Genomic DNA, 144,179 nt, shown 5'->3' with positions numbered 1-144,179 from the left:
TGTGTTTGGAAAGGAATAATTTGTTGTCCCCATTTCTACTTCCTCTGATTGGATTAACTATAATAATTCCCTGTTTTTTTTTCCAGATTTTTAAACTGGGTTTTTTAAGGGGAGATGGGTATTTGAATTCCATGGAATTGGAGTAGAAAATGAGTCAAATTCCTGTTTCTCTTGCTTTGTCACCTCAGCCAAACTTTGACCCTATAGACATGGCTCATGGGGAACAGAAAGCGGAATTTAATTATAGGGCAAGTGATGTTTTAAATAAATGCTTGGAATTCTAACAATGCTAGATTTGTAGGGAAAGAATCCAATCATATGATAAACAGAGCCAATGAGGATTGAGGCACTTGACACAACACCCAAAAGAGTCCTGTATGTGATGAACACTTGAACAGTGCAAATTGGCCAATTTCCATCCCTCCAAGTGGGTGAAAGATATTTGGGAATCCCTCTAATTTTGCATCTCTTCTCGGTATTTGTACTACATGCATGCAATTGAGTGTAAATTTGAGTACTATTCTCCTCTTAATACACAATTTGATAAATAAAATACAAATTGTTTCATTGGAAAAGCAAATTTGTAATAAACATATCGAAATTCTCAGCCAACACATCGATAATGCCTCTGAACTCTTTTTTTTTTTTTTTTAAGTTGCCTCTGCTTGTTAGTAACCCAAAGCATACCGACCCGGCATTTTGACCCAAAACCCGGACCCATTTCCATCCCTCAAGGGTGATTAGTATAGATAACAATGTTTATATGGATAATCCTGCTTTTCATTCATGCACACAAAAATGTACCTGTCATTCAATTATTTTGTCCTCCCATTTGGCTACAGTGACGAATCTGAAACAGGGATGAAGAAACAAATTTGTGCAAATTGAAAAGGAGAAAAGATTGTACGAAGGCAATGTACTGAACCATTTCTGATTCTACAATCACTCGAGCCCTTATACCCTACATGTATTTCTAACTGTTCCTCCGCTGCCTTGCACATTCTGACAATTCCAGGAAATGGGTATGTTTTTTTATTTCCCTATTAGTTCAATTATTCAAAGATCAAACCACCCCTCCTCCATTGCTAATTTGCTATCCCTAGTCTTATATTTGAATTCATAATATTGCTAGCCAGCTTGGATCATGACTCTTCAACCAAATCGAGCCGCTAACACGACCCACCAATTCATCGGAATCCTCTCTCTCTCCCCTCTTTCTCTCTCTAGTTTTTTTCAAGTCTGATGATGCCAACCACACTAGGGATGTTAATGGGTCGGGTTAAGTGATCAATCTGCATTGACTTGATCCCTATTGGGTTAATATTAGGTTAGTAGGGGTGGATATAAGTTCGCTGAATATTAGACTATTTGAGTTTAGGGTAAAAAGAATATAATGCTCGAGTTTAAACTTGGGTTCTATTCGAATTAAAAATAATAGGTTATTAGCTCAAATTTGGCTCAACTCAAAAGTTCATATGTTCTAGTTAGATTCAGTTCAGCTTGAGCTCAATAGTGAGTCAAGCCTACTCAGTTCACATATTTAGAAACTGAGCTTCATGTTATTTGAGCTTAACTGAATTGTTATCCAACTCATATATTGGGCTCAAAGTTTAATTTAGACAAACCAAATCAACCTCTTCACAAACCAAGCTCAAATGGCTCAAAAATAACTTGCTTATGATCCACTCGCAGGTCAGCCTTGAGTGAGCCAAACTGTTGGAATTTGCAGCAAGTATACGTATATGTGCTTGAGTGTACCGAACCTGACCCATTGACATCCCTAACCAAGACAGAATCTAACTGACCCAAATTGAAAATTGAACCAAGTAACCAACTGGTTCTCCCGGGCTTCGTATTCGGGGAATGCTGAACCGGCTAGATTAAGCGCCAGGTTGGGTCAGAATCAGGACATTCCCAATCCGACCAAAGGCCCCATGGGCCAGGGTCACAAGAAAGTCCCAAGTGCCAAACAGTATAATATAATTGGCCTTAACGCAAAAGCAACAAATAGATTCAGTGTTCCCACTTGCTAGCCATAAATGTTGCTTTATCCACTTCATTCATGGTAGATCCAAGAAAGAGAGAGGCTGGAAGTGACTGATTTGAGAGAGCATTATTGGGTCAAACGGGATGTGAGGGAAGCCTGTTAAGTGGGAAGGCTTGAGCATTTGATTGAGGCTGAGGGTGGGGCAATAATATCAGTAGGGCTTGACGGGGTTGAGAGAGTGTACGATTTGAACCTTGAGATTTAATTGGGTCGGTTTAAAAGCCGTTTCTCTTCAATCAAATCTTGACATAGTCACGTGGGCGGAGTGTATTTTCAAAGATAGGCGTGGGCTCCCAACTGTTGCTGTTGGGTGGTGAAAACAAGCCACCTCTCTCTCTCTCTCTGTGGGTGGGGTGGGTTCGGCTGGATTGGCACTTTCTACCCACCATGCGTGCGTGTGCCATGTGATAATGCAAAAGATGATAGAAAAACCTGGGTGGGCTGGAAAATGTTCTATGTGAATGCATGGGGCCATGACCCACGAGTCCATGACCCCCACCGCCCAGCCATCTGAGCTGCGGCGGAACCCCAATATGGTAGGCCCGGCCTTTTTTCTGGCATAGTCTGGTCTGATTTGATGACAAATTGTCTTACTCAAGCTGATATTTGTATGGTTACTATGTTAATTTCAAGCAGACTCACTAATTTTACCTGGCTTGTCTCTCATCTCTGGACCTTTTTTAGAAGCGTTTAGGGCATTATGGCCCGGTTAAAAAAGGTGGCTTCTCTCTGTGATGGCTAAGCCCAGCCCGGATACAAACTGCGGTCGACATCAGCAACCTTAGCCCTGACCGGCCGGTAGTATGCAACTTGATCAATTGCTGTCAAATAAAGATGGGGGAGATGGGTCGAGTTGGAAAGTGCCAACTGAAACCGACAGGAGTTTAACCGGGTTGGGGTGGACCAACCTGACCTGTGAATAGGCACAAGGATATCTATCTAAGGGATAGAGATTTTGGGCAACCCTGCTTTTGATAAATGGAGCAAACCCCTGGTGAAATTACAAAGAACACACCATATTCTTATGATAAAGAGCTAGTTCAAAGGGGTAATTTTGAACTTGTAATACCATGCTTGAAGAGAGGTTTGCCTGCCCAAAACCCAGATGCCCCTTCTCATTTGAGATTGGTTTTACTCTTCTGGGTTGAAGGTCTGTACAAAAACTTGGGCCAGCCTGATCAGGCCAAGCAAGACAAGCCAAGAGGCAAAAGCTGAAAACTTGATGTGTGGGGTACATGGTACAGATTGGACAGACCCCAACCTTGCAAGGAATAGTGAAATTCAAAGAGACATTGGGCGAAAGGCATATTCTGCTGAAGGGTGTGGGGGGCTTGTTTGGGGAAAATTGGGTCCCATGGATGACAAAAGAGGGTACTACTCCCTCGGCTGGAAAGCCATGAATGTTAAGGGCCTTCTCTCTCTTCACCCTTTGCAGCCTTTTGAGTATGACTTAACCTCATAAAATTCCACAATGCGATGGGGACAGCATCCTTTAATGGACCCTAAATGGGTTATGGTCATACCAATTATACACTGCTCCTGTCTTTTTGTTGTATAGGGAAGACTGTGCATGTGGGGAATTTTTTTTTCCCTTTGAAGAAACAGAAACGGAAAGCAATGGGGAAAACCATCACAAGGACAGGCCACTCTCAGTGGCCAAGATAAATTTGTACTGGAATTGCACTGCACTTTGTACCACTGCACCTCCATTGCCATTAATCATGGCTTGGCAAACATGTTTAGAACTGTGTTTTTGGACCAAGAACAGTACCACGACATCACAGTAGTTCAAGAGTCAACAGGATTGAGATTCAAATGGGGAGCATTGAGCCTGGTGACATTAGATTTGGGCTTGCTTGGAAAATGCTGCCAAACCCACGTGACATGATTATTAATTGGTTTGTAAGGTGGACCCGGTTCACAAATGGGGTCATGGGTAGCTGATCTAGCAAGATTAGGAATATATATTAGTTAACTAATAGAACAAATGCCTGTAACATATTTAATTAGAAAAAGACCAGAACAATCATAGATCTGATTAATCAAATCCTTTCATGGCTGCCGTAGAAGAGACCAAAAGGCCTACCAATGTATTTATTATCTAGGAGGAACATGGCATATTCTTATTAAATTAAGAAAAGGAGAAGATGCAGTAGAGAGATTCCAATTTTCTGTTTGAAGGTATTCAAAATCTTGTACAATGGTCATACTTCACAGCTGAGACTGAGATCAGATCCCTGTTTATAAGTTAATGGAATGACCTGCCCAATTAACAAAAGAAAAAAAATGGGAAAAGTGAAAAGCATCCTCTGTCCATGCACATGATGAGGACTAGTTGTTTCCTCCAAGGTGGAAGGCTGGAAGCTGCAAAGGCATCTTCTTTATCCCAGTTTCCTTCGGATCAGTCCTTTGAAGAAGTCAAAGCTGGATTCACATGAAGCCAGTAATGTGAGTGCTGATAGTCCATATCCACAATTTGTGGTGTTGCAGTAAACTGCTAGAATACACATTATGAAAAACCATTGCAATGGAATATTTACTGCACATGAGATGTACTGTGACCAAGTGATAAACGCATTAGTCCATGATGAAGGCCAAAAATAAAAGATAAACAAGTAAATGCATTCCTTTTCATGGTTAATTTTCTGTCATAAACCCGTGGTCTAGTACAAAAATAGAGACATCATTATACCAGGCCAACTGATATCACAGCTGTCAAGTGTTAAAGCAGAAGCACAAAATCAAAGAATGTGAATATTTAATCAATAAAAAAGAAGCAACGAGGTCTATGGAAGGAAGATCAGAGCACTCTGGCACCCAAGTCACATCTTAATGGACAATATAAATAGGAGCTTCAAAGATGCAACTCTAGTTGATATGGTAGTTAACTATACAGCTGCACATAGGTATAACGAGGTAAGACATACACATAACATGGAAAAGAAGAGCATCTTTTCCATCCCTATGGTTCTGGAAAGTCAGAACATTGTCTATAACCTTCCTGTCATTTCCACAAGGTGAAATTTCTTCATATGACTAACCAAGGTATCTGCTGCCTGCACTAACAAAGACATGTACTGTATCATTTCTACGAGGTAAAATGTATAGACTGGCAAAGAATTGCCAAGGTGTCTGCACTGGTACGTTCAAATGCACAAATTTTGGTAGTACATGCAATTTGAAGGAGTCAGTCTCAGGAATACCACTCACAGGACAGATGTTTGGAAGAGATGCCCAGTAAGCACACTAGACACCTTGATAAGCCTCAGATTTTCACTATATTTTCTTGGATACCCATAGGAATATTGAGACAATATGGCTATTGAGTCAACAAAAGGCCAACAGCTGAAAGAACTCTCAAGGTGAATAGGTTGCTCCAAAGAGAATATGATACCGTTGATCTCCAAATCATGTAGTAGCACAACACAAACTGCTAACCTCTGTAATTCCTTCAAATATGACAAGTAGCTACCATGAAGTGAAAACTATTTCTCCCAATAGACTGCCCAACTAGAGACTAAATATTGATTCTTCCAATATGAGTAGAGTTGACTGCTCATACTTAAGAATCATGTTTTCAATGCATCACTTTGATCATAGATTAGGGAAAATATAAGCTCATCTTTTCCATTTCCATGGTCACAGAATAATATTTATCAAGTCAGTAGAAAAAGTCAATATTAAGTGAGGATCTTGAAAATACAGATATACTCCAACATTTACACCATGTTGTTCATGAAGGTTGAAATCTAAATTCATGTAAACAACATCAACATCATTTGCATGAGCAACAACTAAACATTATGCATATTTGGTATCATATTAATATATTGGCAGTTCATCTTCCTATGATTAGTTATCTGAACATTTCACATCTAATGTCAGAGTATTCTCAACTCTCGATTTCATTTAGCAAAGACACAAGACCTCCAAGGAACGATCATTTATTTGACACAATTGCTTTTATTTTCTACTGTCAATTACATACTGAGGAGATTATTACTACAGGTAAAGGCAATACCTGTCCTCTGATAAGTGTAAAGACAATACATGTTACCATCAGGATGAAGCTCATACATTTGATTGCCCTCATCAGAAGCTAATAAATATCCCAAGGAAGTTAAACCCTGCAGTTAGAAAAGCAAATAATCGAAATCCAACATCTTTAATTTCTTAAAAATCATCTTACCTACTTCACCTGAATTTTAACCACTACATCTTCTACCCATTGATCTTCTTTTCTTTCCTGTATAACTGTCTGTCCACTGCATGCATAGAGCTGTACAGAATCAATAAACTGTAAATATAGCATTATACATTAGGTCAAGCATCATTTCATGATGTACAAAAGGTTTCATTCACGTATCACATGACCAAGGCTTGTGAATAATATCAACACAGAAAGACATGTAAATTAACAGCAACACCAGTACAAGGGATTTATTCTTTTACTATAACAGTTTCACAGGTATAATGCCATGTAATTTTTCTTTTACTTTTTTTTAATTTTTACTTTATAATGCATGATAAGAAGGCACATATTCAGATGGGTTTCCTATAATTATTTGATAAAGCATAAAGGAAATATTTTCCCTGTTGATCTACAGGAAAGATAATTATTCCATGCCATATCAACATCCTTCTACAAGTCATGGCTTATGACCACGAAATCTATGTATTAAATATCCAAAGAAAAAAAAAGTAAAAGCAAGCAGTAGCAGTAGTAATTTTGTTGGATTCTGAAACATTCCAACCTAAATTGGCCATGGTTGGTTAAAAGGCAAACACATATAGGGGCAGAAATACATAGGGGTATTTCACATGCTAAAAGGGGTTCCCATCATGTCATGATGTTTATGGAGGTTAAATCGCCATTTCATAATTAACTAAGGAATTTGGCAATCTCTCTCTTCAGGGTTTTATTCCAGTACATAAGGTAAAAGTACAGCTAGCTAAGCTACCTCAGTAAATAGGTGTTGATTGTTGCTTCAAAGTTTAGAAATGATTTGCAATGGCCTTAATTAAGGTGCTCTCACATCCCAACTCAATCTTCGGGACACATTTTTCATGAGAAACACTTAAAATGAGGCATTTGTGAATCTTCTTCAGTGGAGTTAACACCTCAGAACAAGACAGCAAGCAATAATTTCTCATGTCTATTTAACTGCACATCATGATTCTAACTTTTAAGTTTTGGTCAAAAAATGTTTATATGTCAAGAATCGTTTCCATAGAGAACATTGGAATAATACACCTCAATATTGCAGTAGACAATTTTTCCAGCATATTAAACTGCAATATTACACTATTAAATGATATGTCACAATTACAACCAATTGATACAAATCATGGCATTCCTTCATAGCTTCCTCCTGATCCTTATGTTCTTTAACACTTAATCTCCCTTTTTATAGAAAATCATTAGCTCTTTTCCTATCAATAAAAGCGTTGGCTCTTTTTTAATTGTTGATACATTACTCATGTGTTAATATTGAACTTGGACACTAAATTAAAGGGCATTCATCTAGCTTTTAATAGATAGTTTTAAATTCCTATGAACCTTACATTTCCATGTATTTAAGTTCCAAAAGGATACAATATTTTCTTTTATACTTATTTAGTTGAAAAAGATAGTGCAGATGAGTTGAAGTTTTAACTCAACTACAATCATAATACTTCTATTGATATTATTGTCATACTCAAGTAATAAACCAGGTATACCATTCTAAAAGAAACAACAATCTAATCTTTTCAAAGAAAAAAAACATTATTATCTATATACATGCCTCTTATTCCAATACTAAACTTTATCCCAAGTCATCCTTATGCATTTAACAGTTGCAAACACCTTAAAAGCACGAACAAAAACATCTAACAAATCCTTGAACCTGGTTTCCCAACAAAAACACTTTTTTATATATTTTGCCATTATGTATTCTAAGCAGTTCTTGATCTTATGTATCTATTACTAGAATTCCTCTATATTATATGCATTACGCAAACAGAGTATGTGGCATCACTAGGCTGATAGGGAAGATGATACAAGGGGTTGGAGAATAGGTAGAAGCCGAATCCCAATTACTCATCTTTAGTTTGCAAATGACTTGATGATCTTTTGTGACAGGGGCATTAGCGAGAAGGTAAGAAATCTAAAAGAGTTTATTAGAGGCTTTGAAAGAATTCCAACTTGACTCAATCTAGAAAAGAGCTGCATAGTGGGTATCAATTTGGATGTTAGGGAGGTTGAGGCTATTGCAGAGTGTCTTGAGTGTTCCATCTCTTCTTGGGTTATGTCCTATTTAAGGCATCCGTTAGGAGTGGTTTTTGGATTCTAGTGCTAGAAAAGTTTGAGAAAGATTAGCCTTGTGGAAGAAGAATCATATTTCCTTGGATGGTAGCACCTTGATAAGAGCTACATGGGCGAATCTACCTAGGGATATAAGCGAGCCAAGCCAACTCATGAGCTACTTGGGCTCAGCTCACTAAATATTCAAACTCGACTCGAAGATTATTGAGTCAAGTTGAGCCAAGTTCAAGCTTCGTAATACCCAGATCAAGTAACTCACGAGCCTATTCAAGCTTCTAATAAAATATTATTTTTCAATATATTTTTATTTATAATATAAATAAATAAATTTATAATCAAGTTTCATAATATATTTTTATTTATAATATTTCATAATATTGATTTTTTTTATAATTTTTAATATATAATCAAGTTTTCTAATATATTTTTTCTATAACATTTTAAATATTAATTTATTTATAATTTTTAATAGCAACTTGTTTATAATTAGCTCGAGCCAAGTTGAGTTTGAGTAGCTAGCCAGTATCAACTCAAGTCAAGTTCAAGTATGAAACAACTTTTTTTTTATCAATAACAATCTTTTATTAAACTTTCAAAATAGAAATAAGTACAAAGGGAGGGGTAAACTCTCTTAGCCCTCCCTAAAGAAAAAACTTGATCGAGCTCGAGTCAAGTTTCGACGCAACTCGGTTACACCCCTAAATCTGCCTACCTATTTTCTATTTGTCTTTAGGATACTGCCTAGGGAAGCAAATAAGTTGGAGAAATTTTCTTTGGGAACCGAGGGAAGGTAAAAAGAATCACCTTATTATGTGGGAGATTGTATGTAGAAGTAAAGAGGAGGGGGTTTGGGGTTAGGAAATGTGGTTCAAAAGAACCTAGCTTTGTTGGAAAAGTATCGTGGTGTTGGCCCCTAGAGTGAGAGAGGTTATAGCATGAAGTGGTGGAAAGTATTCACGACTGTTCAGAGAATGGGTGGGATGTCGGTGTATCACGGTGGGCTATCTTGGCAACACCTTGGAAGGTAATTCACAACATTCTTCCTTAGTTTCTCAGGTGTGTCACATATGATGTTTGTTTTCGTTTCTAGGAGGATATTTGGGTTGGAGATACCCCTTTAAAGGACCTCTACCCTTCCTTATTCTCTACCTTTTTATATAAAAAGAGGTTGTTTCAATATCTCTCTCCCCTTCGATAATTCCTTTGGCTCCAAACTGGGACTTTAGTTTCCATAGAGGGTTAAGGGATGAGGAAATCAATTGACTATCTAATTTTCTTTGTCTCCTCAATAAGGCTTGTTTGGATCCTTCTAAACCAAACAAAAGGGTGTGGGTTCCTAGGTCCAAAGGGACCTTCTCTTGTGCTTCTTTTTTTAAGTCCCTTTTCCAATCTCCCTCTCAATAGGTTATCCCTTTTAAGGAAGTTCGGTTTAGGTCAGTTCCCCCTAAGATTATGGCTTTTTGTCGAGAAGAGTTCCATGGGAAAGTCAATACTTCAAATAACCTACATAAGAGAGTTTCCTTTGTATTTCACCTAATTGGTGTATTCTTTGCAAATCTCACAGTGAAGATTGCTACCACTTTCTAATCTCTTGTTCTTTTACTGTAGAGTTATGGGATTGGCCTTTCTCAGTGCTTGGGTGCAAGTGGAATATGCCAATAGAAGTAAGCATGATCTTAAACCCTTCTACCTTCACTTGTCCTAAAACGAAAAAAAAAAAAAAAAGGAATGGCTAGAATTTTCGAAGAGGAGCAGCCGAGATTTGAAGGAATGTGTGTTGAATAGGCAATACACTACTTATAGACTTTGGAACTCTTCCACCAATTCTCCTTTAATGATTTATGGAGGAATTGGTTAGTAGTGACAGGGTGTTCCTCCATTAAGAATAGGGTAGTTATGAGTTGGGCTCTCCCTTCTGAATTTTCACTAAAGCTGAATTTTGATGAGAATAGTTAGGGCAACCCAGGGCTCTCTGGAATGGGAGGGGCTTTGAGAAATGAGTTTGGAGAGGTTGTAATTCTTTACTCGAGTCCTTTGGGATTTGAGGATTTTGTTAGGAATTACTAGCTGCTTTACAAGGAGTGCAATTCACAAATCAATTGAGTGTGGAGCAACTGTTAATTGAAAAGGATTCCAAGGTGGTGGTGGGGTGGTTAAAGAATTTTGAGGATGTTGTGTGGTGCTACAAAAATGAAAACAAAAAATTGAAGTGGCTGACAAGGAATATGTCTGTAACAATACAGTGGTGGGAAGATCAGCAAATGCTCTGGCTGATTGCTTAGCCAAACAAGGGGCAGCAAATAGGGAACTTATGTTTTGGGATCAGCTTTAATTTATTTTTTAGTCTCTATGTGGCCCGCTTTTAGTCTCTTTGTAATCTGTTGGGAGAGGCTGCAGCTTGCATCAGTTTCAAGTTCTGAATTAATAAAATTTTTCACTGATCAAAAAAAGGGGGTATGTGGCATTTAAGCATTACAAATTTCTATTCTATAAATTCTTTCAAAAAGATGTACTTTATATCCCTAATTAAAATTTTAAAAATAATTTCTTACTAGAACATAAAAGCTTTATAGATAATCCATAGGTTGACACCTTGTGTCTCCACATATATTTGACTAAATCCAGTCAAATAAGTTTTGCTATGCTAAATGTAAAAGTCCCCCCACCCAAAAAAATTATCTTTTTATGTTTGTTCACTTTATAAATCTCAAATTTTTACTACTTGAATTATATATGTCAAATCTCTGCATGGGCATGCATATGAGATTGAACACCATGGATCTACAAAGAACAACAACAATATAAAAATATGCAAAAGTTAAATGGACCTAGATGCTTAGGAATAGCCTATGAGGATTAATTAGTGAAACTATTCTTGCTTTTGTTGTTTATGTTCAATAACTGAATGATGAAATGATGTTAGAATTTGCTTTTGGGAAATGATGTTTGACGGCTTAGGGCTTTACAATTGGTTTCCTCACTCACTTGATTGTGATAATTAAAAACCTGACATATGGCCACTTCCTCTAATCCCGCCCATGGCTCTGTTTGCAAAACTTAAATTTGGTAAACTTGTACAGATGTTAGACTAGTGGTTTCTTAAGAGATTAGATTTTGGTAACTTGCAAATCTTTTGATGCTTCTCTATAGTGGAATAAAGATTGCTAACCTTGATTTTCAAAAATGGAACATGGAAAAGAATGTATTGGAACATGATTATTATGTTCTAAACTTAATTGATTGTAATGGAACATGGAAAAGAATGTGTTTACTTGTGTCCTGATTTTACAACATGAGAGTGAACAACCATGTACTGCAAAAATCTTTATCAGAATTTTGCATAAGAATACATTTTTTCATGTGCATATATGAATACGATATTACTTAAGTAGAGAACAACCATGAAAATCCTGCATGGTCAAAGAAGAAATGCTTGACATTCAACTAGAGAAGGTGAGAAAATAAAAAGTTTCCTCTAGAGAATAAATCATCTTTTCCAAGAGATCAATGTCCATGTTGAAATTACCATCAGTTATAGTCAGCCAAGTATGTGAATGTATCTATGTGTATGTCTGATGTGTGTGACTGTAAATGTGTGTCAAGATGGGAAACAATGATAGAAAGTGTAGCATAGATAAAACACAAAATTAGGACATGCAAGAACCAAAAAAACAAGATACATAGGAAGAGTTGACCTGTAAATGCATGCGAAAATGAGATATCCCACTCTTGGCCAACTCATCAACAGTGAGATTAAAAGTCCTGCCTTCATAGGAACAGCATGTTCATCCAGGAAGTGGGGACTCTGGCCACTTTGATGTAATGGGACAAATTCCAATGCCCACTGGTTGACCTTATGAGACACCCAAGCACTCAATATCATAGGATTCACCTTCACCAAAAAGCAGTGCAGAACATTAGGACTTCAAAGAAGGGAAAGTGGTGAGACATGAATACATTCTTTTGTGCATGTTGCATAACAGAGAACAATTGCATGGATATGGACTGCCCTTGTTCTTTTTCATGTTCATAGGGGCTTGCACTAATAGCCGGCCCCATATAGTTGGGATAAGGCATGGATGATGATGATGATGACACTAACCAGCATCACTTCATTAATACCAATACTTAAATACTGCTACTCAAAAGAAAAAAGGAAAGAATCTATGGATGTCTCTGAATAACTCAACCATGAAGCCCAATGAACTAATACTATGACATTGTAATAAAATTCTAAACCTGAGGAATAAACCTCACAAGCAGACCTTTTCTGAAAAATAAACCCAAACTCAAGTTAACAAGGCCTTGTCTCAACCATCTGAGACCAATACCTGAATTCTTTTTCACCAGTCCAATTTATCAAGGGTCAATTCTCAGTTAAATTGTGAGTCCTCAGATCTAATCACAACCAATTTCTCTTTTCAGCCTTTTGTCAGCTTCTCTAGAGCTCTCAATAACCATATAAAAATGGTAATTATTTTCTTTTGTATTTTAATAGATGCTTTTGCTAACTAGGGTTAACTTATGTTACTACTGACGAGAATTAGGTAAACTTGGCATAATTTCAACATTTTTTAATTTCCATATCTTTTAAAGCCATTTATATATGTTCATGCATAAGATGAGCTTTAAACCTCAGTCACACCCTATGACTGGGCCATGTAATATACCCCCATGGTACACCTTGCCTTGAGGCTTACACATAAAATGCCTTTGCGAAAACTGCATCATAGTAATCAACTTCAAAATATTCAGAATGAGGTGAAAAATGTCCTCAAAAAATGCAACATTCTATTCTTTCAAAAGAGAAAAAATGTACCTAGCAGAACATATTGAAAATAAAAATTTTCTTGGTCCTGTTCCTGAATAGGGCTTTCAAACAAGTCCACTTTTTTTCTTGGTAGAAGAAACAAGTCCACTTGAAGTGAAGGATGAAAGACCTACCATACAACAAATACTTCCCAGCCAATTGCAACAAATCTCATAAGCAAGTGAGCAAATGGATGTAGAGGAGATTTCTAGAGTCCCTGCTTGTCTTGCAAATCAGGCACAAGTTAGGAGAAAAAACCTAGTTTTTGCATCTCCTCCCATTCATATTCTCAACGCTTAAGGCATTAAGTGTTTACTTATTCTATTTGACCTCCCACTAAAACACCTTCAATTTTAGATTAGTCTCATACAAGATTTGAAGGGGGTAATCAGAATTACTACAAGATTCATAACACAATGTCAATTAAATCAATTTGAAATAGAAAATGCTAAAAGATTCTAAGGAAACTATATTCTATGGTTCTGTTATTGTTATCAAAACCTATAATACCTCTTTAGGCGAGCTAAAAAGGAAGACAATTCTTAAGTCCGTAAGACTACGCAAAAGAAAACCCCAACAAAGACTTGCATTATAGTAGGAAAACATTTAGGTGAGTTTATTTTTATTGAGTGAAAGGAATAAAAAAGGAGGTTCTAACCGAGTAAACTGTCTCTGAACCAGAAATTGATATCAAACCCTAAAATAATAACAAATAATGGTGGCTGGAATGGTTTACATCAAACTGGAAAGAAAGCCAAAGCCCTCAGCCTTCTTGTTTGACATTTAACTTAAGTGTTTGAATGTAAGAGTGCTCAAATATTAAAAAGAAGAAGAAACAAAGGGAAACAGGTGTAACCTATGCCATTTAGGTAGTGTAGAAACCTGAAAGACAGAAATAACACAGATGAAGGAATATGGTGAAAGAATAAAGAGAAAAAATACAGGTAGGTAGGAATAATTCAGCAATGAAGGGAAAAAAAGCAATAAAAATAGGAAATCTGAAATTAATAAATAGAGATCCAGCAAACTAACTTCCAACCAATAAATAAAATACCTGATATATCCTAATGAAGTCAAGTCCACTAGGTGTCTCTAGGAGTCAGCACCTAGAAATGGAGTCAACACCTTCATTAAGTATGGAGTCAGCACCAAACAAATCAGTAGATAAAATTCTTCATTCATTCATTCACTGAATGCCACAAAAGCTAATACATAGAATATTTATAGAGAAACACTATGGTATTTCAACATTTGAATCAGCTCTACAATGTTATTTCAATTTTCCTTCCATGGTGATATAATTTGAGGTTCAAAATTTCAAGAGAGTTAATTTCTTCCAAAGAATAGGTAAGGAATGACAAATATGAAAATAAGGACTTCTGTTTATAAAATCTGTGAAAAATGTCAAACTGATTCAAAGGCAGGGATGAATTATAGCAATTTGATCCAACCCAAGTCCCAAGGTATAAACAAAGACAAGGATAGAACTCCCTAAAGAACCTAATGAAAAAATTAAAAAAAAAAAAAAAAATCGGTTTTGACATGAATTTTGGATATATCCATATATCTCTAATTCATATATTTGAGATGATAAAATATGGAAAAACCTAATACAAGAATTGGTTCACATAGGAACAGACATTGCACGGGGTCCATTGTTGGAGAGGATAGAGAAGAGGCTGGCTTGTGAAAACAAAGGTTTCTTCTTTCAGAGGGAGGATTACTTTGATTGAAAGCATATTGCTTAGTATTTTAATTTATTATATATTATTGATGATGGTTCCTGATAGTCAAAAAAATAAATGAAAAAATGTAAAGCAATTCTCTATCGCAAGCTATAGAAAAGAATAAATTTCATCTAGTAAACTGGTAATGTGATACAGACCAAAAGGTATGGGTGAACTGGCTTTTGCAATGTTCCTTTTTGTGAACAAAGCACTTTCAGTTCCAGGTAAGTGGCTGTAGAAACATAGGAAAAGAAAATCAAGCATTATAGTGAAGAGTAAGAGTAGAAAAGTATGGAGCATGCAATTTTGATGGACATACATTCTACAAACAAAATTTTCCATATTCGCGTACTCTATGGAGAAATTTTGTGGTCTAGAAATGGTAAGACAAAATTAGTTCTAGCCAAATTTGTAGCAATGCATAACATCTTGGATTGTGTATAGTTTCTGTAGGTATGTGTGGTTCAAGATATAGAATGTGGTACAAGAATTATAGAACTCATTTATAATAACCAGATGAGTTCATGCTCCAAGAAACTATAATCCAAAATATAGAATGAGGTTACAAGGTGTCTGCCTATGGAGTTCACTTATGATGACCAGGTGGATCTCTAGATTCTGTAAGTCCAAATCTCTCATCCATCTTCCAAGAAACTACTAACTACAGGCTGAACGTCACTTGATTAGAGAGAAATTGGAAGCTAGGACAACTAGATTTTGTGAGATCTCCAAATTAGATTTCGAAGGTCTGTTCAGAAGTTATTGACTGATGAAAAATATAGAATATAAATTTCCTATCTGAATATAGCTCATTAACAATATTATCATATCTTCCTTTGAGAACCCCAAGAGAGGCCCTCCAACCTTCTTTTTCTTTTTTCTTCCTCAAAATCTGTTATTACTTTTGGTCAACCCTTTCTCTCCCAGAATTATTTCAATTAGCTTCTATAAGTTTATTGCACAAATTCAAAGATCAGATTGGTGGAATCCATTAAAAAAAAGACCCAGTTGATGTGACATATAAATAAAAAAAAATGTAGACAATACATCACAAATTCACAATTGAGACTTTATTCACCCTTATTTAAGAAAATATCAAAAAGATACTCAAATCTCTGAAAAAATGCCACAAGCATGTCCTCTCTCCTTATCTGGTAAGTAGCAGAATTCATTTCTTGATTCACTGCATTCAAGCATGTAGTTGGTTTGTTGCTGTCCACATTCAAACCTATTCCTGTAATAGCAAAACATGCTTCAATAATTCAACCATTTAACCAAATATTATCCATCCCTCTCCAAAATGCCTTGCAGACAAGACTAATGGATCAACTAACATGTTCAGATATATTAGAGTATATGAGATTAAAAGACTGTGATAATGAAAAAGGAAACAGTACAGCCATGTTATCAACATAGATATGAGAATGCATGGTCTCATTGCAAAAGAAGAATTGAATGTGATCTCAGAAGGTTAAGTCCCCTTTACCAGCACTGACATTGAACTTCTTTGATTTATATGTTGAGGTGAATAGGACACCTCCAACTTTCAAGCCATTTAAATACAAATCATTTGGCCACTTTATTTTAACACCAAGATGTGGCATGCCCTGAAATTACATTACATTTCCAGATCAAATATATCGAATATCAAAAGTTTCAAAATACTGAAAATTAATTACAAAGGCTAAATATGAGATTCAAGTACAAGTTCCAAATAGCCAAAGAAGATGTCAAATAAAAAACCTAATCCTTTCCAAACTGGACAGAGCTCTCTCCTTTTCTTTTTTGTTTTTTTTGTGGAGGGATACAAGTAAATTGTGTGTGTATTGACAAAAGAATCAATAATGTATACCTTTAGGGAACCCCAATCCATATCACAGACCATGTTCAGGAAAAAAGACTAAGTAGCCACTTGTTGGTAGCCTAGGTAAGAATGTATACCTTTAGGATGGTCAATGATATCCTAGGTAAGAATCAATAATGCCCTGAGTAGTGCAAGAATACATAAAGAGCTATTGACCAACTAGCTATTTCTGGCCCATCTTCTTGTCCTGTTTTTATTCACCTAAATTCATTCATTATTTCACAGAAGAATTTCTGTGGATACTTCCAATACGAAAATACCACAGTTGTCAAGGTGCGTAGGTGATCCTAGGAGATAAGTTAGTGTTAAGTTACCTAGAGAAAGGAATTTGACAAAGAAAAACCTAAATTCTAGGTTAATTTCCTGGTTTTAAATATCAATAGCAAGCATATATATTTTGAAAAATAGTGAAGTTCTTTAGTAAAAAACAATGAAATTTATATCAAAACTTGGTATATCATCATATCCAAAAGACAGTAGCACTTTCAAATCTATTTATTTCAATATTACGAACACAGCTTTGCAATAAATAAGTATTTTTATTTAATATAAGAATTGAATAATAAAGCAATGGCAATTAAGAACGATATAGTATTTTTACAAATTAAAAATTAAGAGAGAGAGAGAGAGAGAGTAACGAAAGAATAAAAGAAAGAGGCAAATTTTAGGGAAAAAACCTGTTCTGTTTAATGCTTGAGAGAGAGAGAGAAGGAACTACCCTTTTGTCCTCTTCTTATTTCTCTCTCCTCAAGACCTTTATACTTCAAAAATAACCCTAAAATAAAGCCAAGTACTATTTGGAGCTGGTTCTTCAGAATTTTCGTAAGTCAGTCAAAGCAGACTAATAACTCAGACAAAAAACCAAAAGGAACAATCTGGCTGCATTTACTTCCTCGCTCACTAAAACAAAAAAAAAATCCAATATAAGCACTTACTTTTGCATCACAAACATCATTTATCGCCTCCGTTATCGCCAGAGACACCACATACTGTACAAGAGGCACAACACGCGCATCTTCCATCTGTAAAGTAAACGAAAACATAAGGCAACCCTTTGGAGATTCCCACACATTCTTCGAGCGACCTGAAAAAATCCATCACATTGAATATGAAATCGCTTAAGTTTAGATCTCTTAGAGTAAAAAAAAAAAACCAAGAAAATGCGCTTATTGAAGTTTAAAATTCAAACATCTCCCTTTGAATTGAACATCAGCAACACAAACAGTGCCAATAGGAAGCTCGCAAAAATTTTTGTTCACGACTGAAAGACATTAAAAGATTCATCCCCCTAAAAAACCAACATTTTTGGAAAGATTCCCCAAAAATAGGAACTTTTTAAAACTGAGAGATACATACTGAGAAACGACATCGTGGGTCGAACCCAATCGAGGAGACCAAATGAGAAATCTGCCAAACCGATTGGCTGAAAGTGAATTCATGTATAATTCTGCTTTAAAAGCTTCTTCGTCACAGGGCTTCTCCATCTCTGAACTCAGAAGAAGCGAAACTTTGCTAACGTCAGGAAGCTTCAAACTGTTATTGTTCTTCAAGAAAGAGCTAGTTCGTTCCCTAGAGATGATTTTCCGAGCAAAACCAACACAGACGATGACGGGTTCTCCATAGCTGAAAAGCAAAACATATTACAAGAAGAAAAAGTGAAATAATTGGGGGAAAACATGGTAGTATGAGTTCACCTGATCTGAGAGTGACAGAGAGCGTTTAGTTTTCTGGGTAGTAAAAAAGGTTTTTGTGGGCACGACTGCAACAAGAGAACGCAGAACAGTCGTCAAGGGCATTTCTTCTTATTACGCCACAGAGGTAGGTGATCATTTTCTCACTGCGCGCCTTTCTCGGTTGGAACGAAGACTTCCGGTTCGAATCGTTGACTCCCGAGGAACCGCGAATCCATAGAATGAATTGGCTAGAGACGAAGACGATTCCCAACACTCCGGACCTAGTTACGCATAATGTGTAATCTCTACTTAGATTACTAATAAAATTGAGACACTTGTCCCTATAAAATAGGCATAGGGTCTCAGAACTGAGATACGATTCGCTAAACGCTTTAGCTGTTCAGTATTTCACGGTGTTCAGAAGGGTGGACGCTTTTTGGGACCGATTTTTAAGAAAAAACGTCCATGATTTCAAGACTCCTTAAAAAAACGTTTTTGTCAAGTAGGCAATGACCAATACTATATTGTTTGGTAAGGTGATTTTCATCACCGTTTTCATGTATGTGCTGGCAGGTAAGTACCACATAGAATATACATCAGTTCACCTATGTTTCATGCATCTGTGAGGTCTCGAGGCATGCCCGATTTTTTTAAAATGGCTGAACCAAACAATGAGATACATGGGCATTTGTTGAAATGCCTATGTGGATCCGACATGGCACGTTGTCTTGAAAAATGGCCATGGTTTCAAACATCTCCTTTATCATTGGTTTAACAGCCTACTCGACTCTGGATCACTTGCCCACATCTACTACAACACACTAGCAACATCTCCCCGTGCATAATACCATGTTGGAGAATGAGATGTTGTCCATGTGTGGCTGTGATGTTATGTGGGTAGACCGGCGTAGAGTTTGTGTGGGTGGGAGATTTGGGCTCAATAATTAAAAGCATTCAACTAATCCAAATTCCTCATAACTAATGATTGGTGAAATCAGCTTTTGTGTTCTGTTCACACTGTTCATACATAAGCCTTTCATTGAGAATATCTCCCCATGAAAAATAACGTATAAGTAGGGAGATATTCCCAATACACGGTATAAAACAACTGTGCATGGTGTGAACACAGTCTCATGAGCACTCAAGCCGATCTCGGATAAGTGTGTTGATGCCCACTAACCTTGTTAAGAGTTAAGACCTCGGTCCTTTTTTACTTAGCTGAGTAAGTGTATTTAGCCGAACAAGTAAGGCCATGTTGGGTTCAATTCTCATTCTTACCCAAGATGAAATTCTAAAATGGACAAGAATAGGTAAAAATAGGCATAATGAGAAAGTATTGCTATGAACCAAACACTTTTTTTCCTAAAAATGAATTATTTTCAAATTGACAAGTGTCCTATGTTGCTCAATTTCATTCCTCAAAAAAATTTTGTGCCAGTATTCATAAACTATCGGCCTAGGTCTCCAACAGTCAATGTTTACCAGTTGGCATAGATTTGTTGTAAAAGTACTTTCATAAAAGCAAGTGCTTTTATAAAAGTACTTTCGTAAAAGTACTTCCATAAAGTGTTTTCATAAAAGTGCTTTTATAAAATGCTTTCATAAAAGTGTTTTTATTAAAGTGCTTTCATAGTACTTTTATAAAAGTGTTTTAATGTAAAAGTGCTTTCATAAAAGTACTTTACTTTCATAAAAGTACTTTTCATAAATTTACTTTTATAAAAGTGCTTTTGTAAAAGTACTTTCGCAAAAGTAAATATCTATGGGAGTAGTTTTGTAGGCAGAGTTTCCTCAAAGAATGAAAATGAGCAAGATGGGGCATGATTATTTTTCATGTTGCAAGTTACTCAATTTCTCTGCTATGGGGCTGATTTTTCACTCTAAAAAGAATGTGACCCGTGGCAAAATTTTGTAACCAAACATTCTAATGTTATCTCATTCTTGCCTAGAATGGGCAAGAACTAAAAGAATGAGGCTAGATACAGTTAACCAAACATGGCCTAAGTATGTTCTAGCTTCATGCCCACTAACCTTTCTAAAGCCTCATTCTATTTTACTTAACCGAAAGGTGAAAGGGAGAGAGCACTTATTGACTTCAATGATCATGTAGGTAAGTAATTTACCTATGTTACAAGAGGGATACCCTCATTTACAAGTTGACCAACTTACCCCCTATTAAATCTACACTATATGTAAAAGTGTTGATGCAGAGTGAAATTTTGTTGGACTAAAATTATACTTTATTTATTTGTTTGAGAAAGAGTATAAAAGTCATTTATTATAGTTTTAATGGCTATTAAAATGTTCATTATTTATGTATTTAGTCTATCTCTAATTATAGTGGTTGAAAATATAATTTCAATTATTACTTTCCACCTCATTTAATCTTATACTTAAGTTATTAACTCCCATTTTTTTTATTAAATCTTATCTTTAAGTTATTTTTCACTAATAAATGCTACTAATTAGATCTTTGTCAATATTTTTAACAATATAAACCCATATATTTTAAAATTGACTCAAAAACAAAATCATTATTTATCCAAGTGGTGACTAAGCAATTCAACCATCCAAATCAAATTGATCAATCTATAATGTCATAGTTAGGTAATAAAAATTTTAAAATAAAAATAAAATAGAAAATTACAAAAAAAATGTAGAAAAATTAGATACAATTATGATATTTGTATTAATCAAATTAAAAACAAGTGTAATAAACAAGAATTATTTTTATTGATAATAAAACTGAAATACATAATTTAACTAACAAAAAATGAAATTATTTTACTATTTGGCAAAAAAATACATAAATTTTGCAAAAAAAAACATTCAAGCACAAGTATAATGTCATATAATTATCATATTAAACAAAACGTAAATTTGACATATCAAAATTATTTTTACACACAAAAATAGAAAAAAAATATAGAAAAAGTTGAACACATCTATAATTTTATATTTACACTAACATTAAAAATATGAATTAGATTGTGAGATCTTCTTTTAACTAAAATATTTAATTTGGAATTTAGTATCTATTTAATTGTGAGGTTTAAATTATAAATTGAACTACTACTTTTCACATCATTCCATTCCCTCTATTTAAACCTTACATTTTTTTTGATAAATGAAAAAAAAAAAGAAAAGATACACCAAAAAGATATAACATTACAAAAAGAAGAATCTAGCTAAACAGGTAGGTCTGTCAATGATACTTGAATCTTCACAAATTGATCTGATTATCACATATTTGGATAAGGTGTTTATGTAATGAGATTTGAATTTTACAATTTGCATTTGATTAATAATAAAAAATAAAAAAATAAAAAATAAAAAAAATACATATTTATAGAATTTTTTGGATACATTTTACTATCATTATCATCATTTAGATTTGTCACGTGCATACTTACTAGTACCAACAAATGGGTGAAGCCTAAAGAGTTCCAGACTAGGAATAGCAACGGGGTGGGTTTGGGTGGGGAATATATTCCCCATCCCAACCCCGATTTTGAAATTAACCCCATCCCCATCCCCATCCCCGATCCCTAATGGAGATGGGTTCCCCGTGGGGACCCGAATCCCCGAAATATTTTTAGATAATAGTATTTTTTTGAAAAATAAATTTACTTAAAATAAATAAAAATTTTAAATTATAAATAATGTTTTAAATATATTGATATATATAATATAAATAATATAATAGTATCTTTAATATAAATAACATTTAATATTAGGGTCGGGGCGGGGCGAGGACTTCAATCCCCATTCCTAACCTAGACCCCGATCGGGGATTCCTATCAATCCTCGTCCCCGTCCCTGCCCCACCATAACAATTCCCATCCTCGACCCCACCGAGTCAGGAAAGTTGGGTCCCCATTTAAAATTATGTTTTGTATATTTATTAGAAAATGCTTAAAATTAGAAAAATAATCGAGGAAATTTCCTTTCTTTCACGAAATGAAAAGCCAAAGCCCAAACCTCTCTCTCCTTCTCACCCATTCTTTCCTACATTTTATTATATTGGACCAAAGACCGCTTTTATTCATTTCATTCTATATTATTTCCTCTCTCTACAACCTCCTTAACTTTCTAAGTACTAGATTCGCAAGGTAGGTGACTTGCCTTGTGTTCACATTCTTACTATCTCATATTTAGGGATTTGCTCCTGAGGGGGATCTACCTCGAATAGGGCGGGAATGGGAATAGGGAAATTTTCATCCCCGTTGGTAGAAATGGGGATAGCATTCCCACCTCACGGGGTTCCCGATTCTTGCCCCGTGGAGATCCCCGTTAATTCAATTACAAAATTACCTTATATATAATACTTTTAGGTTTACCTACATAGCATGTTTCAGTTTCTCTTGCCGACTCCAACCCCAAATGAGTCAATTACTCAGTTTAGGTTTACTCTTTTTCCCCTCCTCTTCTTTTTCTTTACACAGTGGTGGCACTGGACTGGAACAACGGGCTGTTATTTACAAGATCACAACCATATCAACAATGGATTGAAGAAATAGTTAGACTAAATCGAAGGAAGGAGGACTGCACGAACAGGTTACAGCCTTACTGGTATGGGCTTTTTTTTAATATTATTGTATTCTTTTCCAATAAAATATTTTTTATTCAACATCACCAAACCTGAACCGATCTATTGTCATTTGCCATTGTCCTTATGCTTCTGCAACAATAGCTTTTAGTTTTAATTTTATTTTTTATATCATTTTTTATTGTTTTGAAATCTGGGCAGCTACAACTCCTCATCGTTTTGTCTTTATAAAAAAGTAAAACCCCCCCCACAACTATGTAATATTTTGTCCTTATTGGTTATTTTTATGAGTTTTGACAACCCATACTACTCCCACTTAGTCGGTCAGACTAGACAACATCGGAGGAAAGACATAAACCCTATTTTAAGTACAAGACTCACAAATTGATGACCATTGGCCATTCATGTGTCAACTAGTTCAATACATAAATCTAAAATCAGGTTTGATTTTCCTCTTTCCTACGGTCTAAACTTTCAAGTTTCGACTAGCAGGTTTGGGCCTTCAAAGACTATAGGCCTACGGAAGATGACCCGCCTTTTTCTTCAATCTCTTTGTGATCATCCTTAAGCCTCCATTGTTACTTATATTCCCCTTCTTTGATAGGATAAAGTGCCAGTTTGAAAAGATTCAATTAGGGCTCACCTGTCTTGTTTTCTTTTGACTTCTAATGTTATTATTTTCCATTGTGAGATTCTCCTTGTCCTATTGTTCGTGGAGTAGAATGAAACTGAAAATTTTCTCAAGATTTGACCAGGTTATAAATATGTTTATTAAGCTAGTATGAGGTTTGGTGGGGAGTAGGGACTCTTGCAAGGATGGGAATCCTCATGGGGACGGGGATGGTGATAGTCTTGTCCTCGTTAGTGGGGAAGGGGATGGGGATGGGGAGTGGATCCCTATCCCCACCCCCACCCCATTGTCATTCCTATTCATATTGCTCTAAACTTGTCTCCCTTTCGATGCACTCATACTTGATCTCCTTGAAAAGGTTGGAGATTAGTTGTTGCCTTAGTCTTCCATCATTGCGAGAGGATAGGATTCCAATAGTTCTAGAATATTTGATTATCAAAGATTCTCCCATGACAAAAGAATAATTTTATGAAACAAAAAGGTGAAGATGTTGGAAGGGTTAGAAATTAGGTTTGGCATGGCCAAACCGGGTGGTGGTTGGCCAAATTTTTAAAATTTTTTAACCCAACCCAGGAACCAATTTCTAGGTGATTTTGAAATATGAAATTTTGGGATTGATCTTGCACTAAACTGGACCAAATTTGAAGTCAAGTTAAAATTGATAATACCTGATACAGATACCACACTGCAAAGCTCCCAAAGTGGTAGTTCACGCCCAATATCAATTCCAAAATCAACCTCCAACTAAAAATGGCATAGTGTGTATGTAAAGCCAATTTAGCAACACCATTTCAGCAAAAACCAGACTCCAACTTGCTTGGATCGAAGTGGGTATGTGAACCTGATATTCTCTACCATTTTTCTTGCAAAAACACAATAGAGAACTGAAAAAAATCAGCTCTTATCAAAGTTAGGTCGAATTAAGGTTTTTGAGAAGCAATGGAGAAGAGAAGGGAACAAGAGAGTGGAGAGAATTAGCATAATTGGACTCTCCCCTCTTTCTCCTTTATATAGAGCACTCTCCTAACCTAATTAAGTGTTGATCCAAATCAAAGTTGGATTATGAGTTTATCTTTAATTGATAAACATTATCTTCTTAAGAAGTACTCCATACCAGATCCTTGCCCATTTTCAGCCCAAGTCATATCACAATCACATAATTATCATACTAATAATGGACCTTAAGCCCATTTGGGCTTAAATACTATATGTCATGGCCACTTTGGTCTTAAATACTATATAGCATGGGACCCACAAAGATCTCATACAAGTCCATAAGGGTTCGGCCCCATCTTTGGTAGAGGTTATGGTGAATTCACTACTCAGGGGTAGTGAACCCTTGGCCCCAATTAGCTTGGGCTCAATTTGGACCCAACATTTACATATAAATGATCATTGGATTCAACCACCCTATGAAGACCCAAGGATAATGGATTTATGTAAAATAAAGCCCATTAGGTAATCAACCCTGTAATGGTCTCTTACACCTAACCTCTTGGCCTATAATCATCAGAACACTGCCTATAGGGAATGACCTATTCCTTGATTACAAAATGCAGTATCACATTCTCCGCTTAGATGGATCCCAGGATTAAAACCTTTTGCAAACCTTTTTCATAAAATAATAATATAGCATATAAATACATTTTTCCAAATTAGATTTTAAATACAGTTGAAATCCACTGTCGATAATTTAGGTTTCCATCAAAGAGAGTGCAAACCTTGATATTTACTTTGTCTAGCAAAGGGGTCGATCCTATCATTATGATCACCTACTCAGGTAACTTGTAAACTACCCCAACATGCCCAGATATTTGATCCTTGATGGATCTCACTGGTTGGCACATCGAAAGTAGCTTAGTCCAATACCTAGTGTAGCATCATAATTAAGTTTGGGGTTAAGTGCAACTTTCCATTTTTTCCCATTTATCTCCAAGGTCTAGGGCATAAATTAAAATTGGTCCGATTTTAATGTTTCTTCTAAATGCCCACTAGTTGTGCTTGGGGTCTAACCCCAGCAACTGAGACAAGTTGTTTCACCAGTTCGGCAGTACACAAGTGTCAGCCTTGCTAGGATAAACTCCCCAAGTTTATCCAATAGGTGAGAACATTCTAAATTAACACGAGTCTCATAAGTGTCCAGTTTAAGAAGTAATTCACAAAAAACACACTGATAAGAACATGAAACGATAATGTACTTTATTCATTTTACTAATAAATGTTTATGTACGTCAATTTGATTGGAGCTAAGGGCATATACTATTTAATAGAAGATTGGTTCAAGATAGAACATGTGCCCAATGTATGGATCAACCATCACAATGATTAATAAGTAACCTTGATGGTTGCTTCTACCAATCAATGGTTAAAGAGAGCAAATGTTTCTTCCTTTTACTTTAATGGTCGATCAGCAAAGGCTTACGTTAATTTTTTTTGAAGTAGACTTTATACTCATTTTGGGGGTAAATGAGGTGGTATGGGAATTTTTGCATTAATTTTTGAAGCATATTTCCATGTTTACCAAATGCCAACAAAACCAAACCAGGGTGCATATTTCCCCCAGTTCCATATTTGCATTCTTCCTAAACGCAGCCTAAGGCTTAGTTTGGAAGGAGTACAAAGACAATTATGTACAATGCAAAGCCTTGCATTTTGTATTATTTTGTATATATTTACACTATACATGTTTGTATTTCTACTCTTTCCAAACTAAGCTTAAGGATCAATTTAGGCACTATACATATTTGTATTTTTTTTTATTTTATATGTATTTGCATTGTGCATATTTTGCATGTAGAAATATGTATATTTGTATTTGTATGTATTTGCAAGTAAGCTCTTCAATATTTTCTTATTCATCTTTATTGATTCTTTGATTTGGTTTGGATGTATATCATTGATTGATCTTTCTTGTTCTTGTGTTCTTGTGAATCGTACAACAATCCTATTACCTAAAGAAAATAGGGGCATTGCCTTGTATTTCATATTTATATAACCCTTTTCAGGAGTTTAGTTTATATTTCTTAAGGGTTAATATTAGTTGAATGATTTAATTGAGTAACCATTCAGCTCAACAAATTGAGTTATTATCAAACAAACCCTAATTGAGCTATTATCACACTAACACATGTACAAGTAAATCTAATCTAAAAATAAGAATATAGATAAGAGATTCCATCTTTGTTTCTAGCGTACCTATATGGTTAATCTAGTCATGAAAAGCTTAAGAGGGTAAGTACACTACATTGTAACTAAAGTTGATTTAATTCTTGTGTTGGCTCTAGCAACCAACAAGGCTATGATAGGGAGATTGGACTATTTCCCAAGTTTGGGTGACAAGTGCTTTTCTAATAGTAAATAACTATGAAAAGACACACCATTAGCAACCAAAATGAGGTGGGCACCTAGGCAGCTAGGTAACAAAAAATGGTTATAAGCAATAATTGATCAATTAGGTTTGGGTAACAAAAAATGGTTATAAGCAATAATTGATCAATTAGGTTTAGGTAACAAAAAATGGTTATAAATAATAATTGATCAATAAGGATAATCATGGTTGTTAATTATTCCTTTCGTCAATAATTAACAACAATTGCATGGTTGTCTTTATTTCACTAAATATTGTTACAAAAAATGGATATAAGCAATAATTGATCAATTGTTGTATATGCTTTAACAATAACTAATGTGATTGTTTCCTATACATATGTGGACTATAGTCTCAAATCACTTTTGGCCACAATCAATAGTAATTGTTCCTAATAATATATTTTAGGCCACTTCATTAACAATAGCTCTTTGTAATTATACTTGTTCATGGGTTAGGCTTGGGCTTGGATTTTTCCAAATTTTGAATGAGGCCCGGCTCGAAGCCTGGCCCATGAATAGGTCTAATTGTAATAAAAACTTTTAACCACACCACTAACAACAATAGCCAGTCCGGTTGTAATTAAAGCCTTTAGTAATAGTTTTTAAGCAGTTGCAACATTTTTTGATTGTTGCTAAAGGTTGATTTTCTTTTTTTTGTAGTGAAGGTTTAAAGTACTAAGGCTATGTTAGTTTGAGGTGTAAAAACAAATTTACACCGAATGTAAAAATGAGAACCAGTTTGATGAGAGTGTAAAATGGGGATCGGTTATTGGCCCCATTTATACTCATCATGTTTGGAGAATCAAGTAATTTAAACGTTTCACTACCTACCCCTGCCTACCTAACTTAAACGTTTCATAAACCCATCATGACTCTAATACCCCTACATCTTGTCACTGTGCCGGTGAAGGAGAGAGAAGACAAGAAAAGTTTGTGAGAGAGAAGGAAAGAAAAAGTGCTTGAGCTAAGCTGATTCACGACGACGATAATGGTGATTTCTCATGGGTTTCTTTTGATAATCGACGTTTTCATCATGGCTATGATTATCTTGTCCTCCGCTGTTGATGTGCTCTGAGATGGTGGAAACGCCGGTCGAACCCAATTTACCATTGCAGCACTAAGAAGAGGTGCGAGCTTTGATTCGTTGTCGTTTGGTACCAACCTGGGTGAAGGAACAGATGGAAACTTCATACGCCGGTGAAGAAGCATGCGGCATGGAGGCTGAGCAGAGAAGAGGTACAGATCTGCAACACCGATGGTGGAGTCTTCAACAGAAGTCGAAGACTGATCGGAGAAGGGGAGAAGGGGGAGAACTACTACTTCTGGAAGTTGCAATGGTAGGTACAAACAGATGAGAGTGAAACCGGGGAGGAAGAAGAACAAGGGGAGAGAGATTCCATCGAGTTTTGAGAAGATGGAGTTTTACATCAATTTTATCGATGGTAACTTTCCATCGATTTTCGATGTAAAATTTACCTAAAGTGGAGTTTTACATAACATCTCATCCAAACGTTAATAAAATTGAACCAGAGTGTAAAGTTTACCTCGGTTCACATTTACGCCTTATACAAATACAGCCTAACATGAACTTAATACAAGTATTTTTTATAATTTTTTTTTTCAAAATAGGTCATGGGGTAGCTCTTAAGCTTACCTACCCCTTGAAATGGATCAAAAGGCCAAAAGGCCAAAAGGCATGTAGTTGGTGTATTTGTGACTCACCAACCATATTGGACAATATGTAACAAAATTTTGAACCTTGATATAAAGATCTTTCTTTGAAAATGTATTAAGGATGCCTTAGCCACTCACGATACTCTTGTGAAACATCATTCCCATTAGTCCCTATATGCCCTATCTATCACACTGCAATAGAAATGTTATAGCATATCTTTCTTTGTTGTTCAGGCTCTAAAGTAGTTTGGCTTTCTTTCCATCTCTAGTTATGCATGGGCATGGAAGATATGTCTTATAGCAATGTTGTCAATTGACTTTATTTATTTTTTGTGGAAATAAGACTCAAAGTATGGGATTATGGTATGTATTTCTTACTATAGTGTGGTACTTATATAAAACAAATTTGGATGGCTCACATTGCAATTGTTTTTGAGAAAACACCTTTTGATCCCAAAGGACTGCATTATGTCTAATGCTTCCATTGCTCACTATATTTCTATTAGTCTATCATATTCCATTGTTCCTATTGTAAAATAAATGGGCCACAATGGTGGTAACTTTTTCTCATTAGACCAAACCCAAACAAACATAATAAAAATCAATTTAGAGGCTAGGGTTGTTCACAAAAAGCACCAAATCAACTGAAGTAGCCCAACTTGAAATTATATGGCTGATTTTTAGAGTGTTTTTGGTCATTTTGGTTCATTAATATTCAAAACCCAATTGATCAATTTAATTTTAGTTCATAAGTTTATAAACCAACCATAACCCAAATCAAACCGATTATATGTTCCTATATATATAATAACCTAGTATTAGTAAACAAAAAGTAGCATGTTAGGAAAAGCATAAAGTTGTATCAACAATAATAAAATAGTAATAAAATGTAGTATTAATAGTTAATATTCAACAAGTTGTAGTTTCCTATTTCAATGAAAGCATAAAGTTGTATCAACAAATTACTCTTCAACAAAAAATGAAAAAGTTGTAGAAAGAGAATTTTAAATAGTGAAATGTCATTCCTACGTTGATTAAAGTGTAAACTTAGCATAGACCATAGAATGTCATTGTCAATAAACAATAGGTTACAAGCTGTTGGGCACTTAGGCTCATTTTTCAATTCAATAGGTTCTCTCAATAGTCAATTGGGTTCAAACCAACCAACCCAAGAAACCATCTACTCATTTTTATAAGTCAGTGTTCAACTGTTCATGTATGGTCAGTTGGTTCCAATTTGGCAAAAACTTCAACTTGAGTGCTTTGGTTTGGTTGAGAGAACTGTGTGCAATTGCATTGAACCGACCCATGTAGGACCCTAGTAGACATAGCAGTGGAATCCTTTCAACCACCATGGTGGTTAAAGACCTCCCTAGATGATTGTAGGAGTTTGATAGATAACTTGAAGGTGATGCAAAGAACAATGTAGATCTATTGGTGGAATCCTCACAACTATTATGGTAGTTAAAGATTGCCCTAGTTGATTGCAAGAACTTGATTGATTGCTTTCCTTCTTGCTCAATTTGTTTTGTTCCTAGAAATGCTAATGGTACTATACATCTGCTAGCAAATCATGCTTTAACTAGCTATCACTAAAACTCAAACTTGGTCTCTAAGTCTTGATTTCATTCTTTTCTCAATTATAAAGGATAATTTTGATCAAGTGGAATGAAATTGTGCACATGCTTCATTAATAGAAAAAGAAAATATGATTCATTAGTGATGCAACACGATCTGGGCACTCCTAGCTGGCTGAAACTTGGCTCCTAGCTGTGACAGACGACACCTGAGATGAAGAGGAACGTGAAGGGTTCCCGGGGAGCTCTCCCGACGGGAACACTCCGATGACTAAGTTAGAACTCTGAGGAAAACTCAAGGAAAATACAGAGAGTTAAGAGTGCCGAAAGTGTTAGCTTCAATACTTTTGCTTCGTGGAGTCCTCTCATACCGGAGCTCAGTCACATCAGGCGTAACCGCCACTGCCCTAGCCGTTACTGCCAGGGCTGAGGTGGCAGGTGCAGGCTGATGCTGCAGGGTACGGACTCATCAGGTGTGCCATACTTTTCAGAGACGGCGGGCACGACACTGCCTGGCAAGAGATGTGGGCGCTGCCACCAGATCCGGCTGGTACGGATGTCAGGCGGATCTACCCTGCAAGCTGCCGAGCTACATTGCACTGAACCGCCTGGGGCTGGGTTGCCTTGCACCGAGGTGCCGAGGTACGCCGAGGTGCTCGCACTGGAGGTGAGCCTTAAGCAAGTACGAACAGGAGTCTCAACAGTGTTGTCCCGAGGTGTTTCTCCCTCGGGACACTTAGCCAAAAGCTGGGGTGCTCCCTTTAGGGAGGGAGAGCTCGGAGCCCCTCAGAAGGAGCTCGGGGCCCTTTGCACGGAGGGAGCTCGGGGCGCTCCACCCTCAGGCTTGGGGTGAGCTGGGCCTTGCTTCTCGACGAGTTGTCACACCCGCCGAGTCGTTTGGTTGGGCCTCAACGAGCTTGTTACGCCGAGTTGTGGCCTGGCTATCGCGTTGAGTTGTCACTTATGCCAGGTCATGTCCACGTGTCCCCGTGCTACGAGGTCGGGCCAGATCACCCTACATCAATTAGCATATAAAAAATTTATATTCCATAAATATTTTCAAATTATCCTGAGAAAGCCAAAATTAGTTTTCCTTGTAAATATAGACGGAAACCAATTTATTCATGAGATTGGAAGTATCTATAAAGATAAGATGATTGTAATTGCCAATATTTTACATTGTAAAGTTGTTTGAGTCATTCCTAATTAACTAAAAATTAAAGGGGTGTTTTACAATATGAATATTCATTAATTATATTTTTGTTTTAAAAAGTAAATACAAGCTTGCCTTTGTTTCAAAATACAATCCATGTTCTCAAAATAATATCAATCACTAGATGAAAACCAATAACACATATTGGCTTCAATTTTGGAAACAAAAAAGTTGCACTTGAAGTTCACAAGTAGTGGATTTGGGTCCTAGTGAGAAACACTTCTAACCATGAGCTTCTTCTTACTTCCAACTTTTATCCTTCATCTCCAAGTTTCTAATCTTTTCTTTCATTTTGCTTCTTAAACTAACCTAAGTTTCTATCCATCATTTGTTGCTTTTTCACTTTTATAATGTCTGTTTCTTCCTTTCTCTTTTCTTGATTAAACCCATATTACTCTACAAAATGCAAGCTTCTCCATTTTTTGGTTAAACCCATATTCTAATAGTCTCTTTTCCTTAAGTTACCCCATTTCCTTGTGCCTAAATCAAGCTCTTCCTCTCCCTGTAATTGCTTTTTATCCCTAGGATCCATGTTTTCTTTCCCTTTCTTTTTAAAATGTTTCTTTACACTACAAGAAAAAGCATTTCTAGCGGTAGTTTTTGAAACAGCAGAATGGTGACTGCCGCTAGAAATATTGGTCTCACTAAAAATTAAACGACTGCCATAGTAAATTAGGCGCTAAAAACTAAATGACTGTTGCAGTAAATTAGGCGCAAATTGTGTAGGTTTTTTCACCCCCCGCGCCTCTTCCTCTTCCTGCTCTCTCTAAATCTCTCTTTCCTTCTCTCTTAATTGCCTCTTTCTCTCTCTATCAATTGAGCTTCGTGCCACCGACGTCTCGTTGTCAACCAAACTTTGCACCATCGGTCAGCATCAACAACAACTAACAAGTAAAACTCTCTCTCTCTCTCTCACTCACTCTCTCTATCTTAATTCATTAAGTATTGGGATCACTTCACCCTTCCTTAGAATTGTCTAGGGTTTGGAGCTATTCGTAACTTCTCCAAATTCTCTCTCTCATTCTTTCTTCGAATTCTCTTCTACCCTAGACCAAATCAAGTAGAGGGTGCTTTCAAGTTAACATTTTCCTTTGAATGATTCAATTCACGTTTCCAACAATTTCAGCTCTAGAGTTTTCAACTCCAAAGCTTGTCTGAAAGATAACATGGTCTTTGCAGTAGAGGTGGTTCGTTATAACTATTTTTGAAGATGGTTCTCTATTGAGGGCACACTTTGGATCAATTCCATCTCTGGATGGTTCTCATTTCTTGTTCTATGATCAACACCAATTTATGACTCTCAGGCACAGGAGTCTGAAAAGCTTAGCGACTTAGGGTTGGAACAATATCTAGATTTTTTGTTTGAAAAAAGGTGTATACTTTACTATTTTAATGTTTGTTACCATTTAAACATGTTTGCTTATTGAATTATTTGTTAATGCTTTGTGTTCCCTATGGAATTGATATTTTTTTTCCTTTTTCCTTGCCAAAGGGGATCCACTCGAGAATCGGCTTTATTGTCTATTATCGATGCTTTGACCTATAAGTTGCAGCATCAATTTGTTGAAAAGAAGTGAATGTTATTTATTTCATTCTCAATTCTTAAAGCGAGTAGCCATTGACTTTAAATCTTTTAGAGTTTTCCATGTCAAATCTTAGCACCCCTCTATACCCGACTTTATCTATGATAAACAACCTAGATGCAACAGTCCATACTAACACACAGATATATACAAGCAATATTATGTATGTATATGGACTTGTAATGTGTTGCAAATTTACCCCCATGGCCAAATTAACTCTTCTAAGTTACACAGCATTCTTATGTTTCTGCTACTTCAATAACAATTTCTTGCAAATTGCATTACTTTACTGTACCAATGCCTCAATTCCATAAAAAAGGGGTCTAGCAAAGAGATATCCTTATCTTGTTGTGTTATTGGTTAGTCCTCTCTTTTTTTGTAGCAAATTCGTTTTTCCATTAGTTTTAGTATAACTATCATTTTCATATTTTGCTCTGTAGGATTACTAGCTACCACTGTTGGTCGTGGCAATAGTGCAGCACATGAAATCTTAGAAGATTCAGTTCCTCCCATTTCTCAAGCTCGTAAATCTGGATCCAATTCATCAAAGATATCATCTGTAAGTACGACTTTGAAAATTTGCATATTTTGAAACCCATAGATTTTGGATGCAAAAAAAAAATCTGATTAACAATTTGTTGGCTTTTTTGGATTATATATGAATTTGTTAGATATTAGATTGTTTGGTTATTGTCACTTTTGTTGGCGGAAATGATTTAGAGGAGATTGAAAGATCAATGTGAATTATGTGGCAGTTTATTTATCCAAAATCAGGTCCTAATGTATGTAAAAATGCACCATATTTTATTGCTGAAAGCCTCTGATCATATACTTGATAGCAGTATAATGATTTTGGTCCTGTTAACTGACAGGCTTACACCTGGTGTTTTAGATTTTTTTCCATTTCTTGAAATTGAAAATTTATACTTTTTCCTCTTTATTTTCAATTTGAAACTGATTTTGTTGCCTTTACTTCGTAGGTGAATGCCTCCAAACTTATAGTGGCTGTATTAACAACAACAATATCTGCTTGGTCATTTCTTCTTACAACCATTAGTGGATGGAGAATTAATTAAAAAACCTGGAAAGAGTGAGTTCAAAGCACATGCACTCATGGGAGTAATAACATGATGATTGATGGGTAGTATTTGGGTGCAGATTTCTTCATAAGGTTTCATGTCTATTTTCACTAAACCTTGGTGACTATTTCTAAAAACTGAATATGTGGAGGAGATAGGTTTCATTCCTAAATACTAGCAACTTCATTTTCCATTAGAAGTACCTTTATATGCAGCGTAATCCTATATCAAGAAAAGCAGGATCTGTGAATTTTTTGCGTCTCTCTTTCACTTCATTCATAGTTTCCTACAGTATCTTATTGGTAACTTTTGTATCCAAGTATTATAAATTTTTACTGAGTAATTTTTTCCTTCCAAGACTGATTTCCTTGGCAAAGTTTAGCTAGCCCATAGGCCATGTAAGGGTTTGTAGGTTTGTAAATTATGTAAGTTGATGGCTTGATTTGCAGGTTCATGTTCCTCCATCATGTATTTCCAGCGGTGTTTGCAGGCCACCAGAGTTTTCAGGTGTTCACTTTTGCTGCATTTCCTGTAGAAATTCTTGGGGAGGTATATTGCTGAGAAATATATCCATGTGACTCGTTTGTAGGCCACCAGCAGTTGATTCTGTCTCTTCACTGCAGCATTGGACCAACGCCTCAAAGGATACCATTAGAGGTAGGTTCTACCTCATCTTGTCTTTGTTTCCAAGCAGATCCAACCCCTGGAATTATGACTATTGTCATAGCCCATACCTGATTGAGATTAATATAAAGTTTAGGATTTGGATATGGTATTCTCTTAGTCATTTTAGGAGTCTTATAAGATTATTCCAATTGACTTGATTACATTTTAATTGCCAATTATATAAAATTAAAATGAAAAACCTTATAGTTCCAGTATTGGCTGCAATTTCCCTGAATCTCCATGAGGTCATGTAAAATTCTGGTATTTGTTCTAGTTATAGATATTAGAATCCTTCTCCAGAGCTGAATCCCTAGCAAGTACCAACTGCATTGAGATCTAGGCAGTCAGTTGTTATTAGGAAATTTGCTTTTTTCTTAAGCATCCTTAATAATAAAAAAATAGGTTGGTGATGAGTCTGTTTACCGGGGGATTGCTATCTCAACACAATTTACGTGGTAGTTTCGTCTTAAGATTTAAATAGTTTAATTAGTTTTTAATTTCATCAATCTTTGTACTACTGTACTACATGCCTATGTGCCAAGCACTGAATTCATGCGCTTCTATGCTAGATATATAGATATACAATGCGCGAGCTGTGAGCAAGATAGAGATACAGAGATGAGAAACGAAGAAGTGAGATTATATAGTGGTTCCAAGCTTCCCCTTCTGGGATTTGGCATGGTTGCATTCCCTTATGATAGAGAAAGAGTCGAGCTCGCAATATGGATGGCCTTCAAGGTACAAAACTTCTGCTCGATCCTCATTCTCTTCATGTTGCTTTCTTTCTGTTAAGCTTAATGCATGTTTAAGTTGGGGCTTTGGAAAACAGTCTCGTCCCTGCAATGCAATGAAATTTAATTTGTAGCCTTTGTTAATTAAGCTTGTACATATATTATGTTTTTGACAAAAGCTATAAGTTGACAGTTTTAATTAGTGTTTGTGAGTTTGTAGTACTCGATATAGGATAGGGAAAATTTTCAAGCCCCTTCAATATGGTATATATATTCTATTGCTCATTGTTGAAGTAGGATGAGTTGCATGAACTTTATATAATGTGGTTGTGGTATTAATTAATTCAGATGGGTTACCACCATTTCGACACTGCAAAGATATATGGTTCGGAACCTACCGTAGGTAGTGCTTTAATGGAGGCAATTCATGATGAGGCAGTGAGCAGAGAAGAAATTTTTGTTACTTCTAAGCTATAGGGATCTGATCACCATGACCCCATTTTCGGACTCAAGCAAGCTCTGAAGTAAGGAACAATATATATGTCTTTTCTTTTCAGTGTTCACATGCATTAATTCAATTATACTAATCCTTAATTTGACTGAATACATAATTAATTGCACCAATCCAAATATATACCAGCTAGCTCTTGCACAGAGAGAAGTGAAGAGGGAGGAAGGTTGTGTGGTCCTTCAATTTGTTTGTGTTTTTTAGGAATCTAGGGATGGAATATGTGGGCCTGTACCTGATACCCTGGCCAGCCAAACTAAAGGTGTGTTTTGAAGTCCTATCAAAGCGCTTTCATGGCAGCCATCAACTTGAGTTTTAGAACTGTTGACATGCTTTGCAACACCATAGAGAGAAAAGCTATTCTCGACCTGAAAAAGGGTCTCAAAGACCCTTCAAATTGGCTCTCTTCTTGGGATTCAAACAACAAAGATGTATTTGTGAAGTGAACAAACATGATGAGGCTTGATTTGAAAAACTCCGAAAGTGGCATTGTGAAGAGAACATTTTTGTACAAACCAAGAGTTTATCAATTTGAAATTAAGATGCATTTGTGATTCAAATATTTTGAAGCGAGAATGGGCTTTTAAATTTTATTTGTAATTGATGTTTTTTTTTTAATTTTTGTATTTCATTTCAATTTAAGTGAATATAGAGAAAACAGGTTACTTGAAGCAAATTAGAAAAAAAAATTAAAAACAAAAAGCTTATATGAAAAAAAAATATATGGTTTTAGCGGCAGTCACAATTGCCGCTAAAGATGTCCTTGACTGTCGCTAAAAGCACACACATAAAACTTATAGCGGCAGTTGGTTTATTATTAGTCACAATATGTTTATTATAATCGGGTCCATCGGGTCAAACCCAATTGTTCTAAGAACGATCCTTTCGGTTCTATGTCTAAAATTATAGACCCTACCAGGTCCGGTTTGGTTCTAGGTCCATAGTGTTTCTTGTCAGGTCAGTTCCGGTTCTACCTAGACTTGACCTGGACATGACCTGATGAAAATCCTACTCGAATTCTACATTTGCTAAAATTTGAATGGCTCAGGCATGATGTTGTGTAAATTCTTCAGGTTGGATAACCAACTTACACCATTATTAACTTTAAGGCTGCAACTTCAACGGAATTGGCCAAACTTAGGGTCAACCTTAGGAATGACAATGGGGCAGGTTCAAGGCAGAGATCATATTCTTCATCTTTGACCTTGATTTTGAAATAAATTCTTGTTCCCGCCCTGATTCTACTAGGGATAAAAAATTATCCTCTATCCCCAATCCTTAACGGAGACGGGTTCCATGCAAGGACTCGAAACCCCAAATATTTTTAATTCATAATATTTTTTGAAAACTAAATTTATTTAAAATAAATAAAAATTTTAAAATATAAATAATATATTAAATATACTTTTAATATGATTTAATCATATATACATATCTTTAATCATATGCATTATACATATTAACAAATATACTAGCGAAGGGGCCTCTGCTTCGTAGGGGCTGGATTGGAATTGTAACATTGCTATTTGCTACATTATAAAAGAAAATGGTTTCTTAAAAAGAAACTCATATAAAGATTTAAAAGAGATCATTATGTGCTCGTTTTTTAAATATTGCTTCAGCAAAGCATCTTCTATAAAAGAACATGATCATATAGTGACAGTTATGAGTTCTACTTCATAGTTGTCTTTGGTTTCACATCAAGAACTCCCAGATGACCCATATGGTAAGACCATTTGGCCCGGGAACCATCTAGGCAACCGGTTTCATTTTACCCCAAACCCGGTCTTTGACAAAAAATCGTTGAATCAATCAATGACCCATTGACCCAAGCGGTTAAACCATCGACCCCGTTCAATGGTTTTGGGCCTTTTTTATTTTTAATTTTTGTTGTCAGAAACCAGATGGTCAAACCATTAACCTGGAAATTGGTGGCCAGAACAGTTTTGTTTCTAAGTCATTTTTTCTAAATGTCAATAATTAGACGAAATAACTTTGTAGTCATATTCATGGGAAGGGTGAACATTGCAAAGAATTCCAAAACCTTAAAAGATAAATCCAAAGTGACATTTAACACAGAAAAAATTGGCGGTAAATCCACCAAATTGGAAAAACCAAGGAAAAAAATAAAAAAAAAAATCGAGTCTAAAGTTTCACTTTGAGACGGAGCTAAACATACACGCAATAAAAAGAAAGAGACAAAGTAGATCATCTTATAAGAAAAAAAAAAAAAAACATTGCACAAGAAAACCCAAAGAAAAAACAAAAGGGAAGAAATAAAATGGTGAAAAACCCTAGACCATTTTAGAGGATCTAGAAGAAGAAGCCCAAACACAAAAGAAAAAGAAAAACAAAGTAGAAAATGAAAAAAATGAACATAATGCACACACTCGAATAAAGCCCACAGTAGAAGAAACCTTTGAATAGTGAAAATCTAAAAGCATAAAAAACCATGGTTTTTTAATCGTCGTTGACTTGAACGGACGGACATTTCGGCCCAGGAATCGTCTAGACAGTCGATTCCACTTACCCCAATCCTGGTCCCTAGCCAAAAACCGTTGAATCAGTTAATGACCCATTGACCTGAGCGGTCGAACCGTTGACCCGTTCAATGGTTTTTGTCATTTTTTTATTTTTTTTAATTGAGAACCGTCTAGGCAACCGATTTCGTTTTATCCCAATCCCAATCCCTGGCCAAAGACCGTTGAATCGGTCAATGACCCATTGACCCATTTAATGGTTTTGGCCATTTTTTCTTTTTTAATTTTTGTTGTCAGAATGGGCCATCCATTCGAACCGGAGACCCGAAAACTGGTGGCTAGAACGGCTCCGTTTTTCGGGTTGTATGAGTCACATGCTCGAATTACATAACACGTATGATACACCTTATTGTACCTCACACACAATTTTTTGCCAGTAATTTTTGTTGTCACTATGGGCTGTCTGTTCGAACTGGACGGTCGAACTGTTTTTTTTTTTTACTTTTTTAATTGGGAACCATCCAGACAACTAGTTCTGTTTTACCCCAATCCCAGTCCCCTGGCCAAAAACCATTGAATTGATCAACAACCCATTGACCCGAGCGGTTGAACCATTGACCCATTAACTCGTTCAATGGTTTTTTACCGTATTTTATTTTATTTTTTTAATTTTTGTTGTTAGAACGGGTTATCCATTCGAACCGGATGGTCGAACCGTCGACCCAAAATCGGTGGCCAGAATGGTTCCATTTTCGGGTCGTATGCCACATGCTTGAATGACATAACACGTATGAGGCTGCTTAATGGACCTCACACACTCAATTTTTTTCCTGTAATTTTTGTTGTTAGAACGGGCCATCCGTTTAAACTGGACGATCGAACCGTCGACTCGAAAACCAATGGCCAAAACGGTTCCATAATTTTTTGCTTGAAATTTTCTTGTCAGAACGGGCCATCCGTTTGAACCGAATGGTCGAATCGTCAACCCAAAACCAGTAGTAGATAAGATATATAAGATTCCTTATATTTGTTTCTTGTAATCTTCAACAAAAAGTCTTATATATATATATATATATATATATATATATATATATATATATAAGATTCCTTATATTAAAATTGGTCATTCCATGTCAGCATACCTCTCCTTTGAGAGAAGCTATTTATTTATTTTCTCCATTTTTTGTATTTTTTCTTATTTTCTTTTGTTTTAAAAATATAAAACAGTAATCGTTCCTTATCTAGATTAGATTAAACAACCAATGAGATGCACTTTCCCATAACCTAAATAATCCCCTCCTAACATTTCTCCTAAACGACCTTCCCCACTTTCTCTAAAATTATCTCTAATTCCTAATTATCTTTAATTCCTATTATCTCCAAAATTATCTCTAATTTAGTAGAGAGTTTCTCTCATAAATTATCTCTAATTCCTATTTATCCTCTCCCCTACTTTTTAACTATATCTATCTAAAGAAAGTTTGGATTAAAAAATTTATGAATTATTTAAATATTCTAACAAAATTATATAATAATTTTAAAATTTTTATTAAAAACATAAAAAAGAATTTTATATTTTTATAAAATATATCACAAAATTATGTACTAACAATTTAAATTATGTTTTTCAGATTATCAATTAAAATGTTTTTCAAATATTTAATAATATGTAATAGCTTTAAATAAATAAAATTCAAATAACAAAAAAATTTAAATATTTATCATAACTAGATTTCAAATAGTTAAAACAGAATTATGTAATAAATTTAAAAAATTTCTTCAAACTAGAAAAATAATTATAACATAATATTTAAATTAATAATAATTTAATATATTACAAAATTAGTATGAAATTATGTAATAATAGTATAAATTATGATTTTATGGATAATTAAATTTAATAAATACTTATTATTTTAAAATTTAAATATTTTACATATTATTTACGTATTTAAACAATTAAATATTTTAAATAACAAAATATTTAACATAACTTGGTTTTAAATAGTTAAAAAAAGAAATTATGTAATAAATTTAAAAAAAAACTCTAAACTATTTAAATGTTATAACGAAGTTATATACTAAATTAAAAATATTTATTCAAAATACAAAAAATTAATAGATTTAATAATATTCATGTTATTAATAATTCAATATTTTTACAAATTCATCATGAAATTTTGTAGTAACAATATAAATTGTAATTTTACGAATTATTCAATTTAAATGTTATTCAAATAATAAAAAATTACATTAAAAAATAAAACATTACTTAAATATTTCAATAACAAAAAATCTTAAATAAAAAACATTAAAAATAGCTAAATAATATAACAAAATATTTAATATTAGGTAATAACATTAAAAGTAATAAAATTCAAATAGTGAAAAGTTTTAAATATTTTACATATTATTTAGATATTTAAGTTACAAAATATTTAACATGACAAAATTTTAAATAGTAGAAATTATGAAATTATGTAATGAATTTAAAAAAATTCTTAAAAGTAGAAAAATAATTATAGTGGAATTCATAATATTCATAATAATAATAATTTAATATTTTACAAAATTAATAACGAATTATGTAATAATAGTACAATTATAATGTTATGGATTATTAAATTCAATAAACAATTAATATTTTAAGAATTTAAATAACAATATTAGTTCAATAACTAAATAATATTGTAAATAACTAATTTCACTTATATCATTTAATAATTATAGAAAATAACTATTAACAAAATTATATTTATTAGTAATAATTTTACAATAATAGTGTATATTCATTATATATTTATATATACTATAATTAATACTTATTTTATTTCATTAATTATTTAATGTTTTTTTATAAATATGCTTTCACTTTTTATTGATAAATATATTTTTATTTTGTATTTAATAGAAAATGATCAATAATTATTGCAGATTATACAACTATTATTTAACTTTTGAAATTTAATTTATCACATTTATTGTATTTTCATTATAAATTTATTTTTATTAGTTATATATATTTTTTAATATATAAATTAATACTTGTTAGAGATTAAAATATTATTTGAGATTACATTATTTATTGACTAATTTAGTATATTTCCTGTATTTATTATATTTTTATTATATAACTATTATACTTTCATTATAAACTTGTATTTTCAATGATTGTGTATGTTTACTATAAATTTTCAATAATTATTGGAGATTAAATTATTGTTATTTATTTGATATTAGACTATAAATTTAGTTGAAATTATAAGTGTTCAATGATTGGTTCAGTTAAGTTGCAAGCTGTTTTGCCAACCAAATCGATCTGATCAAGTCCGCAATTTGTCACTCGAAACCATTTGACTTGGGTTGTATCGATTTTGATCTATTTTCAGTTTAATTTGTTTGTTCAAAATATTTAAACTTAAAAAATAACTTTAAATTTCATAAATTACAATGATATTATTAAAAAATAAATTACAAAAATTAAACCTATGATATAAAATCTTTTAGACTAAGAAATATGAGAATTCCTACTTTCCCATATTAAGAGAATTAGATATAAAATATTAATATATATTTATTAAACCAAAGCTGATAAGAAATTCTAGAAAACCAACCAACTGTGATTGGGTTTGATCGGACTGTTTTTTAAAATGTTAAAATATAAAACAATTATATACTCTTATGTATTTCTATTGTTTAACTTTAACTTAACAAAGCCCCTGCACTGCACGGGTCCCTTTCACCATGCCTCTCCTTGCTCCATTATCCCCACCCTGCATTCTCTTTGACTTTCTCTCATCTCCCCTTCCCACCACTCCCATTAAGCCATGTCACCCAACTACTTAAAAATATTCCTATAATCTCTCTCCTAAGGTATCTTATTTAAACCAATAGTAAAGTATCATGTTGCTATACTTCCTAATCAATTTCTAAAATGCATCACCCCATCTATCTCCACTCTCCCTCATTTAAAATATTCATATTAATTAATAAATAGTTAAATACGATTAATATTTAATCCCACCCATATTCAATGACTATTAAATAATGTTATTACCAAAAGTTAATAAATACGGCTAGTAAATTACAAAAAATTAAATATTCTTATTAGTACGATTAGTAAATGACCAAAAATTAATAAATATTGTTATTAATTAACGCATTAACAACATTTTATAGAAATTGCAAACTCTTTAACTAATTTCTATAAAATTGAGAATTATATTTAACAATTATCAAAAAGTATAAAATTTTAGTTATTGTTATTATTATAATTAATAACCAAATACAAATGGGGGAACAAAATATTATAATGTTAGGAAATCAAATTATTAATTAATTTATATTGAAAAATAAAAGATAAGTAAGTGTAATTTTGTTAGTAAACTACCAAATAAAAATATATATTTAATAACAATTTAAAAAAAAAATCAATAAATCCCCATAGTTACACAAATGTAATAAAATTTTCATAAAACCACATTTTTGTAAAATAACATTTTTGAAATTAAAAGATATAAAGTATTTGAAAGTTTACTTAAAATTCATTAAATAATTATTGAAAATTATTTGAATATTTTGGAAATTTTTTGAAAATTTATTACATTTGATAGATTTTGGAAAACCATTGAAAAATTATGTAATTTTAATTACAAATTATTGAAAATTATTAAAGATAAATGACTATGGGAAATGGAAAACTATAATTTGAACAAATAATTACACAAATTATTAAGATAAATTAGTACAATATTGGAAAAAGAAAATTATTGGTTAGTCTATATTAGAAATTATAAGATAAATTAGTATAATTCAGTAAGTAAACCATTTAAAAAGAAAATAAATTATTTAATAAAAATTTAAATAATTTTTCAAAATTACACGAGTACAATAAATTATCCAAAATTTTCATTAAATTACATTTTTGAATATTAAAGACAATATAGTGTACTTTTAGAAATTTACCTTGTGGTTGATACTCAATATATCCTTTTGATCATTTCTATCATCAAATTGAATATTGGGTTGACGGGGACAGTGTTTTCAAAACTGGATCAAACCAAATGGTTAGATCGGAAAAATTGAGAACCGAACACCATTTCACCTCAAAACCATTTTTTGTCAAAAAACCGTTTATTTGGTTAGCAATCGCTGACTTGGGCGGTCGAACCGTCAACCCAGACAACTGTTTTTGGCCTTTTTTGTTTTTCTAAATTTTTATTTTTTTTTTTTTGTTAGAGCAGGTCATCTGTTTGGACTGAACAGTCGGACCATTCGACCCAAAAATGGTTCCTTATCCAATCCAATTTTAAAAACATTGGATAGGGAGTAGGTGCCTTGCCTTGAGCTTGGCTTGGTGTGTGCCATGGCCTAGCCGAAGGCCTGGCCCATGGACTAGCTCGACCCATGGCACGACAAGGGCCCGTGCGGTCTTGGGTCATGGGCCATGCTAAACCGACCCCCCAAATTATCCTAGAGGAGGGAGGCATGGCCCGGGATGACTCATGGGCTAGCATGACATGACTCGCACTTTGTGCGGGCCACATGCGGGTTGTATCGTGCCGATACAGCATGACTCAATTTACACCTCTACTTGAAACCACTCAGGTTTGGGGACAGGGTAGGGAAATTCGAGGATTCTCCATCATTGATGAGGAGTGGGGTTCCTTGCCCTTGAACTCACCCGACATTGAGGAGTGGTTACCTTGCCCTAAACTTATGTGACATTGGGGACGGGGTGGGGATGGGGTAGAGTGTCTTGACTATGGGGCAGGGAATGGGATAGGATGCCTTGCCCTGAACCCACCCCGTTGTTATTCTTATATAATTGTTAATTATTAGTGGAATTAATAAAAATATTAGTTTTATAATTATTTTATTTATTTAAAATTATTCAAAATTTCATTTAAAAATAATAAAAAGAATAAAAAATATTAAAATTACTACAAATTATTAATAAAACTAAATTTATTAAAAATATATATTCATATTTAATTAACAATAATTATTTTTTTATAAATCAACATTAAATGAAAAATAAAATTATTAAATCTTTCATATTTTCCCGTACATCGCACGGGTCCCTACTAGAAATCTACTGCATTTGGCGAAAGGGGACACCACCCCTATATATATATATATATATAATTCAATTTAATGTGGTTTACGATTTGGTTTGATTTTTAAAGGCCAAACCAGATCAAACACCAATTTCGATTCGGCTCGGTGCGGTTTAGCGGTCGAGGGTCTAGACTATGTAATGAACATCCCTGGTTTTGATTTGTTTTTTTGGAACCGGCGACAAGAAAAACAGTTCACGTAGTAGAACGCCCCTTAACTCCGCTTAACTTTGTTCAACCCTTGGATTCCCCTTAACCTCCATTTCGACGTTTCTACTTTGTCAAAGAAGAGTTCAACGTTGGTTTCGAGTTCAAAATTCCACCAAAAGTTGTTATTGTTGCCCTTTCATGGAAGATTTGCAGAGTGCTCTTGCAGCTCGTGGTCTCACTGTTTCTACACTTCCAGAAAAAGGTCGTTGTCTCGTAACTACCAGGGACTTCTCATCAGGTTAATCTCTCCGTCTGTCTCTGACTCTTATGTTTTCTTGTTTGTAGTTAGAGCTCGGAAATGATGACAGGGAGATGCTAATGGAACCACATTGATATTGCAAAGAACCATCCATTGAAGTGAATCTTGATTCCCAAGCTGTCACCTTTTCTCATGTTTATATGATTTAAGTGTAAACAAAGAATACCGAAATGGTTCAGAGGGCTTATGGGTTATCCTAATTTCTTCTCAATTGAGTGAATGAAGCCAAAATTCTACTGGGTTTGTGTGGTTTTAGGATTTAGCAAAGTTTTGAGATCAACCGTGTGAAGAAATGGTTAAATAAATTACCTTGTGATTAAATTAGCTACTTATTCGTTATTGACAGTTCACTGACATGGTTTTCCATGCAAGTATTCTGCTCTAAATCTCCATTCCTTTCTTGCTTGATAAAGAAGAAAGTGGATAAATTGTAAATCGTTATCATAAAAGATGGTGCTATATTATATACATGGTTCAGTAATTCTTACTTATGGTTACCATTGAAGCTATTGTGATGTTGAGATAATCCATTATTAACTAAATATATTTGATTTTTATTTTGAAAATGCTCTTAAATTAAATGTATCCTAGAGATGCTCCACCAATGTCCGAGATCCCCATCATTAGGTGCCATCTAACAATGATTTTATTCTTCTCCAAGACAAGAGCCAGACCTCTTTCAATAGCCCACATCGATAATAGAAAAGTTGTTTCACTCTCCAGCAAATGAATGGAAGCAATGACTAATTCTCTTGTGATTATTAGATCCATAAATCCAGAATCCGAACCCATGGATCTGGGTATATCTGGTTCCTCACATCTGACTTGGAACTATAATCACCTTTTTGATATTCTAGTTCTTCATGATTATTGGCTAGAAATTACATGTCTACTTTCATTTTGTTGGTTGAATACTTGCCTCCAGTGACAAAAATCATTCTTCAGGTAATAAAGATTCATAAATAAGCCATAATATACAAGGTCTTATTTTACTTCATGGAACTTAGTTTATATGATTGTCTATAAGCATTAAATTATTGTAATTTCTTTCAAAAATTTATAAACTTGGGAAGCTAATATTTTTGTCTTTCTTTTCAAAGATATGGCATGCATTATGCTTTACAAGAAATTATTGATGGGTTTTTTGATAACCATTTTCTTGACATGTGTATTGTACTTCCACTTTTCATGTTACTAAAATTCTTATATTCTGCAGGAGATGTGATTATAAGTCAAGAACCTTATGCCTCTGTACCAAATAACTCTCCTGTAAGTTCAAGATGTGATGGCTGTTTTGCATCAAGCAACCTCAAAAAATGTTCAGCTTGTCAAGTTGTCTGGTATTGTGGGAGCACATGCCAGGTATAGATTATTTCATAAAAGCTCTCAACTGTGAACAACTTTGGAAAGCCCAAAATGTTTCCATGTCTGTAGAATTTACAAACATTTGATACATTTCTAAAATAATTTAGTTTGCACAAGCTTGTACTAAGACTAGAAGAAAATGATATGCTTAAAAGATCATCATTGCCATCGTCGTCTAAGCCTTTCTGAACTATATGGAGTTGTCTACATGAATCCTATTTCACCATTCTGTTCTGTTGAGTGGCATATCCATTGTGAAATTATGGGCACTTAAAACATTTCACTGCCATATGCTTAAAAGATCATATAAGCAATAATCGTGGTGGTGGTAGGTTGGATGTCTTGGGTGATGAGCTGGGGGACAGTCTTCTAGGAAATTTTCTTTGGTATGATAAAAAAAAGAGAAACTCTTATGTAGTATGTTTTGGTTAGTAATCCCACAACCTAAAAGGCAGAAATCAAATTGAAAAATTCTACAACTACTTGGGGCATTCATAGGGTCTAATAATTCTACAGAAGTGTTATTAATTTGGTGAAGCGGTTATGAATTCTTTTTGCTTCCCTAGTCGATATGATGACTAGTCGATTTCTAGGAACCGACTAGTCAACCAGCCAAAAACATATATTCTAAATATTAGATGTTGATGCAATCTCATATAAGTTATTGTAAACTGCAGATACACAATAAAAGAATGATATAAAACATTACTTCACAATCTTTGTTTAGAAAATATAGAAAAGGAAGGTTGGATGGGCTAGGATTAGGGGTAGCAGCCCTTGTTTTTCACAGAAATAATGAAACCTTGACTATTTGGAGTGTCCCTTTCTTTGTAACAACTCCATACCAGCACATCACTAATTGGAAGAAAAACTTAAAAAGAACTCATCCACTGTTTTTTATTGTATGCCTCATTTCTACACTTGAGAAACATTTCAAGTTAAGTAGAGGAGTTATACAGGGAGATCCCATCTCTCCATATTTGTTCATCATAAGCATGCAACTATTGTCATCACTACTGGAAGAAGGAACAAATAAAGGGGAATTAAAAGCAATGGAAATAGGAAGGTACAAGGTAAGGGTGTCACATATCTTCTTTGCAAAGGACTGTATGTTGTTCTGTAGAGCTAGAGAAAAAAGAACAATTGAGAATTCTTAAGTGAATCTTATATGACTTTCAGGAGCTATCGGGCCAATAATAAATTTATCAAAATCTGGTATGTACTTTAGCTGGAATATCCACATTGGAGTAAGACAATTCCTAATGAAAGTTCATGGGCATGAAGCCTTTAGGCAAATATGACAAATATTTGGGTGCATGTATATATGCAAACCAAATGAATACAAACCGTTTCAAGAAATAGAGAACAACATTGAAGCAAAGTTTTTTTGCCAATATTGAAGCAAAGTTAGCAACATGGAAGGCAAAGCTCCTGATTGGCTGGTATGTGCTTGCTGTGTTTGTGCTCTCTTATGTTTCTCTTTCTTGGTTCTTTGTTGTAGGCGGTTTGACAAAGTAGTTGGTGGGCCAGGGGGTGTTATCTTAACACCTGCCTTTAGTTTGTATTCAGCTTTTCTTTTTAATAAAGTTTTCCTGTTATCTATAAAAAAATGCTCCTGTCACAGGTGTGGAGAACACTGAAGCAATTTCTGTATTTTTAATGCAGGTGACTAAATACCCTTAAGTTTCCTTAAAATATAGAAAAAAGTCAAAGAAATTTCTGGTGGCATGGTTTGGATCATGCCAACAGTAGGCACCTAATAGAATGGGAGAAACTTTGCCATCCAAAAAAAAGAGGAAGGTTTTGGCTTTAGAAAGGGAAGAGAACTGAATATGGCTCTCCTTAGCAAACAAGTCTGGAAGTTAATGCTGAACCTGATAGCTAGTGGGCTGCCTCTATGAAATCCATCTATTTTCCACATGGCAACTTTCTGGGTGATACAAAATCAAGAAAATCTAGCTCTAAGAGGTGTTCTATAGCCAAAAAGATGAAATCATTGATTTATTGCTACCTTACAACTCTATTTGGGGGAGAGGAAATAGATCACAAGTTCAAGCCCTAACACATCCATGGATGCCTTCAATTACAGGAGGAATCCCATCTCTCAAACAAGGAGAAAATACTACTTTTTTTGATAAGTAAAAGGAAAAAATTAAATTAAAAAGAGAGCAAGGAAAACAAGATACAGCCTCCAACAGTGCCAAGATGGTACCACACAAACAACTACAACTCAACCACACGACTTAACAGCCCAAAACGCAAAGAAAACAGCCACACAAACATCTTGATGAGAACAATTAAAAACACCAGAAGAGGCATCACTGCCTAAACACCAACAAGCAGATTTATTCCTCATCAACAATTGATTCTTCCTCCCTTCCTTCCTCATTCCAAATTTCTCCCCCATCCCCTCTAAATGTTTTTGAAAGACTCTCATCCTTCCTCCTCTTTTCCAACTCCTCAAGAGCCCTTCGAGCAAAAGCCTCTCCTCCCGAGAAGAACAAATCCAATGCTTTTCCAACTTCTACTTCCCTATCAACAAGCTTTTTTATATCCAAACTTTCTTTCTTCACCTCCTTTGACACCACCTCCCTTTCCACTTTCTTGCCTTCCTTTCTAACATCCTCTGCCCCTTAGCTATTAATTGGTTCCTCCCCCACAGGGATTGCTGAGAGATTTGGTTTACTTTCCACGACCTGGCTCTCCTTACCAGGGAACATGACTCTCTGAGCTTTGAATTAGGACTCCATCTCTTGTAAACCTTTTTAAGTTTATTGGTTGGACCTGCCCCAATTATACCATCTTTAAGACGTGAAAAAACCTTTGTGACATGCACAATGTGGGTCTTGTTCGAAATTCTTGTCTTCTTTGTAGCCAACCCTGGAGCAACTCTCTTAGGACTCTCGAACTCCTTTCCTCCAACCCAGATTGACACCCAGCTTGCCAACAAACACTTCAGAAATTGAAGATTCATCCCGTTTTTCAGGCGACTCAGACTTATCCAAAGCCAGGTTGTCGCTCCCAGGCTCCAGAGCACCATCACAGGTCACAGTATGCCCCCAGCACTCCCTTCTGCCTTATCTTCTTCTGCCTCCTCCCTATCTCTCTCCACCCCAACCTTGAGACCAGCCACCTCCCCCATCCATAACTTGAGAAACATCTCCTCCGCTTCAACACCTCCATCCCAACCCATCCGACCAGGTTGAGCAGCATCACAGGAGTCCCTTGAAATCATGGCAACCACCAAGGAAGAAACCCCTTTGTTCAGCCACCACAGAGGTACCACTGGACTAAGTAGCACCAATAGCAATCAGCAGCCCGGTATTTGAAGGCTGTGTAAAGTTTACTCAGCTGACTCTTTCATAAATTGACTCCATCTGCTCAGTCTGTAAGCAACAAAAAGAATCTGCACACCATCTCTTCAAATGTACTTATGCTTGCTCTATTCGATGTCAAGCCAAAATAAGATTAAATTCTGATGAAATAACAGATCAACCAATACACACAAGTGTAGAAGAATGGTGGTATAAAATCTCCAAACGTTCTTCTTCGTTAGGAATAATCCTATGGCTGTTATGGAAATTCATGATAATCCTGTGGCTGTTATGGGACAACAGGAATAAAGCTATTCATGAAAACCATCAAGCAAGAGGATTTTATTAAGCTGGTTGTTAAATTATCAGTCACTGGCAAAAAATGAAAGTTATCTCTGCACCTCAGCAAGAAGATATTTTTGCTGACCATTGGCATGATAAGCAATATGTTAGCATTTTCACTGGTGGATCCTTCATTGAGGAAACTTACAGGTTAGCATCAAGCTTCATAATATTTTCACATTATAATAATTTCATTGGCCCTGCAGCTTCACCATGTAAAGTATACACTGTACAGTAGCTATTAAGCAAAAGTCAAGGCAGTAACTGAAGGCTTAAAGGCAGCTGTAAATAAAGGTTATAAAAAATCTATGCTTTTTTCAGATGCTTAGCAACTAATATGGAAGCTAAATGGGTAGATGAAGAACCTATACTGGAGGGATCTATTTCTTTTTGATAAAATACAGGTTGTTGAAGATAAATTTGAAGAAATGAAGTTTATATATGTAAACAGAAACTTAAATAACATAACCAATGACCTAGCTTCAATTGAATGCTCTGTGAATCAAGTCATATCATGTGCACAGGGGGGCTTTTTGTACTCTTTTGTATATGGTTAATGCTATCTAATGGAGCTTAGTTCTTTCTGGGGAAAAAAATAAAACCAAACAATGTAGCATCACAAATGCTTAAAGAAACTGAAATGAAGTGCACCAAATAAAAGCATTTATGATACTGTTTAAATAATTGTAGATAAACACAAACAAATGAAGCCTCAAAATAACTTTATGGTTGAGTGGATCCACTAGTTGACCTAGTTGATGCTTAGTCATCTCAATCTATTGCATCATTAGTATGGACAAGCTAGTTAGTGAAGTGGTCAGTATGACAGAACAACAAGTTTCAATAGACCAGTTCTATGAGTGGAGAGGGGAGCAATTGATTTGGAATCTGAAATTGAGAAGGCCTCTTTTGGACCAAGAAGTGGAAGAGTGCATCATGCTTCTGGAAAAATTAGAAGGGACCAGTTTTACTAGATCTACAGAAGATGGTTTCTGGTGGAAAGAATGTAAGGAAGGCAGATTCACAGTTATGTCATTCTACAAAGCATTAGTAAGAGAAGAAATGGGTTCAGACCAGATAAAAGGAGTGCGGGGTAACCCAGTTCCCCCAAGGGTAGAAGCCTTTGCCTGGCTGGTGGCACATGACAGCATCCTTACCTCTGATCACCTGAGATCTATGGGATTGCATCTGGCCAGCTGGTTTTATTTATGCAATCAGGAGGAAGAAACAGTCATCCATCTGTTCTCATGCAGCATAGCAAGTTTCATATGGAAGTTCTTCTCCTTTCTATTTGGGATGGTTGTTTTCCAACCAATGAGTCCAGCAGAGATCTTCTCCTTGTAGCCAAAGCATCAGAGGCAGTAAGAAAGCTAGGATTGTTTGGAGCTGTGTTCCTTTTGCAGTTTGTTGGTCTATTTGGAAGGAGAGAAACAGAAGGGTTTCGAGAACAGGTAAAAAAGCATAGAATACATGGTAGCTGCAGTGAGCAATCTGATCTTAGACTGGGTCCTCAGACTCCCAGATTTTGATGAAGTATCCAAAGTCAATTTGCTGGAAAGTTTCTGGAATACCCTTGATTTACAGCCTTGTAATGAAGAATACTTTTCAATTTGAGGTAATGAAGTTTAGAATGTATTTGGTGTGTCAACCAAACAACCAATGATGTTGGGATGTAATTCCTTTTTCTCATTTTAATGATTAGTCAATGGCTTGATGGCACTGCTCTACAATAACTCAAAATCAAGATCTTCCAAGCTAATCAAAGTTAGATGACAGGAAACCATACCACAGACAGTTCCTTTAGGAGTTCACTGCATCACTTATGAAGTCTTAACACTTTTCTTTTAGCCTCTGGGTCTAAGTTTTTGGCATATTGGATTGAACTCCATCACTCTTTTATCAGAATATTTATAACATGTTTGAGTCCTTTTCAGAAATCAGAGTGGAAGTTGCATCGTCTTGAATGCCAAGTTCTCCTTGGACTTGATAATGACAAACGAAAGTCAATTACACCATCTATTCGTTTGATGGTGAAACTGTACTTAAGAAGAAAATTGCAAGGTGATCAGGTGAATGGTTTTCTATTACCTTATCTTTATACCTGATGTTTTTCTGCTGGACTTCTTGCATTTGCTCTTCATTAATATAACTTGGGCTTTTCTTTTTAATCCTTTTCTATGCCTGCCATAAAAATATTCCCTTTTTTGTAATACACTTAGGCAGTCATTAACTCATTATTTGCCTATGAAAATTGTCTTGATACATTTCTGTTTCTCATTTTTTTTTTTTAAATTTTCGAAAGGCTCCATATGGTGTCATTGAATATACTATTTTTCCTCAACATAAGCAGTCATTATGGTTGATTTTCCTAACCATTTCCCTTTAAATAATAATATATCAAATACCATTTTATTCAGTAGTATAGTGATTTCTTATTATAATTTTGTGTTGCAAAATTTCCTTTGAAGTAAATTGCATTTGCTTCATGTTTTTATTGTGGATAACTAAGAATTTAGTGCACATATTTTCAGAAAAAAAAGGATTATGAGGCTCTCCATGTGGAAGGCTGGGCTTAACTAGTTTTTTTTTTTTTTTTTTTTTTTTTATCAGCCTTAACTAGTTTTCACTTTATCTCATTAACCTGCATATTTTTATTTGTCTTATGATCAGGCCATTCCAGCTACTGCTACAGATAACTACAGTTTGGTGGAGGCATTGGTGTCTCGTATCCTTATTTTTTGTTTTCATCTTTTGTTTGATAACTTTTCTTCTCTATGGTCTCTTCTTGATATGTGATTTTGGATGGCCTTAGGGTTCATAGTGATGGTGTAGAAACTGAAAAATTTCTGGAATTCCCTTGACTTACAGCCTTGTAATGTAGAAGCCTTTTCAGTTTAATGTTTTGAGCATGTACTAGAAGTATGTACTTGATGTATTTGGTGTGTCATCTTGACAACCAAGGATTTTAGGATGTAACCTTTTCTTTTAGTCATTTTTTTTATTGATTCTTCAAAAAAAAAAGTTCCATCAATTAATAAAATTCATTGTTACAGAAAATAGTAGGCTGTCTAGTATAACTAAATATTCTGGTTACGCATTGTCGATATTTTCTTGAACCTTCATCAATGACCTTGGATTCCATAAGCTTCATTCTATACCATTCTTGTCAGTGTAGAAACCTAGTTGGCGCACTATAAATTTCATTTCTCATGGTGCCATGGTGCTAGCCTTTACCCTTTAAAAAGAAAATACTCACCAGCTCACATAAGCTTTAACTTTCTGAAACAGCATTAAATGAAAACTTCTCTTTGTCATTCCATGAATCTAGGTGTTTTGGTAATATTGACAACCAAAGTTCTTCTCTTTGTTGTTGAAACAGTCCAGGTCTGATAAGGTTGATTGTCTCACTGGTCATTAGTGAATTTGGAGCTATTGTGGGCACATGGTAACATTCATAAGCTTTTACACCAAATTGATGTATGGCGGTATTATTTTTCACAAAATATGAAAGTGATAGATAGCATAATGGGAAAAAGACAGATAATAAATTAATTATTAGAGGAGTTACACCTCTCTTCCCAAATCAGGTATAGAGTCAGATCTAACTGTATGGCCTTGAATGGAGTCTGTCCAAAGAAGGAAATTCTTGAGAGAAACTCCTAAGCAAAGCAGAAGACTTCATTCAATTCTAAAGAATTAATTTCTTTAAATGAAAAAGAGTGTTCTCACATTTATAAACCACATATATGATGCCCAAACACTTATATTAATACCACGTGTAGAGTGCTCTCCTAATGCACAGAGTGCCTGTGTAGGAGATATGTTACATTCTGGTTAGGGGTGGCAACGAGCCGAGCTTTTCACGAGCTGCTCGAGCTCGGCTCGGCTCGGTTTCAACCGAGCTCGAGCCCAATTCAGTGGCTCGATTATTAGACGAGCCGGCTCAAATATATATATTATATATATATATTTGATATTTAATATATATAATAAAATTATAGAAAATAATATATATAATAAAAATATTATAATTATTAATTATTATAATTTTTAATTTTTTAAATATAAAATAAAAATTTTCTATATATAACTTTTATTTTTATAAATTATTTTTTTTCTCAAAATTGAGCTCGAGCTGAGCCGAGCTTGAGCTTATGCATTTTTGACTCGAGCCGAGCTCGAGCTCAAGGTTCTGGCTCGAACCGAGCTCGAGCCTTGTAGAAGAGTCTCGAGCTGAGCTTGAGCCTGGTACTATTCAGCTTGGCTCGGCTAAAATCCACCCCTAATTCTGATACTTCATATGTTCTTCAGGGAGCCTTGTGAATATTGTATTCTTTATTCTCCGTGTTGGCATAAAATGAACATCTATTTACATAGTGAATTCCATTCTTTCCCGTAGAGTATTCTTAGGCTGTACATGCATGCATTTGACCTTTTCATCTTGCCGAGCCATACCTACTGGATGTGTAGTGGAATCTAAATCTCCTGTTCTTATCCATGTCCATGCATTGAAGATCAAAACTCCTATTCACTTTTTAATCCCTGAATAACTCCTATTTTAATTTAGAAAACTACCTTCCAGAAATATACCTTTTTTCAGGACATTACAAGATTGAAACTAATTCCTAAATTCTAAAACCAATGCATGCCAAAATAAATCCTAAAACAACTCTAATTTTAATATTCAAATAAATTAGAAAGTATGCATTGCAGCTTTTGGTTAAGTGACAAGTAATCCACTGACAATTTTAAACATTAGCTCCTTTGTATCTCATATAAGGGGCCAACTATCTAGGGATGATAAGTGTGAGAGCACAAGTTTGAGTCTGAGAGCGATCACTTTGTACAAATAAATGCCAAAGGTTAGATCCATATGCCAAAGGGTGGATCTTATATAAGTTTTAATATTTTCCTTTTTTGCATATCATACATGGACTGTTTGGCTTGACATTTATTCTTTCACCAAGACATGTCCGATATTGATGAGAAGCAGCTGGTTCTATATGCACAGATGGCTAACCTTGTCAACCTGATACTTCAGTGGCCTGATATCAACATAAAAGAAATTGCAGAAAATTTTTCTAAGGTGCTATAGAAAATTAAGATTACTATTATTTGTTGTTGCACTTTTCTTTTTACAGCCTGTTTGGAAGTTATGTGAAATATAGTTGTTTTACTTTACATGGCATTTCAAATGGAAATGTTTTTTTTTTTCAAGTTTGTTTTCAGGAAAACCTGAAATAGCTCTGTTCCAATATTTTATTAACTACACACTGATCCTCTTTAGATGGTGAATTCTACTCTAAAATGTAAAGGAAAACTGCAATCAGATCATTTCATTTTCTGTGGTGCCTAAATGGGCTGTCAGTGTTTTCAATAGCAGCAAATTTGTAGACTAGATATTCATGTAGGACACATTGTTACTCAAAATTCTTGTTATATTGTGCTTTTGTTTGATCCTTTTCTATCTTGTACAGCTTGCATGCAATGCCCATACAATCTGTGATAGTGAGCTGAAACCTTTAGGGACAGGACTATATCCTGTAGTTTCCATTATTAATCATAGGTAATAAACCTTCGAGCCAGTGACATATTCAGTATTCTATCCTTATATTGTTAGCTATGCTAAAAAGTTATTATGATGTAGCTGCTTGCCCAATTCAGTGTTGGTATTTGAGGAAAAGATGGCAGTGGTTCGTGCTGTCGAGCCTATTCCTAAAGGTACAGAGGTATGTTATTCTTTCTGTCTGTTGTCTCAGTATGATTATTCACTTTTCTTTTCCTTCTAACTTAAGATTTAGAGTTGTTACCTAATTTAGTTCTCTGATTTTACATTTAAGGTGTTGATAAGTTACATAGAGACTGCTGGAAGCACTGCAACTCGGCAAAAAGCTCTCAAAGAACAATACCTTTTTACATGCACATGTTCCCGCTGCATAAAAGTTGTCAGATTACTATTCTTATGGTCATTTTTTTGGTATATAGTACATCTTTTAGATTCTGATGGTTGAATTTAACTTAGCTGCTTCCATATCAAAGGGCCTGAAAGAAGACATTCAAGAAAATGCAATCTTGGAAGGCTATAGATGTAAGAATGATATGTGCAAGGGTTTCTTGCTTCGTGATTCTGGTATGTAATTAACAATGGCAATATGGCTCCTTTTTTCAGATTTCATTTCTCTTTATGTGAATGCCTATTTCTAGTTATTCATTCTTCCTTGTGTATGGGGATGTTATGCAGATAACAAAGCATTTATATGTCAACAATGTGGACATGTTAGGGATAAGGAAGAAATAAGAAAGATTGCAAGTGAAGTTAAATCACTGTCTGACAAGGCATCTATTTCTCTATCTTCTGGAAGTATCCTTCACTAAAAATGAACTTGGAATAGTATGAATTGGTTTTGTTTATAAAACCCATGGTATCATATTCTATATGATGATGATTTTTTCTTGGAACTCATTGCCATTCTCTAACTTTTGGGCATTTTTTGTTTTTCCTTATATTTTTTTGTCATTTTTGTATGGGGGGAACTTTGTACCTTTTGTGGTATTATTATCCTTTTGTCAGCCTCCTTCTAATACTTCATCAATTTTTATATTTTAATGAAATTACTGTTGCATATAAAAAGGAAAGAAAAAAATTTCTAGGTCATACAAAACCCAAACTTGTTTTGAAATTTCAAGAGGAGACCAATATATTTGATCCTTGACAGAAATCAGATTATCTGGAAGCTAGTTCTATGTACAAGACTATAGAGCAACTTCAAATGAAACTCTCTCATTCACTTTCAGTCAATTTGATGCGAACTCGAGAAACTCTTCTCAAGGTGCAAGTCATGAGTTATTAGTTTCTGTAATGTTTGCTTCTTTTTCTCTTTTCTTTTTGTAATATTAGAAATTTGAAGTAGAAAACTTTTTATTTAAATGGCTTGTCATTAAGATGACTGAGTCTGAATTTTACAAACATGTGGTTAGTTTATGAGAAAATTAATTTGAAACATGTCGGAACCTAAATTTTGTGCATGCCATATTTGTCCTTGTGTGCTTACTGGAGAAACCTGCTTCATTGAACCATATCTCTATTTAACTAATAAAGCTTCATTAATGCTTGCATTCTTGTGTATTTCATATGTTATGGACAACCTCTAATTTTTGGTGATTGATGTCATTTATACTTTCAGATTTTGATGGAACTGAAGGACTGGAGAGGAGCATTACACTATTGCAGACTAACCATTACAGTTTATCAAAGTATGTCAGGCTAGGACTTGATCTATATATTCATGGAGAAAAAGACAATTAAATTTTGAGAAGTTTAAACATTGCCTCTGGGGTCCAATTGTTTGTTCTATTGTTCTACTAGCATCACTTTTATAGTTTACACATCACTTGGTAGACATTTTCACTTAACTAGATCATTTCTCCTTCATAGGGCCATATGCTGGTATGCTAGATTCTCATTGTTTTCTTTTCTGAGAGGCTGCCTCTTTTTGTTGGAACATTTTTTATGACATAACCTTAAGCTCATAGGACATTGTCAATTTCTTACTTATTTGTTGCTTCGAGTAGCATCTATTTATACTAATGTAAGGCCATGTGCTAAGTGCTATGCATGTGTACGAGTAAAGGGTATAGATGAATTAACATCGTACTATCAAATTTAACTTATTTTGGTGTGCACCAAAACCAAGGCAAGTATCTGCTTTATATAGTATATATTTTTTGAAGATAAATAAAATAAAAGCCTTATTAATGAAAAAGGAAAGAGAGGATACAACAGGGTGATAAGAAATATTTCTTTCTTCCCATACAGTCCAAAGTACAGCAGCCATAGTGCATCTCCATAATATTCTTCCTCTCTTCCTTGGCATCTGAAAGTTGCATTTGCAAACAAAGTCTCCAAGCTTGTAGGTAGAGTCCACTTACACCCAAAAAGAGAGAAGCACCAATTTCAAATAGAGGTAACAGAGGAACAAGAGATAAAAAAGGTGTTCAACAGTTTCACCAATTGCCTTATAGAGTATGCACCAGTTTGGGGACAAACGCATTTTTCCTTCTTTTTTTTTTTGTAAAAAGTCCATGGTATTGATTTTCCATGATAAACCTCCCAACAATAAACCTCTACTTTTCAAGGAACCGATTTACACCAAACCTTAAGCACAAGGAAGGAGGACCTGCTAGAACCAAGAGAAACCAAGGTCTGGAAAAAGAAAGCACAGGAGAAAGATCCTCTAGGGTCAGGGGGTCCAAACTCTCATCAGAATCGAGAGGGTCAACAACAACAAACTCTAGGATTTGATGAAAATCAGCGACTAGGGAACACTCAAAATCTCTTAGACCTCTTCTAAAGCCCAGATCCCATGCTTTCCCCTTCAGATAAGGAAACAAAGGAGGAAATAGGGTCATTTATTAACATAGAGATGACATAAAAGGAAGGGAAAGTATCTTTTAAAGTTCCATCTCCCACCGAAAGGTCCTCTCAAAACAGAATTTTAGTCCCTGAGTAAAGATCATACCTGATTAGATTACAAAAAAGAAGGTAGGACTGCATGAATAACTTTCCAGGGGGAGGCCAAGGCTGCTTTGTTGGATAAGGCAGCATCCTAGCTGGTTTGCATCAACCCATGTATGCTTATATCAATTTATGCCATAGATTCTCACTCTCCAGCGGTAACCTCCACAACCATTTCCCTAACAAGGCTTAACTCTTATATGTCACATTACCTATCCCTAGACCACCTTGTTTCTTGCTCGTACAAACTATTTTCCAATTCACTAGGTGGTCCTTTTCCCCTTCTCCAAGATCACAAAGAAAATCCCTCATTAGCTTCTCCAACAGGTCAACTATTTTCTTAGGTCCCCTAAACACTAAAAGGTAGTACACTGGAAGATTTCCCAAGGTAGATTTGATCAGAGTTATCCTCCCACCTCAAGAAATATAGTTTCGCTTCCAAGTTGCTAACATTTTTTCAAAGCTTTCTACCAACATTGTGCAAACACTACAGTTCTGTGGATTACTCCCTAGAGGCAAACCTTCCATCCCTTCCATAAAAAAGTCATTTTGCATCTCCGAACTGCTTGCAACTTTTTAAGGGACACGATAATGGATGGGGAAACTTTTTTTTTGATAAATGATTAATTCATTAAAATTATCAAAAGAGTGATATTAGTACAAACAACCCTTGGAGAGGTGCAAGTTGTGACCTTTCCCATAACAAAGGTAAAAACAAACTAAATAAGAAAAGCGATTACAACTGAGCCCAGTACAACATTTCCCTATTAGTCCCTTGTTTGGCTATCCAATCAGCCAAAGTATTTGATGATCTCCTTACCCCCTGTACTCTTATATTCATTCTTCTTGTATACCACTTGAATTTCTTAATTTCATCTCTATAGCACCAAGTGACAGTCCAGATCTAGGCGTAGAGGCGAGGCGGTTTCTAGGCTAGGTGCCTCGCCCAGGCTTAGGTGCATGGGCATTAGAAAGGCGCTCGCCTTTGCACCTAGCTGTGCGCCTTAGGCCAGACGACAGGTGGCCCAGGTGAGTGCATTAATGATGCTTTTAAACGTTTTCAAAAAAAATCTATTTTGTTTGTTTAACGGACCATAATTATGATATATTATATTATATACTATTTTTTTTTGAAAGGTAAAGTAAGAAATTTATTAATTCAGAAAGAACTCATTACAACAGGAGAGCTAACCACATGTGGCTACTCAGATCACAGGACATGTTACAGATCCCAAATGGATACAGATCTAAATAATTCAGGAAATGAGGGGCTACAGACACCCAAGAAATCAGCTTGCTGACCGCCTGCTGCACAATCTCCTCAGTGCTCTTAGCTTTGTTGCTGAAGGCTCTTCTGTTCCTCTCTGACCAAATTACCCACATCACTACCGCAGGAATAATTCTCCAAATTAAATTTCCTTTCTTCAAACCTTGAGAATTCCAGCAAAGCAGCAGGTCTTTTACTGAACTTGGCATGACCCAACAAAGACCAGCCGCTCCTATAAAGTGGTACCAGATGTTCGAAGAGATTGGACAATGTAAACACAGATGGTCTGTGGACTCAGGCAATAAACCACACAAACCACACATCAGAGAAGGGAGCTGAATACCCCTTCTGTCCAGGTTGAGTCTTGAGAGACATTTGTTCAGCACCATAGTCCATACAAGGAAGATAGACTTCGAGGGAGCACAAGACTTCCACACTTGCTGGTAGGGGAACTTAGTAACCCCTGTGCTGCTAAGCTTAACAGTAAGGGATTTGAATGAGAAACAGCCATCCTTACTCTAGGACCAGCTCCATTCATCTTCACCAGAAATGTCTATCGACTGCTCCTGTAAAGTCTGCAGTAGTTGCATCACTCCTAGGGATGGAAATTTTACCCACAAAACCAGATCCCCTATCCGATCCGCTCCAAACAGGGCGGATTTCCCCCGATCACAAATGCATACGGATCGTGTTTGGGGAATTTTCTTTTGCCCCGGACTGGGGATGGGGTCTCCTTATAAATCCCCGAACCCGCCCCGACCCTGGTTATAAATTACAAATATACCCATATATATAATGTATTATGGTATTACCTATTACGTATTAGGTTTAGGAGTTAGCCGCCTGTTTGCTACCCTATTGACAACTGTTTTGTGACTTTCGTCTTCCTTCAACTTTCGCAGTTCGCACATACAGAGACACCGAGTCTTCCTTCAACCTTTGCACAACCGCCGACCGCCGGGCGCTGCCGCCTCTGTAACACAGAGGAACCACCAACCGCCGACCGTTGTAGCTCAGAGGAACCCCCGAGTTCTTCATCTCTCCGTTTGTAACATATCTAACAGCCCAGTTCTTCATCTCTCCATTTTCTCTCCGTTCGTCTGCCGACCATTGGCCGCTGCCGCCGCCGCCGCCGTAGCAGCAGACTTCCAGTCTTTCCTTCGTTCTTCGATCTTCACTCTTTAATGGATATGGGAGGTGATGGTTGGACGCTTCTGTCACCACACAATGGTTGGATACAGGAGGTGATGGTTGGATGCTTTTGTCACAACAGCAACCCCTGTTCAAACTCGCATCTCCAAGCCTTCTCTCAGTGTCCTCTTGGTCTTTGTGGGGCGGGTACATATCGGGGATTCCCCATCCCCGATGGGGCCGGGGATGGGGGTTGAATCTTTACCCCGATACTGGGGACGGGGCAGGGACAGGTGTGGGGATTTTAGCCACGGGGCAGGGATGGGGAGGGGGTGCCCCGCCCCAAACCCGCCCCATTGCCATCCCATCTATTTCCCAATCAAATAAATCTCTTCTGAACTGAGGATCCCAGGTCACTGTGTTGTTAGAAATCAACATAAGACTCCGCCACTAATATTTCTTGGTTAACTGCACATTGGAAAAGAAGGGGAAACGCCTCAGCTAAAGGTCTGTCCAAACACCAGGGATCTTTCCAAATTTTCAGCTTGCCCCCATTTACCACCTTAAACCTCACACCTTCATACATCACAGGAAGAAATTTAAGAATGCCTTTCCAAACCGAACAACCCCATGATGGGTATGGATCCTGAGACTTCCAATTTCCCCAATCCACCCCAAATTTTGAGGCAATTAGGGACCTCCACCAAGAGGATCTTTCTGCAGCAAACCTCCAACACCATTTACTCAATAAAGCCGAATTTACCACCTTTAATCTTCTTAGGCCTAAATAACCCTCTGCCTTAGGAAGACAAACTTGGTCCCAATTCACAAGATGCATTTTCTTCTCTTCTTCCCACCCTCTCCAGAGAAAATCTCTTTGCAACCTCTCAAGTTTATTTTCAATTTTAGATGGCATTGGAAACAGGGACATGAAGTAGGTAGGAGGTTGGCAAGGGTACTTTAGATAAGGGTCACTCTCCCTCCTATAGACAAATATTTTGCCTTCCAGGAGGCCAATTTTTTCCAAACTCTCTCAATGACTGGATCCCATAAAGCAGAAGAATAACATTTGGCACATAGTGGAAGACCAAGGTACTTACCCGGAAGATAGTCCACCTGGCAAGCCATCAGTCTTGCAAAAGAATCCAGGTTTGGAACGGGGCCCACTGGGATGATCTTACTTGTATGAAGATTAACTTTAAGACCTGAGACTACTTGAACCAGCAAAGTATACCGAGTAATACATCCACTTGATCAGAAGAGGCATCAAGAAAACAGAGAGTATCATCAGCAAACTGCAATAAATTGACTTTTTCCGCTTTCGGTGCAATTGCAAAACCATCCCACAAACCATTGGCTGCTGCCTTAAGGGAAAATTGAGACAGGAGCTCTGATAAACAAATAAAGAGCAGAGGGGAGAGGGGGTCCCCCTGTCTATTCTAAGACCCCTCGAACTTTCAAAATACCACACAGACTGGCCATTGATCAACATAAAGAATTTGGGAGAAGAAACAAATACTTTTATCCAATTTCTCCATTTCTGACCAAAGTTCATTTTCTCAAGCACTTGAGATCCAGACACCTCCAGTTTACATGGTCATATGTTTTTTCTATATCCAGCTTTACAATCAGGCCTGGAGATCCCTCCCTTAATCTTGAGTCAATAAGCTCATTTGCAATCAAGACAGAATCAAGCATTTGTTTCCCCGGAACAAAGGCAAACTGATTTTTAGAGATTATACTTAGCACCTGTTTCATTCTAACTGCTAGCACCCTTCCAAGTATTTTGTAGAAGCTATTTAAAAGGCTGATGGGCCTAAAATCCCTAATATTTATGGCCCCTTCCACTTTAGGAATCAAGGAGATAAAAGGTAGTGTTAAGACTTCTATGCAAGGATGCATTTCTGTGGAAGTCCTGGAACACCTTTAACAAATCAGACTTTATGAAATCCCAATATTTGATATAAATTAAGTTAGACAAACCATCTGGCCCAGGAGATTTGTCCCCATCCAAACTCCAGATTGCTGATTTGATTTCTTCTTCTGAAAAAGGTCTCTCAAGGAACTGATTCTGATCTGAACTTAATTGCTTGAAGGCTAGCTCTGAAGGAAAAGGTCTCTTGTCCCAGTTTTCTTTATAGAGATTCTTATAGAAAGAGGTAGCTACTGATTTGATTTCAACAACTGATTCCCCTACTTTATCCTCCCATTCCAGTTTACTGATTGAAGAAACTCTCACTTGGGCATTTGCCATTTTGTGAAAGAAATGAGAGTTTCTATCACCTAGCCTTAACCAGGTTACCTTGGCTGTTTGTTTCCATTTAATTTCTTCTTTCACAGTCACCTTGTCAAATTTTGTTTTGGCCTGAATTCTCCTCCTTCTCAACTCTTCCGATATTGGACCTCCCTCTTCTGCCTTATCAATGTTTGAAATTGTTTTCAAATAAGTATTTTTCTCAGCTTCGAAATCAGAACCTTTCTCTGTCTTCTATTTTTTGACCCTTTCTTTAACTGCTCCCAATTTCTTTGCAAGGATAAAAGAACTAGTACCCTCCACCTGGAATTCACTCCACACTAACTTCAGCAGAGATAAAAAACCATCTTCTTCAAACCAAGAATTCTCAAATTTAAAAGGAGTCTTTACCTTTTTCCTATTCCCACAAACTAGCTGAATTGGAGTATGATCTGAAACAGGCATAGGGAGGACCAACTGTTTAAAATCCGGACAGATCTCCCAATTTGAGGAAACAAGAAATCTGTCCAGCGTTACCAGTGTAGGAATCTCTTGATTATTTGTCCAGGTAAACTGAGCTCCTATTAAAAGAAGATCCAACAGCTCAAAATTATTAATGAATTCAGCAAACAAGCTCATCTCCCTTGTTCTTCTATTTCCTGAATTTCTTTCCTCTGAAGATAAGGTAGCATTGAAGTCACCTCCTATCACCCACGGACATGCTAAAGAACCTCTCATCTCAGCCAATTCCTCCCAGAAAAGATTCTGTGAGTCAGCAACTTAAGGTCCATAGACATTAATTACCGGAAATTGATTTCCATCCACTAATTCCAGAATCACTGAAATTGAAAAATGCCCAACTTTAAAGGATACAAGTTTACAGACCAGAGGATTCCAGAGAGTCAATAAGCCCCCCGCACTACCAATAGCTGCTTTTGCCCTCCATTTAACTTGGCCCTCACCCCAAACACTCCTCACTACTCCTGCCTCAAAAACTTCCAAATTAGTTTCTTGCAGTAACACAATTTGTGACTTCGATTTTTTAATAGCATTACTCACCAACAATCTTCTTTTTCTCGATTCTAGATCCCTTACATTCCAAGAAAGAATTTTTAATTCCATAATAACAAGTGAAAATGCAGAAATCCACTCCTCCAAGCAACTACTTGTGACTCCTTGAAGTTCCCCCACTATTCCTTGCCTTATCATTTAGCCCCTAAGTCAATCTCAGCAATTCTCTGTTTTTTTTGAATGATCTTCCACACTTTTCCTAGCTGCCAGTTTTCCTCTTTCGGACAGAATCTTTCTTTCCACTTCTTCTAGATATTTTACTGTTTCTGATTCCAAGCTTTCCAAAGAGATCCCCAAAAATTTACCCAACCCCAAAAGTTTCGATGTAACCCAGGAGGAAGAAGATGACAGAGCTTCATCTGACATACCTATCTTGTTTGACAGCTGAGAAATTGGATTCCCTCCCACCTTTGACCTTCCATTGGAATCAAGTGGCTCCCCTTCAATCTCATCCGAACACAAGGGAATGTTCCTCTTTCCACTGTCTTCTGAGTTCATCATAACCGCAATCGGTGTCACTTCCAAAACATCTTCATCTAGCCTAGACAGAGCAAGGTCTTGACTCTTTGTCTGAATCATCGGAGACTCTTGGAGAGTTGGCGGCAGTCCCCAATGAAGATTGGGAAGAGAACCAACATCATCCCTCAAGCTTCTCTCCTCCATCTCAGTCTGGTCGTCAGTTGGGTTTTCCGACAAAGACTGGAGGTCCAAATCAAGTACTGGAACTTGGTTGACCCAATTTGAATCAAATGGAGTAGGTAAAGAATTAAGGGAATTGGAGCTGATCTCCCGTGGTGTGCTCCTTAATTCAACCGAGTCAATGGGTTTTTTCTCCACTCTCGTTCGGGTCAGATGGGTATTCGGGTTTTCCTCCTAGGTTTTATTTTCTCCTACCTGCGTCCCTACCTCCGCAGTAGCTTGGTCTTTCTCCCATAAAATTTTCCTTAAATCCCCACTCTCCACCTGTCGGCCTGAAGATTCCCACTATAATTCTGTCAGACAGACTTTAACCAACTCTTTCAGCTTTTTGCTAACCCTCCTTTGCCCCCATAATTCAAAAATTGAAAAATTTCTTCGGACCCCTTGTTCCCTCTTCAACATCCTGGCCGTCCAAATGCAAAGGGATCGGATGACCCTCATCTCTTCTGTTGCTTGCATGATCCTCTTCACAGCCGATCTCCTGACTTGGAATAGCTCCCGCTGAAACCCTTGGGGTTTGCCGGAGATAGTAGGATTGATCCTCACTACCAACTTGACCGGTGCGGTTCTCTCCTTTGTACAAAACCAACGTTCTTGAGATGTCCGACCCAGGATCTCCCCTGTGGTATGTTCCTCCCTTTCCAAGATTATCTTGTCTCCATCTTCGAGCTGAAGGCAAGATCTTGGGCCAGATTCTTACTGTGTAGAGAGCTTCACCAGACGCTATTTCAACCTTCTTTGGGATGGAGCTCCCACTTTGCACTTGCATACGGATCCATTCACAGGTAGCCAACTCTGCTGGTGCATCATCAGTTGCTATAAAATCCCCACACAAGTCCCTAGTGGATTGGATCACATTTGGACACCACAAAAGTAACGGTAATCCGTAGACCCTTATCCAGACTGATTCGACATCCTCCTCCATCTCCGATTTTGGATAAAAGCAATTGGTACTTGGGACGTCAAGATCATTGGTAGTACATGATTTGACACCCTTCCTATGAGCAATTGGGACATCAAGATCATTGGTAGAATCATCAATAGCAATAGGTTCAATACTATCAAGAGGGGCAAGGGTACTTGGATTTTCCTCAAAGGAGTCAGATGATGTTGGATGTATAGTCTCTAGTTGCTCCACATCCTTTGAATTCAGCTGTCCCTTATGGCGCCTCAAGAAAACATAAAATGGAGAGGAGTCGGGAATAAAAGGGAGAGAAACCTATGGAACTTGCCTCTCCTCCACACAATTCTCCCCTTGAGGAGAGGCCTGGAAGAACTCTTTAGACTCAAAAAAGGATACATCCATCGATACAAAGTACTTATGTGTGACAGGGTTAAAGATTTAACAACCCTTCTGGAAGATGGATAACCCAAAAAAACACATGGAATAGACTTGGGGGTCCAACTTACCCTGGTTCGGAGACAAGTCATGAACAAAGCACTTACAACCAAACAGACGTAAAGGAATAGAAAATAAAGGAGATTGAGGAAAAAGAAGCTAATGTGGAGCCTTGTATTGCAAGAGACGTGATGGCATACGATTTAAAACATAAGCAACAACCATCACAACATCAATCCAAAATCTTTTTGGAACATTCATGTGTAGCATCATACTATGGTAAACTTCAAGAAGATGTCGGTTCTTCCTTTTGGCAACAACATTTTGTTGTGGTGTTTTGGCACACGAGCTTCGATGAAGAGACCCGTGAGATGAGAACAATTCAGCTAAGTCATGATGAAAGTATTCCTTTGCATTGTCCGATTGGAAAATTTGAACTTTAACATGGAATTGAGTAAAAACCATGCGGTGGAAGTCTTTCACAATTTTGGGAACCTCTTCTCTAGAATGCATAGGATATATCCAAGTGTATCTAGAGTAATCATTGATGAAGCTGATAAAATACTTGTACGCACCCTTAGTCAGTATGTTCAAAGGGCCCCAGGCATCAGGAATAACAACATGAAAAAGGCAAAACAGATCTTGTGTTATTTGATGAAAAAGATGTTCTACAATGCTTGCTTAATTGGCATGTTTGACATTGCAATCCAATGACAAACATAGATTTAAAAATTTTAGGAAACATAACTTTCAAAGATGACCAAGGCGATTATGCCACAACCAAACTTGACTCTTAGTAGATTGACGGACTCATAAGACTCATAGGAGATGATGTCATAGGACTAGCTTTATTCTCCAAAATGTAGAGGCCATCAACCAAATCTCCTTTACTAATCGTCCTCCTCGAGGCTAAATCCTGAAAAGCACGAGAACGGAGAAAAAATGTTACACAACAATTTAAGGATTGAGTAATACTACTTATGGACAACAAATTAATAGGGAGTTTGGGAACATGAAGGGCATGGGGTAAAACAAGATCATTAGGAAGGGATACAAATCCTTGACCAGCAATAGTGGAGAGGGACCCATCAACAAGTCTCACTTTGTCCCTCCTATAGGGAAGAGTGTAGGTCTGAAATAAATTTGACTTACCAGTCATATGGTTTGATGCCCTTGAGTCATTGATCCAAGGGGACTCTGGGACAAAGGTACACACATGAAATGTAGAAGCACCTTTACCTGATGTAGAAGCAAATGAAGTGGAAGGGGTAGGAGCTGACCTATCCATCTGTCCAAGAGTCTTACCATATAGTTCCAAATAATCTTTGAAGGAGTTAATGATGTCTTCCTTAGGGTTAGAACCATCAGGATGCTCTTGAGAAGTACCAGTAGTGAGATTATTTAATTGAGAATCTTGTGCAACCAGATTTGTAGAGGTAAATTTCTTCTAAGGGAGCTTCTATGATGCGTCTTGATTCTTGGCTGCTCATTTGGGCTTCCCCACTAACTCCTAATAGGCCTCTTGAGTATGTCTAGGCTTTTGATAGTGAGTGTACCACAACTTGTCCTTTTCATCATTTTTCCTTGATTCACTCTTTTTTATTCTAGTGTTACTCCCTCTTGCAGCTAAGGCAACTGGTTTCTCCCCCTCAGAAACATTCATTAGATTTTTTCTACTCTCTTCAGATTGGAGTAAGGCATATACCTCATGAAAAGGAAGTTCTCTACTTCCCAAGATCTGCAACCGAAGTGGCTCATAAATGGGATTCAGCCCCAACAAGAAAGCAAACACTCGTTGTTGGGAGACAAGTTTTTTGTATGCTTTTGCATCCTCGTCATTCTTCTACTCAATAGTCTGTTGATGGTCCAGCTCCTTCCATATAGAGGTAAGGGCTGAGTAGTATGCATATAGGCTACGATTTCCTTGCTTACCCTCTGTTCAGAGTAGGTTGCCTTGGCTTGTTCCCAGATCTCACAAGCTGTATCAGCCCATATGAAGTTTTTCTTTACATGAGGCAACATGGAACCTAAAAGCCATGACATGACCATGCTGTTTTCTTGGTCCCATCTATCTTGTTCAGCTGTACCGGATTTTGGTTCTTTAATCTTTCCATTTATGTAACCAGCTTTCCCCCTAGTTGTGATATATAGTTTAATGCCTTTGGACCATTCTAGATAATTTAGGCCATCAAAGGGGGTAATAGACATAGAAAAATTTATGCTGTCATCCCCCCATTAAGGTTTCTTTGAGGGGAAGTAATACCAGAGGTTGCTGAATCCTCAGTAGTCATTTTACCCAATGTTTTTCTGCTGATTTTCCAAGAAAAGGCTGAGAAAGAAGTTATGTACTTCTACTGCACTGTTATTGGTACAAATAGTAGGCTAACCAACCACCCAAACAGATAGCAACGCAATAAACAAGGTGCACAGCAGTACCTCCACCACCTGTAGTTTAAAAAAGGGGTCCAAAAAACCCTAGCCGAGAACACTTCAGCTTATATAAAAAAGAGGAGACAACCAGCTCCTACAACCCCAAACCGTGACATTCACAACAATCAAACACTTAAATGTGAATGTAACAATACATACATGGAGTACAATAGTGATTTCACGACCTATAGTCTGTAAAGAACAGGTGCAAACCCTAAAAACCTGCTCATTGCATTCGGCTGGCACCGCAATCACCACAAAAACTCTTCTTGGTACAACTACCAAGAGAGAAAAAGAAAAAAACAAGGAGACTGAAAAGCTAGGTCAGTCCAAAGGAAAATTTCTTCCTTTTCCAATCGAAAAATAGAGTTTCAGATGGAGAACACGATATGAGAAGATTAGGCCCAGATCAGTGCTCTGATACTATGTAGTCCAACAAGAAGAAAAGAGGAAGAAGGGAAGAGAGAAAAGAAGAAGAGAGAAAAGAAGAAGAGAAAAGTAGTTCTATTCAAAAGTATGTTGCTAGCGGCACCTAAGTTGGGATTTACACTTAGGGCAACAACTTATAACTAATAAAGGAGAAAATGCCAGAAATACTCCTATGCTAGTACATAACAAGTTACAACACTAAGCAAAGCTAAAATTTTCAACTTGACATTACCACTTCCCAAGCCCCCTTCTGCCTTTAATTTCACCACTTCCCATCTTACCAGATGATATTTCTTTCTTTCCCCTGGATCCCAAGAAAATCTCTCATGTTTTTTTCAATTTTCCTAAATACCTATTCGGGTATCCTAAACATTGACATGTAGTGCACTGGATAAAGAGAGGAAGATTGTGTGATAAAGGGAAGAAGAAAATGAAAGCTGTATTACTGTTCCTTTTCCACCTAGCTAATCCATTCTCAACTAGTTACAAAGATTGCGTGATAAAGAGAGGAAGAAAAAAAAAGAAAAGAAGAGGAGAAGAAGAAGAGCTTGTTGAGAGAAGGAGGTGTGTTACTGTTTACACTTGAAAGTTTGTATTTGAACATAATAAGGAAAATACAAAAATGCCCATAATTACAGTATGTTCAAAAAAAGACACACTTTCAAGGAAAACTATATTACGAGAGATTCTAAGACGATGAACCGAAGGATCATAGCAAAGGAAACCTTTATGTTCATAATTGTACCCCATAAAGGCACACAAAGTTGCTTGTGTAGTTAACTTTGTGTGTTCATGAGGTGGAAGGTGGACAAAACAAGCACAACCAAAAACCCTGAGTATGGATAGGTCTGGGGGTTTGTGAAAGAGAGATTGAAAAGGAGAAGAGTTATTCAGAACAGATGACGGAAAACGATTTATGAGATACACAGCAGTGCTGGCCGCCTCCAACCAAAACCAAGAGGGTACATGGGAATCCTATAGAAGTGTTCTGACTTATACTCAAGATATGCCCATTCTTCCTTTCTGCTATCCCGTTTTGTTGTGGGGTGCCTGGATAGGATTTTTGGGGTTGAATTCCATGTTGTTTTAAATAATTTTGGAAATCTCCATCAATATACTCTCCCCCTAAATCCAATCGTAGCAGACATATTCGAGCATCAAATTGGGTAGTAACATAGGTGTGAAAGTGTTTAAATACAATGTACACTTCAGATTTCTTTCGAAGAAAATAAGCCCAAGTGAAACAAGTGCAATCATCAATAAAGGTTACAAAGTACTTATATCCTAGTTGTGAGACAACTGGAGATGACTAGACATCACTATGTATTAAATAAAAAGGAACTGTTGCATGCTTAGAGTGAGAAGGAAAAGGTAAAATACGATTCTTACATAAACCACAAGTGATGCAATCTTTATTCACATTCTTAAAGGAAACAGTAGAAACAGGTAAACTACTAAAAGCAGATAACCGATCAAGTTTCTTAGAAAATGGATGGCCAAGGCGTTTATGCCATAAATGCCAATCATTATTACAATTAAAAGATTCAAAGCCAGAAGTAGTAGAAAGAAAACATGAAGTAGAAGCAGGTACTATCTTATTCTTCTCAAATTCCAAAGCAAATAGTCTTCCCAGTCTATCACCTCCCTAGTTTGCCGGTCCTGTATCAAACAACCATTAGAAGTGAATGAAACATTGTTACCTTCCTCTACAAGTTGGCCAACAAAAATCAAATTGGTGGTAAACTTAGATACAAATAAAGTTTTGGATAGATGAAACGGAGATGACTTAGAAGTAGATAAATACAAATCCTCACAACCAACAATGTCTAGTTTTTCATCGCTTGCAGTGATATAATGTTTATTGGGAAGATGGGGTTTGGGATATTGACCGAGAGTGGCCCCTGTCATATGGTTAGAGGCTCGTGAGTCAATATACCAGAGGTGGTTCGGTGAAGGGCAATAGGTTGGTGACTTACCAGATAGGGCAATAGCAGAGAAGGCTGAAAAGATGACCGAGGACATTAGTTGTCGAGTCCGTTCTTCAGACATGATGCCGGAGGTGTCATTTTGGCCAGCTACAGAAGTAATAGAGGAGGAGGCATCTGAACCATTTACAACAGTCTGATAGGCCTTGTAGTTTCCTTTCTTCTGATTTGATCCACTACCTTTCTGAGGCCAGGTAGGACTTTCAGTAATAATATGGCTGACCTACTTGCAATATGTGCGTGTGTTCTTACAATGGGAGACAACGTGCCCATACTCCTTACATTCATAACACTGTACCTTAGAGAAGTCCTTCCCCGTTGGTTTAGTTGCCAGGAAGACAACATCAATGTTGGAATCATTCCTTCCATCCAGTGTAGTCTGTATAGTCAATTTGGTGTCCGCTTTCAAAATCTCTCCAAGGATAGTATCTAAGTTAGGAATTGTTCATCGACTCAGGATATTAGATCTGACAACTTCAAACTTAGGCCTTAGATGCATTAGGAAATGCATAATTTTCCTCTTGTCAAAGTGTTCCTTCATGTACTTCACACAACAGTCTAAAGGATCCTTTCCCATGTGAACTAACTCATGTTCTGTTCAAAGGTTGATGAATCCGACATAATATTCCTAGACCTTTCTATCTCCCTGATAGTATGCGAAGATGTCAACCTCTATCTGATACTATCTAGATGTGTTCGATTACTGATAAACTTTCTCGAGATACTGGTACATCTCATAGTGTTCTGTACCCTCTCATTGGGATAACAATATCAGTTTCGACTGAACCTAGAATCCATGACGCAATTTTTGCGTTGTCAATCTTCCACTGATTAAGTCCCTTAATGTCAGAGTCATCAGGTTATATAGAGCCATCCAGATATCCCCAAAGACCCTTAGCTTCGACATGGAACTGAAAGTTAAACTTCCATAATGCGTAGTTCGTACCATTGAACTTAATAGGAAGAACCTCCATCCTTTTTGATGCCATTGGGAGACAAAAGGCAACAACACACACTTCCAGAGAACAATAAGATTCGAACCAGAGGAAAAAAAAGAGAATACCTTTCAGCTGATGCCCAAAAAAGGCAATTGTAATGTTCTGCCGAAGTGAAGAGTGGATCGAAACCCCTCAAAATCAAAACCGATCCAAACCAAACCAAAGGGATTCAGTAGATCTGTTGTGGGCGACACCAGATCTAAGATTTCAGGCTGATCCGATGTCTCTACAAGGAGAGCTAAGAAGAAAGGTGAATCCGATGGTGCAGCAGTCCAGGAAAAAGATCTGTAAAGTTCAGATCTGTAGCCGATCTAGGAAGAAGATTAAAGGACACTCAAGAACTTCTCAAATACTGTTAGAGAGTTCTTGAACCAGTAGTAACCGAGATGTTCAATGAGATGTTATGTGTAGATCAGGTCGTAACCTGCTCTGATACCATGTCAAAGTCAAGTCAAAAGTTCAAAAAGAGAGAAAGAAAGAGACAACAGATTTGGTGGGTGTGACACAATATGTCAGTCGACAACCTAAAAGATATATTTATATTAAAAAGGTAAAAGGACAAATCTGCCCTTAGTGTACAAAAGAAAGAGAGTACAAAGAATGGTTATACAACAAAGAAGAGTAAAAGTACAAAAAATGACCCTGTGGCTAGATCTTCTCAGTCTCTACACAAAGGATCCAAGTTCTGTTTTGTGGACATTCAAGGATGAAATTAAGAGGTTTAAATGGTTAACCAGCAGCATGATTTTGAGGATTCAATGGGTTAGAACTTAGAAGACTGGCTAATGGGGTAGTTGTTTTTCTTTCTTTTTTTTTTTTTTTTTAAATTTTGGTATTAGTCAATGCTTGCATCCCCCATAGGGGCTGTTACTACTACACCAATTGGTATTTACACAACTTTCGTTTTTTTCAAAGTCGATGGTAGTAGGATTTGAATCTGCATCTTTACTGGGACAAACTAGCCAGCGTACCAGCTAAGCCACCGCTTAGTTGGCTAATGGGTTAGTTGATTCCTTAATCTAGCAAGGGGTTAATATGGATCATTTGTATAGGGCTCATTTGGTGAGGCGTTCCACTACCTAGAGGCGTGAGGTGTAGTTCAGAATGCAAGAGGCATTAGCCTTCCGAACACAAGGAGGCTTACGCCTCCTTAAGAGGAGGGGGGTTAGGAGGAGGATGAAGAGGAAGGGGGGATCTCATTTTTCCTTTATTTTTAATAAAAATCTTTTATATTAAGAAGAATAAAGATGCATAACATTAGTTGAAAGCGGGGTCTTCCCTTCCATTTTCTTTTCTTTCCTTTTCTCTTTTTTTTCTTCTCTTCCTTTTTCTTTCCCTTCCCTTTCTTTCCCTTTTCTTTTCTTTCCTTTCCTTTTTTCTTCTTTGATCTTTTTTTTGTCTTTTTATATAAGATGTTCATGAGGTCCGTGAGGCGTACGCCTCTAGCACGCCTCATGAAAAAAGCACAAGAGGCGTAAGCCTCTAGCATGCCTCATGAAAAAAATGTAGGAGGCGTACGCCTCAGAGGTGTCAGTGCCTCTGGCATACGCCTCAAGGCATTTTGGGAGTGCCTCGTCTGGAGGCGTGCCACCTCCCACGCCTTTTAAAACACTGATATATATATATATATATATTGATATTTTTCAAATAAAAGTTAAAAGTTACTTATCAAAAAAAATCTACAATTTGTAGCCTTTTCAAATGTAAATTTAATGAAGAAATTTCTGTACAGTGATGGATGTGATTACCAAAATTTGACACAAGTACTAGGTGTTGGACTGATGACCTGAAAGAATTGGATTAAGAGTTTACTATTTGTTTTAATTTTTTAGTCCCATGATATGTTTTTTATTTTATACAGGTAATTCATTAATTGAAGAAAAAGAGAACAAATTGAATAGAAGCATAAATCACTAAACAAGGAAAACAATTTATATATAACTGAGGAACTTCTGATAAGATTTTGTATTCTAGGGTTGTTTGAATCTTGAATTACAGGTATGTCATTTTTAAAATTTGTTTTGGTAGGTATTTTGAAAGGCACCTGTCAGGTGCAATCTAGCTCAATGAGAGTTATTTTGTGAGGTCTCTTTCCTGAACCCAGGTCACCTGGCTTGTTATTTTTGATGAATTAATCTGGAATTTGGTCTGGAATAAGTAGATATGTAGCCTAGTATTCCCCCTGCCCTTGTAATGACAAAAGAAGATGCTTAGATAGCTTGGAAGTCCCTTTTTTGATTTCCAATGTCATGAAAACTAAATATTTTTGCTGTATGTGTTTTTCATCCTTATTTTGTTTGGTCTATGCAGGAGTATATCCAGCAATTCATCCTTTGCTTGGACTACAATACTATACTTGTGGGAAACTTGAATGGTTAAGACCTCTTCACATAAAGCTTGTTTTTTTTTATTATTATTATTTATTTATTTTTTTTTCATTTTTCACTTTTGCATCTTTGTTGATTCAACTAATAACAGCTTTGCATCTATACAAAATTCACTAACTAGATTCATTAAAGTGGATGGCAGTACCTATATTACTTGGTTTAGTGTGAACCTTATTCCAATTCATGCAATTATATACCTATCTGGGTGCTCATGAAGGTTGAAGTGGGATGAACTGCATACTCGATATGTTATAGTTAAAATTGATTTTCTTGGTACCTATATGGAAACAGACAATTGACTTTCTTGGTACTAGTTAAATTTGCCAAAGGGCACTGATGATGCAAATTGAAGAGTGCACTCAGTATTTAGTGTGACAATGTATCTCTGAACTGAAAAGCTATACTATGATTTATCATTTGATGAGGTTCATGAGACAAATTTAGGCCATCTCAATTGATGTTGATACAAGGTGTTCATAGTTTTGAATATACCTTTGTAGGAATCAAATGTTTACTTGTTAGGCCCTTTGCTGCAGTCGATTCTTTTATATTCATTTCCTTTTCTCCTTCTGTACCTTCAAATACAACATTGATGTTTCATAGTTTCTACAGGTTACTTGAGGAAACAGAAAATGCCATCGAGTCACTTACCAAGGCTATAGATATATTGCGAATTACTCATGGGACAAATACACCATTCATAAAGGAGCTGCTTCTCAAGCTGGAGGAGGCACGTGCAGAAGCTGCTTACAAAACCAGGTAGGATGATAACCAAGGCTGTAAAATTTATTGTGAATAGTTCATGGGACAAATACAATTTTCATGAGAGAGCTCCTAGTCAAGATGGAAGAAGCAAGTGCGAAAGCTGCTTACAAAATGAGGTAGGACAAGCCTTATATATTTGCCTCAAACTTTTTAATTGAACTCAAACCAGTGAGGTTCTGAGACATGTATACAGCAGTAAGCTATGAACTTTGTTCATCATATCAAGGCATGTATCCATTAAATGACATGGGCAAAGTTTGTCTAATCAACGATAGGTTCTTTGTATAAGTGGGCGCTTTTTAATTGTTGAATTGGCGCAAGAGTCTATGCTATCCTGATAAGACAATGATACAGCATACATATGGAACTTGAAATTGAAGTGTACAACATGGGCCGGGACTTGGCTTTCCGTTTGCTTTTCGGAAAGTTACTTATTCTATTTCTCAGGTGAATAAAACAATCATCATTTTAGTCATAAAAACAATTATTAAAAGGGACAATTTTGTCCTATCCAAGTGTTGGCTATTTTTTGCCTATGTGGGAAAATTACTTACCCACCTAAGAGATACTAAGGGAAAATAAATTTTTCATAGACATCACATAAATCTGAAAAAAGAACATGAGTATCTTAGTCAATGGGAACCAAAATCCCATTAACCGACTTTCTCTCAAAAATCCAAAAACCAAAAGAATATAAATACAAATATGTACAGGGAAAATATATACAAAATACAAGGTTTTTGTACTCTAGGTGTTTGTATACAAAGTATATACAAAATGCGGAAAACGTATGGTATGGGAGGAGTTTTGACCAATCAAAACCCACCCATAATTTTGATAAATAACACCTAATTGGCTACCATGTTTATGATTCCAGTTGACTGGTCAGAAGTTTTTAAGATATCATATCTTTTCCATACCATAGTCAAATCCATATATAATACATATATATAGATTATTTTTTTATTTATAAATATATTTTTATAAATTTGTTATATTATTTATTTATTTTTATAAAAAACATGTATATATGATGAAAATAATAAAAAATAATTGTATTTTTTTGTTTTTACTTTATTTAAATTAGTACATTTTATTTTTCTTTTAATAATTTATTAATTTTTAAAGAAAATAAGTCAGATTGGATTAGATCCGATGACTTATTGATAGGATTCAAATTCAAATCGAGTCCTATATGATTTGATCGGATCTTTGGATCAGATTGGATCTTACATGAATAGTGTTGAATCAAATTCGAATATACCCTGATTCGAATCCAATATGATTCGTTTGCATCCCTACCCCTTGGAGGATATGCATCCAACCAAAGGTATTTTTTATTATAAATTTAAGATCTAGGTTAGGGTTTAAGGATTTAGAATTTAGATTTTAGGGTTTGGTTTAAGCCTTTAAGGTTTGAAGGTTTTGGAATTTAGGCTTGATTTAAGGGTTGATTATAGGATTTAAGGTTTGATGTTAGGGTTTTTAGGGTTTAAGGGTTTAGAGGTTAAATTGGGCCAAGTATTGCCCGGTCCAAGTTTACGATTGGGCTTTTTTAAGATTCGGACCGGAGTAAAAAGCAGAATGCTCTCTGGGTCCTAGTTTACCGGTTAATCGGGCAGTTTGCCCATCCAATCCGGAAAAACCGTAATATAACCGGGATCCAAGAAGGCCACCGTTCTCGATTTTCACTGTTCCACCGTCCGGTAGCTGGATTAAGAAGGGACGACCACTTAACGGTGGCCTCACCGTTAGTTTTTCCCTATCTCAAGAGATTTTCTTCTATAGAATACAAATCTACACCAAAGCAACTCGTTAGGTGATTTCCCAGCTCTCAAAAGTTGAAACAGAACGATTCTTATCTACACGTTCATTGGTTTAATATACTTTAATAGTAACGCCGGGTTTGATTCTTTTTTCTCTTGTTTTATTTATTTTCTCGATTTCTTTTTGAGTAGTACGCTTCATTCAATCCCTGTATATAAGAATATCGATTGGTTATTCATCTAACCAGTACTTGTTTTTTTCTAGATCTGCCAAATCATGGGATTGACTAGTATTGATCTCTTCTCCCCATCAGACGTTGTTGAGAAAAGGGATACTTGCAGAGTTTGTTTGTGCATTCGCTCCCTCTCAAAGAAAGCAAGGTATAAGCATTTAAATGTAAGAACAGTTACATGAGATTTCTATTTTCAATGTAAGAAAAGTTGCATAAAAATTCTATTTTCAAGTATTTTCTTTATGCACCCATAGATTTTTCATTCATTGTAATTCTACTAGGACTGACAGGTTCCGCATTTTGATGTCATTAGTGATGCCTACTGATATGGTTGGATTAATCCGCAGAAGCATGGAGCAATCACAGTGTAGCTCTTCAAGTTCTGCTAGTTGCAGTCAATCCATGGAATCAAGAGTAAATCACAGGTAGGAAAGCACTGAGCCACACTATTGTAATCAGATTAAATTAAGAAAAAGGACTCATCTTTCCAGACAGGATCATTTTCTACGATCAGCTGCATCTCCAATCTATATTTAAAGGAGTAATACCATTTTTATTTCAATATTCTTGTTCCGTTTATAATTCTTCATGTATTCACTATAGAAAAATTGGGGGTGCGGACTACACCAGACAATCTGATTCATATTCTAAAGCATCTGATGATGGAGAAAGCAATTTAATTAGGGAAATTGATTTTCATAGCCCAAACTCAAAAACTTCATGTGATAATATGTCTCGATTTTGATTTCAATTGTAGAGAATTCCACGGGAGGAAATTCAGTGATTGTAGAGAACTTTATCTCTTCAAACATATTTCATTCAGATATTTGGGATCAACAGACAGAAGGGAACAGACTTGATCATTATAGACAACTCAGTTTAGTAGAATAAATGGTTTCCCCTAAAACAGATCACCAGATAAATGATAACCATCAATTAGATGCTGCTCAGCTATATATTATGTTATCCCCCTCATGCACCAAGTCTCAAATTGAATGAAATGTACTACTAAAATATCTAGAAAATAAATAAAACAAGAGAAAAAAAAACATCAAACTTAGCGTACTAAAGTAGATTAAACCAGTGGACGTGTAGATGAAGAATCGTTCTGTTTGAACTTTTGAGAGTTGAGAAATCACCAAAAGAGTTGCTTTGGTGTAGGACTTTGCTTGGAAATGGGAAATCATCAAATGAAGTTCTATTCTGTCAGTGGTCCTCCCTTCTTAATCCTAATTGGCTTATTAATTGACTTTGACCAATAAAAAATCGTGGGAGGACGAATTCATCCTTTTTGGAATTCGCCAAGAAAAATCCCCGGTGGCTACTCTTATTTGTCGTCCTCCCCTTTCAGACGAGAGACATCTCTCGTGCTTCTGTAAAAATGGAGGAGTTTCTGGCAACTCCTAGCAAGAGCAGAGGACGGAAGAAGAGTTTGAATGAAGAAGAAGAAGAAGACAGGCTAAGCAGTTTGCCACAAACGGTCCTTGCTCACATCCCCTCTTTTTTGCCAACCAAGAACTCTGTACACACCATGCTTCTGCGCAGTTTTGGACGTCTCTGGACTACCATTCCCAACATCGACTTCGACTACAGACACTTCAATATAGAAGTCAGTCCCCATGTCTTCAAACTCTGTCCAGTTTCGTTCATTGGTTTCATCAACAACTCATATTTCCGTCAACATTCATCTACTATCAACAAATACTAAGAAAACACCTGAGTTTGTGCCCAAAAATGAAGGAGTTGGAGGAAAATTAGATGGTTCTGATTGTCAAGTCAGTCTATGGATTCGTTTCGCGCTAGATAGGAAAGTGAAGGTGCTTGATCTGGAATTCCTGGAGAAACCTATCTACAAGTTGCCTTATCGTATTTTTATCACTGATTCGTTGATGGAGCTGAGGCTGACAGGTTGTATTGTTGAAGAATTACCGGGACCCATTTGCCTAAGATCCCTCAAAAGTTTATATCTAGAGAATATTGAGTTAACTGAAGAGAAAATGACATGTATTTTATTGGGCTGTCCATTACTCGACGATTTGTTCCTTATATGGTGCTCCAATCGAAGTAAGATGAATGTTATTTCCTCGAGTGTTAAAAAAGTTGACTATGCATTTGTCATGATTTGTTGGGGCTAGGAATCGATTGCCCAAATGTCGTCTCGTTGCATCTATCTGTGCGTACTGAATGCATTGATCTCAAGAGTTCATCGTCTCTGCTCAATGCCACTCTTGACTTGGATTCTCTATATGATTTCAAGAGAAATTACGTGGTAGGCTCATTGAGAAGGCTTCTCGTGAATCTTCGCCAGTCTAATGTTTTAACGGTACACCATGAGTTTATCCAGGTACAATTTCCTTCCCTTTTCTAAAATTTCTGTCATGATTTCTTTTATTTTAGGATAACAAATTAATTAAGTTGTTCTTAATCAGTATCAAGTGAAAAACTCAGAATTTTCAACTGAATTTTGTCAGTTATGATAATGTTATGCATCCTCATTCTTCTTTTCCTCCTCCTCTCGAGGAGGCTCACGCCTCTTACTTCAGGCTTCCAGGTAGTGGAATGCCTTGCATTATGCTTCCTTGTTTTAAAAGACTGATTTCAATATGTAACTGGATATTAAGAAAACTATTGAGGCCAAATATAGAGCTAGAAACATGGGGTGGGATACTGGTGAAGTAAGGATTAATTATGGCTGCTCTATTTGTAGATCTATCAAGTAAACTTATTCAAAGTTCATCAAAGGGTTGCGTTTTAAGATAAGAGGTTGGAGTGAGAGTTCATCCTTGTAGGGAAACCCTTGGACGACCAAGCCCTGTTCATGGACAACTTGCATGCTTTCTTTTGAAGTGGCAGCTGACAAAATCACAACAATTCAGCAGTACTATGCAATATATAGAAATGGAGTAGTGTGTACCCATCATTTGGTAGAAACAAAGTAGCAATAAGAAATGGAACAGAGTTGGTCTTGAATTCAAGTAGACTTAAATGGTTTGGTCACATACAAAGAAGACCACTTGTAGTTGCAGCACCCATAAGAAAAAGTGATCAGTTACAAATTGAAAGGGGTTAGAAGGACTAAGGGCAAACCAAAAAGGACATGGGTTGAAGTACTAAGAAATGATTTAAGCCCTCATAATGTAACAATGGATATGGCATTAAACAGAATAGAATGGTGAAATAGGATTCATGCAGCTGATTCCTTATAGTAGGGATAAGGCTCAGATGGTAATGGTGAGAATTGATCTTGAATTTCTTGCTAAAGCTTTGAAGCAATCACCCCTCCACTGAAGGCTTTGATATAGTATGGACATATGGACTCATCTGAGAAATTATAAGCCAGATCGTTTTTTCAAGAAATTCAATATTAAACCTAAAGCTCAATTCCTAGCAATGTGGTGTCAGGTGTGGAAGTGATCCCCTCTGAGAATTCTTTCCTTTTGTGAACAGCCTCTAGCAAAGTGCATGACAAAGGATGCGCTTGCCTGTGGATAAAACCTGTGATCTATGTTCAGAAAGCCAAGTGTTCTTTGCGAGTAAGCTATGTGTTCTTTGTGAGCTTATTTTCTTGGGGTTTGGGGCATCTAATGGTGTTTGGCTTCTTCAGTTTTAGGGTTCTATATAGCTGCCAAATCAGAAAGGTAAGCAGAAAAAGGAGAAAAACACTTTGGAAGGCTATCTTGCAGTCATTTGGGCATTCTAGATATGGAGAAACAGCCATATGTTTAATATAATTTCCAGCCTAAAGAAGTGGTGATTCGGAGTGACCTGCATCCTCATCTCACGGGTAGAAATTGGGAAACTCCAGCCTCTCTCTACAAATTATGGATTTTATTTTTATGCAAAGTAACTAATCCTATACGTACTATAATGAATAAGCATGTAAAGAAATTAAGCATTTAAAATATGCTGGATTTAAGTAACAAACATCTTACCTTTTTGTTAGAGCACTGGAACATCCAGGATCCTTGAAACAAAAGAGGATACCGAGGGAGAGGCCTGAAGTATGGGGATCATTGCTGAAAGATGGTATTTTCTCATCCTGTGAAAAAAGAATGAGATAAAGAGAGGAAAATGGGGTTACCATTAGGAGAGATTTTAACTATTTCTTGCTTTTCCCCATTTAGATGATTAGAATGGTATAATCATATGGAAAGTTAGTGGGTTTTGTTGTATATCTTCAACTTAAACTAGGCGTACAATGTTTATTTTCTTGGAATAAAGAAGTAAGTTACTAAGAAAACTGAGTTGTTTTTAGGAAGAGGGCCATCCAAAACTCTTCGGGGCTTGTTTAATTTTGGAATAGGATAAGGTTTAGCAATAGCATATCTAGATCTTATTGGCTGCATTTACCTTGTAGTTATCATACCAAAAAAAGCTTACTTTTTTAGTTCTAATAAAGTTCACATTTTATTGTAGGGTGTCTTAAAGTTTCTAATTAGAGGGGCATGTTAAAATTTCATAGATGTACTGGGGAATTCATTTTGAGTTTCCTAAACATTATGGGGTGCTGTTTTGTAGTGTACTTATGAAAATCCCTTCCCCCCAACTCTTGATCCAAAAATTGCCCCTGGTTCTTCATTTGAACATGACAACTATACAATATGATTCAGAATTTAAAGTTTCCTAAACATTATGGCAGTGCTGTTTTTTTAGTGTACTTCTGAAAATCCCTTACCCTCCAACACTAGATTCAAAAAATTGCCCCCCTGGTTCTTAGTCTGAACATGAACATACAACATGATTCAGAATTGAAAGTGAAATGAATGATGAAAACTAATTCAATGATAAACTTGCACATCTTTGGACCAAGTTTTTCAATATTCATTGCATACAGATAACAATTCTCCTAGGGCCCCAAGTGAAAACTTTTGATTAGTCCCCTGCCTTCTACCATTCATGTTCCATGTTTACTACTACACTGTCCACTAAAGGTATAAAGCTTAGACAGCTAAAAGTAATGTGACAAACAGTCAAGAAAAGTTTACATGGACACGTGCTTTTTTCCTCCAACGCACACAGACATGAAGGTTATGGTTGCTTGATTAGAACGTTTTATGGACCATGTAATTTGATTCAAAGAATTGCTGAAGTTGATGAATTGCAAGATGTACATTACCAATTTAGAGAAATAAAATAAAATAAAAAACCCTGTTCACAATGTGCACAACACAATATTACATTTTTTTTATTTGCATGATACTTGAGAGATGGTTGTACATGATAACATTTTTTTTCTTTGCTTGTGGTAATTGCATAGGTGTTGGCAGAATGTGAATTGGTAAAACTTCCATGTCCATCGTCAAACTGGAAATATTTAGTACTTAAGATGGGGCTTACTAGATCAGAACTCCCAGGAATTGCATGGTTGTTGAGAAGCTCCCCTACTCTTGAGACACTTGAATTAAGTTTTGGCCATTAAAATGTGAGTTGATTAAAGTCATAGCATCCATTCTATTTTCCTGCATTAGATAACGTTTTCTTTTTCACCTTATGCCTAATTTCATTACGTTTAATAATAGTTTTTTTCTTTTGTTTTGTTTATAGTTTTCGAAGGTCTGTGCATAGGATCTCATTTTGGACCTTATTTTGAAGACTGGAAACGGGAGACGTTTTTCCCTGGTCTAGCATACCATCTTAAGATTGTTAATATAATTGGCTTTACGGGGAACTCCTATGAGGTAGAATTGGTGGAGTTCCTGCTTAAGAATGCATTAGTCTTGGAGAAGATTGTATTTTGCAGCCTAAAGGAACATCAGAGTGGTAAAATGTTTTCTGAGATGATTTTGAGTTTTCCAAGAGGCTCTGCAAGTGCAGCAATTGTATTCATTTGAGAAATATTATGATTAGTCGTTGTAATGAGATGCATGGTGTATTTAATTGGTAAATTCCTGCTTCTAGTTATTGCAGGTTTGGTTTTGCATTCCTGGTTATTAAGTGGTAATGTTATATCTACATCTATTCATCATTTTTCAACAAGACTGTTCAGAGCTGAGGTTGCATTTGGTTGCATTTGAAATGAAGAGAAGGAAATGATTTGCTTGTAAAATAATATTGTAGAGGAAAATGAAAGAAAAAGATGAGCTGAATTGAAGAGGTTAATGGTATATGACGAAGTAACTCAGCAAAGTGAAAAGAGGCCATAATTTATCTTTTCTAGTACAAAAATGAGTTTTAATTCTGAGAGTAATGCTAGGCTGACCACCAAGACCATTCTCTTAATATGAAGCCAGGTAGGGTTGCAAAGGGATTGAATCGAATTAGATAGGTATCCAAATTTGATTCATTTATATTCGAATTTAAATTGGACTGATGTCCATCACATTGAAACCGTGTATGGCTCCAACCTTAAGGATGTAGGAAATGGAATTTAAGAGTAACTTTTGCCTTTTTCCCTTAGAAATGATAAGAATGCTATTTTCCGAAAATTACAAGGCTAACACATATAAGACAAATTTATTCTCTTTACCTTATTATGTAATTGTCTCTATGATATTCGAAAATTATAGGAGTGCCATATATAATTATTTATGATTATGTCAACTTATAAAATAAAATGTCATTCCTCTTCTCTCTATCTAAAATTCTATTTATTCATTATTATTATTATTATTATTATTATTCAAGCATTTATTTATTTAATAAAAGTAAATAAATTATTTATAAATCATTAAAATAAAGGAAATTTGACATTGAGAGAAAGATTTTAGTAGACATTTTATTTATTTATTTAGAAATAATTTACTAACAAATTATTCTCTCCCCTTGAGCCCCAATATTTAGGGCTATCAACGGGTCAGATCGGGTTTGAGCCCAATATTTATGAGGGTGGCCAAAGTGTAAGTGGAATGGAGGGGGGGGGGGACCATTGCAGTTGAGAGTAGGGGACCAAGGCTCCCCTAGGTCCCCCTAGCTCCACCCCTAGGGTTGGGATTAAACCTATTTGTAGGTTATGCTAGACTTGGCCTTTATATCAATAGAACATATTTGGGTCCAAGTCTGAGCATGAACGAACCATTAGGCCTAAATCTTGAGCCCGAACCTAACTAGGAAATTGAGAAAAAAAGATTTGTATTCTTTATTTAACAACCATTGGGTGGGGAGTGGGCGAGGGGGAAGATATAGATGAAGAGTGGGGATTTGCTAGGCCATAGGGGGGGGGGGGGGGCATGTCTCCTTGGAGTCCCCTTGCCTCTGCCCTTAGGGTTGGGATTAAACCTATTCACAGGCCATGCTGGGCTTTGCCTTTATGTCAATAAAACATATTTAGGCCCAAGCTTGAGCATGATTGGACCATCGGGTCTAGATCTTGAGCCTGAACCTGACCCCCATATAAAGCCCGAAGCCCAGCTAGGAAATTGGGAAAAAAGGATTTGTAATCTTTATTTAACAATAAAATTGATTTATTTATATTAAATTGACTTCAAAACTGAAAAAATTATTTATTTATTATTTTATTTTATTAAATATATTATTATCCATAATTTTCTACTTATTTTAAGGAAATCTTTTTTCTTGAAAACTTTTAATTAAAAAAAATTACCTTTTGAAAATTCATTTTTTCCTATACAAATCTACCTTTTCACAAGGGTTCCCTCCGCTATTAAATAATTTAAACTAAAATGATCAAAATATCATATATTATGAGAAAACGAAATAATGACTTTGATGTTATATTTTATGAACAAATAAGTTGAAAATTGCTTGAATGACACTTGAACATATGCAATTTAGTATAAACACAACATTCAAACCAACTTACTATAGATACAATATAAATCCTAACTATACATGAAAATATGTATTTAAATCTAATGCAATTGGATTATATTGGATCATAGGGGCGGGTTCATATTTTATCCAATTATAAACAGATTTAATTCAGATCACCATTAATGGGATAAAATTGAATTTGAATTTGGGCAATCAGATACAATTTGCAGCCCTAAAGCCAGGTGGAACTGGGAAGCTGGGGATCTCTTGGTCCATTGCGACCTGAGTGATTAGGGTTCAAACCTTAGGAACAGCCTCTCTGTATGTATAAGGGTAAGGCTATCTGTCCCTTCCCAGAGGCTGCATTAGTGGAAGTCTCGTGCATTGGGTTGCCCTTTTTAGAGTTACAACTTACAACTTCGTGAATAAATTTGGGTTGGGCTTGACTTGAGCCTGATTCCAGTCGAGCTCTAGGCTTCGTTTGGGTTGAAAACTTAGAATTGACATAAATTTGGGTTGGGATCTCGAGAAACTCGAGCCCAAATATTGCGTGACAGCCAAACCCAAGCCCGAAAGCCCCAATTAAGCCCATCTACTTGACAATGTAGATGATTAAACTATGGTCAATACTTATGAACAAATATGCTTAAACAACCACGCATGCATATTTTATACATATTAGTCTTCTGTTGTATTTCTAATTTGAAATGAAACCCAAAGGTAGAAGTACAAAACATGAATAAAAAACCTTTTAATAACAAGGCAGAAACGAAACATTTTTTTTTAAAGCCCGAAGGCATATTTCCACTCACCAATTAAATATAATTACATCGCATCAGAGATTACCGAAGCCAAGATGGTGGGTGCAGTAGAACAAGTAATTCATCGACGTTTGGTTGAGTGTGAATCGGTTGTGATCCAGGAGAGATGATTTCTCTTGCTCAAGGTTAATGTCAGGATGAAGTACTGACTTTGAAAGGGAAGTTTGCTAACCTTTACATTATGTTTGATTTGAAGGAAAGAGTAGGGAAATGCAGAGAAACCTATATAAGATTTGTAAAAATTTCCTTTCCTTTCCTTTCCTTTCCCTTCCCTATTTTTTCCTTTAAACCAAAGATAGCCTTAGTGATAGGTGTTGGTTTCTTGCTGAGCTTTCCATTCCTCGTTTGTTATTTCTTTTCTGACAGTTCTTTCTTAGCAGTGTTTATTTTTTTACTCGACTTCTAGTAGTTTAGATTTGTTAGGGTTACTTATATCTCTCAGGTGATTTGCAGGAACGGTGAGAGGTGCAATTTCATCATCTTCAGACTGGTCATTACTGACTTATATGGTGTGATCCATTTGCCGGTTTTGTGTTGCCTAATCTGGAGCTTGGGATTCCATGGGAGTAAAAGGTCAAAAAAGAAGATTAGAAAAAATTATTGAGGCTCAAAACAGTGCCTTAAACTCAAATGGCAAGTTACGATCAATTGAAAAAAAGATGTTGGATAGAGTGAATACGATCCAAAGTGATTTCCTGAAGGAAAAAAGTAAGAACAGGCTTTGGCATCCCGAAGCATCCCTTCGGATCTCAAAGTATCAAAATGAAATTTATATAACAAGGCAAGGTCCCGGAAATTTTCAAAAAATTCCTAAGGAAAAAATCCGACACAGTGATGGGATATAGTTGAAGAAATAAGAGAGAACTAGACTGATATGAATGGTTCAATGATGACTTGATCGAACCTTGATCTATTTATACATGACCAGATAAAGATCGAGTACAAAACAACTGTTAGAGTTTGAGTTTGTGTACAACACTCAAGGTTAAGAGATCAGTTTAAGTTACATCAAAACTCTATCGAATAGAGTCTATCAAGATAAGGAAACTATTAGATCATGATAAAGTTCATTGCATACAGGGATCATGGGTGGATTTTATTATGTAGTCTATCAAGATAAGGAAACTATTGACAGGTTTGGTGAAGATATCTGTCATCTGATCCTGTGAAGAGATAAAACGCACCTCTAGAGACTTATTTAGTACCATGTCTCAAAGAAAGTGATAGTCAACCTCAACGTGTTGAGTTCGACCATTGAAAACTGGATTGGATGCAAGATGTGTTGCTCCAAAATTATAACACCAAATAATTGGATAGTGACGGAGTGGAACACGGAGATCTCTTAGCAGAGATTGTAACCATAGAACTTCTATGGCAGTGTTCGCACAAGATCTGAGTTTAGACTTTGTACTGGAACGGGCGACTGTATTCTGTTTTTTAGAACTCCATGCCACCAAATTGTTTCCCAAATAGATAGCAAAACCTTAAGTGGACCATCTATCATCCGGACATCCTGCCCAATCGGCGTCAGAGAAGGCCTGAAGGGACAAGGGAGCAGAGGAGGAGTCGAAGAATAGCCCATGATCAATTGTACCTTTGAGGTACCATAGTATTCGTCTTACAGCTGCCCAGTGATTTGAGGTTGGAGAGTAGAGAAATTGGTAGACCTTGTTTACGCTGTAAGCAATATCTGGTCTTGTGAATGTTAAGTACTGTAAGGCTCCAATGGTACTACGGTACTCACTAGGGTCGGATAGAGAAGACCCATCGAATTTGGTCAATTTGCAAGATCCGACCATAGGTATGGATAATGGTTTAGCTAGATCCATATGACTCTGCTTGAGAAGATTTGCAGTGTACTGCTGTTGAGAGAGAACTAGGCCAGAGGAACGTGGGTGAACTCCATGCCTAAGAAGTACCATGTTGGACCTAGATCCTTGAGAGAGAACGTGATAGCCAGAGAAGAGATAACCCATGAGATGGTAGCAGAAGTGGACCCGATTAGGAGAATGTCATCAACATAAATCAACATATAAATGGAGGTAGTGCCTTGTGAAAGACAACAAGTGACGGATCTGATTTAGAAATATGAAAGCCCATACTCAAAAGGTGAGAGGTCAGCCGAGAGTACCAAGCCTTGGTGCCTGTCGAAGACCATATAGGGCCTTTTGCAGCTTACACACATGTATAGGAAAGCACGGGTCTTCAAACCCTTTGGGTTGATGGACGTAGATGTCCTCTTGAATGTCTCCATTAAGAAATGCATTGTCAAAGTTGAGCTGATGGATTGGCCATTTACGGGACATGTCAATGACAATAACAGTTTGGATGGTTGTTGGTTTGACAACCGGGTTGAATGTATCAATAAAATCTACTCCTGGAATCTAAGAAAAACCCTGAGCAACAAGTCGAGCTTTGAACCGTTCTACAGACCCGTCAGCGCACCTCTTCACTTTGTAAACCCACTTTGTGCTGATGACGTTCATACCATCTTTATAAGGAATGAGAGACCAGGTGCGGTTTTGTAAGAGAGCATTCCTTAGTCATCGCTTCTTGCCACTGGACATTAGTAGAAGCCTTGGAGTAAGAAATAGGAGTGGCATCATGTAGCTGGGATAGTAGTGCAATGGGTAATGGATACTTAATTGCAGTATGAGCTCGAGGTGGGAGAGTACCATCCATTGATCTAGTAGTCATATGATGTTAACGAGAGCTAGATGGTGGTGGCATAGGTTGAGTTGTGTTCAACAAATCTGTAATAGTTTGAGTGCCATGGGGAGGTATTGAGGTAGCAGAATGGGCAGTGTCTGAGTTGTCATAAATGGAAATAGCTTAATCAGAAGGAGTGCGATGACCCAGTGGCAGGGGAGATGTCTCACTGGTGGCGGGAGCCATTGTATGGTGGTCAGATCTGATTATGTTTGATGGTAGGTAGAGAGCAAGAATGTAAACCCCATGTGAAGGAGTAAATGATTGAGATGAGCCAGCAGATAGCCCGGGAAAGAGGCTCTCATAAAAAGATGACATGGCGGCATATGTATTCTCGTCTAGATTCAGGATGCAAGCAACAATAGCCTTTGTGAATGGCACTGTACCCTATGAAAATACATTGAAGAGATCTGAAGTTGAACTTATGCTTATTATAAGGATGCAAAAAAGGATAACATGCACATCCAAAAGTCTTCAACATGTTGTAATTTGGAGCAGTATTGAATAGCTTCTTAAACAGGTTGGCATGACCAAGAGATGGACTTGGTATACGATTCAACAGGTAGACAGTTGTCTCAGCCGCATCATACCAATAAGTGAAGGGGAGAGATGAGGTTCCCAATAAAGACATGGTAGATTCGATGATGTGGCAATGTTTTCTTTCAACTGTCATTTTGCTCATGAGTGTGAGGGCAAGGTCGATGATGGGTAATGCCATGACTTTCCAAAAAGGCAGAAAGTTTCCTATATTCTCTACCCTAATCAAATTGGAAACATTTTATTTTGGCATCAAACAACAAGTCAACATGACGTTTAAAAGTAAGAAAAAGATCAAATACATTAGACTTATTTTTCATAGGGAAAATCCAAGTAAAACGACTAAAGTCGTCAAGAAACATGACATAGTATTTAAGTCCTTTATTTGAAGTAACTAGGACTGGTCCCCAAACATCTGAGTACACCAACTCCAAGGGACACTCATTGATCGAAGAACTAGAAGACAAATGCAACCTATGACTCTTACCCATCTGACATGCTGAACAAACTCTACTAAGTGACTAATTAGAGTATGATAAACCATATTTAGACAAAACTTGCCTCACAACTCGCAAAGCAGGGTGTCCAAGCTGCTGATGCCCTTCTTGAGCAAAAGCTCGAACTCCAACCATTGCTTGAGGAGACTTATTGTTGTTGTTAACACTACCCGGAAAAAGATATAATCCATCTCTACTGGGTCCTCATAGAATTGTTCTCCCCGTATAGTCCTTCAAGATAAAGCAATCTCAATGAAACTCAAAAAATAATTCATTGTCCTTTGTGATTTTTCTAACTGACAGTAAATTTTTGCATAAGTGAGGAATATGAAACAAGTCATTTAGCTTAAAGGCACCATTAGAGGAGGATAAAATAGAAGAACCAATATTTGAAATCTGCAAACCTGAGCCATTACCCACTTTCACTTGATCACTGCCCTTGATAGTCAGAATGCGATTGCAGGTTTTCAATGTCTGGAGTCATATGATGAGTAGCGCCAGAGTCTGGATACCATGTGGGATCAAAAGAAGACGAAGTACCAGTGTTGTAGGCATCCAGATCGTACTCGTCGTTGTGAAAATTGAGATCATAGTGTCTCCTGCATTTTTGTGCTCCATGATCGGGTTTATTGCACAATTGACATACAATACTGAAACCACCACGTCCTCGGCCATTGGAATTATTAGGTCGATCATCATTGTTGTGTCCACGACCCCTTCCTTGTCCATGGGTGTTGGACTAAGAGGGGTACTGTTGATGTCCTTAGGACCTTAGGAAGGAGCTGAATATTTCCCTTTGACATTGGCAATTTTAGCAGTTGGAGAGGGGTCATTGGAGGGAGGGGCGTGTTCCTCTAGCCATGCTTCATGACATAAAAGAATTTCAAGAACATCATCAATATCAAGTTCATCAATATCAGGTCAGTTGGTGATCGTTGTCACCCCAGATTCAAATTCCGAACCAAGACCGGTAAGAACATAAATAATTAAATCCATCTTTGAAATTGGGTCAACTAAAACAACAAGATTATCAGCAATTGTCTGAGCTTTATGAACATAATCAGATATACTAAGATTTCCCTTCTTCAAACTTTGTACAGTCTGCGGGATAAGAGAATGGATTCTCTTGTCTCCTATTCGAAGGATGGTAAGATGGATACTCGGGGAAACTTTGAGTGTAGCCAAGACATGATAAAGGATAAACGAGGGTGTAGCTAAGACAAAGCCATGGCAGAAAGAAGTGGATACTTGTTCTCATACCACCACGGCAGCTGACAAAGCCGGAACGAGCAAGGTGAGAAGATCCTTGGGCCTTGATTTCCAAAGATAAGCGGCTAGGTACCAGATCCGCAAAGGAAAAACTATTAGACAACACCCCAATATTGCTCATGCCATCAACTTGGATGAACTGAAAGAAAATTTCAAAGTTAACAAACATTGGTCGAGATGTCTGTTTGCTAAAGTTTTGGTAGAGGAGGAACCTCTGGCTGCCATCATTGAAAAAGCCAGGGAATGGAGGGTTGAAAACAAAACGGACATTCGAAAGATAGGTAAAAGTTATTCCTTAATTTCCTTTCCTCTCAAGAAGACTAAGAATGTCATCAAGAAGGGACCTTGGATGATAAATGGAAAGTATCTTGTCTTTGTCCCATGGTGACCTGGGTTTAACCCTTTGATAGAGAAGTTAGAAATGGTTGATTTGTGGGTTAGGCTTCCGGGGTTGCCTCTTGAATGCTGGAATAGAGATGACCTTGAAGGAGGTGGGTCCAGTTGTGAAACTGGATTGTGATACTGAGAAAATGAAAAGAACCATATACCCAAGGGTCTGCGTTAAAGTAGATCTTACGTCCCCCTTCATTCTCAAGATACCAGTCACCCAAGGAGGAATTCAAAGCCACATCAAAGTATTCTACAAAAATATTTTTGACCTCTGCATCAACTGTGAGGCCACAAATATTTTGAGTGTACCTAGTCTAGAAGGAATAGATGAGACGAAGGTTGGACTGTGGTCCAAAATAAAAGGAAACCCAGGTCCACCAAATCAAAGGATGACGTTTAGAGTGATAGAACAACAGACAGAAATATGGATAGAAAGTGGTTCACGATGAAAGACCAGTGGGCTCAAGCAAAAATCCTTAGAGTGGAACAGGCAAGGGAGGCATCAAAAACAAGATTCATAAACGCTAGCCATGTCAAAACAACATAGTTTAGACAAAATGGATTCAGAAATCAACTATGTCAAATTCAAGCGCCAATGATTTGACAGATTTGATTATGGATAATTTCAAAAAAAAAAAAAAAAAACACTAACTTGGTTTGTTCTCAGGATCTTGAAGGGGGCCGAAAGAATAATGGTGACCTTGTTAATATAGCTAACGAAGAAGGTGAGGAAAACACTGATGACAAGATCGACAATGATGAGGAGACGACAAATGGGTGGTTCAACCCAAACCAAGAGGAAGGAGAAGCCCTGTTAAACAATCAGTTAGCAGATGGCATGATGAATAGTAAGGAGTTAGATGAGGAAATTGCTAAGATTGAAAAGGACAACATGGGTCCTGATGATAACCCGGGTGGCCATGCAAATACTTAATTGGAATGTCAGGGGGTAGGAAGGACTACCCTCCAACGTCAAATTTCAGAGCTTAGTAGGTATCATAAGTTAGGGGTGTGTTTTCTTATGGAAACTCGAGTTCAGCCTAAAAGAGCAAGAAAGATAGTTAAACCCTTATGTTATGGATTCTGTGGGGTTCTCAGGAGGTCTATGGGTTTTATGGAATAGTGATGTTTGTAACCTTTCAAATTATAATGTCTTAACGAAAGATTAGTCCATGTTTGCATCAATCAGAACAATTCTAACGTTGATTGGTTTTGTACATTTATTTACGCTCCCCTTGAACAAAAAATCGTGTGGAACTGGGTCAAGGAAATTGCATATAATACAAATGGGCCCTGGCTCCTAATAGGAGACTTTAATAATTACCTTTCTAGAGAGGGTATAAAAGGCAAAAGGGAGGTCATAAACAGCTAAACAAGGAATTTCAATGAGTTCATTTCAGATTGTGGTATCTCGACTCTTGAAATGAAGTGAAATAGGTTTACTTGGAGGAATAAAAGTACTTGGGAAGAGCTGGACTGGGCAATTGTAAATGTAGAGTGGAGGGAGATTATTTGCAATTCTAGTTAAGAATCTCCCCTTTTTGGTAGATGAGGCAATTTTTCACCCAATCCACTAAACCCGTCTAATCCGCCCATTTACTTAACGAGTTGTGTGATCAATCCATCACCCAATTCATCCATTTAAATGGATTGGGTTGGATTGGGTTGTGGATAACCGTTGGGTTAACCATTACAAACATAAGTATTAATTTCTTAGTCTTTTTTTTTTATTTTCTTCATTTGAATTAAATAATTTATAATTAATGCATTAATTTTCTATTAATTGTTGATTAAATTTAGTTTTGTCTTGAATCAACACACTTCACCCAAGTCCGGATCAGTTCAGCACACCCAATCCAACATATACCGATCCGGGTCAATTCGAATTTGAAATAGACATCAAACAGGATGGCTCAGTATTGCTTGCTTTGCCCGATTTGGGTCGTCCAGTCCAACCATTATTCACACAGCCCGGCCCGACTCGACACAAGCTGATCCGGATCGACCCAAATCCGAAGTAGGTTGAACGGGTGGAGTCCAGACCCTAAACCACCCCACTTGCTTTGCCCGGTTCGGCGCGTATCCATACAACTCAAACCGAATCCGGCACGGGTCAACAATGCTAGTTGACCTAGATCCTTTGGAGCCTCCAACCCGAATCTCGATCGGTCCGGTCCGACCGAAGTGAACCGGTCCAGCTGGATCTGGCCTGACCGAGCTGAATCGGCCCGATCTGGTGTGATTCCGACCGGTCCAAACCGGTTCAGTCAGGACCTGGTCCTACCGGACTGGTCCAGATCTAAACGGTTCAACCACTCTTGATGTGATTAGTTCAAAGACAATCCAATTAGATAGTTCAAGTTGGTCTGACCGATTTGAACCTAAGTGGTTTGTTAAATCCGAAGCTCGAACATAGTTAAATGGCTTTGCTGCTTGTGTCAAAATAATGCATGTAGTGTGATTTGAACCTTTATCACTTGTATAAATAGCAACTACTATTACCTCTAAGCTATGACCAACTTATTTATTAGGATGAAGTTAGTTTTTGGTTTTAAGTACAAGAATATAAGATTAATGGGTTTGGGCGGGTTGGATTGGATTAAAGCGGGTTTGAGTTGAACCCAACCCATTTAATTTTACATAATTGGGTCATTAACGGGTTGGCGGGTTAAATGGGATGGGTTGAAACTCAATCCAAACCAAACCCAACCCAACCCACCCAATTGCCACCACTACTTTTTGGGATCAGATCACACGCCCTTGGTCCTATATACGGATCTACAACACAATAATGACCCAAAACCGTTCAAATTCGAGGCAATGTGGTATCGTGACCCTTCACTTAAAGACATTAAATGAAGCATGGCAGATCAATACGAATGGGTCAAAGACAATTCAATTTATAAAGAAAAGGAATTGCTTAGTAACAAAACTAAAGGTTTGGAACAAAAGGCATTTTGGAAAAATTTTCAACAAGAAACATGAAATTTAGGAAAGCATTCTTCACATCAAGTTAAAACAAGGGCCAAGAGTATGAGGCACCAAGAGAAAGAAGTATCCGAACAGAGGTCATCTTTGCAACTGGTGCAAAGGTCTCTAAGTAATCAATGCCATAGGTCTATGTGTACCATTTTGCAACAAGTCTTGCCTTGTACCTTTCTATACTTCCATCTGCCTTATATTTTACTGTGCAAACCCATCTGCATCCAACAGTCTCCTTGCCTTCTGGTAGATCTACAATGTCCCATGTCTGATTCTTAATCAAAGTTGCCATCTCTCCCTGCATAGCTGTTTTCCACTCAGGTTTGGAGCCTCACTAACACCCTTGGGTATAGACACTGAATCAAGAGAGGAAAGAAAAGCACGGTAGGAAAGAGAAAGTCCACTATAGGATAAGTACTGTGAAATACAATGAGCAGTACACTTTCTCTTCCCTTTTCTGAGAGCAATAGGGAGATCAAGGTTATCTGTAATAGTGTTAATAGAATCAATGGGAACTGAAATAGTAGCGGGGCCAAGAGGAATACCTGAATCCATGTCAGTCGAATCTGGAGTCTCCAAGGAATCGACAGGAAGTGATGTGAGTTCTGCTAGTGGAATCAACCTCCTTGTGAAGTCTCTATCGTAAGTAATGTTGAGAAGCAAAACGCAAAGGAAGTGGCAAGGTAGGTGATACAGGGTGGTGGCCAAGCACAGGAGTAGACACAGGGACTGGAACTGGGAGAGGAATAGACTGCTGACTCACTTCCCCAAAACACTCCCCCTGAGAAGGATTCTTTGAGAAGAAGTACGTGGATTCAAAAAAGGTGACACCCATGGTAACATACCAGCTCCTAGAGACTGGATCATAGTAGCAGTACCCTTTTTGATTCTCTGCATATCCAAGGAAGACACACTTCTTTGCCTTGGGATCAAGCTTCAAGCGGCGATGACCAAGGATATGTGCAAAGTAGACACACCCAAACACCCTGAGAGGAATGTGAAACATCTCCCTCTGAGGAAAAAAGGAGACTGAATGGGGTGCTGAATCCAAGTATACGAGAGGGCACCCTGTTAATCAGATATACTACTGTGAGAACTGCATCACCCCAAAACCGAACTGGAACTGTAGATGTGATCATCATGCTTCTTGCAATCTCAACAATGTGTTTGTTCTTCCTTTCTGTAACACCATTCTACTGTGGACTGTAGGGACAAATGCTCTAATGGACAACACGGTATTATAACAGATATGAGGCAAGGTGTCTTTCAAAATATTCCTTGGCATTGTCAGATCAGAACACCTTTATTCTTGTTCGAAACTGTGTTAGTACCATCTGATGAAATTGTCTCACCAAGGGTGGTACTTCATCGCGGGATCTCATCAGGTAAATCCAAGAGTATCGTGAGAAATCATCCACAAATAAGAGAAAATATCGATAACCTCCCATAGAAGGAACATGGTAAGGGCCCCATACATCCGAATGAATAACATCAAAAGAAGAAGATCATCTTTTATTACTAGGTTTAAATGAATATCTACAATGCTTTCCAAGTTGACAACCTTCACACTCCAGACTTGACAAACTAACAGACTCAAAAAGTTTTGGAAACAAAAAACTCAAAGAAGAAAAAGGTAAATGGCCCAAACGATTATGCCAAAGCATAATTTGACCCACAGACCCTGACTCACTATCCCTATTGACATGATGACTCTGATGAGGAGGAAATACATTCAAGAGGTAGATTCCATTCACTTCACGACCACTTCCAATCGTCCTCTTTAAATCTAGATCCTGCAAAATACAATGACCAAGAGAAAAAATTTCTGAGCAGTTCAGGTTCTTAGTCAAACTACTAACAGATAACAAATTAGTGCTCAATCTGGAAACATGAAGGACAGAGGGTAGAGAAATAGAATCACTAATCTTAGGGTAGAGAAGTAGAATCACTAATCTTGACAGATCCCTTCCCAGCAATAGGAACATGGGATCCATCAACTGTATTGACCGTATCTCTACCAGAACAGAGTTGGTAAGTTGAAAAAATAGTAGAGCTCTGGGTCATGTGCTCCGAGGCTCTAGAATCTATAATCCAAGGAGGTCCCTCCTTGCCTGAAGTAGAAACAGAATTTGTAGTGACGTGTGAACTACCTGTGTGAGCAGAAGAAGTAGAGTGGACTCCACCAGTGCCACCTGTACCTTGTTGTCCGCTTGCGGCTGAATTGGAATTGGCTGTATCCCGTTGGTTTAGAAGTAGCCCATACCTCTCAAGTTTGGCCCTTACTATAGCAGCTGCAACAAACTCCAAAACAACTGTAGTAGGAGGGGCCAGAATGTCACCAGTAACTGCCATGTGTGCATTTCCCTTCCTATTTTTCAATCTAGTCGGCACAAGATGTTGGTGAAGCTACCAGCAAGTATCTCTTGTGTGTTTAGGCTTCTTACAGTAGTCACAGATCAAATCTCTTTTATCTTCCTTCTTAATTTCACTGCCACCCCGATCTCCACTTTGTTTAGGTTTCACAACACTTACCATGGCAGACTGGTCAGGAATAAGGTTTTTCATCATCACATCTCTCCTGCACTCCTCCCCTGACACAAAGGCATATGCCTGGGAGATAATAACACTGTCCCTGGAAAGAAGGTGCTGTCGTGCAATATCATACTCAGGATTAAGGCCAACAAGAAATTCAAACACCCTATACTTCTCTAGATGTTTTTGATAGGTAGCTGCATCCTTAGTGGTTTCCCAAGCAAATGTCTCTAAATGGTCGGTCAATCTCCTACCACAAGGTTTTAAGGGCTGAAAAATAGGCTACAACAGGTCTATCTCCCTGCCTTGTAGAAATAATATGATTTCTCAATTGATAAGCCCTAGCAACATTCTCCCTCTGTGAATAGGTTTCTGCAACCCCATCCCATATTTCCTTAGCTATATTTGCCCATAAAAAAATTTTACTTATATGGGGCAACATGGAATTACACAACCAAGTCATCATCATATAATTCTCCTGTACCCACCGGGAGTTGCTAGTTTCGGGTTTCACCTCTTCACCAGTGACAAAATGAGCAGATCATTAAGGATGTCTCAGATCATGAAATTTATAAGGCTCTTCAATCCATTGGGGATCTTAAGGCTCCTGGCTCAGATGGCTTAAATGCCTTATTTTTGTAAAAATTTTTGGGACATAATTAATTAGGATTCGTTCTATGGGATAGTTAGAGATTTTTTCCATTATGTAAAATTATGCCCAATCCTCAATAAAACTTTTATCCCAAAATTTGAAAATCTAGAAACTATTAATAACTACAGGCCCATAAGTTTGTGTAATGTAATTTACAAAGTTATTACAAAAATATTAGTAAATAGAATCAAACCCTTTCTAGGATATTTGATATCGTTATATCAAAGTTCTTAAATCCCAAGCAGACAAATCAATGATAATATTCTAATAGCGCACGAGATGCTTCGTACTATGAGAAGAAAGAAAGGAATAGTGGCTTGTAAAATTGACATGGAAAAATCATATGACAGACTGGAGTGGGATTTCATAGAGAAAGTGGTGAGGAAATACGACTTTCATGAAAAGTGGTTCGGATGTATCATGGAATGCATTAAATCTGTCTCCTTCCAAATCATTATCAATGGTACCCCTACTCTAGGTAATTCTACCCTTCCAAGGGTATTTGGTAGTGAGATCCCCTCTCCCTATTTATTTGTCTTATGTGCAGAAACACTATAAAAAAAAACTTGAGAAGGAATCTTTAAGAACAAAATATACCATAGGGTGCAAAGCTGCTAGGAAAAGCCCAAAAATTCCAATCCTGCAGTTTGCAGATGATTGCTTGATTTTTGCTAAGCCCAATATCCCTACTTGCTTAAAGATAAAAGAAATTTTGGAGGATTATGCAAGAGTTTTTGAACAATTGCCAAATTTTAAAAAATCAGCAATCCAATTCTTAAAGAATGTGCTACCCATATTCTAGAAAATAATAGGTAGAATTTTAAAAACTCCTATAGAATCTAGCTCAAAAATTTATCTAGGAGTTCCTTTAATCAACTCGAGTTACTAGTAACTCGTTCAGTTTTGTTAAAGAAAGAGTGGACAAGAAACTGAGTGGTTGGAAAAGAAATACTCTTTCTTTGGTTGGGAGAATCACTCTCCTCATATCCTCTACAAATATGATGCCTCAATATATAATGAGATCATTTAAATTGAAAAAAAAAATCTTAGGCTTGGAGGGGGATTCTAGGATCAAGAGATCTACTAAAAAAGGCCTTGGGTGGGTTGTAGGAAATGGAAAGTCTATAAATTTTTGGAAGGATAGATGGATTGGAGAAGCCCCTCATTGAGTACATAGAGACCCATAATAGTGGTTCAAAAAATAGGTATGTAGGGGAGGTCATTGACTAAGAAAGGAAAATTTGGATGGAAAGCAAAGTTAAGGCACTAGTGCCTTAGGGATTTTTGGGAAAAAATCAAAACCATTTTCATTCCTACTGGCGATGGAGAAGATATTATGTTGTGGATAATGAACTCAGATAGAATCTTCTCTATTAAATCAGCTTATAAAATTAAATGCAATCCATGTCAAAATAGAGGGGGAGATCTAAGTTGGAAATCTATGGTGTGGAATATTAAATGCCAACCAAAAATAAAAGTGTTCTTACTTTTTTTCGTGGAAAACAAACTTCCTACAAAAACTTTCCTGAGAAATAGAGGTCTAAATATAGAAGGGGAATGTAGCTTTTGTGGTGAAGAAGATGATGCAGACCACATATTTAGGTATTATGTGATTGCAAAACAAATTTGGATGGTTGTAAGCAGTAGTATTGTGAGTCCCCAGGACTTCATCAACAATCAAAAGGAATGGTGGTGCAAAATCCATGAGGAAGATGTTAAGAATAACGTAAAGATGAAGGAAAGATGTGCTCACCTCTTATGGAACCTGCGGAAGAAAAGAAATAATAAATGTTTCTCAAATAACTAGTTGCCTCCCCAACTAATAATCGAGAGAGCCACTAGGGCTTATGCTGAATACTGCAATTTAGTCAAAAACACTAACCCAGACGAGTAAAAAGAGTTGGAAGAATTTAACTTGGACCCACCAGAAGAGGGGGTGATTAAGATAAATTTTGATGCTTCCCGTAGAAGTAATAATATGTGCTTAGTTGCTATAGTTGCTAGAAACCACTTAGGGAAAACTATAGATTATAAGGCATATTCTTTAGGCATTTCCTCTATTAACAATGCAGAGGCTTGGGCAGTGTGGGAGGATCACAATCTAGCTCTCAACTTTAGAGACTCGAGGGTGATCATTGAAGGGAATTCAAAGCTAGTTATCCTATTCCTAAAGAGTCGTACATTTGCTCCTTGGAATCTTAGGAACACCACTCAAGATTGCTTGTGGATCAAAGAGTGCATGGATAGAAAGGTGGCCTACAGGCATGTCTTCCGAGAAGTTAATCAAGCTGCCGATTGGGTGGCTAACGAGGCTCAAGGTAGTTGTGGGTGTCTGTCTTTAAATCTTTGTAATCTTCCAAGAGCTTTGATTTCTATTTGTAAGGGTGACTTGTGGGGACGTGCTACCCCCAGGCTTGTGTAGCACCTTCTGGATTTATAAAAAAAAAAATCATCGATGTTATCTCATAGGAAAGTGAGCAAACCCGTGGCTACACAATTACAAAGCAAATAACATGGAAAGTCAGTGAAATATAGGATCTAATAAGGTTATTATTGGATCTAGTTTATGTATAATCACAAAAAAGGAATTAAAGTATTCTCTTTATTTTTTGTCCTTTCAGCTGAAAATCACCTATAGATCTAGAGAATTTGCTTGGAAAAAAAGAAAATAGTTAATTTAGCACAATTAGTTCTCAACTTCCTCATAGTCTTTTTGATAGGGGTGTCAATGGTATTTGGAAATATGATTTCAAACCTAGGATTTGACATAATTGAATCAAATTCGGATTGAATGTCATAATTGGACGAATTCAGATATAACTTGATTTGATTCGATAAATATTTGAATTCAACTGATTATGTATATATAATATTTAAACATTTTATATAATATATATATATATATATATAATATTTAAATTATATATATATATATATAGTTTATATAAGTCAAGTATTTGTTTCATATATTTATAAATTACCTAAAATAATTAAACAATCGAATTCGAATTGAATCAAATATTTAGATACTTAATTGAATTTGAATTTGGACATTGATTTTCAATATCCATTGGATATCGGATTGAATTCAGATATCATATTTTCTAATCGAATTTGAATTCCATATTGCCTAATTTGATTTGAATTCGGATTGTTTACACCCCTACTAAGGGAGGAGCATTTAGGGGTTGGACTTTTGATAGACTTGAGATTTGGTGTTTTTGGTCCTCAAAGTAAAGTGGAAATTGTATGAGTGGCAATGGGGCGGGCACCTCCTCCGCATAATTGAGGAATTTCTGAATTTTCTTTGGCTCAAGGCAACCACTTAAAAAACATCAAATTCAGAGGTATTTTAGAAATATGATTATAAGAATTTGGGGTATTTTAAAAGTTGGATTATGGGAATTTGGGGGTATTTTAGAAATGGGATTATGGAATCCTAGAGGTGTTAGGAATTTGCAAAAATTTAGTGTATTTTATAAATTAATATATATTAAATCTAGGGATATTAGTAGGGGCAGGTTTGAGAAATCATATAGAAATCCTGTCCCGGGCCTATCACCACTTCGGGGCAAAAATATTTTCTCTATCCCCGCCCCATCCCCATCTAAGATTGGAGAAAAACCCACGAAAATAGTATTTTCAAACTGGGATCAAATTGGATATGGCCGGATTAACAAAGAAAATTTGGCTGTAAGTCAAATTATTAAATTTAAAATATGAATCTAACAAATTCATACAATTAATACATGAACAAATGAGCAAAGAAAAACTCGCAAAGGCCATCAGAATGAAGATGGATGGATGGCCTGCTTTTATTGTGTACATACATACATACATAACGAATTTAAATTAATTAAATGCTAGAAAATAAACGAGTAGTTTAAGCATAACTGCACATGCCGTATGCACAGGAGCTCCCTTTGTTGCATTTGTTGTTGCATTGGCCACAATTCTTCTTGTCAAACAAAGGGTTAACGCATTCGCCCTCGCAACATATCTCTGGGTGTCTGCACTTTCTCCCACACATTCCACAGTTGAGCCTGTCTGTAAGCACATTAACACACTTCTTCTTGCAGCAATCAGGTCCTGCACTTCCCTTGGCACGACAAACTCTAGGAAACTTGTTACAAGTCATCACAGCCGTTTTAGCATTTACTTGTGCGAGGAATCGACTTGTCCCTCGGAGGGAAGATGGTTGCCCAAAATCAGACAATGGGAAGTTTTCATCAGAATTACTGTCATCTTCATCAACCTCCAGTACTGCTACTTCTTCATCAGTAGTTGGTGTTGCAGCAAGACTAAAAGCTAAAGCAGCCATAGCAATTGCTAAAATGAGGAAGATCTTTAATGACCTCATTGTGGGAGAGAGAGAGAGAGATTTGAAAGCAGTTGTGTTTTTGAATGGGGGATAAGGAGAGGGTGGTGGGTATTTATAGAGAGAGAGAGGGCAAAATAAGTATGCTAGAGAGGGAATGCAATGCAGTAATTCAAGTGGGGTGGTCTAATTCAACGGCTACCTCGTTCAAGTAAACGAAAGTTAGGCTCCCAAAAAATTCCTAAAACGTCAAACGGTAGGCAGGCAAAGCGAGGAGACTTCATCGTTTTGGACTTCAGAAAATGGAAAGGCAGTCGAAACCCCAAATTCCGACGAGTCCGAATTAACAGCCACAAACGCTGATAGCTTGGCAACAGTGTTGGCTTAGAGCATTGCTCACAGAAGATATCGTACCGTTATTCTGGTATTAGCTCATGATTCATGAACAATAACAATGTTCACTGTACAGAGTTCTTACCACGTGGCAAAATTTCTTGTTCTTGGGATGATGATTGATGATAGCTAGCTAGCTAGGCTAGCTTTACGATATATGCAATAGCTAGAAGAAACCGGCCGTTACCAATGCACCATTCCTTGCTTTTGTCTTCTATTTCTGATTACTCACATAACGCGTTTACGTCTCTTACCATGTTTCTCTTCGTTGATGAAATTCCAGGCTTAATAAAGTTGACCAGATGGAAGTGGAAAGACACCAATATTCCGAGATGAAATCTGAAGGTTGTTATCATCCAATCTGTGGTATTAATTAATGGGCGCAGGAGCTGAGTTACTCCTTGTTGAACTATATCTATGTCATCTACACAACAAAATTCAATTGACCTTTTTTCTGCAGGACTAGGAGAATGTTGACCCACACATTGCAGCCACCAATTTAGATGAATACGACATGCAATAATAGTATAATAATCCACGGGCTGTTATCTCATGATAGTGATACACCCTCACTGACTTTCTTTTTAATTTATAACCCTAACTTTTCAGATATATATATCTAGAGGCCCTTGTGGGATATTTGCCGTTAAAAAACCAAGTGTTTGTGTTTGTAGCAATTAATGCTGAATACAATGATGCCGCTCTCTCTCTCTCTCCCCTATCTTCCCGCCACTGCCACCGCCGTTGCAAGTTGCAGTCACGGTTTCGTGAGTAACAATAATAATAATAATTATTATTAATTATAAATTATTTTTAATAATTAATAATTATTTTAATATTTTTATTGAACATTAATTATTTTTTTTATTAATTTTACTTGTGTTATTTATTATTTATTAATTAGTAATTTTTAATTATTTTATTAATTTTTAAAAATTATTTTAGTTTTTATTTGTGTAAATTATTAATTATTAATTATTTAAATATTTTTATAGTCATTAATGATTTTTTAATTTTAATAATTTTATTTATGAATTAGTAATTTTTAATTTTTAATTTACTATTTTTTATTTGTATTGTTTCAATATTATTTTGAGGTTGAAAATTATTTTTTATGAGATAATGCAAATTGAACTCAACATTTCCAAATAGTATGTTCTAGGGGTAAAATAGTAAAATCTGTGAATTTCAGATGGTAAAGGGTTGATCCAATACAAACAAACTTAGGGATTCAAAGTCTCTAAAAAGCAGAAAAGCACCTATGCTTCTTTTAAGATTTTAGACAAAAAATAACTTTTTAACTTTTCAGATATGAAATTCCAGATTTATCAAAATGCCACCTAAGTAAGCAAAGAGATAAGTAATGTTTGAAAAAAAAAACTGATCCAGGTCCGGGCGGGATGGTTTGACACTCGTCGGGTTTGGATCGTCCGATCCGACTAGTATTTGCACAGCCCAATCGAATCCGGACCAATCTGATTTACTTCTCTTGACCCGCTTCGGTCCCAAACCCGTGTACAAACCTGATATGGGCCAGTCCAAGTCAATCCACCATTGACTGAACCGGTCTGGTCCAACTGGATTGATCCGGATCTAAACGGTTCAACCACCCTTGATGTGCTTACCTCTAAGACAATCCGATTAGATAGTTCAAGTTGGTTTGACCGGTTTGAACCTAAGTGGTTCGGTCAAACCCAAAATCCGAACATAGTCAAATGGCTTCGCCGCTTGTGTAAAAATAACATGCATGTAATGTGATTTGAACATTCACCACTTATGTAAATAGCAACTACTATTACCACCAAGCTATGACCAACTTATTTGTTTAGAGAGAGTTAGTTTTGTTTTTTTTTTAAGTACATAAATATAAGATTAATGGGTTTGGGCGGGTTGGATTGGGTTAAAGCAGGTTTGGGTTAAACCCAACCCATTTAATTTTATATAACTGGGTCATTAATGGGTTGGCCGGTTAGATGGGTTGAGTTGAATCTCAACCCAAACCAAACCCAACCGAACCCGCCCAATTGACATCGCTAGCAGAGCCTCCTCTATCACTAAATTTCCATCATGCATGTTTCAATTCATGGTGTTCAAGGAACTGTTTTCAAATAGTGACTTGATTAACCCGTGCACCTTGCATCTAATAGCATCCAAGAGTGTAGGCTTACAAGCAAATCCTTTGCTTACCTTAGAAAACATGTCAATTAATTAAGTCTTATTTTAGTTTGTTTTCCCGGGTCTCCTCCCAAAGAACTTAATATACCATAGAAAACTTGATATGGTTATCAAACATGCCTCAAACTCAATAGGTAGAAGTCTGTATCCACACATCTCATGCATGGAGGATATCCTAATGGGTTAGGTCTGATCCAATTCTGGGTAGATCTGAACCTCACTGATAGATAAATATGCAGAATCAGTTATGAACCAGACCACATGTAATTGACTGGGTAGATCTGAACCTAGATATAATTGACAATCATACTTTTTAACCACATGTAATTTGACAATAAACCTGCTTATTTGCTAAATTAACCTCTTGGAGATCATAGTATGGCAATATTACAAATATATCAAGAAAAAAATAGGTATTAGACAAGACCCTATATCCACTTATATGTGTATAGTGCATGAAAGAAATCCATGTGGTAATACAAAAGAAGTCCTTGTGTTTGCTGGGTAAAAGCCTAGCTCAAGGAATTAGTCCTCATCATTCTTTTACAAGACATCTAATAATGATGTAAAATTTGTTCATCATCATCAGTGCCTTATCCCAATTATATAGGGTCAGTTATATGAATCCTACTTTGCCAATTTCTTCTATTAAAAATCATATCCACTGTTGATGTATTATTAGTGCTTAAACCATTTCAGATCAAAGTAAGTTATATCATCATACTTTGAAGCTTAATGGGGAATGGAGAATGAAAATGCATATAGAAGAATGAGATGACACAGTAAAGGGAGTAAACCATAGGTTGTCAACCTGATATAAAATGGAGCCTAGCTCTTCTACTTTGCATATTTTTATTCATTATTGTTCATAAAAGACAATTCAAACAATCCATGTCTTTCTTGTAAATAGATCTTGATTTCGTTGAAGTATTGAAAACAGATAAGATCTAATGGAGATAAGCTTTTTTGTATATATCAGAGCAGGACCATGGAATCAAAACAGAGGCTTAAAATTAAAACATGCATGGGTTTCATGCATATCTTAACTACACATAATATTATCAAATCAGGGAATAGTTTTGACTTTTCAAAAACACCACACTCTTCCATTTATAATAAATTTTTGACAGGTTGTTGTACAGTTCATGCAACTTCCGATCTCAACATTGCAACTTCTGAGGCCGTTGGTACTGGGTTAGAAATCTGAAATAAGATTTAAGTTTGAATTTCTTGATCTATAATAATACATCCTTATTCCATACACAAGAGACAAGAAAAATATAGGATCCAAAGATTTCTTTTACCAAAAGCTTTGTAGATAGCACTTTAATTCAAAGTAAGAGATTACAACGAAAAGCAAAATCCCATGAACCAAGTGGGAAAAAAATAAATCGATATATCCTCTAAATTAAAGGAGACTACAAAAAAATCTCTCAAAGGCGGTGGTTTGGAGCTGGCGGTCTTAAAAGACCGCCGCTAGAGTGATATCTGAGGAGGCGGTCTTCCAAAAAACGCTGCCTACCTCGACTTTAGAAACTAAGGCGGCGGCCCATAAGAATATGCTCGGCAGATTTTACAAAGACAAAATTTAAACCGCACTACAACAAAATCGGTATATAGCCGCAGCAAAATCCGCCGCTGTAGATTAAGAAAACCACCACTATAGAGGTTTACGTTATAGCGGCGTATATGAAAACCGCCGCTATACGTGATCAATAGCGGCGGATACATCTGCCACTAAAGAAACCCCAACTGCGGATAAATCCGTTGATAAAAACTGAACATCCGCCGCTATAACCTGTTCAATTTGTCCAACCTAAGAAATTGAGATAAATTTGCAATTTATCCAACCTGATACATTGATGATATAGAAAAAGGTACAAAATTCTTATTACATATAGTAATAAATCACAAAAAAATAAAAATTGTATCTTCAACATTTTCAACAATGCCTTCTATCATTCTTGTATTGGTTCAACCTGAAAAATAAGGAAAACAAATATAAAAGTTAGATTGTGCCTTCTATCATTCTTTTTAATTTTCCTTTTCCCTTCTAGTCTTTTATACCTAGTTTGTGGCGTAAGAACCATTTCTTGTTTACTCAGTGTAGCAAGGGATTTTGGAGTAATTTTCAAGTGGGTAAAGAGGTCATTCAATTCTGTGACTGATACTTTGGCAAAGCAGGGGACCTTCAGGGAAAACCTTTTTTGGGTTGTGTTCTAATTATTGAAATTTATTGGGGCAAACCCTCATGCTCTGAGTTGTTGACAGTGTATAATGATTAACTGTTATTTTTAATGAAAGTTACTGATTCAAATAAAAAAAAAAAAAGTTGGAGTGCATAGCACCACTATAAGAGAGCATTCTGAACTTAGAAAACTCAGAAGGAACAAAAATTTTGGTTAGGTCTTGCTTGTTTTTTATTTTCCTATTTCTTCTTGGTTATGTCTTTCTTTTTACAAAGGATTTAATCAAACCATACCTTGATGTTGCAGGGAGGGATGAGAGTGTATACTCAAAAATGGTTCCTTTGATGGTTTGATCTACTGCATAAAAAATGGGACAAACGAAAAAAGAAAAAAAAAAAAGTGTAAGAGAGAATGAGAGAAAAAGGAAGATGAAAGGGAGAGAGAGAAATCGGTGCCATAACTTGCCTGCGTTCACTTCGGTTCAGTTCTTCTCATCTGCCGAAGGGAGGAATGGCAATGAGGGAGTTCACTTCGATGGTCTAATCGGCAAAGAGAAGAGTTTCATCTGGTCTGCTGCAGTAAAATAGGGAACGAACGAAAAGAAAAAATTATGAGAGAGATTATGAGAGAGATCATGAGAGGATAAGAAGATGAAAGGGGGAGAGAGAAATCAGTGACTTACCTCGCCGGAGTTTCAGTTGGTTCTTCTCATATGCCGAAGGAAGGAGAGGCGACAGATGACGAGCAAAAGCTTGGAAACCTGGAATCTGCAAAGAGAAGAGAGGGGGTTTTCGCTGGTGAGGTTTTGGGGGAAGACGAGGGAAGGTGGGCGCTTTATTTGCGCGGGATAAAAGATTTAACCGGGCTCTTATGTTTTTGATGATTTTAGTTTGAGTGTTCTATAGCGGCAAATATGCATCCGCCACTATACCTAACCGCACCTACAGCAGCGGATTACACTACACGCCGCTTGAAAAAAAGATATATAGCGGCGTCTTTCTTAGTGTCGCTAAGAAATCCGCCGCTATATATCGATTTTGTTGTAGTGCCGGTCTAATAGACTGGTATAGAATAAAAGCGCGCGGGGAGGCAAAAATCTTCATTCTCCGTTCAAACGCGCGCGGGGAGGTAAAAATCTTCATTCTCCATTCGGTTTCGACTGTTTTATCCAAAGTCCTCTTTGAGCGTTCGATAGAGAAGAGAACGGTTCTGCGATAGAGGTAACAATTTCTGCATTCGATCTCTGGAAATGAGAGAGGCAAATATATTCTCATTTCGATTCGATCATTGAAGTTGAACTCTCATTTTGATTTTTTTTTTTTCGATTTTAGGTCGCTTCCCTCGTCGGAAGAGAGATCCGACCTTATTTTCCAAATCCATCTATCTGCCTTTATTTCCAGAGAGATATGTATGATCTTCCTCCATTTTCACTTCATTAAACCTTGAATCTATTCTGTAAAATATTTCTTCGTTCTCATCCAACTTCTCTGACCGCAAAATGATCACATGGTACCACCATTTCTAATCGTAGAAGATATCAACTTCAAATCCGGGACTGAGTTGACTGAGGTAATGTGCCTTCTCCTCCATGCGTACCTTCTATTCTAATCACATCTAGGTTTCTCTCTCTCTCTCTCTCTCTCATCAACTATATACTTTAGACTTGGGATGTTATCTTATTATGGAATCCATGTGCTTTCTTGGTAACGATCTATGTGTTATGTTATTTTCCTTTTGAGTAACAAAACTATCGAGTAACAAATTTGCCTGCTCCATAAAAGTGTTCTTCATTTTTTAGAACACTTCCATAGATATTCCTCATTTGATTGATTATACTATTGGTCGATTCGTGCTTTATCCATATATAGAGTAGAATGGATCCTCATTCTGAAACAGCAGGCCGTGGGATTCAACAAGGGCAGAGATTTTAGTAGTGCTACAAAGGTTTAGACTAGGAAAAGACTTAAACTATACAAAATTGTAAATTAAGGGAGAACCCAAATTGGTGGTGGGCTGGATGCAGGATGAGGAAAGAACTCCTTGACAATATAGAATGAGCTAAAAAGAAACAGAATTGTATATGCAACTTGGGTTTATAGATCAGCTAACAGATTGATAGATGCTTTGGCAAGGAGTGGACAGAGATCTTCAACCCCAATATATACAGGAGTTATCTGAAAAGACAGGCATGCAAGATCTTCAACCTGCAATCTGAGATTACCAAAATAGGAAGAATGAGTAGTAAAATTTTGAATGAGAAATACAAACTTTAGTAGTCTGGGTAGCAGAGAACAAAGCTATTTGCCTCTCCTAGCATACCACAAGACACCTCAATTAACTCATGATGCAGAGAACAAAGTTATTCTAACTCTGTTTTTTTTTTTTTTTTCTTTCTTGATGTCTTATTATGACATTAGTGTGGTATTGGAAGTGGCGAAGATGCAAGCCATTTAGACAATCCTTTCTACTTTGGAGCCCTTGATCCGTAAAGTTGTAAGTGCATCAATCCTTTCTACTTTGTTAAATAATTTGTCTTTAGTAATATTAAAATAGTTGCTACGTTTTTGCTTTAAGGTACTGAATGAAGATTCGAAGTTTGACATTCCATTTCTGTGATTTTGATGCTGCCAGAACCTTACAAGTAATTCCACATTATCTTTTCCCAAGTTTTGGCCTTGACTACTTTGTTGCTATAGGTGTTGGTTCTAGAATATCATTCGGAGATCTAATTTGGGACTAATTTGTATCATTAAATCATTATGCAACTATCATATAATTGGGACTCATTTATCTACTTTACAGTTTTCAATAATATTTGCCTTGGTTCAAATTCAGTAGCTTTCTTTTTTTTTTTTGGGTTATCATGCATTTGACATTGTTTTTTTGTCCATTTTTTTGTTGCACCTAAAGAAATATTTATGAGTTAAAATATTGTTTTATGAGGGATGCCATTTGCTTTCTTTTTGCAATACCTCTTAGTTTTCTGTACAGCTTCTCACTGTATAGTTGCTGATTTATGTCTAGGGGTAATTGCCCTTTTTTTGGCTAATGTAATAATTCTTTATTAGGATGTACTCTTCCATGCCTTGATTATTTGTGTGAAGCCATTGGTAAATACTACAAGATGGTTTGTTGATCCATGACTGAGCTTCACATCTCAAAAGTTAATGATTCTGTGTATCAGTGGTGTGAAGCATGTGCTCCATTTGGCAATGATCTCCAATGGGTTGTAAGAAGAGTCTTAAAGAACTGAGTGGCAATCTGTTTTGAATATGTGAGTTTGAGATTCCAATACCATTTCAATAGGATAAAATAAATGATGGAAGGTTTCAGGATTTTCTGGCAGAGAGAACAAGTTAAATCTAAGTGATGTAGCCAGTGATAACATTTGTCTTTTGTTGATAAACCTTTCCATAATATTTTCTATATGAAAATTTGAAACGGTATGGATGAGTTCATTTCACCATTTGGGTGCTACTGTCTAGTGATACAGAGAATATGAAGATATTCATTCGGGGTGGATTTGCAGACCGGAAAGATAGCTAGTGGATCTAAAATTGGCTTCTAAAAAAGCAGATTTCCAGATTTGATGAGACTTGAAACAGAGAGATAACGAGGTTTGAAAGTGAATGACAGAGAGAAGCTGGGGAATTTCCAACTTTTCGATCCTTATTTGAAGGAGTGTTATGAAGAAATCGATCCTTCGCTATCGTCAGCGGAATCTGATGAAGTACATGTTCTTGCGATTGACGATAGTTTTGTTGATCGGAAAGTAATTGAGCGTCTGCTCAAGATCTCTTCTTGCAAAGGCCATTTTCAGATTATTCTTCGTTGCATTTGGTTCTCATCTTGTTCTTTTCGTTTTTGTAGTGTTCTGTTTTGAACTTTTTTTTGTTATCTAAATAAATATTGTTGAAATCTTAGTTACTGTTGTGGATAGTGGAAGGAGTGCTCTGAAATTTCTGGGTTTGGATGGGGAAGAAAACTCTGCAGTCGGCATGGGTGTAAGAGAATTTAGTAAGTTGTTGGCAATATAAATGATACGTTGGAATTATTTTCTTACTGATTTATTCTTTTCATCTGATATTAATTGCAGGGTTTGAAGTTGAATATGATAATCACTGATTATGCCTGGGATGGCTGGATATGAGTTGCTCAAGAAAATCAAGGTTAATTAGATTCAATTCATATATATTCTTATAGCATTTCAACGGATTAATTCGAAAAATACTGAATTCTGTAATTACTCATTTCCTTAATCTTTCTATGCAGGAATCTTCGACCTTCAAAGAGATACCTGTGGTGATTATGTCATCCGAAAATATCTTGTCTCGGATTGACAGGTATATTAATTAAATATATCATAACACTTTTTCCAGTAATCAAAATTGAAGTATATGAATAGAAACATGCTTGAAACACTGTCAAGTCCATTTACAAAACAGAAAGTGTTCAAGATGCATCTGAGTGGGTATGGTCACTGGATTATTTGCTGGGACAATCACTAATTTCTGTTTAAAACAGTCCGAGAGAAGAATTCATTTAGTTTATTAGCTTTGACAGTTAGAAGGGGACATTGGGAGATGTTAGCAGCTGGTTTATGTTCTGTTTTGTCTAAAATAATCAGGTGCTTGAGGAAGGGCAGAGGAATTTATGTTCTGTAGCAGATCTGAATTGTTGATTAGTAGATCAGTCCCTATGTTAAATTAATTCTTTGGAAAAAAACGAAAGTGAACAATCTGCAAGTGTTATAGAATGGTAGCTGGCATTTACAAAGTATCATGGTATGATGGATACAAGGCTATCTTAATTAAATACATTTATTCATATGCTTCTTATCTTCCATATTGTAGTCTCAGCAGTAAATATGGATTCTTCAAATTCCTGTACCAATATCCGAATTATGAGCTGACCTAACTTATGGTGAATCTGTTTTATTAGGTTTTGGTAGCTGAGGAGTCTAAAATTGCAGAGATGAATGCAAGCTTCAACCGGAGAAGCTGAAATACTTAGAGTTTCTGTAGAGACGCTGAAAGACTTAGAATTTCTGTAGAGATGCTGAAAGACTTAGAATTTCTGTAGAGACAGTGAAAGGGAGAGCTTGTTCAATTTAAAAATGAACATGCATTCAGAGATGCACTATATTATTTGAGAATTTGATTTTTTTTTTTATTTTTGTATTTGAACAAATTTTAGATATTATAATAATTAATCTCCTAATTAATAGATATTGTTTCAAATTGCATTTTTATATAAATTTAAGTTTTGATGGATGGGATTTGCATTAAGCACGATTCATAAAGCAATACAAAATACAGTACAAAAGGTATAAACAAAAATATGATAAACGACTATTAAAAAAGATTTCTAAGTCGGCAATCTTATTGACCGCCAGCATAGCCATATAAATAAGAACCTAAGGCGGCGATCAGAAACATCTAAGCCGGCGGTTTGAACTGCCACCTAAAAATGGGAGGATTTTTGAGAAAAAGCTAAAGTGGCGGTCTTTTAGGACCTACGCCGGCAGTCAAAACCGCCGCCTTATCCTTTTTTCTTGTAGTGATTCCAAGTAGAAACTAGAAACCATTCAATAAGAAACAACTATTTGAGAGAGTTCAGAACTCTAATGTACCTATCCGAAGCTCTGATGTATACATGACTTGAGAACTCTGAGAAACAACAACGATGAAAACAGTTGAGTTGAGAGAACTATGAAACTAGCATAGAGTTGAGAGACAATTTTGCTTCAATGGCAGAGAGGACAAACTTGCTTCAATGGCAGAAATAGAGAGTTGAGAGAACTGCGAAAAAAATTCGATGGCGAGTGGCTTGAAACCCTAAGCTTCTCTTGACCCGCTCCTTGTTTGACAGTCCGACTCTTACATCAGCTTCTCTCTCATCCCTCTCCTTGACCCAAGTGACCCTAATCCTTTTTGGCCCAATGAGTACCCTCTACCCAATCCACCCATACCTCTTTTTCCTTGATCCTAATGGGTCACTTGACCCATATAACCCACTGCTGAAATGGGTGGGTTTGGTGGGTCAAAAGGGTTAGGGTCAAGAATGCCACCCCTAGGAAGAGTTGAGCCTTGTAAAGGAGAGAGACTGCAAGGCACCAATAGTTTTCTTATACAACGAGGCATTTAGAAATGGAGTGCTTGAAAACTGGGACGGGATCAGCTATCCATGGAGTGCGCCCCACATCCCATCCCATCCATGCATTGGGAGTATTAGAATAGCACATACAAATCAATAAATCCAAGATATATTTGCATTGAGAGAGGAAAAAACCGAGTTGTGAATCTCTTAAATACAAGAAAATAATATAGATCACCCAAGTCTTTTGAGAGTAAATTATTGTTGCATAGCAATAATCCCCAATAGATTTTTGGAATTTAGGCGGTTTCCATCAACAACTATGACACTTCATCAAGAGAGCTTTCTCCAATGTTTTTAATCTACAAATTATTCTAACTGGATGAAATGAGCACCAATATGGAGAGATCAATGAGCAATGGTCTAGCGAGATCAATAGAAAACGTTCATATTGTTGGAAGGGTTAGAAATCATATTAAACATGGCTAAACCAGGTTTAGTGGCTGGCCAATTTTTTAAAATTTTTCTAACTCTACATGGGAGTCAATTTTCCAATAATTTTGAAATTTGACATTTTGGGATCAAACTTGCATTGAACTGGACTAGATTTGAAAACTAAATTAAAAATGATTATACCTAATACGAAGACCATAATGTGCAGCTCCTAGAGTGGTAGTTCATGCTCAATATCAATTCCAAAATCGAAATCCAACTGAAGATGGCGTAGAGTATACGTAAAGCCGATTCAGAAATATAGTTTCAATAAAACTTGTTTCCAACTTGCTTGGACCGATGTAGGTTTGTGAACCTGATATCATTTGATGTTTTTCTTGCAAAAACACAATAGAGAACTAATGGAAATCATCCCTTATCACAACTGGGTTGAATTAGGGTTTTGGGGAGGCAAGGGAGAAGAGAAGAGAGCAAGAGAGTGGAGAGAATTGGTGAATTCCTCCTTCCCCTCTTAGTCCCTTTTATAGAGCATTTTCCTAATTTGATTAGGAGCTGATCCATATCAAATTTGGATCATGACTTTATCTATAATTGATAATCATTATCTTCTTAAGAGAATACATTCTCCATGCCCATTTTCAATTCAAATCACATGACAGCTTAACTAATCATATTAGTAATGAGCCTTAGGCCCATTTTCTTTAATGCTTCCCATTCCAAGGTGTTGCATGGCCACTTTGGGCCTAAATATTGTATAACATGGCACCCACAAAGGTCTCACACAATTCCATTAGGGTTTGACCCCACCTTTAGAAGGGGTTAGGCCGAATTCACTGCTTAGGATTTGAGAACCCCTGATACAATCAACTTAGGCATAGTTTGGGGCCAACATTTACAAATCAATGACCCTTGGATTCAGCCAGCCTATAAATACCCAAGGATAATGAACTTATGCAAGATAAAGTTCATCAGATAATCATCCTTATAATGGTCTCTTACACCTAACTTCTTGGCCCATAATCATCAAAACATTGCCCATAGGGAAAGACTTCTTCCTTGAGTGCAAAATGCATTGTCACGCTCTCTACTCGGATGAATCCTGGGATTAAAATCTTTTGCAAACCTTTTTTATAAGATAATAATATAACATATAAATATGTTTTGCAAATCAGATTTCAAGTACAATTGAAATCTACTACCGGTAGTTTAGGTTTCTATCAAAGAGAGTGTAAACCCTAATATTCACTTTGTCTAACAAACAAAGGGGTCGATCCTATCACTATGATCACCTACACTGGTAATTTCTTAAACTACCCTAACATACTCAGATATTTGATCCTCAATGCATCTCACTGGTTGGCATATCAAAGACAACACAGTTCTAAACCATGTGTAGTATCATAATCTAGTTTAGGGTTAAATTCAATTTTCTAGTTTTTTCTATTTATTTCTAAGGTCAAGGGCATAACTAGAAATTGGTTTGGGTTCAGTGTTTCTTCTAAACACCCATTGGTTGTTCTTGGGGTCTAACCCTAATAGTTGAGACAAGTTACTCTACAACTTTAGTAACATACTAGTGTCAACTTTGTCAGGATAAATTCTCCAAATCTATCAAATGGTTGAGAACATTCCAAACCAAAACGAGTTTCATAAGTGTCTAGTTTAATGAGTAATTCATAGAAACACCAATAAAAACATGAAACAATAATATAATTTATTCATTTACTAATGAATGTTTATTCACATAAATCTTATTGGAGCTAAGGGCATACACTGTTTAACACAAATTTGATCTTGGTTAAAGATGGAGCCTTTTAGTCAGGATGGTAATGACCACTTCTTGTGATCAACTAGAGATGGTATTCAATAAAAGAAAATCAAGTTAGCTCTGAGAATGAATTGTTGATGGTTTCCCCTTTATCCAAATTCAAAGATAGGAAACGAACAAAAGGTTTTTCCTTTCTCTCAATTAGTCACTAGGGTAAATGAAGAGGAAACCAAGATTTTATAAGTGAAATTGGTTTGGTATAGTAGGAATATAAAAGTTGATTGTAGCCTAACTCTAATGCCACTGTTAGTCCTACATATGAAAATTCTATACACCCCATATGTGAATTGATGAATACCAACACACTTGACTGCTCTTTTATCATATAATTACAAAACCCAAAATGACCTAGCTTGGTAGAGGTCCAATGTGGATTTTTCATCTCTTCACTCTAGAGGAGGACCACCTATTATGTATTGACTCCATTCAATGTTGGGTTAGGAACAAGATAAACTTGGATTTAGTCTAACATGGACTATTTCAGCCCATTGGTTTAGGAACAAGTGTCCCTCTAGGTAAGTTTATAATCCCTAGATTTTTCAACTACCTAAACAAACTACTGGCCATGCAAAGCATGTGTTATGTTGACATGGCAATGGTTTGTTCAGTAGATACAAGTGTAAAACATGCAAAAAAAAAAACCAATAACATAAACATAGAAGGAAGTTAACAACTAAGTTAGCAAAGAAAAAATGTTTTTACCCATTGGTGTAGGCTAAGCCATTGGCCATAGGATTTGTCCATACACCAAGGATATTCTATTTGAGGGCATCTGGCCACTCATACTAACATTTCCCACTTGGCCATTTATGCCCGAGATGTCTACTAGCCTTTGTGACCCAAATCATAAATGTGCCTAGAAAATATCACCTATAATAGGCTTTGTAAATGAGTTAGACAGCTTCATGATTTCAAGTACATTCAAAACACAGAAACCATTATTGCAATAACCCTTCACAACGAAAGCCCCATTTCTGCTGAGTATAATTTTATTGGAATCAAAGGAGAATTTTATTCTTACTTTATTGAATAGGGAGCTAGAAATCAGGTTTCTATGGATGTTGGGAACATGAAAGATACTAGAAAAGGGATTGAATTTCCCAAAAGTCAGTTTTAAGAGAACCTTTTCCTTTTCCAATAACGGGAGCAGACCTAGAATCACCCAAGAACACTTATTCACCTTCCACAATGGGAGTGTAGGACTGGAAACAACTTCTATTGTTGCAAATGTGTCTTGTTTCTCCTATATCCAAGATCCATCCCTTAGAATCTATTACCATATTAACCTCATAAACAACAACTACAACAATGAAATTTGATTTAGTAAAATTAATTGAATTTTTGTTATTATTTCCATTTCCTGAGTTCTTCTTATTGAGTGTGTATTGTGGTGCCCAATGTCCTTGCTTTCCGCATCTGTGACAGACATCTTTCTTCTTAAAGTTGGGGTTGAAGTTTTTTCTTAAATTTTTTTCCTTGGTGGTGTACCTACTTTATCTTCAATTAGGTTTGCCTTCAAGGCTATTTCACTAAGTGCATCAGCCCATTCATTTTCCCTATTCTTTTCTTTAATTCAAATATGGACCACCATTTCTTGCAATGTCATTTCCTTCCTCTTTTGTAGGGAGCTTCTCAATGAGCGCTCTAGTAACAAATTGCTCTTGGAGTTTAATTCCTTCCTTTTACAAATCATTTATAATCATTTGGTAGTCATGAATTTGTGATGAGACTTCTCCTCATTCATGGCAAAGGATGGGAAATTGTTAATGACATTTTTTGCCCCCAGAATCCTCAATAATATATTTAGTTTTAAGAGCATCCCAAAATTTAACAATAGTGGGGTACAGTTGGTAAACGTCAAACAGTTGGTTGGTCATAACATTGAATAGTGCATGGCAACAAATCTTATCAATTGGGATCTAGGTTTGAGTCAGTGTGAATTTAGTAGGTTCATATAGGTCTTTTGGTGGTGAATCATCAAGTACATAGGCAACACCATGGATGTTTAATAGAGAGTAGACTTTGTGTTGCTTTCCATCAAAAGGCTCAATTATGGAGACATCATGGATAACAATTATAGTAGCATCCATGTGGATAAATAGAGCAAACACAGTGAGAAAAAGGAAGAACAAATTTATGCTTAAGTTGTTATGCATGAAAGATGATACTGCTATGAGAGTGTAGAGGACAGAAAAGTAAATGGAGAGTTAGAAGACTTATCAACCAAGGCATGTTTGGAACACTATCCTTAAGCATAATTTTGCCTCTTCTGGATTTAATCCAGTGTAACATAGGAAATCAGTGCACTCATCATAATATTGAGTATTGATGAGAGGCATTTTGGTTAATCCACTTGATGATGGACACGTGGACACTGTTAGTGACATAGCGTCCCACTCAGCAAGATAGTTCGTCAGCTCGACAAGCAGCAATCAACATCAGGTACGAAGATGAGCTAGAGCAAGCTCAACCCACAACGCGGCCGAGCTGGGATGAGCTTGATCCTCCGTCAGCCCCTAGCTCGCCCGAAACAGCCCCATGAACAACGCCCGTGCAAGCGCTATAACCGTAGCACAGAGAACGGTCCACTGAGTTCACCACCCCCAGACCAGCAGGCGACCTGTAACCGCTGCATGGATCTAGCAAATAACTGACCAATACACCCCAGGATTTAGGAAACAGCTCCGTACAAGGCTCAGGGACATTACCAGACAGTACCTGAACCTCGGGTAGCTATAAAAGGACTTCAGGACCACCCCAAAAGGTATGCACACATAAACTTTCACTCTCTCATATTCCCTTACACAAAGATCACTCACTAACTTAAGCATCGGAGTGTCCCCCTTGGTAGAATATACCCGGGCACTCTGACCTTTCTTCCTTTTCAGCTCTCAGCTTGGACCCCCAGCTCGGCATTGTAGATATACTCACTCCATGGGCTGAATCCGATTTGAGCCACCTCATCAGATCAGAGGGAGTGAACAAGTCCTATGCTCCATCTATTGGTGGGACCATTTTTTGTCTCATCAATTGGCGCCATCTGTGGGAAGTGCAGCAAAAAGTTTGTGTTCCCTTTTATTCATCTTTTTATTTCTTTTGTCTTATTCAGAAAAAACTCTCTAGATGGCACTTTCAGGAAATCCCTCCAACAACATCAATGGCTAAATCCCGACCATCACTATTGGTCAAATTGACGTTCCACTACCGCAAGCAAAGGATGTGAATATACCTCCCCTATCCATGGAACCAATGGCACCTCCTACAGCAGTGGATGTGCGACAGTTTGATGACTTGGTATGATGCGTCAATAACATGACTGAACAAATGCGATCATGGGAAAATCAGTTCGTATTTATCACTGGACAACAACAACAACAACCCCAACAGCCACACCAGCAACAGGCCCAACAACAGTTTTGTCAGCAACCGCAACAACTCCATGAGCAATCCCAGCAGCGAAGTCCACTTCGGCACCTAACGATGTCTGAACTACCGGAACCCAGGGGCAACCAACCTTACGACAATCAGCAGCCCCCTCGTCCAACCGCCAGAATCAAGAAGGTTTGCCTCAATCTCGAATATGCAGCCAAATCCACATTCCAAATGGGGAAGACATTGCGGCACCGGACGAACAAGGACCAACAGAGAGTTAGGCAGAGGCCCCTGCTAAATCTAACGCGGCGAGCTCCACCGAGCTTACTAGAAGAAAGAAAAAGCACCGTACAAGAAGAAAGATGTGGCTCGCTCAGGCAGGGGGTGAAGCACAACTGAGAGAAGGCACCACGACAATAGGGAGAATAATCTCCTTATTTGATCAACCTGGTCTAACTAGGGAAACCCTGGTTGCACCGGAAATCCTTAAAGCTCCACGACCTAAAAACTTCCGAGCACTTACCCTGGAATCTTACCGAGGGAAGTCAAATCTGGTGGAGCATGTTAACAACTTTCAAGCTTTGATGCTCCTTCACGGAGCTAATGATGCTAGTATGTGCATAGCATTCCCTATGATCCATAAAGAATTGGGACTAGTTCGCCCGACTCTTCATCAACCAGTTCATCACAAGCACGCCGCATTCTAAATCAGCTACATGCCTCTTCAATATAGTTCAAAAGCTCAATGAACCACTTAGGGAATACATTTGGCGTTTCAACATGGAAATGTTGCAGATCCCCGATGTGGATCCCTCTATACAATTGATAGCGACCAAGAAAGGCGTTAAGCACAAAAAGTTGAAATGGAAGCTAGAACTCCACCCTCTGGCTACCATGGAAAAGTTCCTCACCATCGCCTACGAATACATTAGGGCGGAAGAAGTAGTAGGTGGGGAGACTGAGATTATAGGAAAAAGGAAATGAACGGATGAAGAAGCAAGCAATAATTGAACTAGACGAAGGAGTAGATCACCTCGTAAAAGCAGATCCCCAAGGATAAGGCACAACAGCTCACCACATCGAAAAAGCAGGTCGCCAAACAAAAAAGTAGGATGGCGACCGAAAACACCTCCCGCATACAGCAGGATATTTACATCACTGAATGCCTGCAGAAAGGAGATTCTCATGCATATCCAATCAAATGATTACATGAAATGGCCTCCCAAGATAAGGGGAGACCCCAGCATCAGGAATCCGAATAAGTATTGTCATTTCCACAAAGACTACGGGCATGACATTGAGAACTGTTGGAACTTGAAAATTGAAATCGTTGACCTTATCAAACGAGGTTAATTGAAATGCTTCATCAAAGATGAGTGAACCCAAGGAACAAAAACTAATAAGGAAGCACCACAGAACAACAGGCAACAGGAACCACCAGCTAGAACCCTTCAGGTCCCAGAGAAGCAGGTTCTAGGAACAATTAACGTAATCACATGAGGCTTTATCATAGCAGCATGCACCTCGTCCGTTGGGAAAAATGTGGTATGCGAGCTGGAATAGGAGAATGACCAGCCCCACAAATGTCCCAGAACGGAAGATGTCATCTATTTTATAGATGATGACATGTGGGGGATCCAATACCCTCATGATGATGCACTGGTAGTAAAATTGCTAATCAATGATTTCAAAGTAAAAAGGATTTTGGTGGATTCAAGCAGCTCGGCTGATATCTTATTTGTCGAGGCCTATAAGAAAATGGAGTTGAGTAAAGCCGACTTGCAACCTGCTAATATACCTTTGGTAGGATTCAGTGGGAAAGTAGTTCGCCCTATTGGTAAGGTTAGGTTACCAATTGAAGCCGACTCCCCACCCTACACAGTTCGCCTGGAACATGATTTCTTAGTAGTAGTAGCGTTGTTGCCTTATAATGCAATCTTGGGATGCACCATTCTACATGCATTGCGAGTTGTAGTATCCACATACCACTTAGCATTAAAGTTTCCAACAGACACCGGGATAGGAGTGCTACGTGGTGACCAGATAGAATCTCGAAAGTGCTACGTGGCCTCGTTAAAAGCTAAAGGGAAGATGATAGTCGACATCGACCTAGACCCACCACCAGAAAACATTAAGGAAAGAGCTCACCCGGCCGGAGACACTGTAGCAGTACATGTCTCCAAAATTGACCCAGAGAAAGTGTTACAGATAAGAGCTCACTTAAAAGATCCCTAGCGATCCAAATTGGTAAGTTTTTTATTAAAAAATCTAGACGTTTTTGCCTGATCAACAATTGAAATGCTTGGAATTGAACCTAAACTGTAAACTCATAAACTTAATGTGGACCCTACAGTTAGACCAGTCTAGCAAAGGAAAAGAAACCTTGCCCCGAAAAGGTAGGACGTAGTAAATAAAGAAGTAGGGAAGCTGTTAGCTGCAAATTTCATAGAAGAGGTACAATACTCGAGCTGGGTAGCAAACCCAGTCTTAGTGAAAAAAGAAAATGGCAAGTGGCGAATGTGTATAGACTTTATGAACCTAAATCGCACCTTCCCAAAAGACAGCTTCCCCTTACCCAGCATAGACCGCTCGGTGGACGCGACCTCAAGATTTGAATTGCTCAGCTTTATGGATGCCTATTTGGGATACAATCAGATCCTGATGGACCTTGAAGATCGGGAGAAGACCGCATTTACTACTGAAACAAGCCTGTATTGTTACAAGGTCATGCCATTCGGTTTAAAAAATGCTGGAGCGACCTACCAGCGACTAGTGAATTGTGTTTTTTCTAAGTTAATTGGTAATAAAGTAGAATGTTATGTGGATGATATGATTGTAAAGACTATTTTTAAAAGAATTGGTTTCCGATTTAAATCTTATATTCAAAGTTTTACGAAAATGCAACATAAAATTAATCCCAAACAAGTGTGCTTTTGGTGTGACCTCAGGAAAATTCTTGGGCTACATCGTCAGTTAGTGAGGCATAGAGGCCAACCCGGAAAAAATCCAAAAGATCTTAGATATGAGACCACCTAAGACGGTTAAGGAAACCCAAAGGCTAATAGGACGAATAGCTGCCCTGAATAGGTTTATGTCTAAATCAACTGGGAGGTGTCTCCCCTTCTTTAAGGCCATAAAAAAGAACCAAGATTTCGAATGGACAGAGGAATGTCAGCTCCCCTTCGACGAACTGAAGTAATACCTCAATTCACCCCCTCTGTTGATTAGGTCAAAGGTGGGAGACGAACTCTAATTCTACCTCTTTACAAGCGATGAAGTAGTAAGCTCGGCCCTTGTCAGAGAGGTAAATAAGACACAACTACCTATATATTATGTTAACAAAATACTCCAGGCCGCTGAAATAAGGTATACAAACATTGAGAAGCTCGTCTTCGTGTTAATATTAACCGCCCGAAAGCTGAGACCTTACTTCCAAGCACACTTCGTAATGGCGCTAACGGACCAATCACTAAAGCTAATTCTCTTGATGGCTGTGATCTCAGAAAGAACCATCACGAGTCTGAATAATAAAAGCATTGGCTCTTGTTCCATCAATGTTGATGAGGCATGAGAATCCCATGAATCCCATGAAGCCCATGTCTTTTGGCAAAATTTTGGGTAGACACAAACATTATTATTTAAGGAGATTCAAAAACCGATAACTCCGATTCGGTTTTAAAAATTAGTTTATGATTTGATTAATTGAACCGTGAGCATTTCTATATTGAAGTGTGCACAGCAGATTGGGTCTTAACGTTCAATGCATGCACGTCTACAAGGAAGCAAATTTTGCAGTGGATTAATTGGCTAACAAATGTTGATCATGAGTCTAGGTCTAGGGAATTATTAGCCTCAAATAGTTGTTTTGTTGTAATGATGCTTGGGGGAGAGCTGCCCCCTTTCATCTCTACCCAAAAAAAATTATTGAACTTTATGCAGTAATAAAGTAATAACTTTTAGGGTTCATACATCATTCTATGATGTTTATGAATTGCTGCTATATTTAAACACCAACCCATCAAAGGACCCACAGCATCAATCTAAACCTAACAAGATTAAATCCAAAACCCATCGACGATATGATTTCAATTCCCTATACCATAATGAAGGATAGTACACTAATTTTTCATAGTATTTATATATATATATATATATATATATATATTAATTAACATGGACATGACTTAAAATAAAACGGGACTAATGTAAGTAGCTGCTGATCCCATATAGATAAGGCATGGATGATGATAATGTGAATGAAGGATGAACAAAAGTGCTCGTGACAAACTTTAATGATGGAACAAAAGTAATTATGGTGAAGTGTAGCAGAGCCCATATGCTTTGTACATGGCTTAGATGATGAAAATGATTATGACTGATATTGACTGCATGCAAGTTAATTATGGTCATATGAACTCTTACTTGCTTCATGTATTAAATTGTTTTTCTTTTATTTTGTGAAACATCTGTATCAAATTCTTCAATCCCCATCTATTCTCTAATTAATGGGGGACCAACCATGTTCCAAATAGTAAACGTAATCCCCATCAAAGGACACACAGCATCAATGTAAACCTAACCAGATTAAATCCAGTCCAACCCAATCCATCATAGGTGTGATTTCAATTCTTTAAAAAAAACAAAAAAAAAAAAAAGCAAAACCCTGCACTAATTTTCCATGGTTCTATGGTTATGCTCATTAAATCCTAATCTACCATATATCCCATTTTATATTATTTTAATATTTTATCAGTTAAAGAAAAAAATTTCCTGAATTTTTTACATTATTTGTTATTATGAATAAAACTTCGTCTTTTATTCATAAAAGATGAAAACTAATGAAATACAATAAAGATAAAAAGTAAGAAGAAAAAAAAAATATATTTTAGTTTTATATAAAGTACACAAAAATGGGGAAAAAACTTTATCTTTGGTCTACAAAACATGTTTCGATTGAATAAACATTTAATTAAAAATTTACAAGCGTTTTCATTAGTAGTTTTCCTAGGGGAAAAACTTACATCCAGTAATATCATAAAAGGTATGACTAAATTGTATTTATCAAAATTCACTGAATGCTTTGATTGGTCAAAACTCTTTCAATATCATGTCTTTCAGGCATTATTGATTTTCTTTTTTATAAATAATAGTTTTCAAAAGCAGACCAGACCAGACAGTCAGATCGGAAAAACCTGGGACTGGTTCCGTTTTACCCCAAAACCGTTGATTTGGTCAGTAAACCATTCACCTGGGCAGTCGAACCATTCAAACCATTCGAACCATCCAATGGTTTTGGTTTTTTTTATTTTTTTATTTTTTTATCAGAAGGGGCTGCCCATTCAATTCAAATAGTTGGATCATATTTGACCCGGGAACTGGATCCCTAACCGATTCGCTGTCTAATTCACTTTTAAAAATCTTGCTATAAATCACAAGTATTATCTTTCATGCAACGGTGCCAGCCAGCTTGCCAATAATGTCCATGGCCATAGAAGTGGCCTGGGATTGAAATCCACCTTCATCAAGGTTGGGGCAGTGATGCAGTGGATCATGAGGCAAAGTAGAGCTGAAAAAGGGCCCTATGAAGCTGAGAAGCCCAAAGAAGTAAGATTACACAAAGAGGGCCCTACTGAAGTTGAGAAGCCACATGGGCATGGACTTGGACAATAATAATCATGGAACCCAAAATAAAAAATTAAAAAATGGCCAAAAACCATTGTTTAGATCGATTTAACTGCCTAAATCAGCAGATTATTCATCAAATCAATAGTTTTTGGCGCATAAATAATTTTAGGGTGAAACAAACCAGTAGTTGCCTGGATGTTTCCTGGGTCAACTATTCTGACCGTCTGATGTAATTTAGTTTTCTATGATGGAACCTACAACATGTACATACTTCAATTAAGTATTAGTTGTCATGAAGTGTCATCCATATCTTATATATATATTAATAGAAAACGGATGCTCTCTCCGTGCAACAAATGTAATCTATTCATGCGAGTAGATTCCCACGTGAGAGCATCTGTTTTCTATTAATTACTGTTATTATATAATTAGTGATTATTATTCCAGTAATTACAGTAATTAATGGAATCTACTGATTATTACAGTAATTTAATAAATATATAATTAGTGATTATAATTAATAATTACTATTATTATAAATATTGTTAATAAATAAATATTTACTTTAATTGTATTTTAAATTAAAATTATAAATATTGTTATTTATAATTACTATTAATGAATTTAGTAAATATTGTTATATTAAAAATAATTTAAAATGTTTTTAAAATTATTGTTATTGATTATTTAATAAAATATTATAATTACTGACTTTTACTAATAAATACTGTTAATTTAATTTAATTTTCGTAATTATTAATTTTATGAATACTATTAATAAATCCTATTCATAAATTTAATATTTACTGTTATATTAAAAATAACTAAATAATATTATTAAAACTATCATTAATGATTATTTAATTAAATAGTATAATTACTTACTATTATTGATAAATGTTGTTAATAACGTTCTGACAATTGACGATTCGACCAGATAGCCCGTTCTGACAACAAAAATTACAAACAAAAAATTATGGAACTGTTTTGGCCACCGGTTTTTGGGTCGATGGTTCAATCATCCAGATCAAACGGACAGTCTGTTCTGACAATAAAAATTATAGGCAAAAAGTTGAGTTTGTAAGCTCCATTAAGTAGTATCATACATGTTATGACATTCAAGCGTGTGACTCATACGACTCGAAAACATAATCGTTCTGGCCACTGGTTTTTGGGTCGACAATTCGATCCTTTTTAACAACAAAAATTACAGGCAAAAAATCGTGTGTGAGGTTCATTAAACAATATCATACATATTATGTCATTCGAGCGTGTGACTCATACGACCCGAAAATGAAACCATTTTGGTCATCGGTTTTCAGGTTGACGGTTCGACTGTCCGATTCGAACAGACGGCTTGTTCTGACAACAAAAATTAAAAAAAAATAGCCAAAAACCATTGAATAGGTCAATGGGTTAATGGTTCGACCATTCGGGTCAATGGGTCATTGACCGATTCAACGGTTTTTGGCCAGGGACTAGGATTAGGGTAAAACGAAACTAGTTGCCTGGACATTTCCCAATTAAAAAAATAAAAACACAGATGACCCGTTCTGACAAAAAAAAATTACAGACAAAATATTGAGTGTGTGAGGTCCATTAAGTAGTACCATACGTGTTGTCATTCAAGCTTATGATTCATACGACTTGAAAACGAAATCATTTTGGCCATCAATTTTTGAGTTGATGGTTCAACTGTTCGATTTGAACGAATGGCCTGTTCTAACAACAAAAGTTAAAAAAAGAAAAAAAAAACAACCAAAAACCATTGAACAAGTTAACGGTTCGACCACTTGGATCAATGGGTCGTTGATTGATTTAACAATTTTTGACCAGGGACTGAGATTAGGATAAAATGAAACCGGTTGCTTGGATGGTTCCAAATTAAAAAAAAATAAACAGTAAAAAACCATTGAACAGGTCAATAAATCGACAATTCAACCGCTCAGGTCATTGGGTCGTTAATCAATTCAACGGTTTAAGGTTAGGAACCGAGTCAATGGGTCAACGGGTCAATGGTTCCATTCCAAGCCCTACGAAACAGGGCCCCTCCGCTAGTATATATATTAAAACAGAATGATCTGATTTGGCATATCTGTCTTTTTATCCTTTTTCAATTTTTTTGTTTTTTTAATTCTACCTATTTTCACGTAACATACATCATATGCATTAGAAAAACAATACTTTTGATGACTCCCTAAATGAAATGAGAGAGAAATAACAAATGGCAAGTAGAAAAGATGAGTTATTGAAAGATGTGAAATACTTCATTTTTCTTCAACTAGTAAACATGTACATGCATTTGTACATGGCAATATCTCTAAGACAAAACTATTTATAATTCATGGACAATTTCTAAATAATTATAAGTAGACAGTTTATGAACAGTTATAAGTGGACAGTTTCTAAAGTAAGAGTAAAGGACATGCATACCCTCTTTATGCCCATTGTATGCTTAAACAAGTGGGATAGAAAGCGTCCAATGAAAATTCCACAAAGGGGCATTCGCTCTTTTATAGGTAATATAAATATAGATTATAGCTAATTGACCTTTGGCATCAGGGGGGAGATAGGTAATAAGGTTGGGGTCTTTGGTGGCCCAAACTATTTTTAAAACTGTTATTATGTTAGTTTAGGGGTGGAACAACTCATACCAATAGACACCATATCAGCAAAATAATGAATAAATTACTTGTTGGGGGAAATACTAAAATGAAGCTTCCCCCAATGGTAGGTGTGAACATAAACCGAAACCTACTTTTGCAAGTCCCTATACATGCAAATTCACATAATGGAAGAAATGCTGAAGTGGCACTATGTCACAGCTTTTATTTAATAAACACCCTCTTAATCCAATCCATTCCAATATAATGTTTTTTTACAATTGACCAAGTTAATTCAATCTAAATATTTTGGACCGGATTAATTCAATCGTCCAGCGTACTAATAAGTATGTCCCCCACAAGTTTCCGTTTTGCAATCAACAGCTATGGCGGAAATAAATTATGCGTCCAGAGAATAGGTACTTAATTTTTCTAACAAATCTATTTTGTAAAGTATTTTTGTTATAATGCCTTTGTTTTCCATCATTCACATCATTTTCTATTTTCTTATATGCATTTGGTTTTGGAATGTAGTGGCTTTGAGACACATACAAGGAGGACCTTGATTCTTCATCAATCCAAATAGGTTTTATTTTTTACCCAAATGTATATTTTGGCTAATCAAACCCCTTGTAATGGTAAGCTTTTGGTTATACTTTTTCATTCGGGTTCTGATGACCCATTTTGCCACTTACTTGACCACCTAACTCCGTGCCATATAAATGTTTTTCCACGGTAAGGTGACCATATAAATTAAATAATTCGTTTAATTTAATTATTATATTTTTGGTCAATTTTGGGGGCATTTTTTTTTATTTTGAAAGGGAGAAAAGTTAGTCAATAGGATTTTGATTCTTATTGACCAAGAAACTTATGTATTTTTTTAAATTTATATGAAGATGAGGAAAAGCTTATTTTCCTAGATATCTCATCTACATAAGTACACTTACCTAGATAAATCTTTCTTAGGAAACATGTACCCGAATAAATACAAAGAAAAAAATTAGAACAATGATTAATTTGATGATCTAATTAAATATGCAATACATAATGAAAAAAATGTGAAGATAGGTAATAAAATCTCTGATAAATCCACCTATACCGTACTGTATCCATCAAGGTTTAACTTGATTAAATTCACCAGAAACTGGTGGAGAATCGGGGACCACCCCAAAGATATTAAATCTCTTTGGACAAGTGCCTGGTATTAATGTATTATACCCCAACTCCTTGGCAGATCATCTTTGGAAGTCATCAAATTCATATAATCATTTTATTCTTTTATAAATGGAAGAATGCATCAAAGGTGAAGTGGAGGGAGATAAAAGGTATCTTAAAAGGACAAAAATAAGCAAGGGTAAAAGAAAATGAAAAAGATAGATAGGGATCCATACAATGTTGGATTCCAACACCTGTTTGATAATGCTTCATCCAAGTAGAGGAGAACATGTGAAACAACTTCAAAAATTATGTAATTTACTCACCATTAGAACTACCTTTCTCCAATATGTTCAAAGAACATCCTTACAGTCACTTTTTGGCTAACATTGATTCCTTGAATGCATCTCTACTTAAATTGATCCAGCAGCATGCAACAAAGGAAAACACCAAACTTCAGCTTTCCATTACTCTATCATCTTCTTGGTTAAAGTTCTAATTTCAAATGAAGGGGCCTTCTTTGGATAATTGAAACTTATATTAGGGTAAAAGGGAAAAGGAAAATGAAAAAATGATGAGAAGACCAACAAAAATGAAAAAGAGTTGAGAACAAAGAATTCCATCCTATGATTGCCAAAGAGACAAATGGTAACCGTAAGTCAAGGCTTCCCTCGAATTGGAAACCAGTTAATGTCATATTCCTGAGAATGAGAACGCAAGTGAGGTGTACAACCTATCCAACTACTGATAAATCAGTTTTCTTCTTCCTACTTGTACAGTTGTACTAGGTTTTGGTTATACCTAGTAATTTAGTATTTGGATTAGTTCTGAACTGTAAACATTACAGGGTCCATTTCATCTCACAGATTAGTTTTTCTATAGACAGGGGAGCAAACACTTGGACCACATAAAGAAGAACCAGTTGGAGACCAAGAAATACTAAAATACAACAAAGAAACTAAAATACAGTGTCTCTTTCTCATACCAAAGACAATCACGTGATATCTTTGAACCATCTCAGATATTAACATCAATAAGGCTATTTTTGGAAGACATAAACAGAAATGTTTATTAGATGTCCCCAATTGACTTCAGAATGTCTGAATTCTTCTCCTTTTCAGACATCTACCCTCAATGAAAATAAAAACTAGATGACACCAACCTTGAATCAAGGCTCAAAAGATATGCATAAAAGCTAGGAAGGTTCACAATCCAAAAGAAAATGTGAAGTGCACAGCTCGCAGGTTGATTTGGTGGTTCTCATTACAAGGTTGAGACTTACAAAGTACGACAAGCAGCAATAAAGCCTCACTGAATACCTGTCATAGGTAATGGTTAACCACCTTGCGGTAAGACTAAGAAGGAAGATGTCACACATGGAGCCAATCAAATCAAGAAGTCAGAAATAAGACCAGAGTCACCCAAAGTTCTAGTTATGTCGTCATATCTTGAATTTGTTCATGTACCTAACAAGGGGAAATTCAGTGGAGTCCCAAACTAGTAACACCCTAAGCTTTACTGAGATCCACTGGAAAATGGAACCGAACCTTTTATTCATTCTTGTCCTCAGAAATTCCAAATCAAAGGTATTTTTCTGCTTTGAAAAGAAGTATAAACAAGCCTGAGCATTTGATTTTTTTTTTCTTCCCTTTTCTCCATTATTTAACAACCAAGGGTGCATGCTAACAACAAGAAATGATTGGAGCAAGTTGCAGGAAAACAAAGCAACAAAACAATTATATAAAAAGATGAAAAAATCTAACTTAATGGACTTTCATAAAGTTAAACACTAGTGAGAAAAGAAAGGATTCTGATCTCACATTCGGCCCTGGATGACATTGCAGACAAACTGGGTAAGCCGAACTACCGAGCCTTTCTGCAGTTTCCCCGATTTAACCAAACTATTCATCTGGGTTAAAAGCATTCCTTGTTGCAGATGCGTCGCATCCGAGAGCAGTATCTACCGCTCGCTGTTGCTTCGCTGCTGGGTGTTCACTAACATAATATCGACAACTTAAAGAATGGGTTTCAAGTCAGCTCCTTGCGCCTCCCCATTAGAAAGCATGGCTATGGCACCATCCGTTAGAAGAACATAAAGATATAGTAGAGTTCAGGAAGCAACCTTTCTTTTGTCGACGTTTCAATCTCTGCAACTTGAAACGAAGAGGATCTTAAATAAGCAAAAGAGTAAATCATCGTAGTCGTAGATTGGCAGAGAAACCGATCAGAAATTGAAATAAGAGATGAGTTTTAAAACCCTAGAAATAGAACGAGAACCGCCATAATTCGAGAGGGAAACCGCGAAACTCACTTTTTTTCTCAGAATTTGAAAAGAGTGAGAAGAAGCATCTCGAAAAAGAGGGAGGGGGCAACAGAGACAGGAGACGGAGGAGATGAGAAGAGGGAGGGGCAGAAGAGAGGCAGATGAGAGAAGAGGGAGGAGATGAAAAGGATGTTTTCGATGCAAATGAGAGAAGCTGAATAGAGAGGGAAAAGGGTTTCTTGTGCGCGGGAGAGAGTTCACATCAATTATTTTAGCGGGTCATTCAAATTTTTTACTTCCATTCAATCTCAACCATTTATAAAGAAAAATTAAATTTATTTAATATAATTGCAATAATCCACTAATGTTTTAGTCACTTAATTATATTAATGTCTTTTTAGTTGCTTAATCATTTATCGTGGTTACTATACTATTTTAGCAATAATTAATAGTTTTTTATTAATTATTTAATTATTTGATCATTCTATCATTTAGTTATTTAACAATTTAATTGAATAATTTATTTTATTAATTATTTAATTATATTTTAAAAATTTTAATTATTTAATGATTTTTACTAGTTATTTAATAAAATTTTTTAACTACAAATTTCTAGTGGTTTTCATTCAGTTGGTTCGATTCAATTTGGTTAGAACGAAGAACCTAACATTTAAAAAAAAAAAAAAAAAACCTAAGAACCTAACTAGCATTTCAATTTAACCATTTTTATGAACTAGATTGAATCAAACTATGTCATAACCAAACTGAATTTAATATAGTTTGGTTCGGTTTGGATCCACTTATATTAGTATTTATAAACTCGTGAATAATATATTATTATTAATATGTATAATATATATATATATATATATATATATATATATATATATATATATATATATATACATACACACACACATATATATATGTATGCTTCAAGGAACTACACAATGGGAGGTACCATATCCTCCAACCTTAGTGGCAACGGAATTTGATCCTAGGTCTTTGCTACGACAACTAAAGATCCTACCAACTAAGTCACCATCAAACCAAGAATCAAATAAATCAAACTAAATTTGTTTATTTAGTTTGGTTCAATTTGGTTTTCATTTCGGTAACCAAATTTGAGTACCTCTAGCTTTCATTGTTTGTGGCATGGCATTTTGCTTTTTGAGATGAAAAATGAAACACCAAATATGCCATGACCCATGCCTTTGGTTGTAACGTGTTTGTTGTCTCTATGTCATTAGTGAATAAAGGTCAATGGGAATGGTTGGTCATTGGTGTTATAGACTGAACATTAGATTTTGGTCACTATGACCTAAATAAGATAATGTCACAACACAAAAAGGTTTCACTAAGAGGGGAGAAGAGAAGAAATCCGACTATTGGATCGGGTTTGAATCGATTCAGGACTAGGTGGAACCAATTCCAAACCAATAATAATCGGGACAATATATCTGGAACCAAAGTCAACTCATTGGTTCTAATTCCTAGAACCATAACCAACTTAATCAGTTCATGAACATTGGGTTCGTGGGGTTGAACCTGACCCATTGAATGCCCTATTTCTATGTAATATAAAATAACATATATATTATCTATAATATACATATAGTTAAATATTTGTGGGTCAAGTTAAGCCCAAGGCGGGTTTAAAGTATTAGTCCTATGCCCAACCCTAAAATTTGGGGCTCTAATGAGGGCTCGGACCTCGGCCAAGGCTTAAACACAAAATCTAGGTCCAAGAGCGAAATTTTCCAGCTCACTAAAATGATCACCCTTGTTTTATGGCTAAAATAGCAGGGTAAGGTGCCTTCAGTACTTTATAACACATAGGTAGCAAAAAACTTACCCAAGAGTAGTTCATTAGTTCTTGGGTTAGACCAGTTTGGTGGATGGTTTTGGCTTTTTTTTTTTTTTTTGATAAATAGGGTTAGGTGTATGATCGAATTGGTTAAGGGTTGGGTCATGATTTAACAATAACCTGACTAGCTAGTCTCATCCAACTTTCTAAACATTGGTTAGTGTTATATGTTTTATTATATATAGAATAAATAATGTTGTTTTGAAATATGTATAATACATACATATATAATAAAATAATTATTTATCTATATTTTATAACTATTACTTTATTAATAATTTATTTATGAATTTAAATAATTTAGTTTAATTGTCAATATTATTTTCTATTAATTATTAATTTACTTAAATAATTAAATTAATTTTTGATGATTAGTTTTAACTAATAAAATAATAATTAATACTTATTTTTTTCTATTTTAGAAATTATTTTCTTTTTATTAATGTATTTATGAAATTATTAATAATTTATTTTCTAGTTTAATTATTATTAAATAGAAATCATTAATTATTATTGTTATGCAATAGTGATGAGCTAATAATTTGTTAATTATTAATTATATTCATTTACTTTAATAAAATTTTAATTATTAATTTACTATAAAAAGTAATTAATAAATAACAAATATTTTAAATGAATATTATATGATTACTATTTATGAGCTAGGAATAAAATGATTGTAGCTAAAGATGATTAACTTCGTAATTATAGCCACGGAATTTTTAGTTATCCGTGGCTATAGTGATAAATAGCTCTTTAGCCACGGACATAATAACTTTTAACCACGGACAAATTGTTTATAGCTAAAGTTAACTTCTGCTTTTGTAACTTATAACCACGGATACATTATAATCATGGCTATAAATATCTTTTAGCCATGGACAGAAAAATTTTTAACTACGGACAAATTGTCCGTAGCTAAAGATGAACTTCTGCTTTTGTAACTTATAGCCACAGATACAATATAACCGTGGTTATAAATATCTTTTAGCCACAGACAAATTGTCCGTAGCTAAAGCTCAACTTTTAACCACGGACACAAAGTTGAATTTCTACTTTTGTAGCTTATAACCATGGATAGACCTGTTCATGGGCCAGGTCGACGGGCCGGCCCGGCCCCCGAACGGGCTTAAACATGTTTATAGGCCTACGGGCTTAAACTTGGGCCAAAAAGCTCGGCCCGCAATAAATTCGAGCCGAGCTAGGGTTTTGTCAAAATAGCCCGGCCCGACCTAAAATTAGACTTAAAATGGGTTATGTGATTATGTTCATTTGAATAAATTTTTTGATTTAAGAATGTAAAATTGTGTTTTAAAATGTAAAAGAAAGGGAAAAAAACCATCTTGTAGGCCCATTGTTCATTTAAATAGGAAAAAAACCATATGAATTTTTAATTCTAATTTGAATAGGGAAAATTGTAATTTTTTTTATTAGGTCGGGCTTCGGGCTCAGGCTCGGGCTTCAGGCTTTTTATCAGGGTCGGGCTTGGGCCCATGTTATAGGCCTGTTGGTCGGGCTGGGCCTGGGCTCGGGCCTAGCGTATTTCCATTAATGATGAGTAAAAGCCCAGTCCGATCCCAACCCGGCCCGGCCCATGAACAGGTCTAACCATGGATACATTATAACCGTGGCTATAAATATCTTTTAACCACGGACAAAATAACTTTTAGCCACAGACAAATTATCCATAGCTAAAGCTCAACTTTTTGCCATGGATAAAATGTGGTTATATTCATGTTTTAGCTACGGTTTTTTTGACCATAGCTATACCCCATTTTCCTGTAGTGAAATCCGATTTTCCATTAAAAATTAAGACATTTGAATTGGCTAAACCAGAAAGCTGTACACCAGAATTATTACAAGTACCATAAACTGAGTCCGAATCAGCTCCTCATATACGGTCCCAACATCTCAATTAGCCATTTCAGCTGTACAGCAGGAACATCTGGCCCATGAATAACAAAGGAGATGCTTTCAATTTGCAGTCGAATTGGACTTTTAGGACAGTGTTGGGAGCGTTTTGTTGATGGTTGATTCCTACCTCCATCAACCGCCTTGGAGACATTGACTACATGCATGATAATAGGAGCAGATGGTAGTTGGTTTGAACATGAAACTATGACAATTTAGACCACACTAATATTAATGCAATTACTCTGAGGCTTGATGTTAAACTGCCGATCGAAGGGAACTTGAAAATCAGCTCGGGCCAAATGAACGAAGGAAACGTTTTTGTTTCTTAGAATCCATTATCTTGGCTGTTCTCATAATCTCATATTCCTAATTATCTTGGCAGTTCGCTTAATTTGGAATTTACATGACTAGTTTGAGATTGGATTATGTAGAATGATGCGGAGGGATAGCAACGCTAGTTTCTTAACTTTAATTCTTACCCAAGAAGATGACGAAAGGGAGGTGATTATAGATCTTCATTTTTAAAATTAAAAGAGAGGTTTTCATCAAGGTTTTTAAAACCGATTCGGACACCAAATCAGTTTGGAGTCTGGTTTTCGGGTTGAATGGTCCGACTGTTCGAATCGAATGGTTGGTTGGTCTGTTTTGACAAAAAAATAAAAAATGGTCAAAATTGTTGAACAGTTCAAACGCCTGGGTCTGCGATTTGCTGACCAAATTAATGTTTTTTTGCAAAAATCCGGTTTTGAGAAAAAACGAAACCGATCATCTGACTAATTTTTAATTTTTCCAGTCCGGTCCAATTTTGAAAATCTTGGTTTTTATATTTCACCCTTAGGCTATATTTGAATTAAAGGAAAAGATAGAAAAAAGAAGAGAAATGTAAGGAAATCATACAAGGTTCGTAAAAGTTTCCCTACTTTTTCCTTTAAACAACAATTATTTTATAACAATGGGTCCTGCGCGTCCCAATGGTCATTTTTCTCGTGTGTCCTTTAATTTCATAAGTAGAGAGAGAATGTGAAAACTGAAAAGAGCACTAGTTTTAATTTTCAAATTTCACAAAAAATAAATAATTTTCAAATTTCAAATTTTCAAACATTTCAACGGTTCGCTTAACATTATGGCAGGTTTTAGGGTCAAACAGTTCAACCGCCCGTATCAACAATGTTTTTAAAACATTGTTTTGAATGAAAAGAAGCTAGGATTTGATTTTTTAATTTTTTTAAAAATGTATTTAATTATTTTTGTTGCTGCCAAATGTGGAGTCGAAGGCAATAACGTAATTTTTAGTATCCGAGGTCAGTGGGTCCAACTTATTGAGATAAATAAAGAAGATGTCAGAGGCTTCAAGAGATATGTTAGGGGTGAAAACTCCGACGGTCAAGTAAGCAGAAGGCTACGAGAGATCAGACCAAATAAGAGAGGGGATTTAGAAAATGTTATGTAATCAATTTAATACTTGCGACTTGTCCCTAATGTAAGTATCCACTTTTTATATGTTTGGCATCGATGTTGCAGATACAACACCATTTTCTTACAAAACGGTGCTATTGATGTGTGGGTTAGAAGCACCGTATTCTCAGAAAAATGGTGTCATTTTTTTGTTTGGAAACGTTGCTGTCAAGTAGGACGTTTTTTAGAGTAACAATAATGTTTTCTGTTTGGTACTAATGCTCCAGGAAACGTTTTTAGCACTAGTACCTATTATCCAATGCCATCATGTCCCAATTACTGCCACCTCATATTCCTGTTGGCAACAACAAGCTGCAGCTCCAGGAAATGCCAAATTCAGCGTTGCTCCAGGCCATGCCTTCCTGATTTCCAAGGTGTGGCTTAAAGCACACCTATGATCACACTAGGCCAAACCGTTTGAAAAACGGTTTCAAACAAATAGACATTTCTTGGAACACCATTTTTTCCGAAATAACGCTGATGTATCGCTGTTTTCTGGAGCAATGCATCTATGCCAAACAGACACTTTATATATTAATATATATTATAATGCTGTTCTGGAGCCCAGCTATGATCCATGCTGCTGGTGCCAGTTTGGTGGGCCTCACTTGCATAGAATATAAATCACGTTTGGTGAAAAACCCTAATAGTTCAAATCTGTCAGTCGATCATCCGAAGGGATGTCCTTTGCAAGCTCTTTAAGTACTACCTTATCGAGATAAGAGCACTTTAAAGCAGCTGGACAATCTTAATGAATCTTCAACCCAGCTCTCCCAAACAGGCCCCTAATCACTAGCTTATAAAATCCAGTTTGTGTGTACAAAGATCATTTCTTCTCTTCAATCTCTTTCTTTCCATTGTGTATTACAATTCACTTTGTTTTAATTACATCATCATGGCACTTACTGGTAAGCTTGAGTCTGAGAAGGAGATCAATGCCCCTGCAAAGAAGTTCTTTCACTGTCTTATAGACCTTCCGAACCTCTTCCACAAGGCCGTAGTTCATGAGTCTCATCGCACGAAAGTACTTGAAGGAGATGGAAAGAGCCTAGGCTCCGCTGTACACTTTAATTATGCTTTAGGTAACACATAGATATCTGTTGCAACGCCTCCAATTCCAAACATCATATGAATTCGCTTCTTTTTTCTTCTATTTACACCACTGGAGTGGTGTATTCCTGTTTAATTTCATTGGATGGTTGTAAGGAAGTGTTGTCACCATGGTCTGGTATGTATGTATATATGTATATTTAGTGAGATGAAGACTTATTTTGTTGGATATGTTTCTTTTGGATTAAATTATGATACGAAAATTGCAACTGAATCATCAGTTTTTTAGATCTTACAGATTTTTTTTGCCTAATTTTAGTGTTTTTATTGATCACAGATGGAAAAACTGTTTCGAACACGGCCGCAAGGATTGAAGCCCTAGATGAAGGAAAAAATCTAATCACATTTGGATGCTATGATGGAGATGTCATGAAGCATTACAAAGTCTTGAAGGTGCACTTTCAGGTCATCCCAAGACATCACAAGAGCTCAGTGAAATGGTCCATAGAATATGAGAAAGTAAAAGAAAGTGTCCCTGAACCATTTGATTACATGGATTTTGAAGAAAAGATGCTTGAAGGAATTGATTCTCTTGCTCTAGAGTCTTAGAAATAGGTTGTAGATGGCATTATATTAGTAATCTAATAAAGCACTGGATGACCTATGGTCACCCATGCATGTATGGAGTGCATCTACTGGTTTTATATCTTTATCATGTACCACATTTGTTTCTACCATGTGTACCGTTTCATATTTACCCTATAATAAATGTATGTGCTATGCTTATTTTGGATGTTTGATAAAAGAATTGAGCTCTCAATTTTAAACTTTTTACATGGTTCAAAGTATCAATTTCACCGCATTGATGACCCTGAAACTCTCCAGGTGGTCATCGAGGTCAGTGCTTCCGTCGTACATCTCTAGTGTGGGAGCCTTGAAGTGTGGGGGGAGAGGCTCTGAGATGATTTCTGGAGTGAATGCGTCCATCCGTCCAGCGGAGTTGCTGTGACTGGTTGAGGCATCGGCTTGGCTCTCCTTAACTTGGCGGAGCTTGTCCTTGACGGCACCAATCTCGGCTCGCAAATCGGCAAGCCCTAGGTTTGCACGGGAATGGGCCCTACTTTTGTCTACGTGGACCCGATGGGTGTTGGCTTGGATTCCTGAATACTCTGAGACAGAGTCGCGCGCTCCTCTGCGGGCGCAACGATTATTTAGAATGTCCTTGAGACCTAAGACAGGAGGTGGAGTGGGGTGGCGTCGGCTCTCACCTCGGGAATGAACTCCAAGGCGATCGAACTACCATCCGTCGTCCTGGGGGCCTCCCTACGACGGCTGTGATGCTGCTTCGAAGATTGATGACTGTCTTCTGATTGAGAGGGCATGCTTTCCCTTCGGCTAGGAGGACAATTATTCCTTCATGGGGAATCTAGGAGGCAGTTGTTGCCCAATTCTGATAGTTCGGCCAACGGATTACCATGGCCGAGGGTCGGTACCTCAATGTTCTCGTGTCAGCCCTAATCCTTTGACACCCCACGGGGGCGGTCGCCTTGAGAGGGACCTCCTGCTCGATCGAGGACGGCCATGGGTGTGGAAATCCAAACGATCGAGGACGGCCTAAAACTGCTCGTAGATAAGTAGGTTCGGATTGTTCCAAGCTCTCCTCACCATGACCTCCAAGCTTAAAGGGGGTTTGGATCTAGAGTGTTATTATTGTTTATCCTGAAGTGGGGGTCATCTTAGCAACCACATTCCTACAGAAGACGCCAGTTGTTGCTGCGTGGATTGGCCGAGGGCAACGAAGTAAATTCACTCTTCAGGTTCTGAGGGTTGGCAAAGGACCCCAAGGCTTCGGAAAGTGTTGCCCAAAGCCAAGGACTACAAGCCGAGGTGAGGTTCTCCTTCCAAGGACTATGGTGGCCGAGGACCACAAGCTGAGGCAAAGTTCCTAGTGACCAAAGTTTCTGCAAGACAAGGAATGTTAGAGGCCTCGGGGTGCATACCCGAGGCAGAGGCTCCGATGCTCAAGTTGTACAAGATGTAAAGGGTTGTTACCTCTTATTTATAGTTAAGCGTGCTAGTGATAGGTGAAGATGAACGCCCCAGATGAAATTTGTACGAGGTCAGGCTGGAGGCCCTAACGGATATGTCAGACAGCTAGGTAATTGACTTCGTATGGAGGCACCAGGGCTTCCTGATTGTTGCTGACGCTAATAGACGTTAGTGGGCGGGGAGGCCCACGCTAACCCACATTACTATTTTCGTACTTATAATTTTTTACAAATTTTGTGAGGACTGAATCTGAAATAACATTAACATTGTATATTTGTACACGTGCATCTCGTTTCTCCTCAAAGCAACCACGTTACCAAACACCACATTAAATTTCTGACTCAACCAGAAATATGTATAGATGAGGGTCCCTTTCTTCTCAATAAAGCTTAATTTTTAATTAGAAGTAATAAATCCGGCCGATTCTTCTAGAGAAATGAAGTTTGTCGATTAATTACGATTCATAATATCAATAAAAATCCATTTCGAACGGTAGATCTGTACAAATTGGATGGATAATGCTATTATTTTTATATATATCATGGCATACATTATATTTTTATATTTTATAAATAAATATGATGCCATGCGTCACCAGCTGACCCAGCAGCCAGACCATCTAATTCATTACCGGCAACTTTTTTATTAGGAACCTGTTTGTCAAGTCTTTCCGTGCTATTTTCCATCTGTTTAGAACTTTGAAAAACCTATTTTCGGTCTTTGTTCATTTGGTTCATGGAAGATGTAGCCGCTAAAAGTTAGAGTGTTGATAAGATGTGAGAAGCCTATTTTGAACTAATTTTGGGAAGCTCTAAATAAAGCTTTTCACATTTTTCTTGCTTTATTCTCAAACGGAAAGAAGTATGATAGCAAAACTAGCTTAAGGTTGCTCATATCTTCATGTAAAAGTTCAATATGTCCTTTTGTAACACCAGTCCATAGAATATGAGAAAGTAAATGAAAGTGTCCCTGAACCATTTGATTACATGGATTTTGAAGAAAAGATGCTTGAAGGAATTGATTCTCTTGCTCTAGAGTCTTAGAAATAGGTTGTAGATGGCATTATATTAGTAATCTAATAAAGCACTGGATGACCTATGGCCACCCATGCATGTATGGAGTGCATCTACTGGTTTTATATCTTTATCATGTACCACATTTGTTTCTACCATGTGTACCGTTTCATATTTACCCTATAATAAATGTATGTGCTATGCTTATTTTGGATGTTTGATAAAAGAATTGAGCTCTCAATTTTAAACTTTTTACATGGTTCAAAGTATCAATTTCACCGCATTGATGACCCTGAAACAAAATTTTAATCAATCATATAAAGGATGCCATATGGTCTATTGATTCACATTTCATAATGTGTACTTACCATTAAAGACTCTAGTAGCATTAACGATTCACCTCATGTTATGTTCCAAATTTTTTGAATGCACCATATAGATTTTGTCTACTTTAAATCAGGGTTTCTTAGACCTTGTTTGGTTAAGTCTCTACTGCAAAAACTTATAATTTCAATTTTCAAAGATTCTCTTAGCATGCCAAGTGCAGCCAACCTCCTGAAATAAATAGGATGAATCCCCATTTTCCAACTTGAGTTCAATGGTCGGTGTGGAAATCCCATAAGCTGTGCTTCAGCCCTCGTTTTCCAATAAGAGAGAAATTTAGTAATGGTATGGGGCTATGTTGGAGAGCCATAAACTGTGCTTCAGCCCTCATAAAAGAGCACTCAAGAGTTAAACCGGCAGTTAATTTAAAAATGCTTGAAATGGAGGCCAAACTCCAGCGATTCACTGGCAGATTGTTGGTAGAAAGGCATAACTTAATGTTTTTAAAAGTCAACAATTACACAGAAAAGTGAACGAAGGAAAGATAAATGATAACCATGCGTGGTGGAAAGCTTTAGGCCATGTTTGGTTCAGTTTTCGTTCTTTTTAATTCTTATCTAAGATGAAATTTTAAAATGAACAAGAACAGGTAAAAATAGGAAGAATGATCAAATATTGTTATGATTGAAATATTTTTTTTCCTAAAAATGAATTCTTTTAAGACTGACAAGTGTTTTATGTTGCTCATTTTCATTCTTCAAAAATATATATATATATAAACTGTGCTGATATTCATAAACCACCAGCCTAAGTCTCTAAAACTGTTGGCATTGATGTTTACTAGTGGATGGCCGACAATCAATGTCTATCGATGTGAGTTTCTATTGTAGTCTGTTAGTAAATATCTATGATATCAGTTTTTTTGGTAGAGTTTCCTCAAAGAATGAAAATGAGCAAGATGGGGCATGATTATTTTTCATGCTACAGGCTACCTCAATTTTTATACTATGGGCTGATTTTTTCATTCTAAAAGGAATGTAGCCCATGACAAGAATTTTGTAACCAAACACTCTAATGTTATTCATTATTGCCCATTCCTGCCTAAAGTGAGAAAAAAAATTAAAAGAGAAGGCCTGGAACAGTAAACCAAACATGGCCTTTATTATCTTGTTTTTTCTTTTACTTTTTTCAAGAAAAGCCCTATTTCAGAATTTAGACAGCATGATAAAGGGGGCATACGGGCTTTTATTTTTCCTTTATCTAAAAGGACTTTCACATAAGCATTCTTTGAAATTAGACAAGTGCATTTGGTGTGGCATACGGGCTTTTTATTTATGGAAGGGCTTTTCCAAAATAAGAAGCTAGAAGCCATTTTTTATTAGCTTCTTCTAAACTTGATTTTCTAGCCTTTTGGTTCATCAAATGCCATTTCTGGCTTTTTGGAGGTGACGTTGGCTTCTAAAATGCAATACCATGTAGGACTTAATACAAAGTAGAAAACCTCCCAAATATATCTTTGAAATGTTTAATGAATTACAAGGACTTAATATTTGTAGTGGCCACTAGTTTAAGGCTAACTTGGTGCATTTTTTTTGGAAGATCTTTTGGTAGTTCTGACATGCAAAAAATGTATTAAGCTTTTCGCGCTGACATGCAAAAGATTTGAGCAACTTGAAGTATGTTTGATAGACGCGCATCTTTTCGTGTGTCTTTCCGCACGAGATTAAAAAGCAAAAGACGTGAGAAGCTCATTTAGAGCTTCCCGAAATCAGCCCAAAATGGATTTCTTGCGTTTTTTCGGCATTTTATCTTTTGGCGACTAGATCTTCTGCACACCAAATGAAAATAGACTGAAAATTGGTTTTTACAGCTTGTAAACAGCCAAAAAACTGTGCAGAAAAATACGCCAAACAGGCCCTGAGTTAAAGGGACCAACTTTTCGGATTAAGTGCCATGAAGTCACCCAGTTCGGATTCCTAGAGAAAGGTGAATCTGCGGTAGAGGTAACCCTAGTGGGTGTAAGAGTCCGAGTGGTGGAGTTGGGGTGTGAGAGAGGGAGGCCTGGTTACTTAAATGTCTGATAGGGGAATTCGAAGGTGAGAAGCCATGGTCGTCATATTTGCAAGAACAATTAGACGGTTGGCTGGAGGTCGGCTTCTTTTCGTTCTGGAATCGGAGCTAGAGGCAATTAGAATTCTAGAACAAGGTCCTTTTCGATTGGGGGTAGGTTTTTAAATTTATTTCGTTGGTCTCCAAATATGGAAAAAATATATGAGCGCGGAGGAGTTAAGCGGTGGAGGGTGAAGGTATTTGGCCTGCCCCTCCCCGCCTGGTGTCTAGAGACTTTCCGAGAGGTCGACAACGTCGCCGGAGCGGGAGAATTCTGGTGTGGGTGCGGGTGCCATTCAAAGTGTCTAAAGCTTTTACGGTGGAGAACGCTAGTGGTCAGGTTAGTCATGGAGGGGCCGGAATCCTTTAGGCTGTGTCTGGTTTGAAGAAAAATGTAGGGAAATCCATACAATGTTTGTAAAAGTTTCCTAAGCTTTTCCTACTTTTTCCTTTAAACCAAACATTGTCTAAAGGAAAATCTGAGCAACATGCGTTGATGGATTCTGGCAAAGGATGAGGAAGGAATTCTCAATGGAGGGGCAGAGGGAAACGGTTCAGAGAGCTTAGAGGCCGGTAGGTTGGGGGAAGCCAGATGGGATTCGGATTCCAGGGGATGGGAGAAGAAGAATCGGCCCTGAAGGGGCGTACCAAGGAGATCGGGATTAAGGGGAAGATCTAGACGTTGATAGAGCAGAAGGTGGTGATACGTTTGTTCGAGTGACTTAGGTTGGACTCGATCGTTGGAGTTGGGAGTGGCAATATGCTGTTTGGTAAGGTGATTTCTATCACCATTTTTCATGTATGTGCTGACAGGTAAGCACCACATATGGTATACATCAGTCAATTGTTGGGGGAAATAGTTCATCGATGCATGAAACAACAAATTTGGCGTTTCATGCATCGGTGGGATCCCGATTTTTGAGGCATGCCTGATTTTTTAATGATCGGCTGAACCAAACAATGAGATATATAGACGCTTGTTGAAACACCCATGTGGATCGATGTGGCATCATTTTTTTTGAAAAACAGCCATAGTTCCAAATATCCCCTTAGATATAGATATGCTTTGAAATGCATGGATACATACAAAAGATATAAAAATATATGGATACATTGGAAAAATACATACAAATTTCATAAATACATTAATTATAATAACTTTAAGGTCAAAATAACCATAAATAAGATACAAATACATAAAAAATGTATATTTTAATGATATATATAAAGAAATATTTTACAATTAGTATAATGAAATAAATAGATATTATGCAATTTTGTTGATAATCCATCAATTAGGAGTCCATGACTCATAATATATAGATTTTTTCAAATTAACACATGCATAAAATCATTATTATATTATATTCTACTTAGAATAAATTTCTTAAACTATCCTTATAGTTTACCTAATTGACTAAGTGTATCATAACTATTTGAAAATTGATTAACGCTACCCCTATTGTTTATGACAATTGACTAATACTTCCCTTATCATTAACATTAGAGGTGAGCAAAAACCCCGAAAAGCTAAACTGTCTGAAACTGAAACCCATAAGCTCTACTATGTGGTAAATTGAAAAGAAGAGTTGTCCCTCTTTTCGCTGGTTCTCTCCGACCCTCAATCTCACCATAGACGCTGGTTCTCTCCAAGCCTCAATCCCTCTTTTCAAATTCACAGCAACCATGCCATTATCTGGAATTGATAATGTTTGATCAAATCATATATTTTTTTTGGGGAATTTGTTGTGTCCAAGATAACTGCCTTCTCAGGCTATGCTTTGTATGGCAAGATGTGTGTGTTGAAATGAAAGGTGAAGCCTTGCAGGTTGCGCTCTATCTCTGTGAAGTCTGAATTACACGGCCTTTTCACTGCAACTTTTTTCTTTCTCACGACAACTAAAAAGGAAACCGGTGGGCAAAAACGTCGCGAAGCAAGCGGCTTTCCGTCGGTTGTGTTTTAGGCACGCCGGTCGCATGTGGAGCGACAGCAGTTTGGCAAGCGCAGGTCCGTTTCCTTTTGTTCGGGATTTCTAATCATGTGCTTGTCTTTTTTGCGACAAAAAGAAAATGGACGGTAATCAGAGCTGGTGCCAAGGGGATAATTAGATATTCCGTTGGAGCGGTGCTAGTATTGGAAGTTATAATAAGGGTAAATTGGGCATAGTCACGTGATACACATATGAATGGTTTATGATAGAACATTAACCGTAAAGAAAGTATTGGTCAATTGCCAGAAAAAGTAGGGGTAGAGTTAGTTAATTTTCAAACAGTAAGGTTAGTCAATTCGCTAAACCATTAGGGTATGTAGTTTAATAAATTTATCCTTCTATTTAAGTCCAAGAAATAAAACATATACAATTATTATATTTTAATTATTATACCAATTATTTTTTATTTTACTATTTTTACTTTTCAACATTAATGAAAAAAATCAACTAAATATTAAATTTTGAAATGTATGATAAACAATATATTTTT

General features: G+C 36.5%; 6 protein-coding genes and 2 long non-coding RNA genes across 63 annotated transcripts; 5 read left to right on the top strand and 3 right to left on the bottom strand.

Moving 5' to 3' along the window:
• Positions 1 to 4,195: 4,195 nt before the first annotated feature.
• LOC104608588 (biotin--protein ligase 1, chloroplastic-like) lies at positions 4,196 to 18,745 on the bottom strand. Of its 27 annotated transcripts, XM_088888580.1 has the most exons (10): positions 18,450 to 18,732; positions 18,112 to 18,378; positions 17,691 to 17,839; positions 16,378 to 16,498; positions 15,970 to 16,125; positions 15,050 to 15,123; positions 14,219 to 14,270; positions 14,021 to 14,046; positions 12,050 to 12,246; positions 4,196 to 6,326 (listed from the first exon to the last, which is right to left on the bottom strand). In XM_088888580.1, the coding sequence occupies exons 2-7, from the start codon at positions 18,122 to 18,124 to the stop codon at positions 14,247 to 14,249; spliced, it is 537 nt and encodes a 178-aa protein (XP_088744706.1). In that variant the 5' UTR covers positions 18,125 to 18,378; positions 18,450 to 18,732; the 3' UTR covers positions 4,196 to 6,326; positions 12,050 to 12,246; positions 14,021 to 14,046; positions 14,219 to 14,246. The 27 variants fall into 27 exon arrangements, with proteins under 27 accessions (XP_088744706.1, XP_088744705.1, XP_088744704.1 ...); XM_088888579.1 differs by having other exon boundaries at positions 12,050 to 14,046; XM_088888578.1 differs by lacking the exon at positions 14,021 to 14,046.
• Positions 18,746 to 22,419: 3,674 nt separating this feature from the next.
• On the top strand, positions 22,420 to 36,568 carry LOC104608546 (uncharacterized). 10 transcript variants are annotated; one of them, XR_016076689.1, is made up of 8 exons: positions 22,421 to 22,540; positions 22,874 to 23,000; positions 33,465 to 33,583; positions 34,553 to 34,610; positions 34,693 to 34,760; positions 35,339 to 35,507; positions 35,849 to 36,024; positions 36,141 to 36,568. XR_016076689.1 is itself a non-coding variant. In XM_088888902.1 (8 exons), exons 5-8 carry the CDS (start codon positions 34,570 to 34,572, stop codon positions 35,975 to 35,977), a joined length of 399 nt encoding a protein of 132 aa, XP_088745028.1. In that variant the 5' UTR covers positions 22,422 to 22,540; positions 22,874 to 22,985; positions 33,465 to 33,583; positions 34,005 to 34,114; positions 34,553 to 34,569; the 3' UTR covers positions 35,978 to 36,568. The 10 variants fall into 10 exon arrangements, 7 of the variants coding, with proteins under 7 accessions (XP_088745029.1, XP_088745028.1, XP_088745025.1 ...); XM_088888902.1 differs by adding an exon at positions 34,005 to 34,114 and having other exon boundaries at positions 22,422 to 22,540; positions 22,874 to 22,985; positions 35,347 to 35,507; positions 35,849 to 36,568; XM_088888899.1 differs by adding an exon at positions 34,005 to 34,114 and having other exon boundaries at positions 22,422 to 22,540; positions 35,347 to 35,507; positions 35,849 to 36,568.
• An 8,145-nt stretch (positions 36,569 to 44,713) lies between these two features.
• On the top strand, positions 44,714 to 83,246 carry SDG37 (SET domain group 37). Of its 16 annotated transcripts, none has more exons than XM_088888529.1 (19): positions 44,714 to 45,055; positions 46,293 to 46,438; positions 52,032 to 52,166; positions 52,768 to 52,822; positions 55,065 to 55,183; positions 55,575 to 55,663; positions 55,745 to 55,826; positions 55,938 to 56,042; positions 56,137 to 56,227; positions 56,339 to 56,458; positions 56,821 to 56,927; positions 57,282 to 57,351; positions 74,505 to 74,568; positions 75,194 to 75,340; positions 77,378 to 77,493; positions 77,693 to 77,770; positions 78,697 to 79,689; positions 82,603 to 82,767; positions 82,890 to 83,246. In XM_088888529.1, the coding sequence occupies exons 1-15, from the start codon at positions 44,956 to 44,958 to the stop codon at positions 77,397 to 77,399; spliced, it is 1,452 nt and encodes a 483-aa protein (XP_088744655.1). In that variant the 5' UTR covers positions 44,714 to 44,955; the 3' UTR covers positions 77,400 to 77,493; positions 77,693 to 77,770; positions 78,697 to 79,689; positions 82,603 to 82,767; positions 82,890 to 83,246. The 16 variants fall into 16 exon arrangements, with proteins under 16 accessions (XP_088744655.1, XP_088744647.1, XP_088744648.1 ...); XM_088888521.1 differs by having other exon boundaries at positions 78,507 to 79,689; XM_088888522.1 differs by having other exon boundaries at positions 77,949 to 79,689.
• Positions 78,727 to 83,176, top strand: LOC104608544 (F-box/LRR-repeat protein At3g26922-like). The gene is made up of 5 exons (XM_088888202.1): positions 78,727 to 78,954; positions 79,055 to 79,253; positions 79,481 to 79,689; positions 79,794 to 79,896; positions 82,890 to 83,176. Exons 1-5 carry the CDS (start codon positions 78,727 to 78,729, stop codon positions 83,174 to 83,176), a joined length of 1,026 nt encoding a protein of 341 aa, XP_088744328.1.
• Positions 83,247 to 101,138: 17,892 nt separating the features above from the next.
• LOC104608543 (uncharacterized) lies at positions 101,139 to 101,833 on the bottom strand. The gene has a single exon (XM_010274577.3). The coding sequence runs from the start codon at positions 101,802 to 101,804 to the stop codon at positions 101,328 to 101,330; it is 477 nt and encodes a 158-aa protein (XP_010272879.1). The 5' UTR covers positions 101,805 to 101,833; the 3' UTR covers positions 101,139 to 101,327.
• Positions 101,834 to 107,278: 5,445 nt separating this feature from the next.
• LOC104608587 (uncharacterized) lies at positions 107,279 to 111,747 on the top strand. 6 transcript variants are annotated; one of them, XR_016076038.1, is made up of 7 exons: positions 107,279 to 107,739; positions 107,851 to 107,927; positions 108,051 to 108,088; positions 108,937 to 109,012; positions 109,094 to 110,688; positions 110,792 to 110,862; positions 111,461 to 111,747. It is a non-coding gene; the product is annotated as an uncharacterized LOC104608587 (long non-coding RNA). The 6 variants fall into 6 exon arrangements; XR_016076034.1 differs by having other exon boundaries at positions 107,851 to 108,088; XR_016076036.1 differs by having other exon boundaries at positions 107,851 to 109,012; positions 109,094 to 110,523; positions 110,616 to 110,688.
• A 17,517-nt stretch (positions 111,748 to 129,264) lies between these two features.
• On the bottom strand, positions 129,265 to 130,177 carry LOC104608542 (uncharacterized). The gene is made up of 2 exons (XR_737108.3): positions 129,966 to 130,177; positions 129,265 to 129,807 (listed from the first exon to the last, which is right to left on the bottom strand). It is a non-coding gene; the product is annotated as an uncharacterized LOC104608542 (long non-coding RNA).
• A 5,871-nt stretch (positions 130,178 to 136,048) lies between these two features.
• On the top strand, positions 136,049 to 136,812 carry LOC104608541 (MLP-like protein 43). The gene is made up of 2 exons (XM_010274575.3): positions 136,049 to 136,235; positions 136,541 to 136,812. The coding sequence occupies exons 1-2, from the start codon at positions 136,049 to 136,051 to the stop codon at positions 136,810 to 136,812; spliced, it is 459 nt and encodes a 152-aa protein (XP_010272877.1).
• The last annotated feature ends 7,367 nt before the right edge of the window (positions 136,813 to 144,179 follow it).

The sequence above is a fragment of the Nelumbo nucifera genome, chromosome 5 (genome assembly GCF_055504915.1).
Source record: "Nelumbo nucifera cultivar China Antique chromosome 5, China Antique-T2T, whole genome shotgun sequence".
NCBI lineage: Eukaryota > Viridiplantae > Streptophyta > Magnoliopsida > Proteales > Nelumbonaceae > Nelumbo > Nelumbo nucifera.
The sequence above is the reverse complement of the archived record's forward strand: the minus strand, read 5'-3'. Positions and strand labels throughout refer to the sequence as shown.

What these genes read in the sequence shown, in the direction of transcription:
- LOC104608588 (XM_088888559.1), bottom strand. An exon ending in ATGATGTTTGTGATGCAAAA is followed by an intron (nt 16,499 to 17,690) that starts GTAAGTGCTTAT and finishes ATGTAATTTCAG; the next exon opens with GGCATGCCACATCTTGGTGT. An exon ending in GAAGTTCAATGTCAGTGCTG is followed by an intron (nt 16,126 to 16,377) that starts GTAAAGGGGACT and finishes TTGCTATTACAG; the next exon opens with GAATAGGTTTGAATGTGGAC.
- LOC104608546 (XM_088888903.1), top strand. Translation starts at nt 34,570, where the DNA reads ATGTATTTCCAGCGGTGTTTGCAGGCCACCAGAGTTTTCAG. An exon ending in CTCAAAGGATACCATTAGAG is followed by an intron (nt 34,761 to 35,346) that starts GTAGGTTCTACC and finishes CTAGATATATAG; the next exon opens with ATATACAATGCGCGAGCTGT. An exon ending in CAATATGGATGGCCTTCAAG is followed by an intron (nt 35,508 to 35,848) that starts GTACAAAACTTC and finishes TAATTAATTCAG; the next exon opens with ATGGGTTACCACCATTTCGA.
- SDG37 (XM_010274580.3), top strand. Translation starts at nt 44,956, where the DNA reads ATGGAAGATTTGCAGAGTGCTCTTGCAGCTCGTGGTCTCACTGTTTCT. An exon ending in GTTTCCATTATTAATCATAG is followed by an intron (nt 55,664 to 55,744) that starts GTAATAAACCTT and finishes ATTATGATGTAG; the next exon opens with CTGCTTGCCCAATTCAGTGT. An exon ending in AACCATTACAGTTTATCAAA is followed by an intron (nt 57,352 to 74,504) that starts GTATGTCAGGCT and finishes TGGTCTATGCAG; the next exon opens with GAGTATATCCAGCAATTCAT.
- LOC104608544 (XM_088888202.1), top strand. Translation starts at nt 78,727, where the DNA reads ATGGAGGAGTTTCTGGCAACTCCTAGCAAGAGCAGAGGACGGAAGAAG. An exon ending in TACACCATGAGTTTATCCAG is followed by an intron (nt 79,690 to 79,793) that starts GTACAATTTCCT and finishes TGAAAAACTCAG; the next exon opens with AATTTTCAACTGAATTTTGT. An exon ending in CTCTTACTTCAGGCTTCCAG is followed by an intron (nt 79,897 to 82,889) that starts GTAGTGGAATGC and finishes TTTTGTTTATAG; the next exon opens with TTTTCGAAGGTCTGTGCATA.
- LOC104608543 (XM_010274577.3), bottom strand. Translation starts at nt 101,804, where the DNA reads ATGAGGTCATTAAAGATCTTCCTCATTTTAGCAATTGCTATGGCTGCT.
- LOC104608541 (XM_010274575.3), top strand. Translation starts at nt 136,049, where the DNA reads ATGGCACTTACTGGTAAGCTTGAGTCTGAGAAGGAGATCAATGCCCCT. An exon ending in ACACTTTAATTATGCTTTAG is followed by an intron (nt 136,236 to 136,540) that starts GTAACACATAGA and finishes TATTGATCACAG; the next exon opens with ATGGAAAAACTGTTTCGAAC.